The sequence below is a fragment of the Peromyscus maniculatus genome, chromosome 14, assembly GCF_049852395.1.
Source record: "Peromyscus maniculatus bairdii isolate BWxNUB_F1_BW_parent chromosome 14, HU_Pman_BW_mat_3.1, whole genome shotgun sequence".
In the NCBI taxonomy this organism is placed as follows: Eukaryota; Metazoa; Chordata; class Mammalia; order Rodentia; family Cricetidae; genus Peromyscus; species Peromyscus maniculatus.
Genome location: NC_134865.1, coordinates 47488273 through 47599531, shown reverse-complemented (window position 1 = coordinate 47599531; position 111259 = coordinate 47488273). Strand labels below are relative to the sequence as shown.

Below are 111259 nucleotides of genomic sequence, written 5' to 3'. Positions count from 1 at the left end.
TTCTGGCTTCCTTACCAGGAACTGGTAATTCATGTTTCCCCTCTTCCACAAGACATTAGGAAAGCACTAGGTTCTTCTGTGATGGCCCAATTAGCTCATCAGATTGATTGCATTTTAAACCAATAAAATCATTGTATAGACAACGAACTATGTATCTAATTGAAAAATAATGCAAATTGATAAAATAAATTGCATTTCATAAAGTTTTTCATGAGACCTACTTGTCTTCTTCAGTCAGGATATATTTGTTTCAAATATATACATATTTATGTACCCCTAGTGCCAGGCATGGTAGCATATAACTGTCATCTCAGCACTCAGCAGACTGAGGCAGGAGGATCAAGAGTCTGAAGCTAGCCTGGACTATGTGGTGAGACTCTTTTTTTTTTTTTTCAAGACAGGGTTTCTTTGTGTAGTTTTGTTTGGTCCTGTCCTGGAGCTCACTCTGTAGACCAGGATGGCCTCGAACTCACAGAGATCCACTGGCTCTGCTTCCCAAGTGCTGGGATTAAAGTTGTGCACCACCACCTCCTGGCTGAGACTGTATTTTAAAAAAACCAAAATAAACAGAGAAACAAAATATTATGCTCCAATCTTCCCTGGTTTTCAACTTCAGAATCTTAAGCAAACTACTAAAAATAACTTTTTAATCTATTCTTTAGCGAATTCTTCGTTGATTTTTCTAAAAGATTTGCATTGCATTTATTTATTTACACATGTGTGTACAGGTACGCTCGCATGCACGTGTGTGTGTGTGTGTGTGTGTGTGTGTGTGTGTGTGTGTGTGTGTGTACCAGTGCCATGGAGTGTGTATGATCAGAGGACAACCCAAGGGTGTTAGTCCTCTCCTTCTACCTTGGGGGTCCTAGGGATTGAACTCAGGCCATCAGATTTTGTTGCAGGATCCCTACCTGCTGAGCCCCCTCCCTGATCCCGCTGAGATTTTTCTCCTAATGGAACATCTATTGGGGCCCAAGTCTGCTCCTTATTTACATGATGGCTCTTCAGGCATTTGTCTTTGGCTTTATGGATGGAATGGTGTGTTGGGCAGTCAGGAGGGCTTCATGTCTGGTTGCTGTGACCCTGAAGTGTCTATAGTGGGTGCAAAAGCTCTTCAGGCAGGTGACATCTAAGGGAGCGAGGGAAGGAGTGAGAGAAGGAGCGAGCAGATGCACGCTCGGAATCGGCAACATAAGGCAGACACTTCCCCAGCGGAAGGATTTAGAGCGTTAGTCTAGCCATCTTTCGAAGCCTTTATCATGAGAAATCAAGCAAGCTCCCCCCACTCCCCGCCAACTTGTTGGCTTTGTACTTGACCCTAAGTTCCTTCAGCTTGGAGGAGAAGTAGGTATGAAGTCCCACCCTATCCAAGAAGCTATTTGCAACTGATAGCTCTTGGGAGAGGGAACATTAGTTTTCTTCAAAGGAGTGGTGCTGGGTTTATCAACCACACCCCAGGGCAGGGCAAGCCTCGTGCTCAGGAGTAGTTGGTTAGTCAACACTAATGTACTTTTTTTTTTTTTTTTTTTTTTTTTTTTTTTTTTTTTAGAAAGAAAAAGAACTTGGAGTTGGATGGGCATGGAGGTGGGATCAAATATATTGCACAGACTTATCAAAGGATAAATAAAGTCATTATTTAAAAAGAAAGTCATGCAAGATCTTCCCTAGAAATCCCCAGACCACTGAGAGAAATGACAAACAGTCCTTGGAAGACAACAAAAACCATCTTGATTTAACAGAACAGGGATATTGATATTGCAGAGCTGAATGTGAACATTTAGCGGTGTTGAAGATAGGGTTACAATCAAGGAATAAAGGTAAAGTCACAGATACAAATGAAAACCATTTGAAAGAACATGTAGTCTCTGAAAACAAACCGTGTGCATACAGAATAAACGTATATTGGCATGCTCCAAACTAATTGTCTTGAAGTAGGGTTTAGCGCTGTTCCATACACATGTTCTTCCCACCTGAAGTGTGTGCTCTTCGGGTTTGCTGTCCACTGTGTGGAGAGGTGAGCCATCAAGTTAGGTGACCCAAGCTTCCAGGCTGTTCTGAGTCTGTAGCTTCCTTTTCTTTTTGGAATATGCTGATCACACTTAGAATACGTGGTGGTGGTGATGGTTTGGGAGCCGGGGGCCTCACAACATCTGGCATTTAAAAACACTTTGGAAATGTTTCAGGAAGATTGTTGCTCAGCTTTCGGGGCCTGCTTGAGCAAGCTCAAGAAAGCATCATCAAACTTCTCCCCATGGGCGCATTAACCGCTCTAAATGAGAAACCAAGTCCGTTGGAAGCAGCCTGCAAACTTCAGCATCATAAGACAGGAGAGCAGAGCCCAAAGGACTAATGTTCCACGAACGTGCTCAGCCAGTTTGGAGGGTGTGAGCGTCGAACACGGGGAGGAAAAGTGAATAGGCTCAGAAGCCAGGGGGTTTCTCCTCTCCAGCGTTGGGCTATTTCTGCAGAACCATTTCTATTTAAATGAACACAGGCTTGCAGAAAGCCTGGACTGGCGTTTTATTTGACTGTCCCAGAAAAAGAGACGAGAACTCACCAAACAAGGAGCTATGGAGAAGGCTTAGTTGGTAAAGTGCCTACTATGCGGGCATAAGGACCCGAGTTCAGGTCTCTAGCACCCATGTAAAAAGTCAAGTACACCGTGCACCTGTAATCCCAGCGCTGGGAAGCACACCCAGGCTATTAGATTGGCCTGTGAGCATCTGTGTGGGGCATTTTCCTGATCAATGATTGGTGTGGGAGGGCCTAGCTCACTCCTGGGTAGGTGGTTCTGGGGTGTATAAGAAACCAGGCTGAGCAAGCCCGAAAGCAGCACCCCTCCACAGCCCCTGCTCCAAGTTTCTGTCTGAGCTCTTGCCCTGACTTCCCTTGATAACAGGCTGGACCCCATAAGTCATATAAGTCCTTTCTTCCCCCGAAATGCTTTTGGTCAGTGTTTCATCAAAGCAGCAGAGAAGCAAAGTAGGACACTTATAAATACCAGAATGACTTTCATACGGAATAGTTTAGATTTAGCAGATCTTTCAAGCCAGATGCTGCTTTTCTGCTTGCTTCCAAATATGTTGTTCTTTTACCGCAGCTGGGTGGCATATGACGAAAAGACATTGACAACTCTCTAGTCAACTGGTAGCTGAACGATTTAAATATTGACCTAAGCAGTACCTACATGGCAGCATCCGAGAGACCATCTACACTGATTCCTTCGTCATCATTCAGCTCGATGCTTGGATATACAGAATGATAAGGAACCTGGATATCTCACAGACTGTATGTTCTCATTTTTAATATATGTCTGAGTCACTTGAGGTCTTGTTAAAGTGCAAGTTCTGGTTCAGTTGGTCTCAACTGGGCCCCAACATGCTATAGTCCTGACTCGCTACCAAGTGATGCCAATGCTGCCAATCCTTGGACCACATTTGAGTAGTAAGGAGCTGGACTACTTCCCAGTGTAGAAAGACACCTTCAGAAGGCAATTTGCATGAGTGGTTGATGGAAATCCCTGATGACCCCACAAATGAGAACAGGAAAAAAAAAAGGCCATTTAATGACATGTCAAAAATGTGATACAGATAAACAGTGAGATTAGAGTACATGAAATAATATTCCATTAATTATGCAACAAGTACAGAGAATAGCCATTACATAGGAGACTATAGGAACACCAGCCAATGGGCATGTTGGCTGGAAGTCCCTTGACTCTGTGCACCTTATGTGGGAGAACAGCGGTTACAATTTGGTGATGTCCCTGTATATATTATATGTGCTTGCTGCTTACTCAGAGCAAAGGCAATTCTACTGAGTGATGAGAGTGCAGATTCATTAACCTTCTTGCCTGGGGCTTCTTGAAGAGGCAATAACCTGATTGCTTAACAAATGTATCCAAGATGACGGGGAAAAGTGATTTTTAGATGTGTATCTATTAACCGCCGAAGATGTATCGCTCTTACTCAGAAAGTGTTTCTGTTTTCCCTCCAAAGGTCTAACAGACTCCAAACACTGCCTCATGGAGGCCAGTGGGAGGCCAGATCTGCTAGTCCAAGTTCCCTTTCTTCACAGTGCAGCAGGTCTCACATCATCAGTGACACCGATTGGGTGCCATTCAGCAAAGATATCTCACATCCTGAAACCTGGGGTTCGTTTCTAAAGACCACACACTGCTCTGGCTTTAGTGTTATGAAGGTTCTGGGCCATGCTTCTAACACCGGTGCACCAAAGCAACCCTTGTTTTGAACATTATAGCCCCTTAGAAGTAAAGCACACGTGGTAGCCAAGATTCGTCATCCAGCCATTAGTCTAGTTTCTTGGAATGGAGCCTCAAGGCCCATGGCTGGGGTTGAACTTACACCCCACCCTTTCACACATGAGCCAGGCCCTGGCTCACTCCCTTCTGACCCCCTGAGAGACAGGCTAAGACCCTGGTGGCTGAGCAGAGAGCTTGGTGTTCTGGGTACTTTTCTGTTTATTGCTGACCACAGAGTCACCACAAACTCTATCATTTTATCTTATTTTTCTGCACTGATAGCCTCTGTTATTATTAATATAATCTTTGTATTTGGGGATATCTTTGTGAACATGAATCAATATCACCTCTATGCCTGAGCACAAGTATTCCGGAGTTAGCCTTATCGAGGTTTAGCTCATGGGTCTTTCGAGGTTATTTATGTATTCATTCCCGTTTCTTAGTAAGTTTCCCTTGACTTTCTGCTACGCACAGGCAGAGGATGTGGAAGATTTCTTCTCTCCTGTACCGTTAAAGCTGCAAAGAGCACCTGCGGACCTCCGTGCAGAGCAGAATTCCTAATATTACCACAGGGTTTGCCATGACATGGTCTTGACATCCCTAGTCCTCTGGCTTCCTTCACTCTCTGGATGCTGGTCAGAAGTGAACTCTCCCCAGCGTGAGCAAGCCTGTGCTTTGCCCCATGTTGAGCTGTAACTTCCTCTCGGTTTTCTAAACGTCTCATTTCTCAGAGTGCTCACCTTACTTTGTAAGCAACTCAGTTTGCCTGGCCCCTTTTCCTTTCTGTTTCTATTATTCCAGAAAAGACACTGTTTCTGGGAATACAAGTGCTTGGGAAGTCTTCTCAATGAAGTTGGAGACTACCAAGAGAAAAGCCAGTCATCTGTAGTTCTCTTGAGAGCGAGCACACTTTATGCTCAGGCGTCTGAACAAGGCTGGATTTCAAAACAACATAGAACATGGTAGATAACAATGTCCAGCATGACATCAAATATGTCTTTAAAGCAAAAACACAACTTGAAGTTTTCATCACACTGGTCTCGGGAATGTTTGCTCAGTGAATGTCACGTGGCTTCTGTGAACTCTTTTTGAGGCAGAGTGTCACTGTGTAGCCCAGGCTGGACTTCATGATCATCTAGCCTCAGCTTTCTGAGTGCTGGGATTATATGTGCATGCCACCATTCCTAGCTCCATTATATGGTATTTTAAGAGGTTTGCCTCAATTCAGAGGTTTTTCCTTGAAGATGAATTTCCTAAGGTTGTTGCCGATAGGGACTTTTCACCTCAAATAATGACCATTTTGTTGGATTCACTTTGGGATTTAGTGTTTATTTATTTATTTGTTTGTTTGTTTATTTTGAGACAGCATCTCCCTATGTAGCTTGGCTGGATGAGAACTTGCCTTGTGGACCAGGCTGGCCTTAAACTGACTGAAATCCTTGTGCCTCTACCTCTTAGGTAAAGGGATCACAGACGCCTAGCTTAGTTTTTTTTTTTTTTTTAATTTTTTAATTTTTTATTTTTTATTTTATTTCTTCCAAACATTGTAGGTTTAGTTATGACTGGTTTCCTTCTATTTCCTTGTTGGTGGTGCAGTGAGAACCGTGGACGGCTACATTGGACAGCTACATCCACTTCAATTGACAATGCTCCTACAGACTAGAAGTCTTCCCAATAATTCTTTATGTATTGTAACCATACTGTTATCCAAACAAACAAACAAACAAACAAACAAACAAACAAACAAAACCCCAAACCCACTCCCTATTGGAAATGAAGAGCTTAGGTTTTGACTTTGCTCTTCTGTAATTCCTGGCTTAGGCTGTAGTTGTTAATGATTTCTATAGTGGTTCTTAGATCGTAACTTTCCTCGGAAGAAATCAGCCCAGGTTTCTTACTATCAACATGGCTTTGATTTGTGCCTTAGCTTAAACTGCTCATCAACTCTATTGAACAATCAACCATCAAAGTGAAAAAAAAATCCATCAAACTAGCTACTTAATTACATGGCAGTTTGCTCTGGATTGCAGGCATATTGGTGAGAAGATCAAATTCTTGTCACTTTACCACATCTTACGGGTGTGGTGGAATATTGCTTTGTCTTTAGAGGCTTAACTATATGGAATTAAGCATTGAAAACATGGCTGAAAGATGTAAGAGGAACAAATGCAACTCTACTGATCTGCTTGCAGAACCCCAACTTGATATGGGTAATGACAAGTGAACTAGTGTTGGCACTGCTGGGTGCTGGGTGGGAAGCAGATGTCAGGATCTGCCTCAGCTCTGCACAGCACATCGCTCTCAGTTGATCCCAGCTGAGTGTCTCATCTGCACACCGAGGGACTGTGCTACAGGTTCTGAGACCTTTTTTGTCCTCACATGGATATCAACTGCCGTTTGTTGACTTTGGAAGATGGAGTGGACTATTAGCAAATCTTTCTTTTGATTCCTATAATTCTTTTTGTTTCTAATTCTCAGAACAGTTGTTATTCAACCTTGGGGCAGCAGACATTTTTGTGAAACAAATCAGGTCCTGCTATAGAAATCTCATTGGTCCATTTTGGAGCTGATGGCTAGGGGAGAGATCCGCCTGTTGACAGGACATTTTAGGGAACTCTCCCTGGTGGAGCCAATATTTTGCTTTCAGTCTTTCCTCCACAAAAATAAGAAGTGAGGAACAGCCTGGTAGCAAGATGTAACTATGCCATACTGTAGCAAAACTGGCTCACAGCACTAATGTCATTATAGGATCACATACTCATTGCCTAGCTGAAGGTATATAATACCCTCCACAGCATTATGGCTCATGCATATTTGTTTTCTATGTATGAAAGCAGACAGAACTCTTATTTCCTTTTAAGTGGCACATGTGCATGCATGTATGTGAGTGTGCATGTATGTATGATATGCATGTATGTGTGTGTTTCAGAAAACTCTTTGCCATTATATGGGAGAGAAATCAAACAGTACTGACATGTAGAGGAAGCAAAAATACATTTCAGAAATTCTAAACAACAGACAAACAAACAAACCCCCAAAGACTGAAGGGGTGTCATGGAAGGTCTTAAGAAGACCCATATCATACAATTCTCTTCTGTGGTTCCTTTATGAGCAGAAAAGACTAGAAAGATTGGGATGCTTTTCCCAACAGATGGAGCTTCAATCCAGAAAAAGTGAAATAATTTCATATTGCTAAGATATGATTTACTGATGCAATAAAGAAAAAAAAAAAGGAGAAATCAGCTTCCCTGGGTAATTCCAGGGCATTTGTAAGCAAATAAGACCAATCAGGGTCAATCACAGCCTCTAATTAAAACACAGAGAGTCCCTGGCTGTTTGGGAATTGTCACGTTGAAAGGTGCAGGATTTCTCACTGGGAGCTTTTCCTGCTCAGGAACAAACTCCCCATTAGGTGCAGTGCCTCAGCCTGGAATGGGATCCACTTCAGCTTATCCTCCATGGACATTTGGGAGAAGGAGTTAAGGAAAGAGGGAGAGAGGCAATAATTTTCACACTGGCTGCAACTGGAAACTGTCCTGAACCGAAACTTAACATGGGCAAGCCAAGGAGTGCTTTCAGCTGAAGCAGGTAGAAGAGTTAAGGCACTTTGACCCTGAAGGATTCTGGGACACATTTTTCATGTCTGGTGTCCAGAGCCCTCCCCCACTATTTCCTTTTAAGGTCTTTTTCTTTTTCCCCAGGCTGTGACTGGGGAACACAGTGTTCCCCAGTTTCTCCTGGGTACAGGAGAAAGTGAGACTGGAGGGAAGGCACAGACCTGTGAGGGTGGGGCAGGCCCACTCTGCTGGGTCAGGAAGATGGCTTTTGCCATATTCTTGTCCTGACCAAATTAGATGAAAAGCAGAAATCGATTTCTTTCTTCAAAGACTGTCCATTTTCAGGTTGAACGGCAGTAGATGTTTGCAAGAGCCAGGCCCCCTATCACCTGAAGCATTTGTAGGATGAATCTTTGGCAAAACTGGGGAAGGTGTAATAATTCACAGGATGTTTTCTTTTAAAAAAGGCTAAAAAATTAGAGGTCTGGCAGTTTATAAAAGTTGTAAAGTTTTTTTGTTTTTGTTTTTTGCTTTTGTTTTGTAATCAGGCATTCAGAGGTACATGTTGGCTCTAAGGACATTGACAGAGACCCACTGTTAATAGGAGTGAGCATAATCCAGCTTGTCTTTGAACTATTTTGATACGGACTTGCGAGGCTCCAATGACTGGACCTCAGGAAACTGTAATAGAAACAAACGTTAAGACACTTGGCCGGAACAACAGTCTCGGGAAAAATGTCGGCATTGTATTCCCAAGTTGGCAAACACAGGAAGTAAGGCCCCCACTGCAGGACAGAGTGCTTAGTTTTCCAGCATGACTTCCTGTTGGCTCACATCCGTGGAAGGGGAGATGTGAAGTACAGGACAGTTGTGACTTGCTTCCAACACCTCCCCAGCGCATTGTCTGAATGTGGCTCAGCGTTCTCCACGCGCAGTGTGTGTGCTCCAGCCTGGGGAGGAGGCAGTGGTGACAGGATGCTGAGCTGGGAAGCTGGCAGAGCAGAGGGACAGGCCTTCGGGATGCAGGGATTCCTTTCTGGTCATACCCTCCCTTTTGGCTAGAGGTGGGTCCCAGAGACTGGCTGCTCTTCACACCTTTGGATGGCAGGTAGACAGGTCTCAGGCAACTTCAGATAATTGCACAGCAGCTGTGGCACTCCGAACAGCCTTTCTTTTTTTTCTTGGGGTGGAAAATAGTGAGGATGGCTTCATCAAAAACCGCTTTGAGACCCTTCTGCGTCAGGGCGGAACATTCCAAGTAGCACTGTGCTCCAATCTTAAACACAAAGAAAGAGTCGTGAGTGTCAACCCTCTGCCTTGCCAGGTCCCCAGGTCAGCTTGTCCCCCCCCCCCCACGGCCTGTTTCTAGTGTCCTTCCATTTGTGTATGGAATGTAGCAGTGACATTAAGTGAAGAGGCCCGTCTGTGTGGAAGGAAGCAGGGTCACTGGGCCTACAGAGCACCTCAGAAGGGTGGGCAGCAGCCATCTTAGATGATTCCTCATTGCTATGTATCTCTTGGCAACATAATACCTGTTTGCTATTATTATTCAATACCAATGTACTTTGAAAAACATGTTTTAAATTAAAACACTAAAACATGAAGACATAAAAATCATAGAAGACATCCATTGGTGAGACATCTTTCTTTACTATACAGTTTTTATGTGTAAGTGATATGTATTTTGTATTGGGCTAGTGTTTTATTTTGAATTATCATAACAGTTACTCATTAATTATTGAAAACTAATAATAATAATAATAATAATAATAATAATAATATATGTGTGGGCATTTTGCCTGCATGGTATGTCTGCACACATGTAGTGCCAATGCAGGCCAGAAGAGGGCGTCAGTTCCTCTGGAACTAGAGTTAGACAGTTGTGGGTGCTGGGAATGGAACCTCTGGGAGATCAGCCAGGGCTGTTAACTGCTGAGCCAGCCCTCCAGCCCCTTGAAGAGTAAAAATAAGTTATTTCATATGAGGTACTTGAGAATCACAAAATCCTCATGAGAAACATAGAAATCTAGACCAGAAACTGTTGATTCTCATTAAGAAAACCATTGGCTAGGCTGTTGGCTTCGGTGAGGGAAGAGGCCTGGGTGTTCACATCTCATAAGCTCACATGAGCCAACTATATGCAGAGGGCCTCTGAATATTAAGAACATCTGGAGCAACACCTTATTATTATTTTTTTGGTGGTTTTCCGTTATGAAGCTGACTTTGCAAAGAGCAGGACAAATGCAGAAGAGGTTTGCTGGATATGGAACCTGGAAACTATGGCAGATGAACTGGGGAAAAGGGCCGTTGCTTTATAGCTGGGAACCTGCAGAGATGGTTCATAGAGCTTCTGGGGGACCAGGGGAAGGGGACTGTGACTTGTGTCCCCTACTAGTATGAAATGGGTGACCTTCCCAGCTTTTGCAAGCTCACTCTGGGTCATGGCTTGTTTGCTTTCCTATTTTTCTAGGGAGTTGGAGATTTAGAGTTTTAGTTAATATACACAATTGAAAGAAACGTTCTGTGGGTCCTTCGGGATACAGATGTTGGGAGCATTCACTATTCATCGGTCATCAGGACGTTTGCATAATGTAGAATGAAGAAAATCCTGTGGTTTATCTTAGACAAGAATGGATGCAGCCCAAGCAAGGCAAAAATGAACATTCCACCAGAAAGAGAGAGAACTATGTTTAAAATCTCTGTCTCTTGAAGTATGTGTGTGTGTGTGTGTGTGTGTGTGTGTGTGTGTGTGTGTATATCTGTACCTGTGCGTGTGTGTAGGCCTGAGGAGGATATCAGGTGTCTTGCTCTATCACTCTCTGTCCTGTTCCCTGGGGACAGGGTCTCTTATTCAACCTGGATCTGGCTGGCCAGGGACCTCCTGGGATCTGCCCATCCCTGCCCCAGTGCTAGGGTTACTGGCCCAAGTGGCCAAGCCTGGCTTCTCTGTGGGTGCTAGGGATTTAAACTCATGTATAGCTCATATGTTTGTATAGCAAATGCTCTTACATGATAACCCATCTTTTCAGCCCTCGAGGTGGGTTGTTTTTTTACTCTATGAGTTTCTATGACCCCTATTACCCAGCCCAGCAACTAGTTGGCCAAGCTGACTGAATCACTGAAATGGGACTGTTTGAAACGTCACAGATAGGAAGACTCAGGATGAAATAAAAATTGCTTTGGTTAAGTCCGGAAACTTATTTCAAAACTCTTCCTACAGACAGTAAGTATTTTTTTTTTTTGGTATGTGTTCTTTTCTGACAAGACTGGCTGTTTTATAAGCCAGTGGGAAATGCCAAAGGCAGGGAATTGAGACCATCAGTGCGTGTTGAAAGCCTACTTTATGGATTTTGTTTTGGCAATGGTTTGGCCTTTAGATTTGGAAACCACTTAAAAAATTTATTAAAAACAGGATATGAGACAGAGGGAAAAGGGGGTAGAGAAAATCTTTTTCTCACAATTACGTGAAATGTCATGTGTTGCCTTTGGGGGTTGTAGCCATATTTGACAGGCACACATGTAAAAAGCACAGGGAGTCAATGGTTAAATGAATGGCTGCTTGCTGGTGAGGTGATGACTCTTGTTGGTTATACAGAGGGAACAACAACAACAACAAAACCCTAGAAAGGACTGGAGGCTATTGTAATCGGACAACCTTCCCACTAAAGCCAAAGACTGATTCTGAAAATTCCAGGGCCTTGGCTGACTGTTGATTCCTTCTGGGACCCTGAGAGAGACGGGTGGGGTTTGCTCTCTTGTTTCTCACCGAGCTGCCGGGGGACAGTGTACGAGTGTATTATTAACCTGTCGGCCTGTGCCTCTGAATGATAGAAGGGAGCCCAGACTTGTCTCTCCCAGTTCTGACATGGGGGATTGGGGGGAGGAGACAACAAGATGGTCCATAAAGGCATTGTTGTGTGAGGAGGTTAACGTAACATTCTGGTGTGCTGAGAGTTCCAGGAAAAGTAGCCAAAGGATTTGGGGTGTGACCTGGGATGTACGTGTGAGAAACAGAGCCCAGTTGTGAGATGATTATCTGTTGCCATGTTCTACGTGCTCAGAAGGTCAGAGAGAAGCATTTGTCCTGGTTCAGGGAAAGGGCACAGACATGTTAGGAAGAATGCTTAAAAATTCTTTAGGGTCGCTGAAGATTGAAATGGAAAATTGTGTCAAGGAGACACAGCCCTTCTTGTTCACTTTGGCACCCTGTCCGGGTTCTTGGAGCAAAATGACCCATTCAGCCAAGTATTTAGGTAGGATCCATGTGCAGAAGCCCAGGGACTCCTGGTTTTGATAACATGTAAGCAATCTGAAGCAAGCTTTACCAAACAGACACATTTCAAGGAAACAAAACAAAGGCGAGCTTGAGGCTGTAGACAGAACACTTTTCTGATACCTTTTTACAATACTTAAGCTCCATTGTTTCCCGTGCTGGAAAACGGGTCACAAAGGCACAGGACACACAAGAGTGATGAGAAGAAATGAAAACCAACCAACTTGTAACATGACTCATCAAGTGAAATGGCAAGCTGATACTTCTTTCTCCTTCCTCGGACTGGAGTGGAACATGTTGAGGAGGCATAGAAATAACTAGAAGGGTGAGGGATGGAGCCTAGCTGGCAGCATTCTTGCCCAGGATGTACAAAGCCTGGATCTTCATTCCCAGCTCAGCATAAAATCAGATGTGACACCAGCCAAGACAGAAAGGTAGAGGATCAAGGTCATCCTCATGTCTATACTGAGTTCAGGGCCAGCCTGGGCTACAATGAGAGCCTTCTAAAACAAAAACAAAAACTAGTAGTGGAACAGAGGCAAATGTCTTCCCAGCTTCAGATAAGTCTAAGGGGTTGGGTGGCCAATGGGGACAGTTTGCTGAGTCTAAGGGGCAGGGTGGTCAACAGGGACAGTTTGTTGAGTCAACTTATGGTCTGTTAACTTATGGTCCGTCAATTCATGGTCGCACCCAGGAACCCAAGAAGGCAAGTCTCTTGCCAGTTCATTTACAGACCAGAAAACTGGCTGGAAGTGGCAGAGATGAGGATTTGCCCAACTCCCAAGCCAGGGACTCAACTACTCTGCTCCGCTGTCCCTAGCAGTCTATGAAAAAGGAGCCCCAAATTGAAGAATTTGTTTGCAGACCCTAGAAGGGACCCAAAGAGCACTGTGGCTGGAGCATTGGCTGTCTCATATAGCCTCAGCTTCCTCTAGAAAAGTGTTGACAATAATACACACACCACAGGAGGTGCTTGGAGGATCACCTAAGAGGAAGCCCGTGACACGCCCATGATCAACACTATGTAAATGCTAGCTATTATAACAAAGTGCTTAACAGAGGAATCCAAGACTAAAAACATTCCTGTAATTACATGAATTGCCATGAAGCCAGCTAAAATCTCACTTGGCTTTCTTTTAGATTGGATTTCCTAGGCTCAACATGGTTGTGACTCTGAGAGCACGTGCTAGGGGAGGTCGGCAAAAGGGCAACCGCGCCTTGAACTCAGCCATGGTTCTTAAAGTAAATCTCAAATGAAATGGGAGGCTTTGGAGAGGGAAAACCCCAAACCCCAAACCGACTTCCCACATGAGGAGTGAGGCTAGAAAGCCACCAGGATGAAGACGAGGACAGTCCCAGAGACAAGGAACAGAGAGAACAAGCTACTGTAGAAACAATGGGATGAGCCACCTACAGTTACATACATTAACATGTGTGTTAACGACACACACACGACTGGAGAAGAGACAATAGGCATGGTGTCCAGTGGTGATGCACACAGCTGGATTCAAATGTCTCCCTAGGGCTATTCCTGTCCCCCCCCCCCCCCCCCCCGCCCCCCTCCAATATCTCCTCAGTGGCTTGTACTTGTTATATTGACAGGACTGTGGTAGAAGTAGAGAGAGTACAAGTGTGTGTGTGTGATGTCTTTATGTATTGTGCCTGTAAGACATCAGAGTTAATCCACTTCCAAGGAGGGTGTCATATTACCTTTGGTATCTCTAACCGAGTTTTAATAAGAGAAACGCTTTTTTCCTTTTGCTAAGGAGTAATTTGTAGTTAATGCTCTCTTTGACTGGTCTTGAGAAGGTGACTGACTGCCTGGGGGCATGCATTTGCAGGGTTAGTTAGAAAGTAAAACATTAAAATTTTAAAGTCTCTTGCTTGGACTGGTGGATTGGTAACTAAATCCAGGAGGAAGTGGATTCAAATTAGGGAAATGTAGACCCTACGTCTCCTTCCCATGCACCCATGTCCATTTTACACACATGGCTGCTTTGCACACGTCGTGGTGGTGGCAGGGAGGCAAAGATTTGGTGTCTGGCAAATACATTTTGAAGCACTTCTGCAAGATCACTGTTTATGGCTAACTTCTTCCCAGAAGTGAAGGATGGTCAGTGGAGGTAATTCCAGCTCTGAGCTAGCTGACTTCATCTGTCATGCAGGCACTTAGATTCCTCCTCCTCCCTCCCCCCCCCCCCCCCCCCCGTTCCTCTTAGCTGTGTGTCATTTTTTCCATATGCTATTTGTAACACTGTCCAGACTAAGTGGCTATTCATTATTGGAAGAGAGGTATTGGACAAAGATAATACTGTCGGATTTTAATCCAAGTTTTTCCCTGGAAAAAAAAAAATCACAAAATGCCTCATGTGAGGTCATTTAGATGAGTTACACTGATGATAAACAAGGTTTACAGATGTGCGTTTAATGAGTCCCCTTAATTCCTGCTAAGTGTGGCAGGTCTGTGTTCTAGACATGGCCGTAAGAGCATTCTAAGTGCTTAGCTGTTGAAACTGACGAAGTTTCTTAATGAGAAGCAGAAGGTGCCTGCTGACAGGAACACTCACCAGAACGGCCCCTTCTAGCTCTTCGAGACCAGAGGAAGGAACAAAACCTGAACGATTCGAAACACACTGCAGTTTTAAGGCAAAATCCCGCACAGCTCACCCGTCCCGGAGCCCTCAATTCAAATATGACCATACCGCTTTTGCCAGCTTCACGCCATGCTCATAGGTGAGGGGCTTCTCCTTCATGTACAAGAGTCGTGCCAAGGTTTTGGGGTCATCCCGGAGATCAATCTGGGACAAAGATACATTCACTACTTTCAGGCTTTACCGGTTATTTTAAGTGCAGACAAAAGATGGTACCCCCCGCCCCCACCTTAATGTTGCTGAATGTTCTCAGAGAAACCAATTTACACCCCCATGCTGTATCTGTATCTGAGAATGTGAAGTGATTTTTTTGAGGGGAGGGACATGGATGTAGCAGGGTGTTCTTATATTTCCTCTTCAAGGAATTTACCCTGGCTGCTGAGAACATCCTCCAAAGATCTTGTGCTATCTGGGATTTTGAATTTTTTCTTTCTTTCTGGACTTCACAGAGAGTGCACAGAGGCTAACCCGATGGTCTGGGTGCCTTATAGTGGTTAATTATTTGATTGCAACTTGGCAACTTATATCACTCATTATACAATTTTTGTGTGTGTGTGTGTGTGTGTGTGTGTGGCTTTGGATCCATTTTTTTTCTTTTCTGAACCAAATCTTGACCTTCAAAAGGATGGAGATTTGCTACTTGTGAGACCTTTTCAACAGATAACAAATGGACAGGGAGCCCTTGCCGGGGAGTCCCGGAGAGGGGAGACCAAAGGGCTGGCACAGTCCAACAGCAGAATGTCTCTCAAGTGGGAACTGCTTTGAAGGCAGCAGGTAAGAGTCTGAACAATTCACTAAGCATTGTGGTTGCTTTCAAATGTCACCGCGTATGTGGGCACACAGGGGTTGCTTCTTAAAGGAAGTCAGCAGGGTCGTGCTAGGACTCCATTGATTAGGACGATGCTTATGCAGTCGTGGTTTTATGTTTCCATTTGTTTTTCTCTTTTCCTCAATCATTTGACTCAGTGCCTCTCTGTTCCAGACAGACTCAAGTCACCCCGAGGGGTTTGAATGTCTAGTTATGTGTGTCGGCAGCAGGATCAAGGCTTCTCACCATGGATAGACACCAATATTTGCAATTGAAGGTGAAAGACGTCATCTAAACAAACAGTTATCTTTCAGAGCAGAAATGTGAATTGCACTCAGCAGTGTGGATAAATGACTTCTACTTTGTCTGTATTTAAGAGAAAACATTATACCCCCCATCTGCCCATGTTGTTTTTAGAAAGCACTTTTTTATTTATGGCTTTCAAAATGTTCTCTTTGTCAAATAGGATTCAAGATGAGAAATCAGAAGCAGCAGCACAAGAAGCAAATAGAAAGCCTTGCAGCCTTGCAGTCCTGACCTCGGGACACGAATGCAGATCTGAAACGTGCAAAAAACTAAACCCATTCACACTACAAATAGTTCAGACCGTCCTCAACCGACAAGAGGTGTCCTGATGGAAATTCAGGCCACGGAATTTCATCAGCTTCCAAACCCTTCCAAGGCCTTGACAGTTCATATATGTTGCTCTTCATACGTGTGTTTTAACTTTCCCAAGATCTGGGTGGCCAAAGGAGCTAAGGAAAATACAGAGCAGAGAGTTTATCTTCCTTCTCCTGCAGGGCCATCAAGGAGACATGTCATGATGCGCCGTATCTGAATGTAGGGTCATTTTGAACTGCACACCTGGTTTGCTGTATTAAAACAATTGTGATGTCCAGTTTTAAAAATATCAGTATGTACAATTGAAGCCCCTGCTTCATTACTTCATTCAGGGCTGGAGAAGAATGTCTGTTAAAAAATTATTTTGTTATTTAAAAAACAAGCTGTGAGGTTAATTTTAAATGCCAGATCAAAACATTCTGCTTCATATTAAATAGCTATATAATATTTTCAACTAAATAATCATGCACCTTCAGGACTTCCATTTAAAGATGCAATATCTCTGAGATTGTGTTAGGGCATTTGGTAGAATACAGGGCTCACCTTTTGCACAGGCCGTCCCACCCCCTCCATCACCCTCATTTTAACCTGGGTCCCGATGAGGACGTAAGGCACGTGAGGCATGCAGTCCTTCAGTTCCGGGACCCACTCCTCCTGGACGTTGTGATAAGAGGCAGGGTTTACGACAGAGAAGCAGATGAGAAACACGTCAGTGTTGGGGTAGGAGAGTGGCCGCAGCTGGTTGTAATCCTCCTGTGGGGAGAACAGAGGAGAATTGGTACAGGCTGAGCGCAGAGTCCGTGCGGTCCTTGGGACCCACGCAGCGAAGGATCCACTGTAGCAGCTGGTGAGCCGTGCCCTTCATTGTGCATCGAGGTCACCTATTTCCCATTTCAGATCAACTTAAAAAATGTAAACAGCTTTATTGAGGTACAATGAACATATAATACCCACCCACTTATTTCTCCTTCAAATTGTGTGTTAGTTTACAGTATAGCCAATATGTTTTGTTTTACTACAGTTAAGGGAGTTAGCACATCCATCTCCTCACGAAGTTACTGTTTTTTTAAAAATTTTTTTTTTAACAATGACAGCACCTAAAATCTACCTCTCCAGCACATTTCTAGCACACCACTCACTACCGCTGGCTATAGTTCTTGTGCTGTGAATGGTAGCGTCTAGAATTGTTCATCCTCCCTAATGGTACCCTGGTGCTTTAACTGGTCTCTCCCCACCTCCTGCCCCTTCTTGCCCTGGGTACCAGTCCACTCTGCTTCTGCATCTTCAGAAACTCACCCATTTTAACAGTACAATTAACAAGGGTGAGTGCCATTCTCCTGGGGCGTTGGAATTGCGTCTCCTGGAACATGCATTTAAGCGACTAGGTCACTGACCCACTTATCTTCTCTTAAACAACTAAAACTTGTTTTCAAATTCAACAGAGTAAGCTAAAATACAAAGCAAAGCATCATTGTCAAATGAGATACATCTGTTGAAGAAATACGTTTGAGATTTGTTTGTAAGTTTACCCCAGTGCCACGGTGTGGTCAAGTGTTTTTTTTTTTTTTTTTTTTTTTTTAAAGCCAGTTGTTTAGTTGCCAAGGAGTTTTAGGTCACTCAATAAAATGTAATTGTATATTTTAACAGAATTTAGTAATGCTTAGCCAATAGTAATGTGTGCTCAAACACTTCCTGCATATATGCAGCCATGTACTATCATACATATATATATGTATGTATGTATGTATGTATGAATGTATCTCACAGTCACATGTCAATATAGTGGTATTACGCACATGCATATAGTCTATGCACACATGCAGATGTTGTGGAGCACTGTCCTTTGAGCATAGCTTGACCATTCCCACCTCACCAGAGCAGCTGTGATTACAGGGAAGTCCTTACAAGATCAGCCCTGTTGATGAGCCTGCAGCTTTTCTGTGGGCATTTACTACAGTGACTTTTCATTAGGGTCACATGGGGAGCTTTTAAAGAATCCTGACTCATGTTAAAATCTACAACTGAGGAGACCTCGGGCCATCATCTGTCATCCTTCACAATATTCTGTGTCCTCTGCCACTTGGTTCTTCCACTCAGATTGTCATAAATAGATCAGGGACCAGGTTGATCTGGCTTTCTCATCCTCTACCTATGCTCTGCCCACAGAAAATAATTTTATGAAGAAGGGTGATTCATCATTAAAAAAAAAAAAGTGGGGCTTAGGGGCTGGAATGATGGCTCAGTGTTTAGGCTCTTCCAGAGGACCTGGGTTCAATACCCAGAACCCACACGACAGCTCACAACAGTCTGCAACTCCAGCTCTGGGGGATACAGCGCCCTCTTCTGGTCTCCATGGGCACAGGCACATAAGTGGTGCACAGACACACATGTAGGCAAACACTCATACACGTAAAATAATAAAATAAAATTAAAATAATTTTAAGAGTGGGGGTTTACAGAGACCTCCAAGTGAGCAACTGCCCCAGCTCCTCCCTCTTCTGAGCAAATCAGGATCTCTGGAACATTGGGCTGGGTATGGAAGAGTCCTGTACTGCTTGGTCAGCTGTGGGCCTGGAGTGGAGCAAGCTGATTTGTATATAGCACCATCAGAGCACGAGTCTTGGGAGCCTTACCAAGGACAAGGCACCACTGCAAGAAGTACATGAATTATCTCTTGGAGTTCTCCCAGAAGCCCTAGAAAGATGGTGCCATCAGCATTCACATTTCACGGAAGAGGAGGTCAAGGACCAGTGCGGCGAAGTTACTCAGTACCAAAAGGAGGCATTTTGTGTGCCTCCAGTCCTAGCTTTTGATTTGAACTGCCTTTGCCATATCTTGTTATTTTAGATGACAGATTAAGAATTTTTTTTTTTGATTTGGTTATCTAGGAGTATATATGTATAGGTTAACGTGGTACTGCTAGGGTGCATTGTTTGGTAGCGGGCATTGGCTCCAAATGGCCACAAGATGGCAGCAGACACTGTACATTTAAAATCTTAACTCTTCTGTTCCGCCTGCCCGCAACAACCGAACCAAAACAATGGGACTAGCGTCTGAACCAGGCAAGGGAGGAGCCGGATAACTGATGGTCTGAAAGGATGGCGTTTATTTAATCCTTGATTTGCTAGCCATTGAATAAAAATGCTGCTTAGATGATGGGAAGACCGGGGAGCTGAGAGGTGTGTTCATTTGCTCTCCTGGCAAAGTAGCTCCGTCCTCCGGCACATGGATTTCTGGTGGCTTGAGCTTCTGGGCTTCACAGTGCTTCTTTGTATTCCAGGTTTCTTTGCGGTAGGAACTTTAGTTCTCCTGTGTAATTCCGCTTAAAAGGACTGATTACTCACTGGACGTGTGGCACTGTTTAAGGATGCTGCATGAACTGTATGAGGCGATTAAGCACTGGGAATCAAGTTGGGGAAAGAGAATGAGAACACACAAAACAATGCCCTGTATGTGGACAGAGACAGAAGTTTCCCTGCCTCTTTTGGTTATTCTGGGAAGGTAGAGTATTTATCTGCCTGAACTGGAAAATTCCAGTGTCAAGTCCGGAAGTTAGTATAGTAATTTCCCAAGGATGGTCCTCAGGCCAGCAGTACAGGCGTCTAGGGAGAGCTCCTTCAGACTGCACACTCCCAGGTGTCCAAAGCTTAAACTCCTGGGGAGCCGAGCCCCACGTGGCTCTTGTAAGCCTGCCACAGTTCTGATGCAGCTCAAGTTTTCTGGGGCTCAGGTGACCATTCTTCTCCCTGCCACCAGCCAGACAGCCCGCAGACTGGGACATCCAATAGATTTCAACAGGACTGCAGAGAAAAATAGCTTTCAAAGAATGTTTATACTTGGCTGGCAGAAGCAGCCTACCACCCTCGGTGGTGGCTGTGGCTAGGAACTATGTCGGAAGCCCAGAATTAAGAAAAAAGAATTCCGGGCTTGGTGATTGAGGGGGTCGGATGTTTGAATTCACACTGGCAGATGGCTTGACTGTGTTTGGTCTGTAGGTTGTGGTCACACGTGAAGATGATGTCGATCAGCTGTGAGGAAGGGCTAAATGGTCCTTGTGGGCATTGAGGTCCCTTCTAGTGCGGAAATGACTCTGGACAACAGGCGCTCCTGTGCTTCTTGGGGAGACAACGTGTTAACCTATAAAAGTCACTAGATAGTGCTTTGGAGGGCTAAGCTGGATGCAAGGGGCCTTGGAGTAGGGTAGGTAGGGTAGGTAGGGATTTGGGACTGCGTAGGTTTTTGAGTACTGGTTACCCATTGTCCCCCAAAGGCAAGCAAGGGTTCAGTACTACAGAGGTGGACCTGGTGCTGTCAAGTATGGGCACTGTGGATGATTATTTCAAAAGTTCTGGGGAACGCTCATCACAGACTGGCCAATCATGCGGGCCCCAAATATGTTCATGAGCATCTGTGACACAAAGGGACAGTGGCAGAACCATGAAGTCATTTGTTCTCCTTGCATTTGGATCCCTGGGAACTCATTGCACACAGTGGAGCTGTGCTCAGCGCTAGGTCTGGCGTGAAGCCATAATGCGCATGTCTGGTACGTGCCCGGGGCTGCTCTCCGTGTAGTAAGGGGAAGAGCATTGAGTTCAGCCGCTTGCCTCAGACTCCCAAGAGGCTGGGGACAGAACTGTGCGTTCTTTGCTTTGTGAGCTTCCTGACGCTTATCCCCGGACTGTCAGCACCAGCCTTGGTTTTCATAGTCTCCTTGTTAGTCAAGCTTGACTCAGAAAGCAGGACGGGATGGGAGCTCAGGATGTTGCCCAGGATCATGACAGGTGGAGACGAATTCAGTGGATTCAGATCCCCGGCTCACTTGTCACTACTACTTTGGTGTAGTTTGGGATGAGTTTTCTTTGGCCCGGTTTCTTTCTCTGTAGAGCGTCCAATGCTCATATGGGTGCGAGACTCCAATGCTGCAATGGGTATGACTCCTTGGGATGATGCTTTGGATGCAGTGAGCACATGAACGATGGAGTGAAAGGGGTCTATCCCTCACCTAAAGCCAACGGCAGCGCCAGTTCCTGGAAGCCCAGCCCCTGCCCTCATTGGATACCCGAGATGACCCTGAAACTCACTCACTTTTCTCAACTAAGCGGTAATGAGATCCAAATGTTTGTGGACCATGATTGCATCCTTTAGTCCATGTCTTTCCTCTCCAATTTTTCCTGATGAGGGGGAAAGGTAAGAACGGGTCCTGAAATTACCTTTACCAATAGCCCATCATGTGGGCAGCTTTCTCCAGACAGCACGCTCCTAGAGACCACGCGTGAGAAAGTTTGAGTTGCTTATTGAGGGGAAAACATTTATTCTGAGGTTTTAGGCAAACTTCCCACGGAGTGTTGGTGCCAGACCCCATGCTCCAGATGGCCCTGCTGGCTCAGCCAATAGCAAAGAGGAAGTCCCATGTGCTTCCAAGGGGACCCGGGCTTGCCACTAATGAGCCCCAGCTGCCCTTACCTCCTGCCTGCTCACATGCTTCTGAAGAAGAAGCCCATGAGGGGAACAGGAGCTTCAGATGTCAGGTCCCGGTGAAGATGTGTGGTCTCCCTGCTCCTAACAGTCATTGGTGGCAGTGAGCTGCTGTGGGCTGTGGTTTGGCAGTGAGAGATACCACCCCACACTCACACGGTGTGCAGGCCGCCTCAAGTCTTGAGGGGCTCATGTACGGGGAACTCAGACTCATGCTCTGATGAGAAACTGGTGTCTGCTTAGACAAATAGCAGAGAAGGTGGTTCCTGGCTCCTGACCCCAGGAGACACTCATTGCTTCCGGCAGTGATGCTGACTGCCATTTCTGCTAATGCTCGCTCTCTTTGGGATACATCCACCCAGAGTGTGGTCTGAGAGCTGGCTTTGCTCATGGCGCCACCGAGAAGAGGGTAAGATGCCTCACCACCATGGCTGATCCACTGGATACTCAGAGGACACCTGGCTCTGAGCATTGGCCTGGGCAACGCCCTGTCCCCTCTGCTGTTCCCCAGGCTGTGAGCGTTCAGGCTCAGCTCATGCCTCACCACTCTGGCATCATGCTTCGCTCTTTCATCTCTCATGGCACACACCAAACAAGCCAGCTGGGCATGGCATACATCTTAGAGTCTCTTCCTGTAACTGAGCCAGAAATCTGAGCACAGGAGCCACTTCCAGAGAAACTGTGAACGACATTTGACAAGGAGTATGTGTCTCACAGATGAGTTCGCCTGACCTGAAGAGACCAGGCCGGAGGATTGGCCTTATTACTTGTCTAGTGATCTGAGCCGTAAATCCTTTACTAACCTAATGTTTGATTTTTTTTTTCTCATGACTTTTGTATTCAAGACAGGGTTTCCCTGCATAGCCCTGGCTGGCCTGGAACTCACTCTGTAGACCAGGCTGGCCTCGACCTCAGAGGTCTGCCTGCCTCTGCTTAGTGCTGGCATTAAAGATGTGTGCCACTACTGCCTGGCTCTAGCATGTGAAATTCCATCCAACTGAATTCTCAAGATTTTTTTTTAGTCAAAGGGCTCCACTCAAAGCCCAAATTGTAGTTTGGGGTCTGGGGAGGAAGTCATCTTCTATGTGATGGCAGCATGTACATATATATGACTTCATTAGAAACCATCTTTACCTGTGAGTTCGAGGCCAGCCTGATCTACACAGTTAGGTCCAGGACAGCCAAGGTTACCAAAGAAACCCTGTCTCGAAAAACCAATGAAATGAAATGAAACAAAACCATCTTCAGCAAAAGCTTGGCTGAGTTGTGAAGCGATGAGGAGCGTCTTGAGCCTATCTTTCCAGCAGCCATATTGGAGTCCGAATGGCGGAGGGGAGCTGGTTAAAGTTTAGCTCAGGGTTGCCTTCATGGGTGGGGATAACAAGTTTCTCTCACCTGACCTTTCAGAATGCATTTGCTTCTTGAGTTGTTCCCCAGCCCCTCCCAACACTCCCCCCACCCCATCTGCAATCCACAAATCCACAGTTAGCTCAGGACAAAGATTTTCGTGCATTCGTGGTTTCTGGGATTGCCAATATGCTCTAAGATCACTTCTCTTTCCTTACTTAGTAATAGACTCAATGGGTCAGTTTTAATTAGTTGAAGGTGTTTTTCAGCCTCAAAACTTCAGGAACATTTGCTAGTATCATTGAAGGGGAGACTATCCTACTTAGAACGGGACTGGGACATTTGGGGACACATCTGTGCTGGCTGTTCTTGGTTGCAACCTGACTACATCTGCAATTAACTAAAACCCAAATGGTGGGCACACCTGTGAGGGGGTTTCCTTAATTAAATCATTGGAAGTGGGAAGGTTCTCAAAGATCCACTTCTAATCTGGTTCTTTGAGGTGGAAGGTCCACCTTTAATCCAGATCTTTTGGGGTGGGGAGATCCACCTTTAATCTGGGCCACACCTTCTACTGGCCGCCCATATAAAGACACGGAGAAGGAAGCTGGCTCTTTGCCTGCTTGCTCTCACACTCACTGGCAAGCCCCTTCCTCCACTGGCATTAGAGCCTGACTCTTTGGGGTTGTGGTGTATACTGACGACCAGCTGAGACATTGAGCCTCACGGACTGAACAACTCCTGGATTCTTGGACCTTCCGTTGATAGACACCATTGTTGGACTAGCTGGACCACAGCCTGTAAGTCATCCTATTAAATCTCACACACACATATATATATATATATATATATATATATATATATATATATATATATATATATATTCATTCTATCAGCTCTGTTACTCTAGAAAACCTGGACTAATATACCTTCTAAATTACATTTGTTGTGGAACTTCTTTGGCTAATTTTAGATATAAGTTATTTTGCTGGAAACAGCTTCAGCCGCTAGAGACTTAAATTCATTAATTTGGAGCCGGGGTGTCAAGGGCCTGCATTTGTTTCTGTTGGGTTTTTGAGACAAGGTCTTGTGTAGCCCAGGATGGCCTTGCCCTTCCTATGTCGCTGAGGATGGCCTTGAACATCTGATGCTGCTCGCTGCATCTCCCAAGTGGAATCTGCCTTTCTAAGATGCTCCATGTGCAAGTACTGCTTCTGCTCAGCGGACGGCACTTTGACGACAGTTCCTGGAGCTGTCTTCCTCCAAGTGTGCTGTCCAGAGCAGCGGCCATGGAAACTTGTCAGAAGTGCAAATTCTCGGGACCCCTCCTGGACTTGTAGAATTGGAAACTGTGATGTGTGGCCGTGTGGCTGGCTTTTTTAAACAAGCTCTGGGTGGTTCCGGCACACGCTCAAGTTTGATCATCACTGTTCCAGAAAATGAACGGCAGCTTATCCTTTACTGTATTTAAAAACTTCCACTGCTTGAGAGGTCTCTCTTGGGTCTTGACTCAAACCTTTTTGATTAATTACTCCAGTTCTTTCAGGATTTCTTGAAATTATCTTTTAAAGTTCTTAATCATAGAACCTGAGGCCCAGAAGGAACCCTCAGATACGGTCTGATTTCCTTTCTCCATGCTCCATGCTCCCATGTGAGCCTTGTCTATCCAGAGGTTTCCAAATAAGTGGAGGAAAGCATTAAGGTGAGAATTAAGTTGAAGAGATAGCTTGAATCTACTTGTTACTATATTTTACAGCATTTCTCACCTCTGTGTCAGAGGCTTGGGTCACCCTACTGGCTTCAATTTGATGTTTAAAGATATTTTCACAATATATTACCACTTCCACTCTTACACTGGTATTTTTTTTTAAAGGATAGAGTAATGGGGAATAATAACTCAACTCTACAAGAGCTTTGAAACAGCTTTATTGGATGTGGAATGAAGTAGAGATCGAGGGATATTGTTGTTGAGGCAATGGATGCAAAGGAACCCACAATGGCTGTGGATTGCTACAGAAGTGCAGGGTGAGGTAAACGGGCAGGGACTTCCAGAATTTTCCGGGAAGGCAAGGGAGACAGAGCAGTTTCCGAGTATGAAAGAATCCTCTCTGTGTTGAGCTTTGGCAAACTGGATTGTATGGACTTTATATACTGTGAGGCTGTGATAAGTAGAGACGCCCCACTGATTATATGACTGAGTTAGAGTGGGCAATTCCAGCCCCTGAATCCATGGGCCTCATTGGCTGGGAACTTTTCTGGTAGGAGCTATATTCTCTTGTACTAAAGGACACAGATCAATTTTTCTATTTGCATAGCTAAGGGCATATTTTCCCCTTGTTGTGTTTCTGTTTCTTGATATTGATAGGAGAGGTCACCCTACTCCCGAGTTAGGAGAGTGGTTTTCCAAGTCATCCGGCCACATGTCGAATCTGGAGGGTCCTGGAAAGGAGCGTTGGGTCTGATGCTGGGATATCCAGGTTCCCTGCTCCGGTTGTAGAAGAGCATCTTTGATGTCCCACACACCCTTGTCGGTGGTCCCTGCGCATGCACACTGAAGACCTCGAAGGGATTCCATTTATTTATTTTCTAGTAGAGAGCTTTCAAGTTGAGCAAAATGACATATCTCCAGATAATTGTGAGAAAAAGCCTCAACAAATGCATAGCTATTAACAATTACCAAGAAACTCACAGTGGGAAATGCCACGGTCAAATATTCACTCCAAAGGGCTTAAGCTGTATAAATTTGGACTGACTGAACAACCCGCTGATTTTGACCTAAATAAATGATTCAAGACATATGGTAACACGCTCTATCCAAGAAATTAGGCCACAGCCATCCGTGGCTCATTCGCATCCCATCCTCCACCGGGCGAACTTCTAACACTGGATGTTTTCCACAGCCCTGTATGAGGTGCAGGGAAAGGCACTTACCCAAGATTTTCACCCAAGGACAGCCATGTGCAGGCTCACTGTTGGGGATTCAAATCCGTGCCCTTCCATTCTCAAACCCCAAGAAACACTGGTGACAGAACAAGGGTATTTGGGGAATCTTAGAAAATCCAGAGTCAGTTTTCAGTGGTTGGGGGTTGCCCTTCATCTTAGGGACATATCCAGACCCTTGTTTTTCTTTCAGCCTTTAATCCATTGTACCCCTCCACCTTTTTTTGAGCCTTTTCACAGATCGTTAGGTAAATCAAATAAAGGATGGACAAAGAAAACAGCATGGGCAAAAAGGGTAAAGCTACAGTTTATAAAAGAGTCCGGTACATCTTGGCTGTGGAACAGGTTTGGGTGGGAGACAACTGAAATTCTTGGCTAGAAATGTTGTTTCATTATTTTTGAATATTGATGGTTTTGCAGTGTTGGACATATCATCAGTATCTTGGACAGTGATTTATATATATATATATATATATATATATATATATATATATATATATATATATATATATATATAAATTTTAAAGTTAAGAATGTGCATTTGGTTGTCATTTGGGTCCCAAGTGATGAGAATGGGAAATGCCTGTGCTGTTAGCTCCTGAACGACGAGCCAAATGGACCGTTCTTTCTCCTAAACTCCCTTCCCCAGCCCTTAATGAATCAAGACGGTGAGGTCATACCTGTCCTGCGGTGTCGTACAGTCCAAGCAAATGCTGCTTGCCTCCCACCGTCACGGTAACTAGGGAGAAGAGAAGACAAGAGAATTCATAAACAGAGGCTTCCGTGGGTAGAATGTCCCATGCCAGCTTCTCTCTGGGCAGGGAGGATGAGCATATGCCTCACTGGTGTGTATTCTAAACCAACTTGACAGCATCGTTTCCAAATGAAAGAGAACCTTAGGCTGCCGTGACAGCAGACGGCCTGAGCCAACTCCAAATCTCTCAATGGAGATGGATATTTTTGGTGTTACTCGAGTACTCTGTAGGCTGTTTGGTGACCTTTACCAGGCTCTGCAATATGAAGCTTCTGAAGGAAAAATAAAGGATGCCAAGTTCCTTTCCGGCTAGCTTATCACTGTCTTTGCTCTGAGTTTCCTTTCAGGATACAGAACCAGGTAAGTAGCTATTTGAACTCTCTGTGCTCTTGGGGCTGAAAAGAAGGCTCAGTTGATAAAGGGCCTACTGTGCACACACGGAGTCCTACTGTGCACACACGGAGTCTTACTGTGCACACACGGAGTCCTGACTGCCCACACATGGAGTCCTGACTGTCCACTGTGCACATGGAGTCCTGACTGCCCACACATGGAGTCCTGACTGCCCACACATGGAGTCCTGACTGCCCACTGTGCACACAGAGTCCTGACTGCCCACACATGGAGTCCTGACTGCCCACACATGGAGTCCTGACTGCCCACACACGGAGTCCTGACTGCCCACACATGGAGTCCTGACTTCCCACACATGGAGTCCTGACTGCCCACTGGGTACACATGGAGACTTCACTGCCCACTGTGCACACATGAACACTTGACTTAGGAGCCCCAGAACCCATGTGGAAAGGCCAGGCATCTGTACTTGGCCTCACGTGTTCCTATGTGAGCATCTGTGTAGGGAGCAGGGAAGAGACAGAGATGGGCAGATCTCTGGAGCTCACTGGCCAGCCAGTTGAGCCAATTGATGAGTGCCAGCTTCAGTAAGAGACCTTGTCCCAAAAGATAAACTGGAAAGAGTCACCAAGGAAGGCATCAGAAACCAACTTCTGACCTCTGCTCCATACATGGGTACCTGCACACATATGCATGTGCATGCAGTGCACCTGACTGTACACCACCACACACACACACACACACACACACACACACACACACACACACACACACGCGCGCGCGCAATCTCTGTTTTTATCTGACTTTGAGATATTAATAAAATCCAGGTGCTGTCTGGGCATGTGGTTTTAGGAATGTGGCTTCACATACCTACAGGGTTAGATTTACCCAGCAGGCTCGATGCCTTTGCCAAGCAATTGGGCCCAAAGTGAGGAGTAATGTGGGAATGCCAGCCGCTCTGCACATGTCTGGGAATGACATACAGTCTCAAGTTGCTGCTCAACCAAGAGGGACCAGATTGCATGCAGGAGGGATACGGTTCTCTGGGTGAGTGGGAAGAGCAAGGTTACATTTCCAAAACATCCAAATGTCTTCTGGGAAATAGGGAATCAAATGTGCAGGAACACGCTACCCTCCTGTAGATTAGAAAACGTGCAATGATAAAGTAGAAATGGTCTTGATCCCTTTTGCCATCAGCTGCACAGAAAACGAAGGGCGACCGGATGGTGGCTTTTCAGAACTGGATGGCTAATGTGCCAGCCACATTCCCCTAGCCAGCTGCTCAGGGTCGCTGACTTGGTGCTGATTTTTTTACTTTTTATTTTCAGGTTGATCGTGGCATCATGTATGTAAAAGCATTTCTTCACGCTGCTCTTTGAAAAGCACTTGTTTAAAAGGCCCAGCCTCCCTAGATACTGGGGACTGTTTTTCTAGCCTACTCAGATCCACATGTGTTCCGTTTCATAACATGACCACAGCCAGATGTGCTTCTAAACATGTGTTTTTAGACGTCAGGCCCGGCTCTATGAAATCCTCACCGCAGCACTGACTGATGGGCAGGGGTGGGGCGTTTCAGCCTTTTTACATCTGTCCGTAAGTCAGGCCTGCAATGGAAACAGAGGTGCCCAGCACTGTCTGTCCTGTTTGATTTCCTTCTTGGGCAGAGGAGAGCCTGGGCTGATGTTCTGCAATCCGTCTAAACGGTTTCTTCAGTGACCGATTGGTTACCTAGTCATGGATCAAGAATGAATGGAAGAAATCCAGCGATTACAACATGGAATTTCCTGCCTCCAGTGAGCCGGGTACATGGGGGTCAGGGCAGCTGTTCATGAGATCGGGTGCACTGCTCTGTGACCCGCAGGCCCAGGGCCAACAGGAGGCGAGCACTAGAAGCCGAGCCATGTTCCTAAGCAGTGGCTGTGATCTTTGTCACTGGAGTCCTGCAGGCCCAGCGTTCATTGTCCCCCTTCCCTTTTCTTAGGGAGCAGATACTCCCTCTAGCCCCTTTTCCTTCAGGCCACATCCTTTTCTCCTTGGCAGCTGGAACTCCAGGATGCTTCACCAGACCCGAGACAAGTGTAAGCAAGACAGGTTGAACCAGGAGCTGCGAGTCTGTACAATGTCCTCTTCCCTCGGCTCGTCTTTTTCTTCTCTAGCGGGATTCCTGGATTGAGCTCAGAACTGGAAGCAGACAGACCAGATACAGACCCACCTGTACAGAGCATGTAAAAAGCATAGCCATGCACAGTGTAGCATACACTATGCCCGGGGAACACAGAGGGCTGGGAGCATGTCTGAGTGTGCACGCTTTTGCACACTGCTAGCATTTGGTCAGAGAATGTCTTCTGGTGAAGATGTCGAAGTTGAGTCTGCAAGGATGGCCCTGAGTTTTCCAGACTGTTGAGGCTTCCTTACTCAGCCTTTATTCTGAAGGCTTTTTTTCAAGCTCTTAAAGTCCTCTGGCTAAGGAAATGGAAAGAAAAAGAATGAAGAGAATTTCCTCGGGTTAAGGCAGAATGGTGGTACAGGATAGGGGAGGATACCGTTGTTGGCATGGAAACGGGGTGATTTTTTTTCAGAATCGCTGTCAGTAGTGGTTTGCTCTGTGCCCTGCTGGAGGAATGCTAAAAGCAGGGCTTAGAGCTTGTGTCTCTATCTTTGAGAGTGACTTTAGTCTCTCTTCCCTGTTTCTGCTAGAGGACATCAAGGGACAGTCAGAGACAGATGCCAGCATCAGTTCTACAAGACATGGTTTTATGAGTCCTAGCCCAGCAGCCGATGTCTTATTGCTTGCCAACCTGTGTCCCATGAGGCTCTACAATGTGGCAAGGAATTAGTCACAAGTCCATGGAAGGAGGGTGCCACCACCAAGAGCTAATCATCCATGCAATGAGGTCACAGCATGGTTGCTCACCCCAGACCACTCTGTCTTTGAGTCCTACCATTGCTTTTCATCATTGGAGTGACTCTGGGGACATCATCTAGCACCCTTAAGTCCTGTGTTCCTTTTCTGCTAAAAGTGGGGGTCCACATGGGTAGAGGGAGAGAACTGACTACCATAGGTTGTCCTCTGATCTCCACGTGTGTGCTATGGCATACCCCTCTCCTGCCATAAACAAATGTAAGAAGAATATCTAAAAAATGGGATCATAGGCTATTTGTGAGAAGGACATGTGATGAGAAAATATCTGACGTACATCCTCGTTCACAGTAGGTGCTGAATGAATGTACCCATCAAGTGCACATTGAGTCTGTTCTGAGGACAGGGGTCAGTCTGTCTTTCTTTCTACTGAGTATCCAGTGCATAGGAATGGTCACATAATCAGAATCTTAACTGTGGACCACTAGTTACTTTCTTTTCTAAAAGATAGCTGTTTAAATCTGTCTTATGTTCTCACTGAGGACCGAGTCCCCATGCCCAGCACAGATTCTGCCATATGAAGGAGGTGTTGAATGTACCCAGGGTAGAAACTGCACAGGGTCCACTCCTGGTCACAGACACAAGGGTCCTTGGGACTGTGCAAGGCTGTGACTAGATCTTCCCTGACTAAACACTGATGGCAAAGTTACCAGGAAGGCCATACCCAGGTTATCTTCCCAGAGCACCTTCTATTCTGGGAGCTTTTAGAGTTGTTTTCCAAACTTTGAGGGGTTTTAAAGAGAGGAGGCCACCAAATAGCCTGTTAATAGCTTACATGGTTCTCTTAAGAAAGTGTGAAAAGTTGACCACGACCTGTTAAGTAGGTAAAATGAAGACTCCTCAAATCCATTAAACTCTTTGCTTCCTTGTGTTGATTCTGGGGTGAATTGGAGTGGCTAATTTCTTGAGGCGTGTAAGCCAGGATACAAGTTTGTTCTCTTGGGGATCATTAACTTAACCCAGAGAGAAAATAGCCCGGGCAGGACAGGCCTATTTCCCTCAGCATTTTTACATCTTAAAGCTGTGTCATTTGCAAATGTATAAGCCTTCTGGCTGTGGGTTCAAAACCTCTTCCTTGTCAGGTGATAGCTGCCTCAGAGGCTCCAGGCAGTCTTCTGAAGTTCCATGGGTTCTAACAGTGGAAATGTTGGCTTGGTTAGGGGGAAGCCCCTTTGCCCTTCAGTTCCCAGGTACTCCCGACTCCCCATGTCCCTTGGGTCTAGTCCACTCTCTCAGTGGTTGGATAAAGCCTAACGGTGTGGTGTGGGTGGCAGCACAGGGGTGCTACTTTCGGAGGAAGAAACACTAACTTTTAGATCCAACAAGAAACAGAATTTTAAGAAAGTTAAGCATGTGGCTCTCTGTTCATGTCAAAGATTTATGAACGGATGAGTGAGTGAGCCAAAGACCCTTTTGAGGAGAGAGGCAGTGGGCAGGCTGAGGCAGGAGGACCAAGAGTTCAAGGCTAGTCTGTGCTGTGCAGGACAAGCAGAAACAAAACAAAAACCAGCCCCATCCCTTCCAAGGCTGCTTGGGCATGTTCGACACCTGTCCCAAGTGTCCTAAGAGTGTGTGTCCATTTTATTAAGGGGCAAATTCAGAGGCGACAGCCATGAAATCTCCCCAAATATCCATTAGAAAGCAGTTAGTATGAAGATAGACGCAAACACCGCTTCCTAAATATAAGTGGTGAAAGATTCCTCTGTGTGTGTGTGTGGGGGGGGGGTAGGAGTGGGTGGGTGGGTGGGTGGGTGGTGGTGGTGGTGCTCCTCTTTCAATGCCTGCCTGGCTCTTAATGCTGCTTGGACCCCTTCCTGCAGGCCTGCACCAGCCCATCTGACCAGCTTGCCTCAGCAGCTCATTTCCTTTCTCGTCAGGGTCTGTCTTGTGTCCCCGGAGAAGCCTCTGCTTTGAAAGATGTGTCAGCACGAGGGGAAAAACCCAACAGGCTTCCTGAGAATTCCCTGGGATTCTGAGTAGAAGGCTTTGTTTTCATTTCTCTTCCCTTCCTCCACCCCCCCACCCCCCCCCACCCCCCCACCCCCCACCCCCCCCCAACCCCCCTACCCCCGTCCTTTGAGACAGAATGTCCCTGTAGTTCAGGCTGCTCTTCGACTCACTCTGTAGCTGAGGATGGCCTTAAATTCCTGATTTTCCTGCTCCTTCTGGAATTACAGATACGTGTCATCATGGACCCCCCCCCCCCTTCACCCTGCTTTTGTTTTTGAGACAGGGATTCTCTGTGGAACAGCCTTGGCTGTCCTGGAACTTTCTGTATAGACCAGGCTGAAATCGAACTCACAGAGACGGGCCTGCCTCTGCCTCCTGAGTGCTGGGATTAAAGGTGTGCGACACCACCGCCCAGCTCTACCTCCCCTTTTTAAAGGTCTGTCCCATTCAGACAGGGCAGGATGCAATCACTATGTCTTGTCTGGCCCTGCCTGTGCCTCTCTTCTCTTAGCAACATGCTTGCGGTCGAGTCATTTTCTAAGTTCCCTGGACCTTAAGGAAACTAAGTGAAGAACTAACCGGAGCTCTGGCCTCAGTGGGAACAAACACTGGGACCGTGAGGAAGCCATAACTGTCCTAAGCCTCCATTTTTCTTACCTGCAAGTTGGGGAACAAAGATGATCAGAAAAGTGAACATTTTGGACACTGAAGATTCCGAGAGCGCGGTGTGGTGTTACTGAGCAAACATCTTCTTAACGAACAGTATTTGAGGAACAGGGCTTCCTGGAAAGATTGGTTACCCTGGTGCTGGGTGTGGGATGGATGCCCAGGAGAAATAGTCCCTTGCCAGTATTTATTTGATGAAGAAGGAAAAGGGGGTGGATGGGAGGAGAGGGGCAGTGGGGAGGGCTCTAGACTCAGAGCTGACTGAGGTCTGGGGATGAGGCCAAGCCAAAGAAAAAGCCAGACAGCCGCACCCTGGCTTGTCAGTCTTGCTTAGCCCCACCCTTCCTTCTTCAGTGTTCTTTTGGAGTCCACCTCTCCCCATTCTACCCCCTAGATTGCTGTAGATGCTGCATCTCTTTCACCACCCTTGCAGCTGTCCCCATGCAGGCAACGTCCTGTCCCTTGGAAAAATCTCCTCCTCGGTTGCACTCTGTGTTTCTTCAATATGCGCCCGGAGCAAGCGCAAAGTGAAAGCCAAACACCTTGTAAGAGCGGACAAAATCGTGGTCGCCAGCCCCTGGCTCCCCTTGCTCATTCTCATTTATTTATTTATTTTTTTTCTGGTCCAGAATGGGTCAGAAGCTTTTGCAATCTGTTATACTCATGATGCCTTTGTCGGAGCGCTTTCTTTGGGATGCTGGGAAGGAAGTTCTGGAATACTTGCTCCACACTCAGCCTGGAAAATCTGCTTTCCTAAGCCCTTCCTACCCTTAAGGAACCTGAAGCTATTTTTCTTTCTTTCTTTCTTTCTTTCTTTCTTTCTTTCTTTCTTTCTTTCTTTCTTTCTTTCTTTCTTTCTTTCTTTCTTTCTTTCTTTCTTTCTTTCTTTCATCTCTGTGTGTTTTTATATCTGTGCTGGTGCACTTACGTGCATTTGGGTGTGTTCACATGTGTATGGAGGCCAGAGGAGACATCAACTACTGTTTCTTAAGAAGTCCATCTGCTCTTTTCTGAGAGGGTGTCTCTCACTGGCTTGAATATCACCAAATAGGCTAGGCAGATTGGCTAATGAGCGCTAGCGATCTGCCTATCTCTGCCTCCCCAGTTTGGGTTATAAGCATGCACCAATATGTCCAGCTTTCTAATGTAGGTTCTAGGTACCTGACTTAGGTCTTTGTGCTTGCACAGCACTTTATTGGCTGATCCATCTCCTCAGCCATGCCAGATATTATTTGTTCGTATGTCCAAATACTAACAAAGCTTGGATATATTGCTCCATACATATTGGCTGAGTGGCTGAAACATACTGAACTCCAATGAAACTGAAGTTTTTCTCTGAGGCATCTTTGGTATTTTCCAAAAGGTCACCGTGAACTTTGCTGGACACTGACTGGCAGGATGGGGTCACTGGTCTGATATCCTGCACTGTATCTGGTCCACCTGTTGTGAGGGATGCCATGGAAACCTGGCTTTTCTGGGTGGCATCTGTGCTCATGGTGGTCCTCTAATTTTATAACCATACATCTCTGTCAGTAAGTCAGGACCACTGACCATGTGCTCTGTCTGAGGTTCCCATATAGCCAGATAAGCCTGAATTTAGCCACAAAATACAGGGGAATTATTACCCATGACTTTAGAAAGAAGTGCCCAGTTTATAGGTGAAATCTGCAGATGGGGGCCGTGTCCCACAAATCAGAATGTACTTTTTGTACGGTCCCCTGCACAGAGAAACTCATCAGAAATACCCACTTGCCCTTTTAATTGGTGCGGCACATTGCTGGAAATTCATTATAATTAAGGTGTCATTGACGGACAAGGGAGCGAACATCTGATTTCTAGGTCTGCACTTTCCAGTTTAGCCTTGACTTTGATTCCATGATCTAAATTTTTGTACTCCCCCAGTCATCGGGAGGAGTAGTGAAAAGCACAGATCCCTTAGTTTTATCCGCCTTAACGTTCTGAGGATGTAGGTCTGCATCATTCTCCAGGTCTCCGCTCTGATCCCAGTTCCCTCATCATTAAGATTAGTATCATAGTAACTTGAATACCCTAGCATCCTTCCCACTTGGCAGCTTGTCAGAATACTAGTTGAATCCCAGGCAAGGAAACCTTAAGATGCATAAGGAGCTCCACAGACATTACTTCTGTTTACAGTGTCCAGCACAAGGCAGAAAGGGTGACCTAGAGGGGACAGGCTTCTCCTGCCTTTGTCAAGCAGCAGTCACTCAGGACATTTAAATACCTTGGTGGGGGCAGAAGAGGGCTAGTCCGTCTCTTTTAAGAGCTTTGTAAGGATTACTAGGCTCATAAAAATTCTATCGGGTACTGGTCAGAACAAGTTAGAAAATATGTTGGAAAAGAGCCTTTTCACAACATACACACACATACAGAGACACACAGGCACACAATTATAAAGTGTTCGATAGTGTGGAAGATGTTCGTGGGGGAAAAATAGCACACTACTTGTTGACATACCTAAAGGGAGAGAAATAAGCTAGCCTATGTTCTGGGTGAGAAGTTCTACACTGGGAAGACGTCAGAGCTTCTTGATTTAATTTGTTTAAAGTAACTTCAAGAATTTTTGAGTGGCATGTGACAGGACGGTGACCATGTGACTCTACTGGGTATGAAAACCGAGCTGAGAGACAACAACTAATAATGAAAAATATGTATTATGAGAGGCATGTTAGTGTATATTGCAAAATTCTACCAAAGAAGTGTCATTCCAGTGCAGGGATTAATAAGACAGAATAAAGATATCAGACTCAGTGTTACAAATGTAAAGTTTCAGTCTTTGACAAATGACATTTTAAATCAGTAGGAAAAGGTGAACTGTTCAAATATTGAGTTTAGATAGATGATTACCATTTGGAAATAAAAAAGGTCTTAAGAATTATCAAAGCAAAGGAAGAAAACCATAAGGAAATGACTAATATATTTGATTTAAAAATGAAAAGTACAGGCTCTACAAAATGCTCATAAGGTAAGAAAATAACTTTTTTTTTGTATGTGAGCACACTTACTTTTTAAAAACTTATTTTATTTGCATGTGTGTATGTTTGTATGTGCACATGTGTGTGTGGGTACTTGAGGAGTCCAGAAGAGGCCATCAGGTCTCTTGGAGCTGGTGTTCCAGGTGATTGTGGGTTGCCCAGTGAGGATGCTGAGATCCGAACTCTAGTCATCATGACTGAGCAGCAAGCTCTCCTAATCACTCAGAAATCTCTAGCCCTAAGCATGCTTCAAAATACTTATTTTTATTTTATGTGTATGTGTGTTTTTACCTGCATGTATGTTTGTGCACTGTGTGTGTGTGTGTGTGTGTGTGTGTGTGTGTGTGTGTATGTGTGTGTGTTGCCCATGGATGCCGTAAGACGGCACAAGAGGGATCCTCTGGAACTGGAATTATAGATGGTTGTGAGCCACCTTGTAGGTGCTTGGAACTGAACCCGAGTCCTCTGCAACAGCAAACTTCTGAGTTCTGTTTCTAGCTCCCGAACCACACTTTCTAATCAATCATAATTACCTCGAAAGGAACTAAGAATGTAGACATCTGACAAAAATACAAAGGAATAATGAACATTCAAGTCAAAAGTTTGAAATTAAAGACACAATCTTTGGTCCACTGATTGGCAATGATAAATCAAATGGTAACAGACAGGCTGAGTGGTACATGTCTGTAATTCCAGTTACTCAGGACGCTGAACCAAAAGGTTCATAAGTTCAGTGCCAGCTGGGCAAAAACCGTTCGGTGATAGAGTGCTTTTGTAGGCCTGACATGTTGAAGCCCTGGGTACATCTCCAGTAAGACACACACACACACACGCACACGCACGCACGCATGCACGCACAAACGCACGCACGCACACACTCTCACTAGAGAGAGCGCTAGTGCTTGCAAGTACTTAACTATGTAGGTGCTCACTCACGGCTGAAAACAATGTAAATTTGCTCAAGCTTTTCTGGAAAGCCATTTGGCCATAGATGAAAAGCCTGAGCATGAAATCTAATTTTTTTTTTTCCTTGTGGCTCAACACTCTTTTCAGGAATGTGTTTCAAGGAACAATCGTACAATCGTGCATGATAATGTCTACCTAAGAATTCATCACCAGTGTGTTTATAACTGCAAATGGCTGGAAGGGGTTAAAGTGGTCAACAATCCACATCAGTCCCAGGGCGCCCTCACAAAGGAGCCTGGTAAGAGCAACAGGAGTGTGAGGAGAGACTGGGGACGTCATGCTCAGAGAAGCAGAAGATGCCACCCTGCATCCGTAAAATATGCATGTGATGCTCTCACTTTTTCATGCTTGTTACTGTGGACATGTGGAAGGCTCTTAAAACAGCTGAGTGCTCTGGAATTGTGGGGACTGTGCCGCTGTTGTAACGGCTGCCTACAGATCGGCTTGCATGCCATCTGTCACCTCTGGTTGAGCTGTGTGCCTCCTGGGTTCCCTCTGAAGCCTTCCTGTCAGGAGCATCCGGATTCATTTTAGGTTGTAGATGGAGCCTGTATCTTTCTGACGAGAGTGTGAGGATAGGTCTGCTATGGCGTGCACTGGGCTGCAGAGCAAGCTGTCTCTCTCAGAGGACCACGGTGAGCCCCAAATCTCTACCGCACACCTGCTTTTGAATGTACACAGGAAACCTTGTGTGTTTGAGAGTGCTGGGAACTCCTGAATGTGTTGATGGGAAAACGGAAAGAAGCGCATGCTGTAGGGGGCGCTCTTAGGAAACTGAGTCCAGCCCTGCATTACCGTCAGGGCACGGGGAGAGAATGAACCAGGAGAGAAAAGTCAGTTCCTCTTCTCTTCACTTTCTCCTCTGAAGTGTTGCAAGATAATCTGGAGAACATGAAGCCATTCTTTCCTTCATGGTTGCTATCCTTAGAGTACGAGTACTCACCCTCCTCTTTGTTATGCAGAATTTGGGGATTTATGCCCTTGTGGTTTTTTCTTTGTTTTATTTATCTTCATCTAATATTCCCAACTGAATAAGGCTTCCTTTCAGATAACAAATAAGGAGTTCTTTCCAGGTTAAAAAAAAGGAGCCTTATGGTATACTTCTTAATATATGTCAAATAGTATGAATACTAAGTAGCCGTGTTCCTTAGTGTTACTACACTCTGTATTCTCTATGTGAAATAGAGTGTATCAGAGGCTCTAAAGACATGAAAGGAAATATAGGCATTTGCTGATTAATATTTGATGAGTAATTACAGTGGGAGGATGTATGTGCATATATATCTATATTTCTAGATATACCTGTGACAATTGTATATGTGTACATATGTATGTGCAGATATACCTATATATCTACACATACATGTGATACTTGTATATGTGTATATATATGTGTGTGTATATATTTAGACATACATATAATTATATGTGTATATACATATATATGTATGTATATATATCTATATATCTAGACATACATGTGACAATTGGAGCTAAAATTTTCAGATGCTTTCTGTAACAAATACATGGGAAGTCATTATTCTTTGTAACTTTATTATTAAGTATATTCTTAACTGGGTGGTGGTGGTGGTGGTGGTGGTGGTGGTGGCGGCGGCGGCGGCGGCGGCGGCGGCGGCGGCGGCAGCGGCGGCTCACGCCTTTAATCCCAGCACTCGGGAGGCAGAGCCACAAGGATCTCTGTGAGTTCAAGGCCAGCCTGGGCTACAGAGTGAGTTCCAGGAAAGGCACAAAGCTACACAGAGAAACCCTGTCTTGAAAAAAAAAGTATATTCTTAGAGTTTGTGTGAGATAAACACCACCTTTATGTCCTTGTCCAGATATTGTTTTCCCCCAAATCATCTGAAGCTAAACATGCAGTTCGATCTAAGGATGTTTCTCAGCAACACAGGATACCCAGCTAGGCAGTCAGACATGGAGGGAGAGGAGCAGAGTCAGTGAGGGATGCCCTGACTGCTGACAGTACTTTCTTTCATCAGCAGGAGCAGAAAGGAAAGGTGATACTTCTTAATTTTGTAGCCCTTTTTGCATCCCTGACATATTTATAATACAGGCGTGCATCCCCTGCCCACAGGCCAACCGGTCACTTTCTAAACTCTCTTGTTATACTGATGCCATGCTTCTCTTTTGGAGCCCAAACAGTTTTAAAGCTTCTCGATGGTACCCTTCTGCAGATCATGTGTTCTATCCTTCTCTCGTGCTCCTCAGTGTGGCCCCTTGGAGAGCCTCAGGTGATTGACAGGTGATCCCTTTGTGAAGGAGCCCTGTATTCCACAGAGACAATGCAGAAGGGAGACTGGGTCTCGGCTACTAATTCATACATGCCCATCCCCAGTCTTCAGACGTTAGGGATTAGGGGGGTCGGGACAAAATCCTATCACCGAGCTGTACAGAGTTGTAGGGCTCCGTGACTGGGGGAGCTTCCCATGGGTTTTTTCATGTCCCTCCCCACCCCCCACCCCCCGCCCAGTGGTGATTTGGGATTCGAAGGGACTCTGGCCAAAAAAGGATGAAGATGAAACTATAAACAAGTCATCTTGGGGCTTGGAATGTCTCTGTCCCTTGGGCCATCACTGGGATGGGGCTCTGGGAATCTGAGAGCCCTAATGAAGGGGAGGCAATGGTAGACATGGGAAGGGCAGCTTTCTGATTTATTAACTTCAGTGTTTCGGTAGATTGTACCGACAGCTTGGCCAACCATAAACACCAAGTGTGGTTTATTCTATGTGGGGACGTATGTATGCCTGTCTTTGAAGTTTTGTAACCCACTTTTAAAAAAATGTGCTTCTGGACCCATGGGAACTCTTACTGTGGCTGTGTGTCTATTTGCCCTGTGTGACAGCCTATATGGACACGGTGTTAGGGGGGAAAATGGTGAGGCCACAGGGCTTATCTTCTATACGTGAGCTCCCCCCTGTCTGTTTCCTCCTCTCTGGTCCTGGTAAACTGTATCACCTCTTTATCCCTTTTCAGTCTATCCTGTTTCCCTACCCCCACCTCCCCGACAGGTGTTAAAGCCATGATTAATAGCTGGCTGGACCATACACTCCTTTCAGGCAAAGACAAACCCTGAAGGCTTTGCTAGTGATGCGATTTTAAGTAGTGGGTATATATTGGATGAATGAATAGATTAAATGTCCCTGCAGCCTCCAGGAGAGCATCTGTTTCAAGGGAACCAGAGCCAATGGACGGAGCTCTCTCTGTTAGGGATCTTAGGAACGTCTGGCGGGTGGGAGGGGAATGTGTTGAATCATGCAGCTTTCCCAGTATGCAGGGAATCGCAGCAGAAGGTGCCTGTGATACTTTCTGGTGCGGATGCCAGGAGACACAGTTGTTGAATTGGAACTGATCAATTCTAGCAAACAAGGAAGGCCATTGAGCATTGGGCTGGGCACACTCCAAGACAGACAGTGAAGGAGTGTTTGGTTAGCTCCCAGTGCTGGCAGTGACTGCTCTGGTCCAGCCTTGCAGGACATAAGGCAGCCGTCGGAGTCATTAACCCCAGGGCAGGGGGTGCAGCCCAAGCTCTTAACCCCAGTGTCTGCAAGGGGCTGGAAGCACCTGAGATCCAACTTCCGTGCACCAGGGGGGAACAGCCCCGAAGCTACAGCACCTCTGCTCCCAAGCCTGACTCCAATCAAAGGGCAGAGAGAAAAACAAAGAGTGGAATGAACGCTGGCTCATTGTGTCCCAGATCCTAAACAAACAAGACCAAGCAGAGAATGAAGCTTTCACATTTGTGGACACTTCAACCGTCCTCAACAGGTTTCTCTATGACTCCGTGGTGTCTGCTCAGATGCCCCAGCTCACCAAGAAGCATGGTATTTCCAGCTGCCTGTTTTCCCAGTGTGATCTCACAAGCATCAAGAAGGGAGGAGCCTTACAGATCATCCGGTGCTGACCCACCTAAAAATAGAAGTGGCTGGAGGGACACAGAGGGTGCTTGGAAGAAGAAGGCAGCACCAAACAAAATGCTGAAGGGGGCGGGCTTAACATATTATCCAAACCTGCACGCTCTTGGGATATTCATGAGAAGATTATGAATTGGTGCCTATGTGTAAACTACAGCGTGAAGCCCGGGGCTGGTAAAGAACACGTGTTTATAAAGTGACCCATTGATAGACATAGCTTCAGGCTCTGAAGGGCATTCACACCGAGAATGATCAAGGCCTAGCCCTGACAGATTTTATACAAAAATGAAAGAAAAGTCACAAGGAACAGGTAATACATTGAAAAATCTAGAGCTAGTACCAGGGCTAGAAAAAAAATGCCCAGAAACTAAGCCAGCTCTGTTCTTAGCCAGCTATGGAGAAGTTCCTGACTTCTGGGTTCCATATTTATTTCCTCATCCACATCATGTTCTTCTCTCGTCCACATCTCCGGAGAAGATGAGGGAATGGTGAGGAATGGAAGGAGGAGGATAGGGAGGGCTTGAGGAGCAGCCCAGAGGTATGAATTCCAGGCAGGAAGGAACAGAAAAAAAATGGCCACCCTAACCACCGAGCCCTTGGTAAACAGTTAAATAGGAGTCGATGATGACTTTTTAAAATTTATGTTTTTACTGTTGAAATCAGTGTTTGGAAATATTCCTGGTCTACTCTTCCAGAGTAGCCTCTGTAGCCAGCACTGGGAGCCAGCCAAGCTCTTCATCACTGTCTGACTCAGAGTGTGCCCGAGCCAATGCTCCAGGTAGGATATTTTATACCACATCTTCAGGCTGCACTGTTGGAACTCATCAACGATTTGACTCCATGAAATGAGTGGATAGTACCAGATAGTTCTTTGTATTGGTTTTAACCACTTCTCAAATTCATACCCTGGCATATCTGCAGATGATTACTGACTTGGAAGTTAGGATACCAGTGCCCAAACACCCCCACACCCGAATTCCACTAAATGAACTTGGCAGGTGTGATTAAATGAAAATCTCTGGGTTGAGGCAGTTATTCTGGGTTACGGCATGAGCTCCAGATAACCAGAAGCATCCTTATATGGGAAAGAGGGATGGGTGTAGGAGAATCTGTGTCCAAAGAGACACAAGATCAGGAGTGGAGGTTAGGATGCTATGAAGGAAGCCGTGAGCCTGGGTGTACAGGCGGCCTCTAGGAAAGGATGGATGGAGCTTTTCCTCTGGAATGCTATATTGAGGCAGAGTTTGGACTTCTGACTCTCAGAATGGAAAGAAAATGAATTTATGGTGTTTTTATTTATTTATTTATTTTTATTTATTTATTTTTTTTTACAGCAACCATCGACAACTGATACAGTGAGTTTGTGTTTGAATGCTTGCTGGATGCAGCAAGTTGGTGTTTGACGTCTCCTAGGGAACATAAATGTCATTTAGTCAGTGATGTTTTGGGGGAAGCCATCTTTTCACTTGACTTAGGCCTCCTTGTGAAGGGAATCGCTGGGAGTTAAGATTCTTGGCCCAGCTGCCTCCAGGGCAGTTGAGAGAAAGCGCTGCCTGGTGACTTGGGTGCAGCTGTGGTGCTGGGCACAGCTGGGCTGTTGAGCATCTCTCCTTCCCCTCAGGGAAGCTCTGTCTGCAGAGCTTTCTGAAGCTCACTGCTAACCACAGCCCTCTAGCCCCTCCTCCCCCCATTACACTCAGGGCCCGTGCTGACCAGTGTTGCCTGTGGTGGATCTGGAAGCTCACTGCTCTGTGCTAGGCCCCCCCCCCCCCCCCCCCCCCCCCGCCTCTCCAGTCTTTTTCTATTTGAATCTGCATTCTCTCTTGAGTAGGAAAAAGAAATGTTTTTCATAAAATCTCTGGCATACAATACCTGCCACGTAGATATTCTTTCCTTTTTCCTTGAATTCAAGTTATTGCTTTAGCTACCTGTCGAATTAATTGATTGTGTGCGTTGTGTATGTATGTGTATGTGAATGTGTGCATGCCATGTTTGGCATTCGGATGTCAGAGGACAATTTGTGGGGGTCAACTCTCCCCTTCCACCATGTGGGTCCTGTGGATCTAACTCATGGTGTTAGACGTGGTAGCAAGTACCTTTACCATCAAGCCATCTGGCTGGCCTGAATAAGTTGCCTTCTTTTTTTCTTTTTAAGACAGGGCTTCACTGTGTAGTCCTGGCTGTGTGTCCTGGAACTCACCTTGAAGACTGGGCTGGCCTCCAACTCAGAGATCCACCTGCCTCTGCCTCTCAAGTGCTGGGATTCAAGGTGTGCACCACTACCACCCAGCTGAATAAGTTGCTTTTTGTGGTTTAATTATTTTCCAGGTCTTATTTAGTTCCAGACAGCAAATGAAATATCTTTAAGATAGATTAGAATTACTAATAAGGAGCACAGGGGAAGTAAAGGAATGGTTGATTAGGTGACATCTGAGTGAGCCTGCTCTGGTGCTGGGTGAGGCAAGGTCTACATGCTTGACTCTGGGCGTCATCGTCCAGAGCAAAGTGGGAATCATAATTGGTGAGTGATTTATAGAGTCATTTCGGAATCAAAGCCTCATGATTGATGAAGCATGGAGCAAAATGCCAGCTGGATAGCCAAGAAAAAATGTAACCATTCCTAGGACCCAGAACAGCTCTTTTCTAAGGGTTTCCTAAATAGAACACTTACGTTCCTGTAGTAGACATTGTTCTAAACATCGTCTTGAGTGTCTACAGCCTTCAATTTCTTACCGTGTCCCTCAGAGTAAGCATTCAGAACAAACTTATTTCATGTACACTAGATAATTATTGAGCATATGCTATGGGTCAGGGAAGGATGGGTTCTAGGGCATGTAGAAATAAGAAAAACCAGTATCATCATCTTCAAGATTCCTCTAGCTTGAAGGGAGGGGCCAGGCACAGCACAAAAGCCCCCCACCAGGAAAAAAGATGGCTGAGGGAGTGGAGTGGAACTAGCTTTGCAGCAGGCATCAGGGACAAACTCTTGGAGGAAGTGTTGTTGAAGCTGAACCTTGAGCAATACAGAATGCTTGTAAGTCAAAGAGCGTGTGTGTGATTAGCGGGGAGAGGTCAAGTGTACATGGCACACGTTCCAGGCAGAGGGAGCTGCGTAGGGTCCCGGAGACAGGAAAGATGTGGAGGACAGGAAGGGCCAGAGTGGCTGGAGTGTAGAGGATGGATCTGAGCTTGTGCATGTGTTGCTCGTTTATTGCAAACCAAACCAAACCAAAAGAGGTACCACAGCCTGAGTGGTGACCACGGAGAGGTGGAAGTTGTGTCTATGGCAGAGCCCAAGACCACGGAGAGGTGGAAGTTGTGTCTATGGCAGGGCCCAAAGCACATATAGACAGCCTGTGGTCGTGCACTCTTCCCCGCCCCACTTCATTTGCGATGAGGGTAAGGAGACTTCCACTGTCTAAGTCAGCTGCCCGTGCAGAGCACATTTACTAGGAGACACCATTCCATTTCTCACAAGGATCTACTGAGAACAGCAGTCCTCGCCCTCGGCGGCACCCATTACAGCAAAATGCATTAGACCGGGGCATTGCTATTTGCGGAAGCTCCCCAGGTGATTCCATTGTACCGCCAAGGCTCCCCAGGTGATTCCATTGTACCGCCAAGGTCAAAAACCACAGAGTTAGAGCGATAGCGGTCAGTGAGAGGGTATTAAAAGTGAGAGTCCAGTTAAATCCTGCATCGAGGGTAGGAAACAAGACGAGAAAGTATTTCTATTGACATGAAGTTGGAACGCAGCTCTTTGTAATCCTAACTAGCTTTACATGGTGGCGGGGTAGCAGGAGAGGCATTCCTATTTACACAAAGCCTGAATGGGGCTGAGAATTTGCCATTGTCTTTGGTCAGTTCTCCACGGGGAAAATTAAATTGTGATTAATTGAGGAAATGGCCACCCTTGCAAACTCTTTAACTTTCAGCAGTTCTTGTCAAATTGATCTGAAACCCTGAGCTTTATAAATAAAGATGGGTTCTTGGGTCTGGCATGAATCAAAGTGTAGGCTAATTGGACACGAAAGATTTCACCTCTACATCTCTGCCAGAGGCCAGCAGCTTTGAGTCCAAGGCATTTGCTCGGGGGTAGCTCTTCACGGGACTCATGGTCTCCATCCTGTTGCTGTGGGAGGCGTCCCAGGGATCCACACTAGTCAGTTTCACCTCACTGAAATGAATTGAGCATGTGTTGGTTTGGTGAATTCCCATCATCTTGTCCACTTTTTGGGAAGCTATGAGCTGTGTAAAACCAGGGACTTCTGGGTTGGCTGCGGGCTCTGTGGTTAAAGTGCTTAAGCAAGCATAAGATTGGAGTTCAGCTCCCCAGAAACATGCATACATGCTGGGTGGTCGAGGTGGCCCGTCTGTAATTCCAGCCTCAGAGGTCAGAGAAAGGATTCTCAGGACATACTAGCCATTGCTGCCAGGATCTAAGTTTGGTTGAGAGACCCTACCTCAACAAATGAGGTAGAAGTGGAGGATATTTTCTGACATGAGTCGGGTCTCCACACACATGTGTGTGTGCACCCCACCTCTCGCCCACACAAGAAATTAAAAAAAAGAAAAGAAAAGAACAGGGACCTTTGCGACATATCTTGTTCCTTTTGGCATCAATTTAATATTCTCTTCTCCTTCCTGAAAGTGTGAAGGCTCTCAGCCCCACTCAGTAGGCTCTTACTGGCTACAAAGATGAGCTGTGATTGGCTTAAACTTATCATTTCTCCTATGCTGTGGATATCGCTCTATAGGCTGTGAATGTGTTGCTCTGATTTGGTTGATAAATAAAATGGTGATTGGCCAGTAGCCAGGCAGGAAGTATAGTATAGGCGGGATAAGCGGAGAGGAGAATTCTGGGAACAGGAAGGCTGAGTCAGGAGACGCTGCCAGCTGCTGTGCCATGAGAAGCAAGATGTAAAGGTACCGGCAAGCCACAAGCCATGTGGCAACTTATAGATTAATAGAAGTAGGTTAACTTAAGATATAAGAACTAGATAGCAGAGAAGCCTGCCATTAGGCCAAGCAGTTTTAATTAATATAAGCCTCTGTGTGTTTAGTTGGGTCTGAGCAGCTGCCGGCCCGAGTGGGACTGGAGAAAACGCCAGCTACACTCCTACAGCCCTGGTCACACAGATTGGTTAAGAGCACATCATCCAAGTCATAGCAGTAGAGCAAATTAACTCTATGCCCTTTAATTGAGCCATGGGGAATAAGCCCTTTTCCCATGGGAAGGGAGGAGGGAGGTAGCCTTGGGAGCTGGCAGACATGGCAGAGCTATGCCAAGGAACCCGAGAATGGAGCCAGCTCAAGAGGGCAGGTCTAGACCACGCCATGGGAGCCGCAAGCCAGGCTTCACCTGCAGGTAGGACTTTGCCTGTAGCTTGCTGTGACACAGGGATTGTGTCTGCCATGTTCCCTCTGTGGCTCCAGTACGACAACATGTGCTTCTCAGAGGGAGGGAGGGAGGAAAAAGGATTATGTTAGGAACTAGCAAACCAGTGTTGAGTTTATCAGGGAAGAACAAAACATTATATCAAGAGCCAAACTCTCATCCCTTTTACGTCTTTGAAATCTCAAAATAACAAAAGTGGAATTCCCTTTTGATTACCTTAGAATGACAAATAGCTGAAGTGGAAAAGCGAAATAATAGGTCCGGTGATGGTGTGGATGGGAGGGAACAGATTCTTTTCCCATAACACTGATATTCAGGGAAGTCTGACTCAGAGGGAAATCATGTAAGCCATTTGAGTCCCAAACAAGTATTGTTTCCTCGGCCATGTAAACCTTCCATCTTATTTAATCCCATCTATCTTGACTTACGTTATCCAAATTGGCCCGTATTTGAATTTATATAATCACTGGACAATGAAAGAAACCAGGATGCACACTGCTCAACACTGACAGACTCAGCTGGAGAGCCATCACAATTTATTAAAATGATCTTTTATTGGAGACGAGGAAGAGACATTTTGTGCGGAATCTGCTTTACTTCTCCCACAAGAAATAGGCAAGAAGGCGGCAAAACAGGGGGGTTGTATCGGAAGTCCTGGAGGTGACGCTGTCTTGGGCATTCGAAGAAGGAAAATGAGACCGTTTGCTTCCTTGAGCCAGACGCATAGTTTACATTTGCTTGTACAAATGTATCAGCTTCTTCCCAGACATTTACAATGAGACATTTCATCATTGCTTCCCTGAGCTGATAGTATATTGATTTCTTTCATTAAGCCAACAAACAAACAAACAAAATCGCTCACCCAAACACACTAGTTTCTAGGGCTACAAGAAGGAGAAGAAGGAGAAGGCAAGCGCAGAGGCTTGAACTCCCAATTTTGTGCTGTGAAACTCACATTGGAAGGTGGACATCCTTCACTGGAGGTGCTGCTTTAGACCGGAACCTTCAAATGCACGGTGCAGAACACTTGCTGATAGCACCAGAGCCTACCTCGACACAGGCGTCTACTCTGAGAAAATCTATGCACGATTTCAGCTTCCAACCTGGTTGCTCCATTTTTCGTTCCATTCTTTACTTTACAAATCCTCCAGGATTTGAATGTCTCCTGGAAGATTCTCATACAATCCCAGTTCTCTGATTCCCAGACTGCCTCTACACGGCCTCCCAGGTTTGTTTCTAAAGCTGTAAAATGGAGCTGGCTTGAAACCCAGGAACAGTAGAAAACGAAGAAATGACCCTATGTTGACCAAGGGCTGACTCTGAAGCCTTCTCATATAATCCTGTGAAAAGGCTGCGACCTAGTTTATCTGCTGAAGTTTGAAATGAGGACATCTTTACCCATCCCACCTCTTTCCAGTGTTCATCTTCCCAGGGTGGATTGCAACAGCCCACCTTAAAGCTGACTACAAACACCAGAGAGAGTTTTCTTGCTCAGTATTCTACCACAGCAAAACAATTTGTAGCTTGCAATCTCGTGGTCAGTGAGAAACAATGTTCAGGAGGCTGTGAGGAGGGAGATGGGGTTTGTAATCATGAGTTACCTGTAGATACTGAGTGCCATATGTGAATAATTTTGTCTAGGTCCTCACTCTCACAGTAAAGGAGGACGGAACCTCAGGCTTTTTGATGCTTTTCTAAGAATATCCTAGTAGTGAGAGGTGGAGCTGGGAGGAGAACAGGTCATGTCTGTTTGCAAAGCCCAGGCCTCCCTACTCTATGGCTTCTAAAGAGATGATGAAGACACCTCTGGACAATTGCAGGTTCCCAGCACCACTGCTTCTTATTAGTCCTAATTTCCCCAAATGCTCAGAACTTACATTTTTAATATTTCATTGTTGCGGTTTGTGCTTCTCAGTTACGTGTGAAAGTAGAGAGGAGTGAAATTGCCCGAGACTAAAAGAAAAATATTTTGAAGAGCCAGGGGAAAGGGTGTGTGGTGGGGATATGAGTGGAAAAGAGGAGGAACAGAGCACTCCAGCAGGTGATGGGAAACAGAGCAGGGTTCTGCCTTTCCCTGGAGCCTGGCCCAGATCCTCAGCTCTTTGCCAGGAAAGAGCTAGGGTGGGGAAGGGAAGCGGAATCTTTTCAAATGGCTCTTTGAAACATGGTGGACCCTTGTGTGAGGGAGCATCTTTGGTTTATGAGAAGACCATAAATCAACTAAGAATAATATTAGCTACACAGGGGATGGACAAAGAACTAGGATTAGAATTCAAGTCTGTTTGAACTTAAAACTTGGGCTCTGAGTCTTCTCTTCTTTTGATCTCTCTCATTATTGTGACGTCTATGAGGTCTGTCCCAAGGGTGGTTATGAATTTTCCAAATCCTTCCACTTGTGTTTATCCATAAAAAGATCAGCGTTCCAGATTCATGCGCTGGTCTATATTTAGGTTAGATCTGTACAGTTAAAGAACCCTTGTCTTCCTAGATGACTGATGGAGACAGTTGCCATTTCTGAGACTCTTTAATGAAGGAAGCCAGTCTTGAACTTTTGTCTGTGATGGGGCCTGTATTGGGAGGATTCAGAGTTAAGACAGGGACACTGTAAAACAAAAGCATGGGGCTGGTTTAAGAGGACACACACACACAGCTCTTCAGATGGGAATGCTTAGGGCTTAGTGCTTCCAAGACATCACTGAGTTGGCTGGAAGGCGGGGCTTTGGTACTCAGCATCTCCCACAATCACGCAGAGGTCACACACGGGGCACTGCTTTAAAGTTCATGTTCGTGTGACTCAAAATTCAGACTGTTTTCTGCATATATATGATGCCACTTTCAGAGTGTGTGAATATGTGTACACAGACAAGTTCATGTATCTAACCAGAGATGAGGAAAATGACTTCATAGCTCTATTGCTTAATGGAAAACTGCTTTATTTGTCAAAAAACAAATTTTTCCATAGTCCCATGACCTTGGACAGGCTATTTGATACATTTGAGTTTCAGTTTCCTTATTTTTCAAAATGAGATTTGTGTGTATGGATTTGTGTGTGTGTGTGTGTGTGTGTGTGTGTGTGTGTGTGTGTGTGTGTAAGCTAGAGGCATTGTCTTTTATCACTCTCACCCTAGTTTCTGAGACAGTGTCTCAGTGAGTCCCTGTGAATTCTGTGTCTCCCAGAGTCTGGCGCTCCCGGATTTGTCTAGAACGGCTGGCCAATGGCCAATGAGTCCCAGGGTCCCCCTGTCTCCACCTCCCCAGTGCTGGGATTACAGGCCGCTTCTACTGTGTACTGTCACTGTTTTCTTTTAAAATGTGGGTTCTAGAGACTGGACTCAGGCACTCATGCTTTTGAGGTGAGCATTTTACAGACCAAGCCATCTGCCTGGCTAGAAAATAGGATCTCAATCCATTTCTGATATTGTATAAGGATTAAAGACTGTGCTTATAGATATCCCCAATCATATTTCATAGATGTTCAAAAATGGGGATGTTATTCATTTCCAAAACAATTACTTTTCAAACAACAACTCTTTTAATTTGATAACATTCCTTCCTTAGAATTTCACAAGAAGTGACCCTGAGAGGTGTGATAGCCATGACTGTCACTAAAATGGAAAGAGGTCAGGGGCCCCACCTTCCTCACTCCCTGTTATTTCAAAGAACCACTTTTTAAGATACCTTTGCCATTGAGAAAAAAGAAGTGATGTGGGTCCATCTTGAGCATCAGCAATCCTGTTTGTTGTCATTATGCCACTACAGAGGACAGGGGATTGGGGGAGAATGGCTTTGGTGCTTGTACATGTGCCCATCACTCCAGCCCAGAAGGCAGTTACTAATGATACCAGCTGAGAGCAGAAAGCTTTTGCTCTTGGCTTTGAGAAGGACTTGTTCAGATTGAGTTTAGGTAGGTTTGAAGGTATATTAATCTCCCCCTTTCCTTGGGCAGTTTTTCATTTCAATTAAAAAAACTACAAGAGGCTATGATTGCTGTGCTCTCGTGAACCACCTTCCCATTTCCAGGGACCCTAGAATCCAAGGGTTCCCCTTCATTTGGTGATGGAGGTGCCAGAGTGTATTGATTTGAACTTTGATGCTCAATAGAAAATGCACCCCGAGTGTGAAATAATTTGTCGGAGTTTTGTATTCCAACAAAAAACCAAAACAAAACAACAACAACAACAACAACAAAAAACAACCAACCAACCAACCAACCAACCAACCAAAAAAAACCATGCACTGCAAAATATTGTCACCACTTCATGCTACATCCTTGAGTTATTTCTTTTAGCCTAACTGTACCGTTCTGTTGGCTGTGGTCTTTAGCTTGCATGAGAACTTATGAATGTGGCTTATATAAGGAGATTTGTGGTAAAGAGACTTTTGGTGATTGTCAATGTATTTCTCTGGCTTGGGCTTCTCAATCTTCACTGCGAGGCACAGGTGAGAGATGCTCCTTTGAACCACATCAAGTGCCCCACAAAACACCAAGATAGCGTGTTTTGCTTTTACCCCAGAACAAAGAAGGATTCCTTAAGGACTGTAGGATAGAACTGAGGTTTTCAAGGAACTTTTTGTATTGCATTGCACTCTGGATACACTCAAATAGCATGCCCTTCCTCCTCTTCGCTGCAGGTACAAGGTCTCATCTTCCCTCGGATGTACCCCTAAAGGATTTGCTTTGCAGTTCTTTTTCACCAGAGGGCGACATTTGGTGGAAGCTATTAAGGAGCACTGGTGATTTCACTGATGTTACTTTAATTCACTCGAGAATGGTGTGGTCTTTAAAGATGGTGCCCTTAGGCCATCTATTCCTCTGTCTTTAGTCAGTGGACTCTCCAGATCTGAATGTAAAATAGCTTGACATTTAGCTACTGGCCTCGCCATCACTGGCTCCTTTGGATACCTTACAGGTCTCTGGCTGATGTCCTGAATGGCTCTGGTGACAGCTGGCCCTTCCCCTCTTAGCAACATCACTGATGGCTCAGCAGAGATAACAGTATTGATGTCCCCCGTCACCTTCAAAGCCGCAGAAAGCACAGACCAAGTAGTTCATGTGCCAGTATGTTTTGCTATACTTGCTTTCCTTTGTGTGGGTAAATCCTACCCCTGCCCCCAGCCTCCAAGGCTGCAAAAACAGACTGGCAAGTCATTCTTCTGAACGTGTGCCCAGAGATGGGGAATGATTATTTGTCGAAAATAGAAAAATAAGACCAGCATGTTTGAAGGATTAGAAGCCTTTAGCTCTCCCTGTTGGGTGCCTCTGAGAATTTACTTTTTTTTTTTTTTTCCAGAGGCTCTGGAAGATGCCAATGAGTTTTGGTTCTTGGTTTTCCAGAAAACTTGAGGACAGAGATGAGCAGTAATATGGGGCTGGTGTTACATTATTAACCCATTGCTTAACATCCAGTTTTAAATGGAGACTTCCCATGACCACAGGATGGATGAGTGATGACCACAGAATAAATGAGAACAGATATTCAGGAACTCTTACCACACTTGACTTTTCCATGAGAAACATTTCATGAGCCCCTGCAGACATCATGAGTCCCTCATGATAATTTCACAATTGCCTCTATGGGCCCTTTGTTACCTGACATTTATTTATATTAGTCATTAATTCTCATGAGCTCTCTGAGGAGGGAGCAGGGGCAAGTGAAATATTGGGAGAGGAATTTTTTTTATGTTATTGAATTTGACATCCAAGGCCTTATATACTTATTCTGCCATTAAAAGCGATAGAATCCTATCATAAATGCCTTGTATTAATTTAACTCAATGATTTTCCTCGAAAACCTAGTTTCACGGCGGACAATTCTGATGTAACTCAGTTTCTCCTCCTCCTCCTCCTCCTCCTCCTCCTCCTCCTCCTCCTCCTCCTCATCTTGCCAAGCTGTCCAGTCGGGCCTTGAACTCACAATCCTCCTGCTTCAGCCTCTACTCATTTGACAATTTGCTTGATAGTTTCGGTATTTTTTTTCTTTTAAAAAACTTGTTCAGAAAAGCCAGTAGGTATTGATGGAGGAAATCTCCATGTGGCCTAATGACATTATAAAAGAAACAGCCCCACAGTTCATAGATTGGTTTAACGGAGTTGTTTTTGTGAGCTTCTGCTGGGCACTCATCACCTGCTCTCCTTACTGTTGGTCCCTCACACCCAGTGTTGAAATATTCCCATGTCTCTCTGTTCACCCTTTCTCTGCCGGAGCACTCCACATCTTCAGTCATCTTTGGCTGCTCTTCTTTGAGATCAATGAGTCAACCTGTGTCTGGTCCATTGCACCACATACTGCAGGGTTTAGGGATTCGACTGAAATGAGGAGATCTTAGGCCAACCTCTGTGCACACCGATGAAGAGTATCCCATGCCCAAAGCACTTAGCAAGTTTGATTCTTATATGGAATATGTATCTTAGGAAAAGATGAATTATTTTCTCTCTTCTTTTTAAAAACACAACCACACACTCAGTACATTCACATACCATGACTATAAAACTTTGCATATTTTTGTTGAGCTACAAGTTACCTCCCAGCCTTCAGTTCTTCCTCTGAGCCAGATGGAGTTTCTTTAATGTTTTCTCAAAGTTTCCATTTTCAGTTTGTAAATTATTCATTTTATCATTATGTCGTATTTATAGGGCACCTGTCATGTGGAATAAAACCTAAGATGCTTTGACGCTTTATAAATGAATTCGAGGCAGGGCCACGACTCCTGAGGATTGAAGTGGTAAGGTTCACATAACCGCAGGGTTTCTGTTCCTGTCCTTCAGAATGTCACCCAGAGTCCTTGAGTAGAACTAACTTGCTTTAAACGGCCCTTTCTTCCGTCCTTCATCGCAGAAAACATCACACCCATTGGTAAAGAGCCTTTCCTTTCTCTTCCTCCAACCCTCTTGTGAGAAGCCTGCTTTCCTGTGTCCTGTTCTGAAAATGGACAGCAACGTCTACCATAATTATAACCACAGCAAGGGGCCCAGCCCTGACTTCTACAGCCCCTGAAACAGAGAGGGGCCCTGCATATGGGTCAGTCAAGTCCACTGCTGACCATTAGCCAGATCATTTTCAGAAACAGGTTGAAACCGTTCAATTCCCTTAGTGTCAGTAAAAGGGTTTGCACTCTTCTTCTTCTTCTTCTTCTTCTTCTTCTCCTTCTCCTTCTTCTTCTTCTTTTCTAGTGGACAGTGGTGTACACATCACCCCTGACCCTACTGGCTCAAGAAGGAAACTACGATTTCAGAAACGATCAGGACTCTGACGATCAGACATTTTTCAATGCCTACAATTCAAAAATTCCCAGGGACTGCAGTTGATCAGACATTCAGATTATTTCAAGTATTTTGTAAGTTACTTTGAAAACAAAAGAAAAATGGCTCTTTTTTTCTTTCAAAGTACATTTTTTCTTTGTTTATTGTTTGAGAATTTCATACATGCATATAATGTCTTTGATCAAATTCTTTTTAAGTTTCAAAGTCTTTCCTCATGAAATAAACTCGAGCTGATGAATGTGTCGCTGGGTCGTGTTTTCCAGGTTACATCATCTTGTTTCCTACTGAGGCCGAGCTCTCTCTTAAAAAATAGGCAATCATTGTTCTTCTGTTTGCCCATATTGTCTTTTATACTTATAAGCAAATTGTATCTGATGAAACATCTTTTGTTCACTAATGGTCCTTTGGAGTAGAGTTTCCTAGAATGTTAGTGAAGTGCCTTTTCATGCATATATATGTGTGTGTTTGTACATGTGGATATATGCTTATATGTGGTTTCACATGCATGCACCTGGATATACATGTGTGCACATGTATATCTTTACATGTGTTGGTGCACATTTACACACATGCTTGCAGGCACTCACATGTGCTTACACACATTTTTTTTTTTTCTGAGACAGGGTTTCTCTGTTGTAGCTTTGTGCCTTTCCTGGATCTCGCTCTGTAGACTAGGTTGGCCTTGAACTTACAAAGATCCGCCTGCCTCTGCCTCCTGAGTGCAGGGATTAAAGGCGCCACCGCCGGCGCCACTACCTCCCGGCTCTTACACACATCTTTACATGAGCACGCATGCATGTTTACACCCATGCACATGTGCTTACAAGTATGTATGTGTTTACACATATGTATATGTTCACTCACATGTCTGTGTTTGGATGTGAGTTTACATGTGTGTGCACCTGAATGCTTATTTTGAACCTCTCCTCAAGAAGGGAGAACACTGGAATTCTCACTGACTCTTGGTCCCTACAAAACAGTCTGTGTCATGCCCTGACTTTGGAAAGAGTGTTTTGGAGGTTATCTGCCACCAGAGCTGGCTTTGTTCAGAAAAGAGGCGCTAACTGTGACAAGTGGTCTGCATTGTTTCTCGGGAGCTGACATTACTCTTAGGATGTGCTGATCACACAGGAAAACTATGGGGTCAGTGTAGGAAGAACAGGTATAGAAAGGACATTTTGACATATGTGAGAAGAAAAACAGGATTCCAGCTGCTTGTGAATGCTATGCTTTGCTTTTAGAATGCTGAAATAATGGAGACGCATATTTATGAAGGAGAACTTCTTCCGTGTGTGTGTGTGTGTGTGTGTGTGTGTGTGTGTGTGTGTGTGTGTGTGTGTGTGTAATTTTTCTGGGGAACACTCATTCGAGCAAGAGAGCATTTATTACAAAAAGCTATAAACCTGCATTTTGATCGTTCCCCTCTGGGAGAGAGAATTCTAACCTCAAGTCTTTTTGATAAATGCTAGAGTAGGATTAGATAATTTGATTTTCAGTTTTAAACACGGTGCCAGAGTCAATAGCCAGAAAGAAACCCCACATCACTGTATTAATCGCTACAGCATGCACTCATATCCAACACCGGGGGCGGGGGGAGCTTCTCAGTTTGAAAACATGTGCTGCAACACAGGCAACAGGTATTATCATTACTATTTAAAAAACCTCAGAAGCTTCATCTCATTTTGTTTTACAAAATTTGAAACATACTAAAAAGTGAAAAAAAAAATGATACGAAAACCCAAACCTTGTTCCCACCCAGTCTGGTAGTGTTATTTCCCACAAAGGTCTTTTCTCTCTTCACACAGGGATATGGCAAGGAGCATCTCAAGCCACGTAGAAGTCGCTGTAGACAAGAAAACATTTTACCCGGAGCGTTAGCAGCAGCTTCTAAGATTATGGCCATGCTCTTATGTAACCAAATAGTGTTGTCATGCTCCAGAAAAATGCCACTGTTTATGGCATCTGGCACGGAGCTCAGTGCCTTGAGCATGCTGGACCAGTGCTCTTCCCCTGAACCCCTCCACAGTCCTCTTTTGACCTTTTAGTTTGAAGTTGGGTCTCACTGAGTTGCCCAGGCAGCCACTAGCCTTGTGATCTTTCTGTCTCAGGCTCCTGTGTAGCTGGGATTACAGACCTGTGTCACCAGGCTCAGCGAACAGTCAAAATTATGCGTATTAAAATATCCTTAATCAACAGAAAATGGCCTTAATATCATTGCTCATTTATTCTTTTAATATTTTTTTTAATGTTTTAGGTCTTTTGGAATACAGTTTGCACATTATAGGCTGGTATTGAACTCAGTATATAACCAAGGATGCTTTGAACTGTTGATCCCTCTCTGCCTGTGAGTGTCGGGTTTGCACGTGTATACCACCATGCCCACCCAGTTTATGCTGGGGATTAAACCCAGGGTTTTCCAAGTTCTAGGCAGGTACTACCAGCGGAGTCATAAACCTAGCCTGCTTTCTCTCTTTAAACCAGTATCCAGCTTGAGACATGGATTTTAACACAGTGTGGTTTCCACAACTTTTTTACCCCTTCCTGATAGTGATGCTTGTAGAGTATAGGCAAGTTTTCTTTGGCATGTGTCTCATTCTCAGTCATTTGGATTATGTTCTTTATAATTTAGAATCAAAAAAGAAGAACGCTCATAATTTAGTTTGGTGTGTTAATAGACAACAAAGTGTGAGAGGATATGAACACAGAAACCTGGAAGATTTAGCTAGTTAGAAGGCATTTGGCAGAAAGCATAATAGTGTTTTGGGATTCCATTGTTTCCACATTTACTGGATTTTAGATATTCCAAAATCAAGCAAAAGAGAACAGATTCTTTTTAGCAGGTCACCATCCCTCAATGGACATGTTAATAAATGACTTAGCATACTGTTTGAGTGCTCACCTGGAGATTTCCGACAAGAGAAAATGGTTATCTGCATCATAATGCACATGAAGGCCTGTGGGGTGGGACACTCAACCCTTCTCCCTGGGTGTGCAAGTTTAGTTTTTAATAACTGATAACGGAAATGTTTCTGGAGGGGGACAGACCCTTGACAGTTAAGGCTTTATGTTGTCTGTTTAAAATGCCTCAGGTATGACTCAAAAAAGATGTATGGAGGAAAAAGCAGTGAAAACTCATCAAGATCTCAGCCTAGGGGTTGGGGAGATGGCTCAGTTGGTAGAGTGTCTGCCATGCAGGTGTGAGGACCTGGGTTTGGATCACCAGTACTCTTGAAAGAAAAGCAAGATGTGGCGACTCATGGCTGCCACCCTAAATGTGAAGGAGGAGGCAAATGGATCTCTAGAGCTTGCTGGCCAGCCAATCCAGCTCAATCACCAGCTTTAGGTTCAGTGAGAGACCCTGTCTCAAAAAATAAGATGGAGAGCAGTTGAAGACATCTGATGTCAACCTCTGGCCTCTACGTGTACAGACACATATGTGCTCACATACCTGCACACACACACACACACACACACACACACACACACACACACACACACACACCCCACCCTCACATTATTATCATAGGCACTTTCTCAGAAGGACTCTGGTTGCTCAGGAAATAGTACCAATAAATGGGACCTCATGAAAATGAAAAGCTGCTGTCTATCAAAAGAAAAAGTTAAGAGACAATACAAAGAAGGGGAGAAAGTCTTTGATATATAAATGTGTGTGTGTGTGTGTGTGTGTGTGTGTGTGTGTGTGTGTGTGTGACAGAGGATTACTAAATACTAAAGCATACATAAGGCTCAAGAAATTAAACATCCAAAATTCAAACAACCCAGTCAACAAACGGATTAATGAAACGAGCAGATAGCTGTCCATGATGAAATACAAATGGCCAATAAACATGGAAAAATGTCACCAGTGAAATACAAATCAAAACTACACTGAGATTCTGTCTTAGCCCAGCCAGAATGGTAGCCATCAACAAAAGCAACTGCTACAAATGATGGACAGGGTGGTGTGGGCAATGGGCTCCCTTATACACTGATAACGGGAATGTAAACTAGTCCAGCCACTGTGGAGATCAGCACGGACATTCCTCACAAGGCTAAATAGATCTACCCCAGAACATGGCTAGGGATTAATCTGAAGGATGGCAAGTTAGCACATCACAGAGATACTTGTACATCACTGTTTCTTGTTGCACTCTTCACAACCAACTAGGAGCCCACCAGCAGAGGAACGGATAAAGAAAATGTGGATTATCCGCCTGCCTCTGCCTCCCGTGTGCTGGGATTAAAGGCATGTGTCACCACCACCCAGCTTCCAAAGCAAGTTCCAGGAAAGGCACAAAGCTACATAGAGAAACCCTGTCTCAACCCCTCCCCCCCAAAAAAAAAGAAAAAAGAAAAGAAAATGTGGATTTATGGAAGAGAGTATATCATTTGCAGAAAATGCTTGCAACGGGAGAGAATCATGCTAAGTGAATCCAGTCAGTCTCAGAAATCATATTTCCTCTCATTTGTGGCTCCTAGATTATATACATTGTAAGACCATATATGCTTACGGCATGAAGTAGAAGAGAATCTGGGAACTAGGAAGATGGAGACTTGGCCAGGGGAGGGCATGGGGTATGGACAGAACACACTCAAATTCATTTTGTACTCACATGCAAATGGCCTTATGTATAACCATAATCAAATAAATGACTTCATGTCCAGATATGAAAAGCATGTACAATTAAATATGTGTATATTTATATGTGTGTATATGCTCTATTCAATGGCTTTAGATTTGAATAGTCACATAGTTAGCTTAATACCATAAAATATCCTCTTTTGCATTAGTTTATTTTTATTTTTATTATTATTACTTTTTTGAGATAGGATCTTACTCTTCGGCTGAGGCTACCCTGGAACTCACTATGCAGCCCAGCCCGACTTTGAGGCAATTCTATCTCAAGCTACTCCCCGCCACCTGGGTCTGAGCAATGGAACTCAGGTTTAGTGGCAAGTGACTTGACCCACTGAGCCACCTCACTGGCCTGCTACTTATTTTTTTTAAAAGCAGGATCTCTTACAGTACTTGCAGCTCACTGATTGGCTAGGTTGGCTGGCCAGTGTGGGGATGGCTCCTACTGACTCTGCCTCCCCAGTCCTGGAATTACGAGCATGCCCCAAACCTATCTTTTCACCGAGTGCTAGGATTAGAAACCATGCTCTCCCGCTGAAGTAGCAAGTGTTTTTTCCTGTCGGAGCCATCTCCACACTGAGTTTGGAAATAGACTACGTTTCTCCCAGGGCTCAGCTGTGTTTGGGCTTGTGTTCCGGAACACCAGCGGGTAGGAAAGCTGCCTCAGCAAACAGGGCTGGTTGTGTTTCTTTTGTTACCGGCGTCTCAGTGGACCTTTCTCTCCTTGGCCGTCTAAATCCCGAGATTATTTTGGATCAACAAAACAAAATGAAACAACAGCCAGCACTTGTGGAAATTAATCTTTTCAGGTATCCGGCTGGAAGGGGGTACACCTGAACGCCTAAGACAGGAAAGCTTTGGCTGGGAATAGCAGGCATGACCCCTTAGTCGGAAATGATTTGATGACTCCCATAAGTTTTCTCAAGAGAAACAAAAGGCAGGTTTAGAATGCATGGGGGAAGGCATCCCGCATCATTCCGTGCCTCCTGCATGCCACAATTGTATCCTCTCCACTTCCACCACCGGCCTCTACAGCTTCTCTACTCTCAGGCCCATCCGAGGACTTACGGACCAACACAGCAACACACAGTCATTCAGCCTATGGGTCATTTATTCCCTCCTGGATATAGAAAACTGACCACAATCCGGGGAAACACAGTTTACAAGAGGAGCTATTTCCGAAGGACAAAGAAGTTGGATGGAGTGAATTTAGCCTGTGGACAAAACAACAGTCGTAGAAGCTGCCTGTTGACTGGATGCTCCCACATGGGTGGCAGGGTGGCTTGCTCCATCCTCAGAAGTTCATGAAAAAGTCTAAGTGTCATCTGCACTTGACAGATGGAGAGGCCAGAGCTTAGAAAGTAAATACTTGGACTAGAAGCTAACCATCCTGAGTTACAGGGCTGAGTGTGGCGTTGGAGTGTGCTTGATTCGCAATCCCATCTTCCTGACCGTGGATGCATCTGTTCCTAACATGGCTAATTAACATAATTATAAGAAGCAGTTTTTGCAAAAACATCACGCTCCCCCTGCCACGTCTCCAGGGAAAACCGTGGCTTAAGCATAATGTGCTGTAAAGAGAGTGATTTTGATTTATTTGCTTAGCTGTTAAGGCCGCGTAGCAAGGTGCTGAGGTTCATTAGTGATTTATGGAGCTGGTAAATTTGTCTGTATTTATTCATATTTTCACTCCAATATTCCTTATAAAGGACTCAGATGATCAGCGGGGAAAGGTAGGAATGGAGACAAATAATTTTTTTGGAGCGGAGTATGAAAAAATAACTAGGAAATAAAAGCATTTTATCCCTATAAATTTTCATTCACACATCTCAAAAAATATTTGTTAAGTTTCAGATACTTTTTTAATGTCGATGATACGGGCTCTTATTTACACAGATGATGAAGTAGTGTGTGTGCGTGTGTGTGTGCGTGTGTATGTGTCTCTATGTGTGTGTGTCTCTGTGTGTATGTATGTGTGTGTGTCTGTGTATGTGTCTGTATGTGTGTGTGTATGTCTGTGTGTGTGTGTGTGTGTGTGTGTGTGTGTGTGTGTGTGTGTCTGTGTCTGTGTCTGTGCTGGTCAGAGGCTGCTGTTGGATGTCTTCTTTAACTGCACTTCTCCTTATTTTTGAGACCGAATCTCTCATTGGTTGGTCTGGCACTTGCTGTTTTGGCTGGCCTGGCTGGCCAGTGAACCCTGGGAATCCGCCCGCCTCTGTTTTTCATGGCTGTGTGAGGACTCCCACTTTTTATGTGTGGGTGCTGGAGATCTGAACTCAGGTCTTCATTCTGTGCAGCAAATTATTCTTTAATCTCTGAGTCATCTCCACATCTCCCATCAAACAATGATTTTTAGGGGAGGGTGAAGCAATTCAGAGAGGATTTTTTTTTAAAACAACAAAATGTGGTATTCAAGTTATGGGAAATGGAAAATAATGGTATAGATGAAGATAATAAGAAAGGAAAAAAACATTTAAAGCTAGTTATGGGGAAATGCCCTAGAAATCCCAGCAGCTGGTTGAGTGATGGTAAAACCTCCATGCTTTATATGAATGACAACATCTACTTTTATGAAGGACTCCATTGAGGTCAGAAGGCTTTCCCTATGTGTTTCAGTCTGTGTGTGTGTGTGTGTGTGGTGTATGTGTGTGTGTGGTGTATGTGTGTGTGTGCATGTGTGTGTGTAACTTGTATTCATCAATTGCTCCTTGCTGTTCACTTTCCTCTGACCAGTTTTAGACTTTCTCAGGCACTGCCTTGCCCTCATCACTGCCCCCTGCTCTGACTGTTCTCCATTCCACGCACTTTTCTAAAGGAGAGGCCGAGGCAGTCATTAGAAACCCAGCTCCTGTCCTCAGGCCATTAGATCCCAGCGATGGAAAGGGTGGAGAAATACACTGAAGATGAAGAAAACTCTTGGCAATGTGGACTACATTCGTTTACCTGTCTCCTAGGGAAGGTGGGAATTGACACGGGAAGGGCCACCATGGGATTGCAGAAATAAGGTGGCCTCATGATCGTTAGCCCCAGCCACGGCTCCTAGGCTTATGCTGCTGTTACTGGCAAGAGAAAACTTGCAGGTATAATTCGGGTCACTAGTCAGCTGCTTTGGCAATAGACAGAGCATTTCCTGCAGCAGCCGGTAGGAGAGGAAGAAAGAGATTTGAAGCATGAAAAGAATTTAGTGAGCAGGAAATATCCATTGCTGGTTTGGAAGATGGAGGGGACTGTGTGTCGGGGACTGTGGGTGGCCTTGAAAAACGAAGGCCAGACCTTGGCTACGAGTCAGCAGGGAAACATGGTCCATAGTGCTATGACTGCAAGGAATGGAAGTCTGCTGAAAAGATGAGCGAGCTTGGGCGGCTTCTCCAGAGTCTCCACATAGGAGACAAGGTGGCTGACAGCTTGACTTTGGCTCTGGGACCTCTGATGACGCTACATTTAAATGAACATTCCTCTATTTCTTTTTTTTTGTTTAAAGCAATTATTTGGATTCAGATAACTTGGATTAAGTTTGTAGATTTAATTGTCTATGCAAATATTGTGGAGACTTTTTCTTCCCTTCTCTCCTCCCCCCATCCCTCCCTCCCTCCCTCTTTCTTTCTTTCCTTCTTTCCTTCTTTTCTTTCTTTCTTTCTTTCTTTCTTTCTTTCTTTCTTTCTTTCTTTCTTTCTTTCTTTCTTTCTTTCTTTCTTTCTTTCTCTCTTTTTCCTTTGAGACAGGGTTTCTCTGTGTAATAATCGTGGCTGTCCTGGAACTCACTTTATAGACCAGGCTAGCCTCCCGAGTGCTGGGATTAAAAGTATGTGCTACCACTGCCCAGCTAGTATTTTCCTTTTCAATGGAACAAGTCATTTCCTACTGGCTTTTCTTTCTTGTACAGACATTTTGTGCATCAGTAAGCACCGGGTCAGATGTTTGTTGATGATTCTTCTTCTTATGGAGTTTCTATTAATATTTTGTTGTACAGATGGCCCAGCAAGTAGGCCATTATAGTTGTATGGTAGGCTTTATGATAGATAAGAAGGCCACATGAACATGTAGGAAGAAAAGACAGCCTTTGGTGAATGCTTTGGAGGGATTCTTGGAAAAATGCAGAAGATAAAGATGTCATGAAGGTTTTCAAAAAATTATGTAATTTGAATACATACATAACTTTCATAGTAAGTCATGAGTTAGGATGTAAGCATGTTGAGTTAGTATTCATGCAATGAATATGCCTCTTCTGTGCCATGGTTCTCATTCATCCTGTGTGTAACATGGCATCCAACATGTAACCGGCATTAGTGCTTTCTTTAGTTTTTCAGATTTTTAAAGTATGAATGTACTGCTATTGTGTTTATATTTTGTTTTAATCTCCTCTTTTACATACATGGCAGCCACTAATTAGCTCCCCCCCCCCCCGTGCTTGGGGTCGTAGTTTTCTTGTTATTTTGACAGCAGTCTAATTTATAACTTTAACTCTTTAAAAATGTCCAAAGCTGGTCCTTCCGGCATGTACATAGAGGTGGCACTAAGCAGACTCAGTGGTTTTAAAAAAAGAAAGCATGGCATTGGGAAGGAAAAGCAGTGTGTTGGGGAATAGGAGGGGAATCGGAGGGGAGGGGATGGGTGAGCAGACATGATCAAAATGCATTATGAGTGTATTAAATTCTCAAACAATGATAAATAAGCAACATTTAAAAATGCCATCATCTTGTACCTCTCACAGAACATTACATAATAACAACTATTAATCCTACTATCAGTGGAAATATTTCTAGCCTTTCTCCATTAAGCCTGATCCTGACTTTTGGACAGATAGATAACAAGAAAATACCCATACTTTCAAGTTGTCTATTGCTGTATGACAAACCACACCCAAAATTCTCGACTTAGCACGATTACTTCTTTACACTGACTAGGTTCCTCTGGGCAGGTTTCTTAAAAATTTATTTCTTAATTTTGCCTCTCAGTGAGTCAGCATGAAGCTGGGGCAGGGGCTAAGGCTGACTGGATTGGAGCATCTATGATAGTTCACTCTAATGCAGTGGTTCTCAACCTCCCTGATACTACGACCCTTTAATACAGTTTCTCATGTTGTGGTGACCTCCAACATAAAATTATTTTGTTGTTACTTCATAACTGTACTTTTTGCTACTGTGCTGAATCTTAATGTCAATATATGATGTGCAGGATATCTGATATGTGACCCCAAAGGGGTCTTGACTCACAGGTTGAGAACTACTGATCTAAGGTATGATAATGGGAATGGATTATCGCTTGGTAGCTCAGCTGAGATTATTGACTATAGTGTCTTAGTTCCCATTTTCATCTATGTGGCACAGGATGGACAGTTGGGTTATAAGCAGGTGGAAAGCCTGGGGTCAGAAGTATGAGAAAATTCATTTCTCTGCATGATTGTCACCCTCTTTCGAAGGCTTACTGAGCTGGCTCAAAACATGTTGGCTTCCCCTCCTTGGTTATCTTTGGATGTTACTCCATTATTGTCAGCACTGGGGAGAAATCTCAGGATGCAGCCCCTTACTAAGTGATTGGTCCTTTTGGTCTGCTTATTCAATACATGGAATAAACCTTTCTTGCACATGACCACTGAGTGATGCTTGCCAGTGTGGTCTGTTCAAAGACTTCATTGTATTTTGACAGTATTATACTTATTACACAAAACTTATATAGCATTTTTTATGATGCTCTAGAACACTTTAAATACAACGGGAATGACTTGATTGAATTTTCCTGCAATGCCATTTGGGGCCTTTTTATTTTTTAGTTTTACTTTTTGGAGGGTTAGCTTTTTAACAAATTCCTTTCATTCTTGTCTGGAAATCCTTAGGTTTAGATTTTTTAAATGCCCCCCTCCCCTGCTTTATCTACCATAAACAGTGAACCAAACTTCCTAACAGTAGAACTGGAAGTTCCTTGACTACTGAGCTCAGGTCTAGTTATCTCTATCAGTCCTCTAGGTTTTACTTTTGATGGTTGTTACTGGGTTAGGTCGTGAACTAAGCGCTCTAATTTCCCATGTGGCCTGAACCCTTTGGTGTTGTAAGCATTCTTTTCTTCCCCTCAGAGTATTTTGAGGTGACTCAGAGCATTTTGTGTGTGCCTTCATAGCTTTCCCAATTGATTTTTTCCTAAGAATTGCTAACAGTGTGGACTGCTCACTATTTGAACATGTACGTTGGAGGTATTTGGAGAACAACCTCAGGAATGACTTCCTTCCCTCAGGCCCATCCGTTTCTTCTCCTTTTAGTGCTGGAATCAGATGTCTCCCTTAGCCACATTCAAGGACTAACAGTCCAAACCGCCACATAATAAGTCTCCTGAATTAAGGTAAATTCCACACAGAGACACCGCCTAGGTCAGGTGGACCTTAAGTAATAGCTTTACACAACTTAGCTCGGACCCTACTTTTCTTACAACCTTACTAACTTTATAGACTTCTAACGCCTCACCTAACCACTTCTAGGAATATTTAGATAACCTTCTGCATTGACAGCTATGCACAGCCAGGACCCCAGTTCAAGCCTCCCTGTAATTATCATCATTGGCAGCATCTGGCCAGGTCCATCCACAGACAGAGGAAAGTACCTTATCAGAGATACCTCTGCACTCTCTAAGAACAGACTTAAGCATCCAGACTATCTGTTTGAGAAGGCCTGGAGGATGTGCCAATTAAGCTTAATTTTCTCCTTCCTGAAGTCTTATCTCTAGCTTTAGATCCACCCTTAGCAATTAACCCAGCACTAAAGGGTTCCAACTTACAGGTACGTGTAGCTGTGGTGGAGGTTGCCTAGCGATGGAGCACACTGGCCAGAAATGGCGGGAGCAGAGATAGCTTGGAGAGATAAGGGCCAAAGGGACAAAAAGGCAGTTTTATTTTCAGAGAGGGAGGATAAAATTTAGAGGTATGAGGAGATGGAGAGGAAGAGAGGAGTGGAGAACTTGGAAAGGAGGACTGAGAGGGATAAGGAGGATTTTGACCAGAGAGGACGTGTGGACGAGATGGAAGATGAGGAAGAGCCACATGGGGAAGTACTAGCTGGGTAAGAACGAGATGAGAAGGACCTAGATGAAGCAGAATTAAGACGAGAGAATTAAGATGGAACTTAGAGGGAACGGTAGATAAAGATAGAGAGAAATCAGGCAAGAAAGGAGCTAGGCACGAGAACAGAACTGAAGCTGTGTAGATAGGATTTTATCCCAGAGGAATAAGTAGACAGACTAAGAGCTTGGTGTACTTAGATTCATTTCTTGAAAATTTTCACCGTTTGTAGTTTCTCTTCTGAGCCCCTGGGAAGTAAAATATTAAGGCTGGTCCTTTTAGTATTACACGAGTTTGATATTACAGCACCCATGTAGCCTTTCCTGTCACTATAAAATAGTTTCCAAATGACTTTGTCTTGTGTATGTCTTATATATACATAACGGAACTGGTTTTTTTTGTTGTTGTTCCTTAATAGGTAATTCCTTTTTAAATAGTCAATTTAAATGCCTTATATTTATTAAGGAAACAGTTATGATTGGTTTTAATTCTGTCACAGTGCCTTGCATACCTATCACCCTCACTCGAAAGGCTTACTGAGTTGGTTTGAAACATGTTGGCGCATACTTCCTCTCCTTGCTTATCTTTGGATGTTATCTCCCTCCAGCACTGTGGAGAAAGCTTAGGACATACATTCCCCCCTCCCCCATGAAGTGATCGGCCCTTTTGGTCTGCTCACTGAACATTGTCACTCTTTAAAATTTTAGGAGTTATGTCAGTGTTAATGGTTTCAGATCAATTATCGTTAAACAAATGTAAGCTCTCTTCATTCATTCTGGGCTTTTGTTCTTGAATAGTATAATTTTTGTTTCTCCATGTCATTATTTTTTCTTTATTAGTTAAAACAAGTTATTGTGGGAAGTTCAGTTATTATATGTTGTCCTTTTTCTATTCTCTGTATTTTTTTATGTATCATATATGCACTCATGTTATTGCACATACAATCTTCTCTTTAACTCCTCTCAAAGAGTTTGTCAACATTTATTTATATTTTAAAAATATCTTCAGGTTATACCACTTCTGTGTTTTTACAGGTTTTTATTTTCGTTTTTTGCTTCTGCGGCGACTCCAGTTGGATCTTCACTTTCCTGATGGCTTTTTTTTTTTCCCCTTCCACTTCTTCCCTGGCTCTGGTAGCCAGTGCCTCATCTTTCCCAGCCATCTTGTCATTTCTGCTTTGACTTCTTCTGCTTTGCTTTGTGACCCTTTGTCACGGCAGAGGCTTTCCCATTAATCTTTTCCTAAGTCCTAGCAAACTAATTCTTCCCAATATTCATTCCCCAGGGGTCTTACTGCTCCTGAGAAGAAGCCTCATCAGGTAATGTGTTTAAGGAACAGCTGTGTTTTGTTCAGTTGTGAATTAAAATTTTACATCTGTGTATTTAATTTGGTGTTTGTGTGTATGTGGGCGGGGCTGTAAGGGAGGAGGTCAGGACAGCTTGCAGGAGCTGCTTCTCTCCTTCCATCAAGTGGGTCTTAGGGACAGAGCTCAGGTTGTCAGGCTTGGGGACAGGCACCTCCACCGACTCAGTCATCTTGCTGCTCAGTTCCCATTTACTTCTGACACCTTTGATTGGGTGTGTGGAGGTTTCTTTTCAAAATTGGCCTATGCATTCAGAGATGCAATGTTCTCTGTACCAGCTACTAATAACCGGTCCCCAGGAAAGGGCCAGCAATGGAAATCCAGGCTGGTCCTTTTAATAATAATAAAAAGGCTTATTCTCCAGTTGTTACAGAGACCTACATATTCCAGCAAATGTCTTTCTCTGAATCATTCTCCCCCAGGTATATGGAAGCTGTAGCTATTTGAAAGATTAATCTCTTTTCTGGACATCCTTTGTGTTAAATAAAGTTCTTTTCTATTATAGATGTGTCCCTCACTCCTAGAATCCAACCATTCATTCATCCATCCTCTATCTATCTATCTATCTATCTATCTATCTATCTATCTATCTACTCCTAGAATCCATCCATCCATCCATTTTTTTTTTGAGACAGGGTCTCACTTTATAGCCCAGAGCAGGCTGGGACTTACTCTGTAGGTCAGGTTGGCTCTAAACTCTTGATCTTCCTACCTTTGCTTCCTAAGTGCAAGGACTCCAGGTGTGCGGCAGGAGCCAATACTTGGCTAACTCTATGACTTCTGAAGTTAGTGTTCAGTATTATCCCACACCCTCATTTTGAGATCCTCATACTGACCCCCAGCCTCTGAACCCCATGACACTTTTGGGTACAGTTGAGGTCAGTCTTCAACGAACATGTGTCCATGTTGTATATGCTACCCTCTCATAAATTTCTCAGTAGTCATTTCAGTGTGAGGTTGACTCTCATGATATTTCAGTGTTTTGTAACCCTTAAATAATGGCCTAACACTGTCATGATGCCCATGCCACTCAGTTTATCTCATTTTATCACAAAGGCACTGCTTGTCTTAAGTCATCCAGGATGAATCCCCCATGACAAGATATTTACAGAAAGAGAAGAAGAAAGACGGACCATAGCACATAATTTTAATTGCCAATATTGTTACTACTGCTCCATTATTACTCCCTCACTGTGCCTAGTTTAACAAGTTAAACATTATCATAGGTGTGTATTTATTGAAAGAGGCATAGATTTTATAGGTTTGGTACTATCTGTACTTTTAGGCACCCACTGAGCCCTTCACAGATAAGGGGTTGGGGGATACTGCTCTACAAACACTCTGTGGATTTGAAAGAGAGTTAGCCTAGAGTTTTGTTTTTCTTTTTTCTTCTTTATCTGAGGTGCTGAGGCTCACACTCAGGGCCTTGCACATGCTAGTCAGGCACTGTGCTGCTGAGCTACATACCCAGTCCCCAAATCTGCCACCAGGCAGAAAAATGCTTTCGGGATAGTATCAGCAATAAACAGTACAATTAGAATCATATCTTTAGAATAGAGTGCTTTAATATCCAAATGTTCTTATTGTGAGTCTTTGTAAGGTCATAAAAATGGATTTACATGCCTGATTAGAAACGATTGTTGGTGCTGAGGCTGGGTGACATTTACTCTGGAGATTCCCTCCTCCCCTGCTTCTGAGATAATGCCAACAGCTCCGAGGTATTTCTACCCATAAAAGGAGCAAGAAGACTGTTGTAAAAGTGGCGGCATTGTAGCAGTGACCTTCTGGTCTATGTCCATATTGCTTAGGCATTTATGAAAGAACACATAAGACGAACTATGGTCTTAGACATGATACATAGTTTTAGGGAAGAGCATGCCTTCAGTTTCATGATTTGGCTGTAGCTTGTAGTTAATTACACATTATACCATTCCATGCTTCTGGCACATTTAATAACTAAAGTGATTTATTGCTAATAAGAAACAATAACATTCTGTGGTGCTTTGCAGCACACCAAACACTTTCATGCACATTATGGAATTTGTGATTTCTTGGGGGCAGTTGCCTAACACAGATAAGTTGTCTGGTGACTCTGGTGGCCCTGTGTTGTCAAGGGAGATAGGTAACTTCCTAGATCCCCAATTTCAATGCAGAACTGTGCTAGAGAGAGTTATCATAATAAATAAGCTCAACAGACTATTTTTAGAGGCTCTTGGGGTTGGACTATGAAAATGATTATACAAACTTTTAAAGAGCTTTTATGAGCAACACCCTTTCTTAAAAAATTAAAACACACTGCAGTCTCCTTTTAAGGAGAGTCCTAATCTGAAAAGGCAGTGCTTGCAGGGATATTGTCCGTGATTGAAGAACATGCTAATATAGTTCATTGCGGCACTAAGAGAGGTGCAGCCCCTTCCTCTCTACCTTTCAGGTCTCAGTCTCTCTCCATGTTTCCGATTCCTTCTTCCTTCTCTCTCTCCCTCCCCTCCCCCCTTACACACACACACACACACACACACACACTCACACTCACACTCACACTCAATGAAGAACAACAATGAATTGAATTGCATTTACTTGGGTGTCCTAAAAGTTCATGTTTGGGGTGTTCATATTGAATACAAATGAGCTCTCAGACAGCTTCATTTCTTTTGAACTTTTTCTATTCAACTTTGCACATAGTCATCTCCTTGTAAAGAAAAGATAGGGTGCTGGGTGGTGGTGGCGCACACCTTTTAATTCCATCACTCAGGAGGCAGAGACAGGTGGATCTTTGTGAGTTCAAGGCCAGCCTGGACTACAGTGTGAGTTCCAGGACAGCCAGGGCTACACAGAGAAACGTTGTCTTGAAAAATGAAAAAACAAAAACAAAACAAAAAAGCAAGAAAAGATAGAGATGTTGGATTTTTGTTGGGAGAGACTCGCAATAATCAGCGTACTAAATGTGACCCTTCCCTGGGGCACCTTTGTAGACCATTTGAGACGATAGAAGAGTAGGGTAATCTCTAACCACATCACACACACATGCAGAGGCTGGGTGGAGACGAGAGGAAATATTAGCTACAACGCTGATGATTGGCTGTTTGTCAATGATGGAGGTTCATTGGATGGGTGGGGCCTTAAGGATGATGGGAAGGTCAGTAGATCCTGCCAGAACCAATGGTCCAGTGGCTGACCTTCATTTCTGGAGGAAGAGCTCCCCTGAATGGAAGAGTGCTGATGATTTGTGCCTGAAACACCAGGATGACAACCCTAAGGTGAACTCAATGTCTATGTGCTTCCTTCTGCCTTTGCGCTCTTGAGACGCATAGTCAACATAAGAACAGGCCACTTTAATCATGAACTCAATGCACTCACATCAGTGTCAGACTTTCTGAAGGGAGAGACCACCACTGTTTTAGAAACTATATACCAATGCCATTTTTGAACCTGTTAATTATTTCAATCACTAGTTCTATATCCAAGACTTATTTTTGAACTATATTGACCAGGCTGATTTAAAACTTAAGAGATTAAGCCATTCTCCTGCCTCAGCCTCCTGATTAGCCAGGCTTGTAGTTTAGGGGCATGCTGCCACACTTGGCTCCATCATTTCTGAGAGTAAGATGATCTTCCTGGACATGTCTATGGGATCTGCATAACACAGTTTTCAACAGGACATCCGCTATTTTCCTAATGCTAGAAAAGGTGCTATATTCTTTATTGTCCCTCTTCTGGTGTCAGAAATATAATCAATGCAGAATGACCCCATTTGCCCCTGAAAAGATGCCAACAGAAGAACAGCAAAGATGTTTCCAAGCACCTAAAACAAGCTCATGTGTGGCTGGGGAAAGAGCTTTGGAAGGGTAGCCTTCAGAGGGGATAAAAGCCACTATGTGAAGGGAGTGCCATGTAGCTGAGCAGCCGCCGAGAAGGGGGCAAAGGAAACTGGGGGGAGTCTTGCCATGTCAAGAGTCCCAGTACACCAATGCAAATTTTCAGACATAGTTTGGGAGTAAGTATTTGTTTTACTTTTGAAACTACACTTAGCCACTGAAGGATAATATGTATGAAGGAGGGAGGAATTTGGAAGTTGAAATGGTCATCTCTTATGTTTCAGAGAACCCTTGGGTGTTTTATGGGGACACCTGCCTCTCATCCTCAGTTCCCACTGTCTAATAGACCAGGGCCTCCAGGCAGATCCTGCTTCTGAAGTACTTCTCTTGGGCAGGGAGATTGGGGTTCAACAACCCCAATGTCTTTCTTCGGAGGACATATACAGACTCTTGTTGTTTCCTAGGCGGGATGTTTTTTCTTCCTCTGTAGCCCAGGCTGGCCTTAAGGATCCTCCTACCTCTACCCCCTGAGTGCTGGAGTTTCAGGCGTGAGTGCCACCTAAAGGATTTAGTGGGCAAAGTGACATGGGTATGAGGCTGGAAGAACTCTGTCCTTGAATAGTCACAGAGAACATTTTTTGCTTTGTTTCCTCTTTCTATACATTTGATAGAAAGTGCTGCAGGATAGAGTCATGCTGTTTCTCCTGAAGCACTGATTAATTCACATACAAAGAAATCTGTTTCTCATTCCCTTCACATCACGGTGTCATTTCCATAACAGAATTTCCACCATCCTCACATAAACCATTAAAATATGTCGCGAGTCCCCTTTTTCTTGATAAAATTTAAATGGTATTAGCATGAAATTTGTCATATCTGGAGCTGCTCTTCAAGTGAATATACCTGTTTATATATCTCTGTGTATCTTTTTCTTGGCAGAGGAATTCTCAATTGTGTGAACTCACCAGGAAGAGACACAGCAGAGGGGGAGGAACAGTCTTCCTGTACAAACAAGAAAGTTCAGAAACTTTCAAGGAAGGAATGGAAGAGCTCGCTTTTGATGATGGAGTAAGGCTGGGAGGTCCTCGGTGGCACACACCTTTAATCCCAGCGCTCTGGAGCCAGAGGCGGGTGGATCTGTATGAGTTTGAGGTCAGCTTTGTCTATAGCGTTCCGGGACAGTCAGGGCTACACAGAGGAAAACCTGTCCGGAAAAACAAAACAAAAACCAAAACCAAACAAAGAAAAGATAGAGTAAGGACAAACTAAAAGACTCAATGAGAGCAAACAAGTGTGATTTTTTTTTTTTAGGGTTAGCAGATTATTGGTTTCAGGGACCATGAAAAAACATACTGTGATGGTGCACACCTACAATCCTAATCCTAGTGTTCCAGAGGCACAGTGCTGAGGCAGGAGGATCATTAGTTCAAGAACAACCTAGGCATAGGCATGGCAGTGCACATTTGTGATCCTAGCTCTCTGGAAGCCCAGGACCGAAGACTGCTGGTCACAGCCTTAAAAGAAGAGCCGGTCTCAAAACCACAGCAAACCGTGAAGAGAAAAACGTATCCATGAAGTCCTTTGACTCAGACATTTTATTTGAAAGTGAAGGTGACAATTTGGAAAGAAAAAGAAACATGGCAACAGCTTTGTGGTTCTGTCAGCCCTTTTCGGGGAGAAATGGGGTCGTTCTGTGGGCAGATCCTGCCCATCTGCAGAATGCTTTATTTTATGCTCCTCTTGGCCCTGAATTATTGCAGGACTTGTGGGAGTACCCAGATCTGAGCTTTGAAACTGGAGCCAAGTGCAGCAGAATTCTCTTCCTCATTTCTCAGGAAACAGGTTTTTAAAGTGTTCATGAGATGGTTAAGAGTTGGGGAAACTGAGGCAGTGATGACACCCTAAAGGAAAACTCTGGTCAGCCTGTCAGTTCCTCGTGATGAGGAAAGCAAATAAAATAGGTTTCCTCCAACTGTGCAGCCCCATCAAAAGCTGTGCATCTATAGATCTGCGCTCCAGCCTCCTCCTACGCTTCCTCCGTGAGTGTAAGAGCTAACACTTGAACATCCATTTGCATTTTGGAAATCATTCAAGGACTCACCTCCGGAAATGAGTCCAATACTAATGAGTTCCTTTTATCGTGGGTATTACTTCTCCTAAATTTAGCTGATGGTGTAGTAGGGTCCAAAATGACTCATGGTCTTTGGTGGATGCCCCAGGTTTTGCTTATGTCACTGAGACTAAGGAGGGTACCACCTAGGGGTGGAGATGGTTTGGCCAGCCAGGTGTTTCCCCACAGCCAGGAGAGGTAACAGCTACAGCTGTGGCCACAGTGCCAATCCAGGGCCACTCTGACCCAAGGAACCAACAGATGCATCAGGGGAGAGCAGGGCCGTGGTCCCCTTGGTCCAGAGTAGGTCTGAATGGATTAAGTCAGGCCCACTGAATTTATCAGACGTGGAGAAATATAGGGAGGCTCCATAGAAGAGCTCTGGGGTATGGAAAGTTAATGTCTCAGAGAGAATGACCGAAGAGTGTGGGGAACTAAATTAACACCTCCTACCCATGCTCTGTACCTAACTGTGGTCTGTGGAGGAAGAGACTGATGCCGATGGACGGGGCCTTTCCACACTGTATTAGACTTTGCTTATGTTTGACTTTGGTGTCTTCTTAGTTGTACACTCCTGGGGTCACCTGACACTTGCTGGGAACAGGTGACAGCAGAGTTTTAGTTAGGGTGCTTCACCAAGGTTATCTTTGTAACCCCACTCTTTGTTATGGGATGGCGGTTCAGGATGTTGCCTTGCCCTGCGCATCCTCTGGAGAAGGCTTTGTCATACAGTTGACACAATACTGACCTCTGAGAGTTTTGTAGATTTGGAAAGGCATTGGAGAGACAACCAGGAACAATGATACTTCCACCTACCTTACAACCCTACCAAGCCCGGGTGTGGTGATATTTTATTTGTGCTCTAACAAATAAAACTCATCTGGGGATCAGAGGACAGAGCCAGACACTAGATTAGACATAGAGGCTAGACAGTGGTGGCACACACCCTTAAGATTATCACTTGGGAGGCAGAGATCCATCTGGATCTTTGTGGTTCAAGTCCACACTGGGAACAGAGCCAAGCCTGGTGGCACACACCTTTAATCTCAGCATTTGAGATCTCATGCCTTTGCTTGGGAAGGACACAGACCTTTAATCCCAGGAAGTGATGGTAGGAAGCAGAAGGGTATGTAAGGCCTGAGGACCAGGAGCAAGTGGATTTTAAGCAGTTCAGTTGAGATCCCTTTCAGGTGAGGACTCAGAGGCTCTTGGGCTGAGGATTTCCTAGAAGGCTTTTAGCAGCAGTTCAGCTGACGTCCCTTCCCAGTGAGGATTCAGAGGCTTTCAGTCGGAGGAAACAGGATCAGTTGAGGAGTTGGGGAGGTGAGATTGGCTATGGCTTGTTCTGTCTCTCTGATCTTTCAGCTTTCATTTACCCCAATATCTGGCTCTGGGTTTTTTTTTTTATTAATAAGACCACTTTGCAATTTGTATTACAGCCGAGTTAACTGAAAGTAAAAAAAAAATCCCAAAGGTATCAAATGGACACTCCCAGAGGCCATAAGGTTATTGAATGAAAACTTCAGTGCCAAGGGTGGGCTATCTTCCTGTGAGTTGTTGGCCAGGGAAGCCCCCGAGGCCACAAACCACAAACACTATTGCTACTGCTGTCGGTTGTATGCCAGGACTAGACAGTGAGACCCCATTGCTGAAGACAACCATATGTGCATGCTTTGACTGTCAGACGTGGAGAAATTAAGCTGGGACTGAACTGGAAATTCCCACTCCCCTGGCTGGCTTTCATAGTGCCAGAGGGGACCGTGCAGGCTGCTGATGGAGAGCTGTCACCAACATTCCACCTTGGCTATGGACCCCGAGTGCTGAAATGCTGGTATGTGCCAGGCAGGATGTGTCTGCTTGTGTACAGTGGCTCCACTATCATCATGATCATCATGAAGGGACACTAGCCCACTCAAGCACGGCTCTGGCAAGTTGTCCTTCTCCCATTCCCTCTGCCTTGCTAAAAACCATTAGATTACATCCCTAAAGCTAGCCACCAAGGCCTATTCCCTTATTTGGCTACTTCCTCCTCCTAAGGCTGACTATCAAGGTCCAGCTATCAAAGTATTGAAGTTCAGCAATCAAAACCCCCCTTTGACTCACCTAATTAACATGCCCAATCAAAATTAAACACCCCATCCTAACACAGGGTTTCCCCCTTTCCCTTTATAAACCACCATTTTCCTATGTGCCATTCTGTCTCCTCTCTATCCAGAGGCAGTCCTTTGTCCTGCCCAGACAAATACCCCTGCCTACTCTCCCCTGTTCTCTTCCCCTTCTGCCTTGTCCTCTGTCTCCCTTGTTTGTCTCTTATTCCCTGTTCTCTGTCTCTCTGGGGGCAAATAAACATCCTTTGTGCTAAGAATTTGGTCTCGGGGTGTTCTGAGCCAACTTCGAGGTTCCCTACAACAGATAAGACCAACAAACTTTTGATTGGATTTAAGGTCCACTCCACAAGGGGGAATTCATATACCGTGCTGAAAGCAAGAACAAAAACATGTGGCTGGGGAGGTCATAGGTCCCAAGGGCGGGAAGCAAGTTCTATGGTTTTACTAGATGGATATGATGTGCCTGTTCAAGCTGCCTTCTAAATGTATGTTTACACCTATAGACCACCATTGTTGTTATCCTCAACTCATAACCACTGGTGACGCTCTGGAGAATAAATGACTGCTAAGGCATAGTGATGCTGTGGCATGGCAGCCTAATTCTTAGCCATAGGTAGACATCTACAATCTCCTCCTCCAAAGCTCAGAGATTATTGCAGAAGAAGGGGTGGAGAGAATGTAAGAGCAGGAAGAAGGGGTGGAGTGTTGCATAAGTTTCCTCCAAGATTGGGACAGTTCACCCTGAAGAGAAGCTCTTTAAGCAGGTAGGTAAACAACTCAAAATAGCTTCAGGAAGTCCCTGAAAGTGATCAGATTCACTAGGCTCCTCCCAGCCAGAGTAAGCAATAAAGACTGTTGAGAGTCACTCTCAGATTAGCCAGGTTGCAAAGAAGAGTCAGACTAGACCAGCTTCCTGGAAGAAACAGAAACCATCCAAGTTGCCTGGGAGACGGTGAGAGTCACTTGGAAAGGACACTCTCCTATTTGTTGAGCTGCCTGGGGCTGTGTAGTAGGCTTCAGGTTCCAGCTTTTGTGAACTATCTCCAGTGTCAGGGTGGGCTTTGGTGATGTGGCTATCCTTGAGTCATTTCTGCTCCTGTAAGTAACTCCAACAAAACTCATTGGTTCACCCAGTTGGACTTTGGTGGGGTCTGTACTTTGGTCTCTCACGGGTTTCCTATCTGGAGTGAGTAGATGAGTGTGTTGTATCTCCCCAGGAAAAGTATTCACACAACACACCCAGGTACAGAATAAATTTTGTGAAACTAGAATTCAGTTTGGAGTAAATGTTGAAATTGCTGAGTAGGATGTTTGTCTAATGTGCACTCACTAACTACCCTTAAAAAGATTTTAGGGTATTGATTTAGATACGCAGCATATGAAATGTGAGGCTGCCTTGTGACCTGCCGGTAGTCCGTATGTAGATACGTCTTGTTACTTTTTCTGCCTCTATGCTAAAGAGTTCTGAAAAAATAATTTAATGGGGAAAGGCTTTACTTTGGCTCATCACTGGAGAGTGCAGTCCATCATGGCGGAGAAGTCCTTCAGGCAGGAGACTGACGCAACTGGTCACATGTATCCACACTCAGGAAACAAGAGCCACAAATGTCAGTCCTCAGCTTTCTTTCTCCCTTTTTATTCATTCCAGGAGCCGGGCCCACAGAATAATCACGGCCAACATGGGTCTTCCTACTTCAATGAACATAACCTAGATGATCCCTCACAGGCATGCTCAGAGACTGTCTCCTCAATGATTTTTAGGTCCTGCCAAATGGACGATCAATATTAGCCACCACAGTCTATATATATTATGTCCCGAGTCCTTGTAAAATCTGTTAAAATGAGATTTGAGAGACTCATGGTAACAAGAGCAACCAAGATGTCTTCTAAAACACCAACCTAAGGCACTGTGATCAAGTATTCTCTTCAGCATGCCCTATATGGCTGCTTGAATTGCTAGGGGGAAGCTCAAAATTACATGAATTTTAAGATCTGACTAAATCTTGTTTTCTGAAAGCCTTAGCATGACCTTGTAATGCACAGATAAATTGGGATTATTGCACGGCTAGTTGTTAGAATGTTGGGAAGGAAACTGCTCTCATGTCGATGACCTCAGCTCTCTGCATTTGTCAACTTGACTGATAAATCTGAGTGGCAAAGGACAAAAGCCAACAAGAAGTGTGATCTGAAAGATTGTTTAGGGGATGTGGAGAGATGGCTGAGTAGTTAAGGGCACTGTTCTTCTGGAGCACTTGGGTTTGATTACCAGCACTCACTACTGTATGTAACTCCAGTTCAGGGGAGTGTCCTCTTGGCCTCTGTGTGCAGTAGGTATGCACATAGTGCATAGACATACATCCAGGCAGAACACCCTATACAGATGATGATGATGATGATGATGATGATGATGATGATGATGATGGTTTGGATAAGGCTAATCCATACTATTAGGGCTATACCTATCCATGTTGCAAGATACTTATTGAAGGGACTCTAGGTGGCCTGAGCATGGCAGACATGGCTCTGGCAGGCCTTGCTCTCCCCCAATTCCCTCTTCCTTGCTAAAAAACCATTAGGTTACCTTCCTAAAGCTAGTCACTGAGGTCTATTCTCTTATTTGACCACTTCCTCCTCCTGTGGCTGACTTCCAAGGTCCAGCTATCAAAGTACTGAAGTCCAGCAATCAAAAGCCCCCTTTGGCTCACCTAATTAACATGTCCAGTCAAAATTAAACACTTCATCCTAACACGAGTTTTCCCATTATAAACCACCATTTTCCTATGTGCCATTCTGTCTCATCTCTATCTAGAGACAGTCCTTTGTCCCCCCTCTCTGGGACGAACACCCCTGGCCCCTCTCCCTTGTCCCCTATCTCCTGTCTTTGTCTCTTATTCCCTGCCCTTTTTCCCTCTGGGGCAAATAAATCTCCTTTGTGCTGAGAACTTGGTCTTGGGGTCCCTTCACTGATTCCTGCCAAAAATATTGTAAAACTATTTTGTGCTGGCTGTGTGTCTGAAGTGCATACTGTTGTGATTGACCTGAGTAAATTCATGAGATGCTGCTCATCCAAAAGGGGGGAAGACTATCAGATATGAAGGGAACTGGAAAAAATTAACTGAAGTGTTTCATGATGACAAGGATGGATTTTTCCTGGTCTTCGAGTACACGAAGAGCCGTTATTCTGAGGGTGATAATGAGGTTTTTCTCAATTTCCACTGACCTCAAGGGAGAGTAAGTAACTCTGATCTACAGCCTGAGAGATGTGGCTTATCAAAGAGAAGGAGCCTGATGTGAGCTTTATGACGGGAAGACAAGTGGAATAATGGAGCAGACTCTCTGAAGCCAAGCCCAACATGAACACTCAACAGGCTAGCACCCACTCTCGGTCTCTTTTGAAAAGTTAAACATGTTTGCTCTTGAAAACTCTTAGGGCTCTTGTTTACCAGCTTGAACTATTGCAAATAGCACACGGAATTCATTTTACTTGCGCAAAGAAGCATTTAGGGCTCTTAATGTGAGCTAAGGCAGTGTAAGCAGAGGGAGGGAGTCCAGGGGCCAGAGCACAGCCTCTTTTCCCTTCATAGCTCTTGCTTTGACAAGTGCAAAGTGCCCTGTGATTAGTGCAGATGAACGGATCCATCGCACGTCTTGCGAGCACACCGGCTGCAAATTGCTATACTTTTAGCAAATGAGTAGCTGCATTTTCTAAGTGTCACTCATAATTCTTAGGAGATTTATCCGTGCTGCACATTCAGGAGCTGACTTGCTTATTATGTTTCCTCTTAATTAGCCTCGTGATTTGAAAGAAAAGTTATACACCACATTCTTTAACAAACTGAGTCTTCGCCCCCTTTTGTTTCTAGTACATAGCAGCAGAAAAACAGCTAAAAACAAGCCCTTAATACAGCCAGGAAAACCACCATATGCCTAGTTAAAGCACTCAGAACTCACAGCTTTGAAATCTGATGAGAATAAAGCATACCGCCCCTCTAAACTAATTTAAAAAAAGTTTTAAACAAGGCCATTCTTTGTGTGCTCATGATACTTAGCGTCTGTCCTCTCAGGGTGTGGGATGGTAAGTTCAGTGTAGAAAACTGTCTTGATGGTCCACGCAGGGCGGTGCATTCAGGGAAGAGCAATGGTTAGGACCGCCGTGGAACTCTTAGCTGTCACTCACTCATTCACTCACTCACTCACTCACTCACTCACTCACTCACTTACTCACTCACTCACTCGCTAGGTGTCTGGGTAGCTGCTGCAGCTTCATGACAGGCGCTGGGAACATAAGAACTGGCAAAATAGAAAGAACCTAGCCTTCTGCAGGTGTATCTTCTAGGAAGGGAGCATCTTAACAGGATTAAAGGAATAAATAATATAAAATGCCCAGGAGTAAGCCAATAGGTTAACACAACCTAATCCAGGGGGTGTGGCCTTGCTGAGGAGGTAACCATGGGAGAGAGCCGCATCTCACTCTGCCACTTCCTAGCCACCGGATGAGCTCCTGTTCCCTTGCCCTCAGACGAAGGACACCTCCCACCTAAGATGACATTCAGACAAGACAGCAAGGGTGACTCAGGGCTCCACACACAGGGAAGACTCTGCTACTCAGTATTACCAGCTTAGTATTTGATTAATGAACTGTGACCACCACTGCCCCTTTTGTCCACTGAGTCTTCTGCTTGGGCCACACATTGTTCTCCAGCCCTAAGATTACACTTTGAGAGCTGGGCGGTGGTGGCGCATGCCTTCAATCCCAGCACTCGAGGAGGCAGAGGCACGTGGATCTCTGTGAGTTCGAGGCCAGCCCGGTCTACAAAGTAAGTTCCAGGATAGCCAGGGTTGCTACCCAGTGAAACCCTGTCTCCAAAAACAACAAAAAGGAAAACAAAACAAGAACAAAAAAGAACCCACTTTGAGGACTGATCCACCAGCTTGTATTAAGCGAGCCTGAGAGGCTGCAGGGGAAGGCTTGGTTACCTCAGCAGGATTGCCTGTCAACTGGGCTGTCCTGATAAGGACAGGGAGTTCCAGTAAGAGAACTCCGGCCTCTCCCACGATTTACACGCTCTCTCTCTTTCAGGCAGATGCTAGCTTATTGGGAAGACTTTTGGACTCAGAAAAAATAGTTCTGGAGGAGGATTTCCACCCTCCTTCCCCCAAATGCTAGGTCAAAGCATGAAGCAGAGCAGCAGGGTTTGCAGCAGAGAAACAGATGTTTACTGTTCATTTCATAATCCCAGGGCTGCATGGACATGGAGCAACAATAATCCTTCCCAGACAGAGCTGCACCCGCACCACCCCAGGACCTGGGTGTTCTCTCTTACTGCTTCCCACGGGAGGAAGAGTTCCCCAGCTCCCCTTAGTGCTCCCCCAAGGCCCCGCAGTCCTCTTACTGATTTGGTCTACAGGCAGCAGCCTCAGGGAAAAGAATCCATGGTTGGGCAGCTTTGTAGATTGTGCCCAAGTGCCAGGTTTCCCAGCAGTTGGCACATAGCATGCCCAGGTTGGCCGGGTTCTGACTCTTCCCAGTCTCTCCTCCCAGCCTCAGGGCCTTCTAGGCCTCCTTTCACAAGGCCTCTCCCAGCGCATCTGTGACCTTTCTGTGTGAGGGTCTCTGTCTCAGCCTTGGGGATGGTTGTCTCTTTCAAGATCACAATTTAGGAGTTTTCTAGCTGTTTCCGAGAGACTCCAAACTCCCCTTGTATTTCACACGATCTGATAGAAACTCCCAAGCCAGAAAATTATATGCGTATCTGTTTGTAAATTGCTTTATTGATTGATTGATGGTTGACTAGGAAATTGCTCCCTCTGGCTTGATTTATCGGCGTCTCCATTAGTATAAAGAAAGGTTTACTGAACTTGATAAATCGGATAAACTTGAGGGACTAGGGTGGTGGCTGCTGATGAAATGCCTGCTGTGTAAGCACGTGGACCTGAGTTCAGATCCCCAGAACTCACACTGAAAGCAGGTATGGTGGTGCGTGCCTGTAACCTTATCCCGCTCCCTCACACGGGTGTGCACGCACAGAAACACATGCATGCATGCGTGGTCACACATGAAAATGACATTAGTTGAACATAAAGTTCAACTCTGAGTGTGTGTTGTTCCAATAGTTTTGAAGTACGACACAGAAGTTTCACAGGTATTGTCTAATGCCTGGACTGCTTATAGAAATTCATGTTCACAGTTCCATTTCCTAGTTTTGCAGCCTTGGCTTGGACCCATATTTTAATTTTTAGTGTGTTACAAGAATTTTTACGTGTGTGTGTGTGTGTGTGTGTGTGTGTGCTGTTTGTGTTCATGCGTGGTGTGTAGTGTGTGTGGGGGCATATGTAGGAGTCTGGGGATAACCTTGGGTATCTGTCCTCACTCTCCATCTTGTTTGGAGGCAGGGGCTCTTGCTGTTGTTGCCTGTGCAGGCCAGCTGGTGCTTGAGCTCCTGCGCTTCCCTGGGTCCTTTACACAGCAATGCACTTCAAGCAAAGGGAAAGCAGTAGGTCGGGGAGGTGGCCCAGATGGTAAGTGCTAGCTGAGCATGCACAGGGACCTGAGTTCTGTCATCACCACCCACCGGAAAAGACAGGTGTGCTCTTGGAATCCAGTGCTGAGGAGGGAGAGACGGGAGGGACTTTGGAGCATGATGGCCAGCCAGGCTAGCCTGACCAGTGAGCACCAGGACCCAGAGAGAGACTCTGTCTCAATAAACAAGGTGAATGATGCCTGAGGTTGACAGAGGAGTTTGCCTTTTGACCTTCACATATATATGCACACACACACACACACACACACACACACACACACACACACACACACACACACACAGAAAGAGAGAGAGAGAGAGAGAGAGAGAGAGAGAGAGAGAGAACCTTAATATATATTATTTTTAAAAATCAGAGATTTATAGAAAACATGTTAAAGACCTCATAGAGTTAAAAAGTTTCATTATTTCTGGGCCCCAGAGACAGAAGATACAGTTTAAAAAGAATGTTGATCTGGAAGATGGCTCAGCCCCATGCCATCAAATCTGATGGCCTGAGTTTGATTCCTGGGATCCTCATGGTGGAAGGAGAGAACTGAGTAGGAAAGCTGTCTTCTGACCTCCACATGAACACCCTGCCATGGGTGCCCCAATCCATGAGGAAATATTAAGAAAAAGAATCTGAGCGGCAGATGATCATGGAGCTTTTACTAAATCAGAATTGTCTCTGAACGTTGGATAGGGTCTGAGTGTCACACTCCTGTCTAAGGTACCTCCCATGGCCTCAGAATCTATTGCTTGTCTGAGAACCAAGGAAGCACATGATACAACATACTTCATGAGACTGTCCAGGGAAGACATCCTTTAGTCCCGACATGATGACCGGTTCAGGAACTAACTGGAAACCTTGGCATTTAACCTATTCATGCTTCTAAACTCTCAACTGAGCATCCCAGAGGACAGTCAAGAAGTCAGCTGAGACATTTCTGCTACCCCCCACCCAAAGTCATAATTCCATGAGGCTCAGTTTAGATGTGGGTCATGAGGGACGATAGACAAGGAAGAAGAACCTTCTGGAACCCCAGGCCAGGGAAGCTAAGAATAATTCTCAAAGTTTTTCTTAACCAACAGCATCAGGGTCATCCTAAGGCCCTTCCTTACAGCTGGTGCAGGGGGACTTCCTTGTGATTTTCACAAGGTTCCATTATTCTATTTTTGTCTCCCTTCTCCTCCTTCTGAAAAGGGGTTGAATATTTTGGACACCCTCTTTCTGTCCTACCGTGATAGCAGAGATGGTTAGAAAACCAGGTTAGAGAATTGGCTTTTTTTGGACCATGAGGAACCATGTTTGAGTCATATTGAGAGGGCTATGAATCACCTCTTGATGCTGGACCTTGGCATGGTGGTATTGACACAGGGGACTCTGGGTGGGCTATCTGGGGAAAAGGTTAAGTTTGCTTTATGTAAGAGGAAAAGTATGTAAAAATATTTGGTGGCTGGAAAGAAGCAGGAAGAGGTTGCTAATTTCAACCAAAATATGTTCTTCTTTGTTCTGGGCAAAGAAGCGGGCTTTTCCCAAGCCTCCCCTAGTCTGCAGGTGGCACGTGACTACATCATCTTCTATGGAGAATGATAGGAAATGATATCTGTCACTTCCAGGGCGTGTCTCTAAATATTTCCATTCAAGCTGCCTCATTCTCTTTCTCATTGAGATGTCGATGGCTAAGGGATCCTAGAGTACATCAAGGTCACAGAATGGCAGCATCTTGAGGTGTTAGGTTATTGCGTGGAGGAAAGCATCTCTCCTGACTTGAACACTGGACCAGGAACGTAACAGCATCAAAGGATCTCCTCCACAAGTTAACATTTCTGTCTATTTGCTGTTGCAAGCTTAGCATAGCACACCCTAACTAATGATGGCTTTTGGTTAATGTCACTAACTGATCTGTTGACTAATACTGCTCACTATTCCATTGTCTCCCCTTACTCCTTTATAAGCAATTTAACCTTTAAAAAATGCTTAATTTTTATTATCAAAATGGAGAAAATGGCAGCATCTCGTTAGGGTGACTGTGAAGAGGCATGGGTTAATGTATGAAGATACTTTGACTATGCCTGAATCATAGCACTGATGATATTAGAATATCGCTCTTCTTGTTGTGGTCACACATCCCAGTGTCATTTCAGCTTTATTATTAATGCTACCATTCTGCCTGGAGGGGGCATAAATGAAACTGACCACGTGACTGGGAATGAATACCGTGGCTGCGCTGTGAACCTGGACAAATCCTAAGTTGTTGTGGAATATTTATCTATGTAAAGATGTGTAACATCTGTTTAGGCTGCGGAATATTACCCTAACTATGTAAAGGTGTGCTACACTCGTTTATGCTGCATTTGTTTAATGATGTAAGGATGTGTGTTTAATTATGTAAAGATGTGTTGCATTTGTTTCACCTTGCCTGCCTAAGGCACCTGATTGGTCTACTAAAAAGCTGAATGGCTAATAGCAGGAGAGGAATAGGCAAGGTGAATGAATAGGAGGAGAAATCTTGGCTTGGAAGAAAAAGAAAGAGAGGGAGAGGAAGAGAAGGAGAAGAGAATGAGGAGAAAGAGAGGGACATGCCCGGGGCCAGAAGGCAGGCAGCTGCCAGACAGACAGACATAGAGACAACAGGAAAGTAAGACATACAGAAAGGAAGAAAGGTGAAAAGCCCCAAGGCAAAAGGTAGATAAAGAGAAACAGGTTAATTTAAGTCAAAAGAGCTAGCCAGAAATGAGCCTAAGCTAAGGCCAAGCATTCATAACTAATAAGTCTCTATGTCATGATTTGGGAACTGGTTGGTGCCCCCAAAAGAAAAAGCCTGGTACACTAAGAGACTACGCATGAACCACATCCTTTTCTTTTGTCAGATCTGGGTGCAGATAACAAGTAGGTGGACTTCAGAGTGTTCCAGGCAGTGCCAGGATACTCTGGGACTTGGAGTTGGACCACATTGAATTAATGGTGGGATCTATCCTGACTCTGTTTGTAGAAAAGTATTTGGCCTCTGTTAGCTACCCTAAAAGGTGTCATGGATGTATATGTGGCAAAGTAAATCTGTAGGCCAGATGAGAGCCTGCCTCTTTGCAGAGAGATTGGGATCCTCACAACCTGGAGCTTATGCTCAAGACCAACACACGAGCCAGGTTCTCTGTGGCTTTGTTCCCATCATCCTGAGGGGTTTCATGCTTGCTTCCCACTGTCACCCTGCCTTTGCAACATAGTCAGAAACAGAGTCAGCCGATGTCTGGAGTTGCCTCAGACTTGTTTGCTCTTGACCGCTCAAGAAGGAGAGATGAAGGATGCTGCAGAATCTACCCTACCCAGCTTCAGTGGACAGTCATGTGATCATAGTTGGGAAGCATTTCCTAGCCTGCACAGTAAAGGGAGCCCAGCTGTGTAGATCCAGGAGCCTGCCGGGAGGAAGCCTGCCCACCTCAGCCTGGCTCGGCTGCTGCCCTTGGTGTGTTGCTGGCAAATGCTGGTATGTAGGACTACCATGGGTGACAGATGCAGGTTCCAAGCCTGGAGCCAGTGTTTCTAACGTTATACTGGCCACAAATTCAACCTTTTCTGTCTTGCCTGCTCCCACAGTTTGCTGTCTCTGCGGTAGAGTTTGGTGTTCTGAGTGTAATTTCCACTCTAGGCTTCTCTGAGAAAGCTGGTCTCCTGTCTCAGTGTGGACTGTGGGAAGACACACATGCCTGATTTCTGTTACTGCACCTTGGGTAAGGCAGCCCAGAGTCCGGAAGAAGGTATTACATACATGTTGTACTGCTTGACGATGGGCTAGAGGAGATGGAATATTGACAGCTTTAGATATCTGAGTGCCGTTCATTGTGTCAGGAGGGACCAAATGATCAATACATTCGATCAGCCCATTCTTGTCTTCTCTGTTACAACTACCATGTATACTTTCGTCTGAGGGTAAGAACCCCGTGATTCCTATGTGCAATGGCACACGTGCCTGGAATGTGTCTGCACTTGCCTCCAACCTCCCAGCACACAAAAATACTAAATAAATAAACAAATAAATAAATGAACAAACAAACAAATAAATGAATAAATAAACAAATAAATAAATGGAAAAAAAACCAAACCCCAGCCACCCTCTGATCTCCAATCTCCTCCCTGGTGCTCTTTTGCAAAGGACTTTTTTTTTTATTGTCCTCAGAGTGGCTTCCCTGCCTGCTATGGTCTGCCGAAAACCCAGCAAACCGAAAGTAGCAATTCACTTGTACCAGCCTTTCTAGCTTCCTTCCATGCCCACTGAAAGGGTCCATGTCCAGGTGGGCTTGTGCGGCACATGAAGGGCCCAGCTTGCTTCTTGAGAAGTCCGTACCCTTCTGTGGAATGACTTAATGGCCTCCCCGGTGCAGCCGGAGGTTGACGTTAGTGGTGCCATTTGGTCCCTATCCTAGGCGGAGTTTTCTGGCATGAGAAAACTGGTGAGAGGCCCCATGTGTCCATGTCTTAATAAGGAAGGGTGTTCAAGGGCAACCGTAAGTAATTTGGGGTGAAGTCAAAGATGTATTTGATTTTTGCCCCGTTTGTCTGTGTAGAGATTTTTAAAACCTTCAAAGTGACAGGAACATGCTTTGTTATCTATAAGGACCTCTTCCAACCTTACTCAAATTTATACTGATGAGGGGACACTTGGCAGGGTCCTCAGATTGTTTCAGAAAGGGACTGGTCACCAGAAGAACTAACTACAGGATAAAATGGCTGTGCTAAAGTCAGAAGATAATTTTCTTTTGTAAAATAAATTTCAGCTGCTTATCTAAAAAAAACAAAACAAAACAAAAAAAACCTGTTGATTTATTTCATAATCTCTTGAAAGTTGCTTTAGGTTTGTTTTCTTGCCATTTCCAAGGAATGAACCATTCTTTCTTTAGGGTGCCTGTAAGTGTTTTCATAAAGAGCAAAAGAGAGACTACTGAATATATTTTCCCATATAGACAGAATTATGTTATAAGTCTTTATTTTTTTAGTGTCTGGATCATACTCAGAAGCTTATTTCTGATAGACAAGCACTCTACTGTGGAGCTACATCCCTAGCCCCTGTAGAAACTATTTGTAGGGCTGACACTTTGTTTTTTATTTAGTTTATCATTTCCATCCACTGTTCTAGCTGTTATGGCTGCCTCTGAACCTACCTTGGGCCAACTGTCATTCAATTTGGTGGAAAAAGTTAGAACCAGCTTTCAGTTCTCTGTGGAAACAACTTCCTTTTGTATCTCACACGGCTGATAGAATAACTGGGTTTCCCTCTTTTCCATGAATTGTGCTAACTTCCTGCACAGGCGGCCTGGGTTTGCGAGCACTGGCTTAAAGTGACTTCCCAAATGGAAGGGCTTCTGATGAGAGAGCCCTAGGTGGGAAGATTGGGACAGAGCATGATGCCAATGGTGAAGTGGAGGTGTGTGGAGACATGCTTCAGCTGGAGTTGGCTTATTTGACACAACCACATACCTCATCATACAAACCACATACACTACCCAACTTAGCATACAACCCAACCAAGCTCAGATGGAAGTCTTATTCTGATGCCATAGGCCATGCAAAATGTTAACGGAGGGGAATATTTTTATCAGCATGGGGTTGGTCACAAGACTGAAGAGTGGAAAGGTATGTTCTTGTTGTGTGCTAAACTCAACAACCCCTGGATGGCTTAGGAGGCGAGGCCCAGGGGTTCTTTATTAGGCAGCCTCATAGCAAACAGCATTGGCCCTTTCTACCTTTATCCTGTCGCCCCTGCTCTGCGGTCCTAACCCTCAGTGAAACTTGGGTTATTTTTGAGCATGCTCTGTTTATAAGAAGTACAACTATTTGAGTGGGCTACACCAAAGTTAGCCTAGCTTTGGAGTGTAATTCAGATGGAGAAAATCAAGTGACATTTACACACTGTAGGGTGACATTATTTGGTAGTTGTCACACTGTCCACCAAGGTCAAGACAATTATTACTATATCATGGCTATTGGAGCAGAGATGATTATCTAAAATGTTAAAAAAAATGCCACAAGATAGAATATACCTAAAAGTAGTTTTGTATGTTCATTCTTAAATGTGTATTGGACCAGCAATTTCTTTATGTATTTGTCAGAGAGTTTTATTTTTTCCAGTACTTGGGATCAAAACTAGGGCTTGTGCATGGGAGGGAAGGCTTCTACCACAGGACTGTGCCTTTAGCCCTGTTCACCAAAGTTTTAGTGGACCAGGGATGACTCAAATATTGGAGAGACCAAGATGGTGCCTGCTTAGTTCACTCAATGATTGTCTACTGAAAGTCTAATATGTGCCAGGCTCTGTTTTGAGAACCGGAGGATGGCTGTGGTGGTTTGAAAGAAAATGGCGCCCAAAGGGAGTGGCACTATTAGGAGATGTGACCTTGGTGGAGTAGGTGTGGTCTTGTTGGAGGAAGTGTGTCACTGTTGGGGTGGACTTCGAGGTCCCATGTATGTTCAAGATACCGCCCAGTATCTGAGACCATTTCCTGTTGTCTGCACAAGATGTAGAACTCTCAGTTACCTCTTCAGCACCATGTCTGCCTGAAGGCCACCATGTGCCGTGGTGTCACCATGATGATAATGGCCTAAACTTCTGAAAATGCAAGCTACCCCAATGAAATGTTTTTCCTTTATAAGAGTTGCTGTGGTCATGGTGACTAAGACATCAGTCAGCAAACATACAATGTCGTGTGGTGTTCAATCTGGCAAAGAAAGTTATCACAGAATAAGAGGTCAGAGTCACGTGTGTACATGTGTGTTTGCACATGTGCACGTGCAAGTGTGGGTTTTTGTGAGCACACGGGCCCAGACACATGGATTAAATTTTGTGGCCAATCAATGCTAGGTCAGTCGAGGGTTGTGGTGTTAGGGCAGGGTTAAGAGCGAATGCCGGGTATTCAAGGAGTCTTCCAGAAGAAACAGCAAGAAGGCTGCTCTGGCTATAGCAGTGTTAGAAGACAAGAGGGACAAAGCCATACAGCACCTTGCACACGACCTTGGTACTTGTACAAAGGAAGAGCGTGGGCATGGAAGGAAGGGGCCGAGGGGCTGAGATTGTGGATGGTCCCCCCGCCAGCTGGGTGGAGACACGAAGCGGGACAGGTTTTGAAGCAGGGAGTTGGGAGGCCATTATGGTAGTGTGGGTGACAGCTGATGGTGGTGTGGATGGGAGAAAAGGCAATTGGGTGGTGGCAGGTGGCCAGGTTTGGTTCCTGGTGCACTGTGAAGGCTGAGCTCATTTGTAGGGACAAGGGATAGTGACTGATGTTTGAATGGAGAGGGAGGAGGATGGTTTCAAAGGAAGAACGGAGTCACAAGTTACCCTGGTGTTTGTTCTCAGCCACTGGGCAGAAGCAATCAGTGGTGATCTTCTGTGGAGAAGAAGGGACGTGGAAGAGCAGATGGGAAAATCAGAAAGAAAACATTGGCTGGAGATGCCCATTAGATCTATAAACAGAGTGGGGCAGTTGCATAGACGGGTGCTCTGAGGCTTGGTGGCGGGGACAGATATAAATATGAAATTGATAGTCTATCAATGACGACGTAAGCTGTAAAACTAAATTCCAACACCCGGGTCCTGAGGCTAACTAGAGAAGGGAACCAAGGGACTGACCACTGAACTACTGTACCACTCAGCCCTTGGGCGATGGGGGAGGTGCAGAGGAGGTGGAGAGAGTTGCTGCAGAAACAGGAGGAGATATTCCAGAAACGAAGCTAAGAATGTGTTTTAAGGCGAGTCTGGAACCATCAAAGCCTCTGCAGAGCGAGACGCCGGCTGGACGCGGCAAGGGATGGCCTTCCTTTAAGGAGAGTCACAGCACAGAGCCGGTTAGGGGTGGCCATAAAGAAACTCATAAATCATGACCGGATGGTGCAGGCTGTGCCCTAGAAAGGCAAACACATTTCGAGAGGTGGACTGGACACAGATCAAGGAACCCTCCTCAGGAAGTTCAGGAAAGCCACATAGAGTTGGTGTACTTTTGGAGTCTGGTAGTTTGGAAGGACAGGCAAATAAATTAGGAGTAATAAAACTTCAACTTTCCCCCCAGCTTTTTCTGTCTTCTGACGTTACTTACGTGAAGCTGGTGTTTCACCTCCTAAGTTAACATCCCATTTCCTACTGTAGCCAGGCAGGGCTGTCAGTTCTGAGCTCCACGGTAGCTATTTTATAAGGATAATAATACACTCTATCCCGCCCTCTCCTCTTATGACAGCATACTCTTGGAATCACATTCCCCCTGTTGCAGTTCTTATCTTTTAATAACATTTTCATTTGATTTCATCATGGTGTGCAGAGGCGTTGATATGATGCCTGACCCCACATTGTGTGTTGGGCACTAAGAACTTTACACACATGAATTCATTTTGCTTCCAAAGATGATTCAAATACCTTTATTGTCCCCATTATTACCATTATGAATGGATGCACAGAGAGGGTAAGTAGCTTTCTCAAGGCCACAGAGTAATGAAAAACACAGTATTAGAACTGGATCATGTGATATGGCTGTATACTGTCCTTATCCCTACATACATACTCTCCCAGATGGACCATCATTAGTGAGCCACCTTCAAGAGACAGGCTGTCCTTGACTTCAAGGCCACTTTTCTAAAGACACAGCGTCTGTGTTTCCTGTTGCCATATCAGAGTGGGTCAGTGGGACTCAGGGGACTGGAAACGGGATCCAGATGGGGAAGGGGGCCTTTGCTTATACTTTAGAGTTGATATGCTCCCTGGTGGCCACCTACAGGCCGATGCACAGCCAGAGCAAGAATGAGCAGGGTGGAGTCTCCAGGATGGAGATCAGCACTTCGTGAGTCTCTGGTGTGAGTGTGGTTCACACCCTTCTTTCCCTTTTAACCACTTGGCCAGCACATGAGACAATCCCATATGAAAGAAGTACACAGCATAAACCGAGGTGACTGTGTTCAGGACTGTCTACCATCTGCAAAGAACCGCTTTGTGTTTAGGGGATTCCTTGGGAACTAAAACAGTCCAGTTTAGTTCATGAAAACCCAAATATTAGAACTGCTTTGAGAGGTTTTGGTGATCAAACACTCAGTCATTGTGCATATAATTGAAATATAAAATAACTCAAAGTCTAGCTGGTTTGACCTCTAGTTTTTTTTTTTTTTTCTTAATAGGCTAACTTCATTTCCAAAGATGGTTTTGTCTTTCTTGCCAACAAGAAAGACTGTATGTAATTGGCTCACACAAGGGATGGGTATTTGGAGACATAATTTCCCAGGCATTAGAGGCCTTTCCTTTAGTAGATTTTCAGTTCCATCTCTGATCAGAAAGCTCCAGAAATAAAGTACTGTCCACATTCCTTTCTAGCATCAAGAAGACATAGGAGAAAATAACTTCTGCTACAGTGTTTTCAGGACCAGAATTAGAGTCCCCCACTCAAGGTACATAGCCCTATGTTTTACATTTCCCCCTCTCAAGATAAACGTCTGTTTTTATCTTTGTCCCATTCTCATTAAAAAGTTCTTCCCTGGCCATAGCCAGTACATTTTCAGAAAAGCTCAGAAAATTTGGTGTTAGAATTTGCAGGGAATTTCTACAAATATAAAAAACTTGTTAGGAAATGGACCCCTCTCCCTGGCAGTGAATCTCTCCCCTGACCACTGTATACCACTGTTGCAGATACGCACTTAAAAGGAAGGGATGATGGAGGTGACTTTGGTGCTCTGGAGAAGCCGCTACTTCCTCCGGAGGGAGGATTTCAAATGGTCACAGAGCAGACTCGGGCTGGCTTCCTGTGGGCCGCTTCCTTCATACTGATCCTGATCTCGAGCTAAGGTGAAGAGAGAGGAATTTTCCTCCCACCAGACCCCAGATCCCTGATAACTCACTGGTGATCGCGGTGTTCAGAAGATGTTGTAAAACCGAGGCCACAGTGAGCAGAGAGAAACACACCAGTTCCTGTACGGAAAGCTTACGGGTCACAGCCAAGACGGGAAACAAGGCAGGCTGCTGACTGAACTCCCACACTCAAAAGCCCAAAGTCCCCTGAAAGAATTAAGTGGCGACCACAGCATGGGAACATGGTTTCAAATAGTTCATACTCAAATTTGTCTTTTCAGGGCATACTTGGAAATGATTTTATTTGCATTTGAATTTTTTTTTTTTTTTTTTTTTACTCTTCAAAACCTAGCAATCTTTTACTTAACTTCCCCTACTCAATATTTAAAAGCTGGGGATACCTTTCCCCTCACCTACCACTCCAGAAGAGAGAAAGTACAAAATTTAAGCCCCAAGTAATCCAGGAAAAAAGAGAACGTTTTAGTGGCTGGTTTTCTTAGCATTTTTCTTTATGACTAGCCTGAAGGAGTAGATAATGTGTAGAGAGTAGAGCCTTCTTCCCACGTGTCCAGTCGTGATTTTTTTAAAAATGGAAATTTATGCAATTGCACTACACTAAAAAAAAGTTTAGGAAAGTTTAGAGCAAAAATGTTGAGAACAATTTCTGGCCCCGAGGTCCGGGGGATATTTTCCAGGATTACGTACGCATTTGCTTCAAGCGGGGAAGCCGGTGCCATGTAAATCCATGCACAGGTTCTCCCCAGGATCCTGGCACCCTTCTTGGCTGAGTTAACCTGGTACCTGCCAGGCCCACATCTGGCTCTGACTTTCGGGGTAAGCCAGGCCCCTCTGAACGTGTGCCCCCATGCCCAAACCGCTCATCTAGATCAAGTTGGTCCCCGCTTTTTCCTACCTGCATAGTGGTCAAACACAGTGGGCACGTACTCCTCCGGGAAGGCGTCGTTGGCGTAGCTCATCAGCAGGCAGGTCTTCCCCACCGCGCCGTCCCCGACCACCACGCACTTGAGGATCCTATTCTCGTCGCGCCCACCGCAGCCGCAGCTGCTGTCAGTCCCCTCTCTGTAGCTCATGTTGGCGGCTCCAGCTGCTGCTGCTGCTGCTGCTGCTGCTGCTGCTGCGGCTGGGGCTTCTGCAGCGCATGGAGCGGTGGGACCGGCCCCAGGCTGGAGCTCAGGCGGCCTGACGGTGGCTGGGCTGGCTCGCCCAGGCACGGCCCAGACACACACAAGCCCCGCCGCTCACCATGCTGGAAGAGAAAGGTAGCACACTCTTGGCAGGAGGGATGACAAAGGTCTGTCCCTTTCCCCCCAGTGGCTGGAGTTAAGGCGTTCTCATTTGCACAGACTTGCCGGGACTTCCTGGCAGTCTCGAAATTTCAGCAGCCTGTGAGAGTCTCACTCTGCCCTCCCCATCCCCAGCCTGGCTGATGACACGGTGGGATTTGGATAACTCCTGCCTGGTTTTCCACCACACAGCTAACATGGAGGAGAGCAGGGCTTTTAAACGGAGTTTCCCCCCTCGCTTCCTCCGGCTTGCCGAGCGTCAGGAAATCGTGGGCTTCCTGCTGCATTCCATATTAGGATCAGTGGGCCGGGAAGGCGGCAACAATGGGGCTCTGTGCGTGTGTTTGTACTTCTGGGGAACCAGGCCAGGACGCAGAGTGGGAAAACACTCTGGGGTCCCGCAGCCGGCTGAAGCCGTCAGACTTCCTGTTTTATCCCCTGCTAGCCAGGCTGCAAGCCTGTGGCTGGGCAGAAGCCAGAGGAGAACGGATGGAACCCGGGGAGCCCTGTCTGCCACAGCAACGGGACAGGACTGGACCGACCGAGTTGGGAGCTTGAGGGAGCTGAGGGAACCACATCAGGGATTGCAGGCTAACACATGACATCATCCATCCCTCCCTGACTCACCAGTTCAAAGTAAGAGGAAAACGACAGTTTTTTCCTTACTTAAACGAGAAACTCAAGTACTTCTTTTCCCTCAGTGAGGAAGAAAACCTTCCCGAGTTACACTCTTTCAAAGTGGGGAAACTGTGCGGGTTTTAGGCATACTACGCGCTATCAAGTTTATGAGTCCCCGTTTGAACACAATGCTCAAATATGCATTCCAGAGCCCCCCCCCCCCAAACACCCCCTAAGGTTTTTACATAAAGGAAATCAATCAGACACCGGGCATTTGAAATTTTTCTTACTATGCATATGCAAAAACTGGTCTCATCCTCCCCTCTCTCAGAAGTGAGAGGCTACTCGGCTTAGTTAGGGTTCTCTAATTCTGTTTATGCTTGGATGTGCCCCTTTTTATTTGAATCATCTCTTCCTGGGTCAGCCTGGTCCTCTTCAATGACATAACAGCTAGTTAATTTGTTTGGTACCTCAGAATGAAGCCCTGTTTGATTAATGGACTTGGTCTTAGAAATGTGACCCTGCAAATGATTTTGACAAATGTGTTCAAGTCAGAGAACTTTGTTTTTCTGCGAGATTTTGAAGATTGCAGATGATCTAATGGCTTTGAGCAGTTTTACTAGGGCCAGGTTGGAGAGAAATCAGCTTTAGTAAGCGACTGTCAGTAACCTGTGTATCTACAAATCATATGCATGCTATCGTGTAATAGAGTCCAACTTTCTTCTGTTTTGGATTGGAGTAACATTTGCCAAGATGCCTAGTGCCCCAACATTTCTTTTCTATGAAAGAATAACATTTCAGTTAGGTCTAGAGTGCCAGGGATGTTTTGTTGCCATAAGTTCAGTCATTTGAAATAACACCTTTTTTTGTTTGTTTTTTGCTTACCTTGTATCTCTTCCATGCAGCGTTGTGCTCTTTATTCAAAGTTGAGGCTGACTGAACGGTCACACACACACTGATCACTATGGCATGGGAGGAAATGGACATCGAGGAGAGGCTTTGACTCTGGGTTTTCTTTAGGAAGTGACACCTCTGTTCACATTCATTGGCCAGAACCAGTGGCATGCTCACACTGGCCCAACAGAGGGCTCAGAAGCATCCTCCTGCCCTGGGCTGGGAGGGAGGCACCGCGTGCTGATGAAACAGCCTGAATGACACTGAAAGGTAACTTCTTGGGGCTGTACTGGGAACGTGAATGGTTCCTATCAAGCCGCACTGTGAAGCATTTGAAGACCTCCGTGGCTGCCCGTAAGATGGAATTTTATTTTCATTTAGTCTCTCCGAGGAACTTGGGGTAAGTGGAATAAAACTGTAATTTAGAAACCTACGTTATACTTCTGCATAAAAGGCTTCAAGGGTGAAGGAGGTCTTCAAGCGAACCACGCAGGGGATGGAGTGGTTGAAGTGGAAACGGAACAAAACAAAACAACAGCAACCAAACCAACAAAAAACCACCACCACCACCACCACCACCACCACCACCACCACCACCACCACCACCACCTGCCACCACAACAACAACAACAACCTTACCTTGAGGTGAACAGCCTCACTGGAGCACAGCATGATGGCAGGTGATTGGCAGAACTGTGAGGGGTCGTCCTTGACCTTTAGGCTGAGATCTGGCGGTGAAGGCAGCATGACATTCTGTGCACAGAGATCTGAAACATGGTTCCCAGCCTGGTCAGCTAGGAGCTGCATCTGCACACTATAAATTTTAGGCCTCCATAAAGGCTTCCGGTGAGATTTTGCTATTTGTGTGTGTAACCTAAATCTTGCACCACCAGACATAGATGGTGAAGTCCATTCTCATTGTCAAGTGGATTCTGTAGTGAGACCTTTAAGACACTTCAAGAAACTAGTTGTGTGTGTTTTAGTGTGTGGGTCGGTACTTCTGCCGGGTTGGAAGGCATGTGCAAATGGCTTATTGCTCTCTAGAGAACGTTAGTTGTATTTCTCACAATAAGGTGTTTTTTTAATCACTACTTATTATCCCCTAAATTTAATAATTATAGAAAGAAGTTTGATCACTCTATTAAAATTAACAAAAAGTTAAAATTTTAACATTCCAGCCTTATGATCAAGTGGATCACATTGTCTGTGGAAATAAACATTTTTTAATATTAAAAACTTTAAACATCAAGACTGGTATGACAACTGGGTTAGGTGGGACACTCCTTTAAGTCCAGCACTCAGGGGGTGGATCTCTGTGAGTTCAAGGCCAGCTGGTCTATATAGCTGGCTCCAAGCCAGACAGGGTTGTCTAGTCAGACCTTGTCTCAAACAAAACAAAACCCCAAAACAACAACAACAACAACAACAACAACAAACCTAACAGGAACCTGACTCTTAAGAACAATTCAACATTGTTCCTTCATGTCCAGGAAACTATGGAGCATGTATGGTTGGCCCGGGTAGAATGCCCAAGAACAGCATCCCATCATAAACATTTGTCTGTGTGTGTTTGGAAGTGGTATGGAGACTGTTGGAGACCGTTTCTAAAACGCTCTTAGGCAGATGTCTGTGCTCTTGGGGCTTGAGCCATGCAGATGATTGACTGGTGGTTACATAGCCATTAATTATTTGGTTTACCCCACCACCAAGTTTATACAAACTTAACAGCGCAGAGTGAAATCTTGTTGGGTGATTTTTTGTTTTACTTTTTCCAAGAGACCTTAATTCCCTGGCTCACTACTGTCTTCTGTTGCTTTGGTTTCACAGGAATTTATGTAAATGTCAGCCTAACACACACACACACACACACACACACACACACACACACACACACACACACACACACACATACACACACACACACACACTCATACACACATATATTTTGGATAAATTCTGATTCATCTGAGTAAGTCCAGTTTTACTGTGACTTTAGTAGAAGAAAGAACCTTGACTTCTCTCCCTTGTTTTCCCTCCAGATGTTGCGTAGGGAGGTGGCACAACTGGGTGAGATATTCTTACTCTGGGATAGTCTTTCTGTGGGCGAGTGTTTTGATTCCAGGCTCAGGAATGTGCACTGTGCTATGATTCAGATGGTTCAGGGATGCCCAGAAGCCACTAGTCACTGGCATTCCAGAGAAGTCCTCTCGGAGGCTAACTGGTCCCTAACAGTGATGGGGATGCTGTGAATTGGGAAAGACAACACTACATAGTTCTAAAGGTTCTGACCCAAATAGCCTCAAGTTTGGCTAGGACGCTAACACTGAACAGAGTGTTCTAGGACTAGCCTGGACTGGAACTGCTTTTCCCAAGGGGGATGAGTCATCTCCATCTGGGATGCTCATGTGTCTGTGTTCTTCGTCTTTTGAGTGCCTGCACTCGGCTTCCAGTTATTGCTGATGTCATGTACCATGCCATGGCATATCTTATCAGCCACATTTTCTTGCATATGACTTCTTTTTTTTTTTTAATAATTCCAGAAATGGATTTCTTCTTCTATCTGGAGGACTTTTCTTTTGTCCCCTAATCTCTTCATTTTAAGATAAATTAGGTAAATGAGGGGTGGGTGGGACTACTGTCTGTTTAAAGAAAGATGAGGTCTGTTTAACCAAGAGGTTGGGGTCATTCAAATTTCCTCTCTCCAGAAAGTCAGGTCCTAGCACTTGGGAGATTGAGGCAGGGTGATCACAACTCAGAGACCAGCTTGGGCTACGTAATGAGACCCTGCCTTAAAACAAGAATGGTAACAAAACCAAAAGCACAAAACCACTTTGCCAAATGAACAACAAAAACCCCAAACCAACCAACCAAACCAACAAACAGTGCCCCCACCCCCCAAACCAAAACTCAACAACACAGGCTGGAGAGATGGTGTTGGGGCAAAGCACTTGCTGCCTGCGGACCAGAGTTCAGATCCCCAGCATCCAGGTAAATGCCAGTGGGCATAGGGGCCCACCTGCAATCCCAGAGTTCAGTTGGTGAGACGGGGAGCCTCTGAACAAGCTGGCTAGTTAGAAGTCAAAACTGTAAACTCTGAATTCAAATGACAGACTCTGCCTCAATGTATAAGATGGAGAGGGATCAAGGAGGCCACTCAGTGTCAACTTCTGGCCTTCACACTCATGCACACCCATGTGTGCCCATACATACGAATATGCATACATGCAAACATGCACACACTAGCAAAATAAACAACCAAAAATAATCCAAAAGAGAGAAGAGTTAATGTATAATCTGAGGACTTGACAGATCTCAATAGCTGGTGATGTATATTGGGAATTATTTTAATTATTTTGACTAGACTAAAGACAAAATTATATGGTCTTGAGTGCCCACAGGTTACCAGCCCTCCTACTGGCAAGACACTAAACGCAGGGGAAATGGATTCTACTGAGTGGACTCGGGTGTCTGTTTGGACTGTCTCAGAGTCATCTACATCCAGAGTTTACCTGCACCAGAAAATGTCATGAAGCCTCTGAGGGTAAACTCTTACTGAAAGCAACTTCTTTTCACTTCGTGTTTTATAAATTGATACGATTTTTGAAAAATTCCTTTTATAATGGGAAAATAAACAACACGCTAAATGGTTTTTCATACATCTCCCATACACTCTTCTATTCACCCCAATTTGTGCTTCTATGTACATGGAAGATGTTTCTTCAAAACTGCCTCCATCTATAAGGCCTCCATGGCTGATTCTAGTCACAGCAATTTCCAATAGGAAACTCATTTGTTATTTTGAAGGTGGAATCCTAGTGGTAATATATGGCCTCTCTATAGGTAACTGAACACATTTACATTTAAATTTTTTTTTATGTTCCCCAAATCATTCATTTTTTTTTCTTTTTTCTTTTTTTGAGACAGGGTTTCTCTGTGTAGTTTTGGTGCCTGTCCTAGAGCTCGCTTTGTAGACCAGGCTGGCCTCAAACTCACAGGGATCCACCTGGCTCTGCCTCCTGAGTGCTGGGATTAAAGGTGTGCGCCACCACTGCCTGGCTCCCCCAAATCTTCTTAAACCTCACTCTCATTGAAGCTGAAAGGGACTTTTATACTTGTCAAATCCAATGCCTCAAGCAATAAATGAATCTTAAAAAGTGGCCCATAGGCAGGCAGTGTTTTTTTTTTTTATGAATATTATTATTTATTGTGCAAAACAGCAGCAACAATGATTTACTATATTTTTGTGTGTGAGTATGTCTGTGTATGGTGCATGCACACATGCGTGTACCTGTGCATGTGTTTACAAGCATAAACGGAAACAAGATGTCAGCTTGTCCTGCTCTCTGCCTTATTCCCTTGACACAAAGTGGCATGTGAGCCAGGAGCCAGGTTGGAAGCCAGGAAGGCCCAGTGATTCCCCCTCTCCATGCCCCACAGCCTTGGCCTTCCAGGTGCGTGGCAATGCCTTGCTTTTCCTACAGGTGTTGGTAATCCTGATTTTCCATCAAGACGCTTTCTTCCTTCTGTTTAAGCATTCAATTGGGATGGATCCTAGCCTCCACTCCAGGCTTGGGCACACATTCCTGCTTCAGTTAGTGAGAATCAGGTCTGTGCTTGTTTCTGAAGTTCCCAGGAGAGGTGCTCTTTTCCTATGGGATCCTCTCACTAAAGATCACATAAGCGTGTTGGTGCATCTTTTTTTTTTTTTTTTTTTTTTTTTCCTTTGCTTTTTTGAGACAGAGTTCCTCTGTGTGTAGCTCTGGCTGTCCTGGAACTCACTCTGTAGACCAGGCTGGCCTCGAACTCACAGAGATCTGCCTGCTTCTGCCTCCCGAGTGCTGGGACTAAAGGCATGGGCCACCATCTTTGTCACCAGGAGGAAAGAGCTTGCCTGATGTTGGCAACGACGATCATTTCAACGGTTCTTATTTAAGTTCATTCAGTCCTTCTCCAAACGTAGGAGGTGAAAATGATCATTTTCCTCATTTTTATGATTGGGAACATGCGGTGAAGTCAAGTTAATGAGTTAGTGTAAATAGCCGAGGAGGCAGTGGCTGGAGGGTTCTCAGTCTTGTTGCAGTCTTTGCAGCTTGTGACTTGTTATCGCTACACTGAAGAAACGTAGCTGAGATCAGAAAACTTGACCTCTGGTCACACCAGCAGAGCCCTGGATTTGGTTGTTCCTAACACACTCTCCGTTCCCTTCACGAAGAGTCAACTCACTCCCCTTTGATTTCAGTTGACTTGGGATGGCTTTCCATGACTCACACGTGAGAGTGACCTCCCTCCCACATCCACCCCCAGGGACAAGGCATGTGCAGACACGGACAGTTTTGCATGTTGAGACTCCATTGAGTGATGACTTGCTGAGCAAGTCTGTGCTTGTTAAACCACTCTGTGAACTCGAGGGCCATCCTGGGCAGTGGCGCTAATTTTCCCCTCAAACCCACCTTTTGCTTTTATATGGTTAAGGCCTAGGTCTCAGTCATTCATACCACCACTGGTATGGACTTCTGAAAGATTCTTGATAAATGTGACTTTCTCCCCCTCAAATAAAAACATTAATAATAGAACATTCTCAGGAATACATTAATAAATCTAAGGAGTAAAATTGGACCCAAACTAAGTTGAGTTAAAGACATCATCTTCTTTGATTCAGGCAGCTGTAACATACCCTAGACTTGGTAATTTTTAAGCAACAGCAATTCATTGCTCATAGTTCTAAAGGCTGGGATTTTAAAGTTTGAGGTGTTAGCAGATTAAGTGCCTGATACTCATGGATGGAACCTCTGTTTGTCATCTCATGGCAGAATAGACAAACTATCTCTCTCAGGCTTCTTTGTATAGGCACTAATTCCATTCATGAGGGATCTACTTTTAACATAATCACATCCCAAAGGATCCTCACTTCTTAAAACTACAGCCATGGTGTGTGTGTGTGTGTGTGTGTGTGTGTGTGTGTGTGTGTGTGCACGTGCACACATTTGTTAGTGTAGGGATATAAATATTCTTGTAATGGTGGGGATTTACAGTCAAGAGAAAACCGGCTTTGAGTTTGGATGATCCGGGCTACAAAGATCAATTTTTCTGATTCTGGGATGGCTCAGTCCACAGGCTGTGCATGTCACCTCCCATGTCAAGCCACCTGCGGGAGCTAAGCTTTGCATCCTCAGCCTGCAGCAGGAGGGTGTATGCTTTCTACCCCGGGTAAGAGAATGTGCTGTGTTTTTTTAAGGCAACAAAGACAGCCTCTGCTGTCTACTAACCCCTGGGATAAAAATGGGTGACGGAAGAGAAGGAACTCCTAGATTTTTGATGTAGGAGGAGGGTGACTACTAAAAATCCAAATAGTGTCAGTAACAGTGCTGGGATGGTATTGTCATTGTCCCAGCAATGGCTAACGATCTGTTATTTACTGTACTGCTATGGGTTCCATACATTAATCTATCTAGTCTTTGCCAAAACTCTGCGAGAGATGCATCCACAGCCTTCATTTTACAGGCAGGCGGACTAACACACAGAGAGTGGGTTCAGGTAGCTGAAAGCTGTTAGAACCCAGGACTCTGTCTGGTGGCTGTGGCGTTTGCACCAATCACTTGACTGTGTGGATTTCTGCAGCCAATGCCACTGTTCTTTAACCAAGGGTGGCAGCTAAATTTGCTTCTTCCTCATTTCCCTGACCTTCCACGCACTCCAAACAGGACTGAGATGCAGGGGTGAAATTTCATGGTTTGAATGGAACAGCTGCCTCTTCAGCTACGGATATTTGACATGTAGAGTGTGGAGCATGTGACCTTGTGTTTTCTCTTTCTTTCTTTCTTTCTTTCTTTCTTTCTTTCTTTCTTTCTTTCTTTCTTTCTTTCTTTCTTTCTTTCTTTCTTTCTTTCTTTCTTTCTTTCTTTCTTCTTCTTCTTCTTCTTCTTCTTCTTCTTCTTCTTCTTCTTCTTCTTCTTCTTCTTCTTCTTCTTCTTTTTGGTGTTTTGAGAGAGAGTTTTTCTGTGTAGCTTTTGCGCCTTTCCTGGAACTCACTCTGTAGCCGAGGCTGGCCTCGAACTCACAGAGATCCTGCCTGCCTCTGTCTCCAGAGTGCTGGGATTAAAGGCGTGCTCCACCACCGCCCGGCAATGTTTTCTCTTTCTTAATAGGTAAATCTATAATAGAAATGTCTGTTTCCTTTTATTTTGGATATAAAGGTTTACTCTCAGGTAAGTTGAGTGTCTTTGGTACCTTTGGTGAGTAGAGTGGGAGAACTAAATACCATCTTGTCCACTCTCTTCCTTCCTCCAAAATATATTTTGGACATGATATGTACTTAAAATAATTAAATGATCATATTCTTTATACCATGAAAACGTAAGAGATATGGTTGCTGGGCTATCTTGATGAAGGTGTGGAATCCTAGGAGAATGGTTACATCCACTTACAAGGTCAGCATCAATCTCACGCTGCGAGGATCACTGTAATGCTTAAGCTTAAAATTTGGCCTGGGGAGCTTTAGAAAAGGTGTGTGAGTCCTCAGCATGTCATTTATGTCACTGGAGAAAGTTTCCTTGTAGTAAATGTGGCCTTTCAAAACCCCACTGAGGGCATGGGGTTTGTGGAGCCCGACGGGCTAACCTTCTGTGCTCTGCACATCCTGAAACAGGCGGACCCCGTAAAGTGACAGCTCAATTGGTCTGATAAACTCTTGCAGAAATATAGATCTTTCTGATGCCTTTCCTTCAGCCTTCCGTAACCTCAAGTAACTCCTTGATTGACATCGAAGCATGACACAGCTCCTCTCAGTCACACTAGGAAAGGCTGGGAAACCGAAGAACGAGAGGGATGCTCTGTGAGGAAGTGGATGAACATTTGCATACAGCAAGGTAGGTTCTGCTCAGCTGCCACCTCCTTCCTCTGTGAGATTTATAGGTGGTGTTGCCCTGGTTTTTGAAATCTGGACCTGGCTGATAAGTCCTGCTTGACCTAGTGAAAATCCTTCACCATTCTTGCTCAGTCTTTATTGGACAGAGGGAGTAGTTCCCTGTGATCCAGGAGGAAGACAGAAGGAAGCAGAGCTCACTCACAGCCTGTAAGGAGCAACAGTGTATTAGAGTTCTCTAAAGAAACAGAACTGAAAGAATGAACACACACACACACACACACACACACACACACACACACACACAGAGGATTTATTAGGGTGGCTTATAGGGTGTACATATACACAGACACAGACATACAGTCACAGACACAGACAGACAGACACACACACACAGACACACAGACAGATTAATTAGAGTGGCTTATAGGGTGTACACACACACACACACAGACATCCAGACACAGACACAGACAGACAGACACACCACATGGGCTTTATTAGAGTGGTTTATAGGCTGTACACACACATACACACACACACAAAGACACACACAAAGACACAGACACAGACACAGACACACACACACACACACACACACACACACACACACACACACACACGGGATTTATTAGAGTGGCTTACAGGTTATGGTCTGGCTAGTTCAATAATATCTGGCTGGCTCCCAACAGAAAATCCAAGAATCCAATAATTGTTTGGTCCACGAGTTTGGATGTCTCAGCTGGTCTTCAGTATGTATCAGAATCCTGAAGAACTAGGCTATAATACCAGTGAAAGAAATGAATTTGCCAGTGAGAGAGCGAGGGCAAATGTAGGTAAAAAAGCAAATGCTTCCTTTCCCCATGTCTTTTATATAGGCTGCCACCAGAAGGTGTGGGCTGGGTTTAGCATGAGTCTTCCCTCCTCTAAAGATCCAATCGAGAATAATCTCTCACAGGTGAGCTCAGCTGCTTGGGTGTTAGTTAATTCCAGATGTCGTCAAGTTGATAGCCAAGAATAGTCATCACAAATGGTAAATCTTTTCAACAACAGAGAGATGCACATGATGATTTTTCTTTGTTCTTAAATGGAAATGAATGCTCAGGACCAGAGTCACATAGCTGGAAGGCTTAGCCATGAGGCCAAGATTCAAGTCTGAATTTTTTAGATCTTATGCTCTTTAAGCCTTGTAAACCTCATTATTGATAATCAATTGTTTAGAAGATTTTAAACTTATAGAAGTGGGTTGGTATCTTAGTGACTTTCCTATTGCTGCAGTAAGACAACCAAGGCAATGCATAAAAGAAAGTGTTTATTTGGGGCTTACAATTTCAGAAAGTTAGAGTCCATGATCATCATGGCAGGGAGCATGGCAGCGGGCAGGCATGGTGCTGGAGCATTGGCTGAGAGCTTACATTTTGATGCACAAGCACAAGGGAAGAGAGAGAGAGAGAGAGAGAGAGAGAGAGAGAGAGAGAGAGAGAGAGAGAGAGAGAGAGAGAGATGTCTGGAAATGATGTGGGCATTTGAAACCTCAAAGCTTCTCCTCAGTGTCACACCTTCTAATCCCTCCAAAACAGTTCCACCAGCTGGGGACCAAGTATTCAAACATACGAACCTACGGGGACCATTCTCATTTAAACCACCACATTTGAGAAAGTGCCTAGGAAAGGTTTATGCTGGATTTATTGATTTTGACAACAGACATTCATTGAGCACCTACTGTGTTGCTGGGGATATTGCCGTGAACGAATCGGATGAGAATTATCACTGAACTCGTAGAGCTTAAACTCTAGAGGAAAGAAGGAGGGAGCCAGGTCACGGACACAGCAAACACATAAAATGGATGATGAGAGCCACAGACAAATAAGGAAACTAAGCTAGATAGTGATGACTGGCAGAGAGAAGAGGGGCCTTTAAGTCTAAAAGTTTAGTAAGGACACACATCACACCTCCGGAAGATGTTATAGGCAGGGGGTCTCCAATGCTCAGGCCCTCATCTGAAGGCATCTCTAGAAGGTTTGAGTGCCCTTGTAGCAGGACACTCTGGGCAAGGGATAGTGTGGTAGAGGGAGTGAGGTGAACTTGAGCTGAGCTGATCAGGAGCTCCCAAAGGGCCGGAGCACAAGAGGGATATGGCTTCCTGTGTTACTCTAGCCGCTGTGAAGGGAATGGGGAATGGATGCGAGGAAAACAGTCACAATAATCCAGGTGAGACTCAGTGGTAGTTGGGATTAGATAGGGAACAGAGGAAGTGGCTAGAGAGCGGTCTTATGGATGTTAGTGGTGTGACAGATGGGAGAATTAGATACAAGTTTGGAGAAAATAAGAGGAACCGAGGAGGCACTCTTGAGATTTTTGCCCTGAGCGACTGGAAAGATGGTATCTCCATGAACTGAGACTGTGAATGGAGATTGACAGGTGGGATCAAGTTCTGTATATGGAGGCGTTGTCTGTTAGACCAGTAAGTGGAGGTGGACACAGGCGGTAACTACAGCCCCAGAGACTAGAGAAACCTTGTCAAATGAGAGTAATAACATAGACCAAAGGGGAGCAAGAAGGAAGCCAAGAGAGGAGTGTCCTGCAGGCCAAGTGTTGCTGTTTCAGTACTTCTTTGCAAAGCTCATGTGTTTGAAACTTACCCCCAAATCTCATGCTATGGTGTTTGGAGACAGGTCTTTGCCAGGTCGTCAAGGTGACATAGTATCACGAGGGTGTGGGCCGTGATGCTTTAATGGTCTCAGAAGGAAAAGAGGAACTGGGGCTAATCCTTGCTTGGTCTCTATATGATGCCCTCCACTGTGTTGTGAAACCTCAAAAAGGCCTCCAGCAGCTGTTGAACAGATGTTCATACTGATCTTAAGAATCATTAGCCAAATAAACAATCCTCGTTTTTTTGAGATTGGGCCTTACTATGCAGTCCCGGCTTGCCTAGATCTTTCTATGTAGACTAGATTGGCCTGTAGTTGGGATTTTAAAACATGTATCCTTGTGCTGGGCTTCAGCCTCTATTCTTTATCAATAGTATTAACAAAAAAACTAGAAGAATTTTGAATGCTTTCACCACAAATGACTGTTGTGTATTGGAAGAGCTAGCCACACTCACCCCGATTGGAACACAATGTGTCTATGTTATAAAATATCAGGCAATACCCTGTATAAATGTGTATAATTTTTATGTGTTAATTAAAAGCAGCACTGATGATGTTTCAGAATATGGAGGCTTGAGGCTGGCTGGGTTTTGTAACCCTGGTGTTTTGACAACAGTGGTTTTCATAGAATTGACTGAATCATGGCATGGACTTGATTGGAAAGAATTAGGGAGTTATCACAGAGTGTGGAGAGTCTTGTTTAAGGGAAAGAATAATAGCATGTTTTTAATGTTACTGGGATGGTCTAATGAAAAGGAAAAATAAAGATGTGGCGGTGGAGGGGCTGGCAAATTATTTGACTGAGGAAAGAGATGGAGTACATTTTCACAAAGATCTGGACATGACTGCAGTGTGTCATTAAACTGTGTTTTCAAGTGGTTTGCCCAAGTACTGGATCTTTGTGATGTCGAACCTCCAACAGTCTGGTCTAGTGTTGAAAACTGCCACAGCCTGGCTTTTAATGTGGAGGCTAAAAAGAAAGGTGTCACAAAGACGGACCAACATTGGAAAGGGCTCCATTTCTCAGAGTTTGATGTGTTTTTTTTCTCCTATGAGCATATAATGATGTTCTTCTCACATCTCAGACAAAATGATTATTATTGACAGTATATAAATAAATGATATTGATAACCTATAAATGACATTGATAACCTATAAATGATATTGATAACCTATAAATGATATTGATGACATACAAATGATATTGATGACATATAAATGATATTGATGACATATAAATGATATTGATGACATAAATGGTATTGATAACATATAAATGATATTGATGACATATAAATGGTATTGATATTGATGACATATAAATGATATTGATAACATATAAATGGTGTTGATAACATAAATGATATTGATGGCATATAAATGACATTGATGACATATAAATGATATTGATAGCATATAAATGCTACAGTAGATCCAGAAAAAGGCCTCCCAGACTGGACATGGGTTTAACTCATGCTCACCTTGCAGCTCAGATGTGTGGTGTGTTCTTCAACTGAGAACCTGAGAGAGTTTTGAGAATGACCTTTGGTGAAAGTTACACTAGAATTTTGGGTTCCTCTAGTTTATTAAATTATGAGCTCTCTGGCAGATTTACTCCAGATTGTTGTTCCTCATGATCCACCTGTCATTGTGATTTGAGATTTTATAGATTATTTAGGATAAAATATAAGAAAATAAACCATGTACATTTGGATGTTAGCAGTTTACCTGGAGCCGAATGCCTTGGTGAATACCCCACTTCTCATTCATCTATACCTATTATCACTTTTATTTTCAAAGAGTATTTTTTTGTTGCTTGGGCTATTTTTTTTTTTGCCTAAAATGGTAGCACTGTGGTAACTGAATGCCTGTCATGTGATCTCCAGTTATCAGAAGTTGGAGAAATACTAGACTCAGTCATGCTGAGGAATGTAGAGTTTGAAGACCATTGCATTTTATTTGAGTAATGAGAAAGCACTGATAAACACCGAACAGGGGAATTCCGTGCTTCTGGTAGTCTTCTGTAAGACTGACTAGTGTTTAGATGGGCTAATCGTAGGTTTGGGAGGCACAGATGTAGGATTAAGGAGGCCTGGGAAAGGCTTGTCTTATGGACAGATGATGGTGGGACTGAAGCAGGGGCATAACCAGCAGTAACTTGTAACACGACTGAGGACTCACACACGAGAATCTTGAAAATGGATGTCATGATTGGTCCTAGCTTTACAGATGAAGTCAATGAGGCCCATGGAAGCAAAATCACTTGTTTAAGGTCACAGAGCTATGAGGGTAGAGCTTGGACTTTGACCCCAAGCAATGTGATAGGACATTTATGCAGTTTAAGCACTGATTTCTTGCCTTCCTCTTGGATGGAAAGGAGTTGTGAGCAGATTGTATTGTTTTATAGCAATGGTTCTTAACCATCCCAATGCTGTGACCCTTTAATACAGTTCCTCATGGTGTGGTGACCCCCAACCATAAAACTATTTCATTGCTACTTCCTAACTAATTTTGCTGCTATTAGGAATTGTAATGTGAGAGTCTGATATGCGACCCCCAGGTTGAGAATCATTGTTTTAGAGTGTGAGTCAGTGGACTTGACCACTCATGGAATGGGGGTGGGAGGAAGATGTAGGGTGCAGAGGTGATCAGCGTGTTCCTGCTGGGATCTCCTGGGAAGGGTCAGTAATCGTCAAAACAGAGAAAGACTAACTTTTAAAGGGGGGATGTTGTTGAGCATGCAGGTATCTGCCAGGCACACAAGCAGAGCCTGACAGTTGGCTGTGACCTTGTGGATCTGCAGCTCAGGAGAGGGGTGTGGACTGGGATGCCTACCTGGGAACTGGTAGCTTCTCTGAGGCGTTGTTTAGGACGGTGATGCAGAGTCTGATAGCAGCTTGGGAACAATGATGGATATTTAGAGTCATGATATTCAGAGTTTAGCTCTCTGCCCTCGAGGGGGTTGATGGTGTCCACTCAAAACACCCTCTCTCTTCAGCTGCTTCCAGTTCACTACTGTAGAAGAAGAGAACTCTGAAAAATATCCATTTCAAACATGCACGTGAACACTTAAAACTATTTAATGAATTGTTATTATTGTCTGCATAATTATTAAGAGATAAATGTATTTCCCCCTTATTTTGTATAATTCAACAACTCTATTATCCAGGATAATGTGTTTGGGAATTAATGATAATTCTTCTTATATCTCAGGATTTAATAACCTCATATTTTAAGACAGTTAAGTTTAAACATTTTGAAATTTAAAACAACTTTAAACTTAGTATAGAATTGCAAAAGGAGCATAAATAGCTTCTGTGAAATTTGCACTCAGATTCACTAACACTTCACCATGCATGTGTTATCAAACCATCCATTTTTATATCTACCTAAAAATGTTTTTGCTCTTTTGAGACAGGGTCTCGGCCCAAGTTGACCTGGAAATGACTATGTAACTCAGGCTAGCCTCAAATACAAGATCCTTCTGCCTTTGCCTCTTGGGTGTTGGAATTGTAGGTGTGTGCCAACATGCTCAGCTTCCTGAACCTTTTGAGAATAGTCATTTATCATGTTGTCTGACTTCTGTGTACATAAACAGGAGCTTCCTAGAAAGGAACACTTTTTCTGATAATTGTAGTACATTTATCAAATTTAGGAGCTGTTTTATTTTTGGTGGGTGGGTGGGTGTACATGCATATGTTGGGTGTTTTCCCTAGCCACTGCCTCTTATTTTCAGAGACAAGGTCTCGCACTTATGTCTGGAGCTCACCAATTCGACTAGGATCGGTTAGAAGCTTTAGGGATCATCCATCTCTGTCTCCCCAGGCCTGGGATTTCAGGTAGGTGCCTGACTTCTTCCATGGGTGCTGAGGATCTGAATTTAGGTCTTCATGCCTGTGTGTGAAGGACTCTACTGACTGAGCCATCTCCTCCACTGATCATTTTATTTTTATAGTGCCATTTTATCATATACCCACATCTAGGTTCCTCAGAAGCCATTCCCTTCTCCGTAGAGGATCTATACTGAGAATACACAGTGCTTGTAGACCCCCACTTTCTCCTTAAAGCTCCTTTAAATTGTGATGTTATTTACTTTTTACATGTCTTTTAAGACATTGTCACTTTTGGAGATTGGAAAAATACACCCTCGAATGAACAGTGAATTATTGTGGTTAAATATATATCCAAATTCCTTTTTTGTTAATTTTTAATTTTTAATTAATTAATCAATTAATTAATTATTTCCTAGCCTGATCACAGTTTCCCCTCCCTCCCTCATCTCCTCCCAGTCCCAGTCCCCAAGTCCATGTCCCCCCGACCCCCCACCATTCCTCCATTCCTCCCATCGCCTCTCTCTCCTTTCCATTCAGAAAAGTAGAGGCCTTTATGTTTATCAACCAGCCATGGAATATCAAGGTGGAGCAAGACTAGGCACTTCCTCTCCTACTGTTAAGGCTGGACAAGGCAACCCAGCAGGAAGAAAGGGTCCCAAGAGCAGGCAACAGAGTCAGAGACAGTCCCTGCTCCCCTTGCTAGGAGTCCCACAAGAAGACCTTGCAGTCCCATGCAAGTTCTCTGGTTGGCAGTTTAGTCTCTGTGAGGCCCCGTGTGTCCAGGTCAGTTGACTCTGTGTGTTTTCCCATCATATCCTTGGCCCCTTTGGCTTCCATAATCCTTCTTCCCCTCTTCCACAGGGTTTCACTAGGGCAGCCTAATCTTTTGCTATGGTATGGATGGAACTAGAAAAGATCATTCTGAGTGAGGTAACTCAGACCCAGAAAGGCAAACATGGTGTGTACTCAATTATAGGTGGATATTAGCCATAAAGTAAAGAATAATCACGCTACAATCCACAGACCCAAAGAAGCTAAGTAACAAGGAAGGCTCACTGTGAAGGGGAAATAGAATAGACATCACGGGTGGAAGCGGGGAGGGGTCTGCATGGTGTGAGTCAGGCACGGGCACAGGAGGGGTCAGGTGAGGGGAGGATGGAGGGAGAGAGTCCTGGGAAAGACAGCTGGAAGTGGGGGGGGGCATCTTTGGGATGAGCTAGAAACCTAGTGCAAAGGAAACTCCCAGGAATCTATGAGGGTGACTCACGAGCTAAGACGCCTAGCAATGGGAGGTATGGAGTCTGAACCAGCCATCTCCTGTAACCAGGCAAGTGGAGGGATTGGGACCCCAACCCAGCCACAAAACCTCTGACCTACAGTTTGCCCTGCCTACAAGATGTGCTGGGACAAAGGTGGCCCAGAAATTATGGGAGTGGCCAAGCAATGACTGGTCCAGCTTGAGACCCATACTATGAGAAGGAGCCCACCCCTGACATTGCCTGGAGGGCCAGGACCCAGAGGCTGGACGGCCCAGAGACCTAGGGCAGAGCCTAACATGACTGGCAAAAAAAGAAAAAAGTCAACGAAATGATTCCTAATGATATTCTGCTATACTCATAGATCACTGTTCAGCCCAGCTGTCATCAGAGCGGCTTCACCCAGCAACTGATGGAAACAGAGGCAGAGATCCAAACTACGTTTGATCAGTTACAGTGGCCCTTTCTTCCTTTCAGAAGGAGCTCACCTCCCTATGATTCTGGAGTTGGGGACTGGGTCCCCCCCTTATTTCTCTGTCATCAACAATCTCAGCCAGCCCCCTCCCAACCCACTCGCTAAAGAAGTGTACAGCTAAGCTTACATTCATCTTGAATTAAATGGTTACTCTCTCAGGCACCTTATCTGTTTTAAGACAAATGTTGTAACAGCCGTAAGAACATGGAAAAAAAAAACCACACTTGTGTAAGGATTTATGCATATTTTACCCGTTTTTATTTTATAAACTTCCAATGAGTCATCCAATATGAATGTTGGCAGATGCCTATAAAACAGCAGTTATGCGATTTTTTTTTTAAAAAAGATTCTCGTAACTTTGGGTTACATTTTGTCTTTTCCACATCTGTTCAAAGCCTTCAGCAAGTTTAGCAAATCCCCTCTGTATGAGATTTCAGAGAGCCTGCTTTTTACACATGAATGTTTAAATACAGTGTCTGTACACGGCTTGATTTTAGTAGATAAAACACCTGTCTGGGAAAAAAGGAATCTGGACTTTATTCTCTCTCATGGATAACATCGACTTATTCCTGTATTTCTAGTCACTTAATCCTCAATGAATGTTCTTTCTTTAGAAACAATCACCACAGTTGACCCTTGAGGGAGTGGAATGGGGACCAAATAGAGAGAAAGTACATTTTGATACTCTCCATAGCCCATCTGATCTGTTAAAAAAAACCAATTGTTCTATTTAATATTAATCAATTAACACATTGAATACTGACATTAAAACTGGAAAATCACCTCCTTTGGTCAAGAATTGAGTTCAGACATTTCAAAATTATGCACTGCTAACAAAAACAATCTATCTTGGCCCGGTGGTAGGCTGAATATTTGGATGACTATTATGATACTTTTCAATTAATGTTGCTATTAGACAGAGTTTTGTTTTTTAAAGCCTTGAATGCATTGTGTTTAAAATCAATTACAAATCATTTCCATTTTACTTTAAAATTGCATTTATTCATTTATTTATTTATTTTGTGTGTGTGTGAGAGAGAGAGAGAGAGAGAGAGAGAGAGAGAGAGAGAGAGAGAGAGAGAGGGAGGGAGGGAGGGAGGGAGGGAGGGAGGGAGGGAGGGGGAGAGGGAGAGGGAGAGGGAGAGGGAGAGGGAGGAGAGGGAGAGGGAGAGGTAGAGGGAGAGGGAGAGGGAAAGAGGGAGAGGGAGAGGGAGAGGGAGGAGAGGGAGAGGGAGAGGGAGAGGGAGGAGAGGGAGAGAGGTGCATTCCTGAAGGTCACAAAACAACTTGTGGGAGTCAGTCTCTCCTCCCACCCAGGCTGATGGAAGACTTTATTTAGGAAAGTGTACCAGATATCTCCTGTGTGTGGAGCAGGTTATAGGAGCTCATGACCAGGGTGGGAGCAGCAGTTTCCTATGGGCTTTATTTACGTTTTAGGAGTTAAAGACTGTGGGAGGATCGGGAGAATGAGGGCAGAAGAGGCAGCAGGATGGATGAGCAGGACGGTTCAGATGTGAGTCCAGAAGAAGTCGGGCTGGGAGAAGTGGGGGAGGAAAGAATTCCGGTGCTGAGAGATTTCTTCTGGGAAATAAAATTTGAGGGGCTGGGGAGATGGCGCAGTGGTTAAGAGCACTGGGGTTGTTCTTCCAGAGAAAAGGGATTCTATTCTTAGCACCCACATGGAGGCTCACTACTTATATTAATTCCTGTTTCAGAGGATCTGACGCCCTCTTCTGGATGGTTTGGGCAGTGCATGCATGTACTACACTGGCACACATGCAAGGAAAACACCCATAGGCACATATATAAAAAAATAGTGGGGGGTGGGGG

At 44.6% G+C, this 111259-nt stretch overlaps 1 protein-coding gene and 1 long non-coding RNA gene across 2 annotated transcripts; one reads left to right on the top strand and one right to left on the bottom strand.

Moving 5' to 3' along the window:
* Window positions 1-3546: 3546 nt before the first annotated feature.
* On the bottom strand, window positions 3547-92357 carry Rhoj (ras homolog family member J). Its single transcript, XM_015992018.3, has 5 exons — window positions 91451-92357; window positions 26614-26672; window positions 16760-16924; window positions 14794-14889; window positions 3547-9094 (listed from the first exon to the last, which is right to left on the bottom strand). The coding sequence occupies exons 1-5, from the start codon at window positions 91626-91628 to the stop codon at window positions 8948-8950; spliced, it is 645 nt and encodes a 214-aa protein (XP_015847504.1). The 5' UTR covers window positions 91629-92357; the 3' UTR covers window positions 3547-8947.
* LOC143268450 (uncharacterized) lies at window positions 26457-30836 on the top strand. The gene is made up of 2 exons (XR_013044376.1): window positions 26457-27047; window positions 28370-30836. It is a non-coding gene; the product is annotated as an uncharacterized LOC143268450 (long non-coding RNA).
* Window positions 92358-111259: the final 18902 nt, after the last annotated feature.

Bases quoted from the DNA above. Each gene is read 5' to 3' on its own strand.
- Rhoj (XM_015992018.3), bottom strand. From the start codon at position 91,628: ATGAGCTACAGAGAGGGGACTGACAGCAGCTGCGGCTGCGGTGGGCGC. The intron at 26,673-91,450 runs GTAGGAAAAAGC...TCTTCTCCCTAG, and splicing joins TGTGTTTGACCACTATGCAG to TTACCGTGACGGTGGGAGGC. The intron at 9,095-14,793 runs GTATGGTCATAT...TTTGTGTTTAAG, and splicing joins GCGTGAAGCTGGCAAAAGCG to ATTGGAGCACAGTGCTACTT.